We start from the raw sequence: 144,179 nt of genomic DNA, 5'->3' as shown, positions 1-144,179 counted from the left end.
TTCAAGTCCTAGGAGAGGTAGTTGTATCACTTGTTGTCCAGTCTCTGCATAATAGGAAAGTTCAGGGCTTGTCTCAAGTCCTGGCTAGAGCAGTCTGTGAGGCTGGGCCATCTCAGCTAGCCACTTGAAACTGTCCTGAGCAGTTTGTAGTTCAAAGCCAATCATTAGGTGGTGTTTGTTAGCTTAGCGGTATTCCCACAGTCCTGGAGGAATTGTCGTTGCGGTGTCCCATCCTCTGTTTGGAGACTTCAAAGGTCCCTGTTTGCTGTGGGAGCTCCTTGTACAGTGGTGAGTATCCCCACCTGTCATGCAGGCGACCAGGGTTCAACTCCCCAATGGGGAGCCAGAAACCCATGTGGGTTAAACAATGGCCTTTAACAGAAGACAAACTACAGGCTTTAGAACAGCTGATACAGAAGCAACTAGATGCTGGCCATATTGAAGAATCAACCAGCCTTTGGAATTCTCCTGTATTTGTTGTTAAAAAGAAATCTGGAAAATGGAGAATGGTGACAGATCAAAGAGCTGTCAACAAGGTTATCCAACCTATGGGGCCCTCTACAATCTGGAATTCCTCTGCCTTCTCTATTACCAAAAGGATGGCCTCTTGTAGTCAATTTAAAGGACTGTTTCTTCTCTATCACTGTTACACCTGGTCATGGTGCACTGCAGAAAACTTAACCATTTTAAATGTCATATGCAGCAGAACTCAAAGAGATTAGAGAATCAATATCTGTATGTACATCCGGAGTACAAAAGCTTAATTCCCAGTTACCTGATAGAAACTCAAACCCTACAAAATCATGTACAGAAAGCTAGATTAAGCCTTATTCTAGAATGAGTTAGTGCTCTATATTACTATTATGACAAAAAGTCTCGAAAAACCAAAAAAAGTTTAAAATATATATTAATCTTATAAATTTTGAGATAATATTTATACCTTAAGAAGCATTTTAAAGAGTCAAAATAAAACCAAAGGATTATGAATTTAGTGGCAATAAAATAGTTCATAATTTTGGTTTTTCTTTTGTCCCATATCAGGTGGCTCTTCTGACATGAGACAGATTTTGGATTTCATTTTAATAAGCATGCTTGTGTTTAGAGAAGGAAAGAGCCATACTCCAACTCCTAACCACCTTTAATTTTTAATTTGACTGGGACTACAAAAAGACCATTTGCATTATATGTCTGTAGAGATCAGCAGAAACAAACAGTTGGGAAGATTTATGATCCTGTTGGAAATGTGATATACCAATAAGCCAATTTAAGGAGTAAAAGTAAAGGAGTTTCTTGGGACATTTTTTGGATGATTTGTCTTTTTTTTTTTTAACCACTTGTCTCATTTGTTAAGTGGTCTTCAAATTCTTTAGCTGAATGTCTTCATTGTCCTGAAAAGACAAAAAGAAAATTTTGCCCCAAGCCTAACTTTGGGGAGGTTCCCTTTTGGCAAGTTATATCTGATCAAATGTAAAGTATTTATTAGTTTTATAGATTAGTTTAGATTAAATTGCCATGCTGTTTGTTGAACTATCATTTCTTCTAATTAAGAGGTCTCTCTTGTTCAAATCAAATCTTTATCAATTTTGATGGTATTCATAGCTTTACTTCTCCAATGGAAACAAAAGCAAAATACCTTCCCCAACATAACACACATTATTCTGAGGTCAGCACATATTTAAAGTATACAGGCTGATTTAATTCTGTTGTTTTTTCTATTATCCAAAGTTTCTCCACAACTGCTCTTCCTTTCATATTAGCATTTAGGAAATTCAGAGTTAATAAAGCATTATACAATCTATTTCTGGGGTATTTTTTTTATCTCTTTCTGTTTATTTAGCATATCCTTTATAGTTTGATTTGATCTTTCTATAACTGCTTGTCAGTGTAGGATTGTGTGGCATACCTGTAATATGCTTTATTTTTAATAAGCAAAAAATCTTTCATTTTCCTAGAGACATATGCTGCAGCATTGTCAGTCTTGATTTGTTCAGGTATACCCTTGATGGCCATACTGTCTGACAAATGTGTCATTACAAAATAAACCTTTTCAGAACTCAAAGTGGTTGCCCATTTAAATCCTGAATATGTATCTATGGTGTGGTGTATATATTTTAATTTTTGAAATTCTGCAAAATTGAATACATCCATCTGCCAGATTTCGTTTCTTTGAGTACCCTTTGGATTACTTCATGCAGGTAGTGATGTTTGATTTTATAAAGAACAAGTAGGATATCTCCTTATAATTTCTTTGTCTAGTTACCACGTGATGAAAAAGATTATTTTTACCTAAGCCATCAAGAAATAAGCAATTTCCAAACTCTAGAAATGACAGAGACAACTTGCTGCCTGGACAGTCACACAAAATGGCAATTCTACCAAAAGTTTGTCAATTTTATCATTAGTAAAAGGTACTATAATTTCTGCTGGGTCTATTCCTGTTAATAGATGATGTCTCTATTTTTCTTTTAGAATCAACTCAGAAATCTTTTCCACATAAATTTAAAATTTTTAACCTGTTTATGTTGTGAAAAGATCCATTCTAAGATAATCTCTTCCTTCTACATTACAATTCTTGTAGGGAGTGCTTAGAGGGTAATACAACTGGGATGTAAGCAAGCTCAGCTCCACATGACCCACGTGTGTATTCTCCGATTTCTCTCTGACTGTTTAAGTTCTTGTCACTGTCTAAGGTTTTAAACAAATTACTCAGATCATCAGGTTTTACCCCAATAGTGGGTTGTAAATAGGAAATATCTCCTAGAAATCTTTGAAAGTCACTAAAAGTCCGCAAGCAATCTCTCCTAATTTGCACCTTTTGGGATCTAATTTTTGTAGACCTATTTTATATCATAAATAATTAATAGAATCTCCTCTTTATATTCTTTTTTCAGGAGAAATTTGTAATCCCCAATAAAACAAAGTTTTCTTTAATTCTTCAAATATTCTTTCTAAAGTATCTACATTTGATTCGGCTAGTAAAATGTTGTCTATGTAATGGTAAACTATTGAAGAGGAAATCGTTTACATATCATTTCCAACAACTGACATACAAAATATTGTTACGGGGTGATGCTATTTAACATTCCCTGTGGGAGAACCTTCCATTGATCTCTCTCTCTCTCTCTTCTCCAGGGTTTCTCTGTGTAACAGTCCTAGCTGTCCTGGAACTAGCTCTTGTAGACCAGGCTGGCCTTGAATTCACAGAGATCCACCTGCCTCTGCCTCCTGAGTTCCTGGATTTAAGGCATGCGCCACCACCACCTGGCCCATTGATATCTCTTAACAGACTGAGAATTATTATAAGGAGGCACCATAAAGGCAATTTTTTTCATCTTTTTCTTGTAACAGTATAGTGAAGAAACAATCTTTTAAATCAATAATAGGCTATCATTTAGGCAATAGAGAAGGCAAAGGAATTCCAGGCTGTAGAGAGTCCACTGGCTGAATCACCTTATTAACAGCTCTCAGATCTGTTACCATTTTCCATTTTCCAGATTTCTTTTTAGTAACAAATACGTAAGAATTCCAAGGTTTTGTTGATTCTTCAATATCCTGAGCATTTAGTTGCTCCTTTATCAGCTGTTCTAAAGCCTGCATTTTATCTGTTGTTAAAGGTCATTGCACAACCCATATAGGTTTGTCTGTCAGTCATTTTAAAGGCAGGCTGTTGGTGTCTTTGGAAAATCAGCAGCTGCTGTTCTTATACAACCTACATGGTTAATGACTGCTCTTTATAATACCTTCTAATATTTCCCTGTAAACACACACTAACTTATGGTTTGTTTCTAAGATTTGGGGAATATTAAGCTGAGAATTCTATTGTTGTAATAAATCATATCCCCAGAAATTCATTGTTATGTTAATCACATATAGCTCTAATTTTCCTCTCTGACCTTCTGGACCTATACATTTGATCCATCTCAAGCTCTCTTTTACCTAAGATAACATTCCAATCCCTAAAAGATGAACATTTACCTCCTGAAGAGGTCAATTTGGATGTCAAGATTCTGGTGCAGTTATTGTTACATCTACACCTGCATCTACAAGACTTTCAATGGCATCATTTATCTGCATTTTAAATTTTTGTCTTTATTTATACAAGTTTGCCAAAATATTTGCCTTATGGCTTCTCCCATGTTTCTTATTCTCTCTTCTATAGCTTTTCTATCATTCAGAGCAGTATGGTTTCTTACAATAAGCTTTTGGTTCTTTAATTGCTCTGGAAGGCATTTTCTCCATGGATACAGAAAACAAATGAACTGAATTTTGCATGGGTACCTGCAAGAGGCCCCTCAAGGCATTTCCTGATGGAAAGGATTACCCTGATTGTCCATTGTTGATCTACATTCATTAGTTCAATGCCTGCCTTTGCCATACCTTCTGAATAATCCACAAGGAAGGAGTGTTCCGTTTTAATTATGCTTAGAAAAAGGATTGTTTCTAGGAATGCCCTGTTTGCAATCCCTTTTTAGTTGACTTCTTTTTAAAAATATTTATTTATGTATTATGTATACAATATTCTGTCTGTGTGTATGCCTGCAGGCCAGAAGAGGGCACCAGACCCTGTTACAGATGGTTGTGAGCCACCATGTGGTTGCTGGGAATTGAACTCGGGACCTTTGGAAGAGCAGGCAATGCTCTTAACCTCTGAGCCATCTCTCCAGCCCCTAGATGACTTTCTTTATGGCAATTGAAACACTTGACATTTTGATTTTTCTTCAAACCTCTGGAAATCTCTCTTATCCAAGCTTCATCATGGTCATGAGATTCAATACTGATTGTATCTCAGATCCATTTTTCCAAGGCTGCTGGTCTCACCTTTAATGTCCTAATTATCCCTTTGCATTGTGCATTAGCATTTTCAAAGCCCAGAGATTCAGTTCTTGTTTGTCTAACTTCTGAATTTGGTATCATTCTATTTATAGCTGAAGTCAATCTTTGTAAGAAATCCATGAAGGTTTCTTTTGGGCTCTGTATAACCATAGTAAATGACTCAATTTTCTTTTCTACTTCTTCAATTCCATCCCAAGCATTCAAAGCTGCTGTACAGCATAAAGCCAAGGTGTAGTCATCATATAAAGATTGCCTTTATACATTAACATAATCTCCCTCTTCAAGAGTTGGTCCTGGGAGATTTCCATACTTCTAGTCTTACTTTGTTGTTCAATGGCCTTAGCCTCATCTTTCCACCAGGTCCTCCATTGTAATGAGGACAGGCTACAAGACTGCTGTAACCAAGTCTCTCCAGTCTTGAGGGTTAATTTTATTAGAAGTTGACCCCAAGTTTAACATCTGCTTCACAAAAGGTGAATGCATGCCATATGAGACTATCACTTCCTTGAATTTTCTTAAATCTAACATTTCCACAGGAGTCAATGCAGGTCTTGCACAACCTTGAGGATATCTATCATTTGACAGCTGTTCCTGTACGGTTACTGGATAAATTTAAGTTAGCAGTTTGAATGCAATGCTGAGATTGGTTCTCCTTTAAATTCCTCTGTCTGGATCTGAGTATCTCTATGATCTGTTTTAATAAGTTTTTCTAAGGTCTGTATCTTGGCACTCATACCAACCAACCTATTAAAGGATAAACCAAGAATTATCAAACCAACAACAAAGATTATCAAAATGATAATGAACATTATGCCAATCCTGGTTAAATTGATTATCCCTTCATTTAATTGTTCCAATTGTAAATCATCCATTGTGTAATCATACAGAGACCTAACCTCCTTCATTGTAATTGTGTTTCCCATTTCTTAATGTGAGAAAAAAATGTCCCCCTTAAGAATTCTCCTATATTTCACCAGATTTGCTGACTTTCCAGGTTTCCCTTAGCAGCAGCGATGGAGCTGTGTGGGAGTAGCCAGTAGCAGCAATGGCGCTCCACTGGGGAGCGGGGAGCAGAGCAGCGGAGTGTCCAGGGTGAAGTGCCCAGGCATCTGGGCTAACTACGCTTGTCCCAGGTGCTTGTGCCACTGAGAGGCTCAGAGCTGGTGTGGGGTGGATCATTGAGGTGAGTGGCTGTGGCAGAGTATCCAGCTAGCCGGACTAGCCACTGTGATGCACAGGCCAGGCCTAAGGCACGGCAGCTGTTCCTATGCAGCTGGGGACTGAGAGAGCATAGTGTGCGAGGGCATGGGGCCCCCGGATGACAGAACTGGCAGCGGGTGACTGTGACTGTGGTCTGGGGAATGTTGGCTCAGGGAGAGCCGGGGGACTACTGCTGAAAAACCCACAGTGAACTACAGCAGCATGGAGGAGTGACGGCTTTGAAAGCTCCTGGGTAATCTTGCTAGGAGTTGATGGCAGATGAAGCATTTACCTAATAAAAGCTTGGGAATCAGATATCAGGGCAAAAACCTGATAGGCGCAAAGAGCGGTGGAAGAATGATCACTTGCAATCCCCATTGGGAGCTGGAGCAGAAGGATCACATCTGAGGCCAACCTGGGGTACTTTTAGTGCAGCCTGCACCACATGGAAAGACTTTCTAAAAACCAAACCAATCACCATCACCAAAACAACTAACCCTGCTTTCGCTCTCTTTTCCTTTATTGCCAAAAGGGATTTATTTGCCTGAGTGACTTTGAGGGCTTAAGAAGATCTCGAGTTTTCTGGGGCCAAAAGGACATTTCCTTTCTGCTCACTCTGCTCTTTCCCCTTCCTCTGTGTTCTACTTCAGTCTCTTCTGCTTTAACCAACTTCAGCACTGCCTCTTCCTTTGCACTTTATGAATTGTTTCTTCCCCTTTGTTTCCTCTTCTCTCCATTTCCTGCTCCCTTTTCTCTTGTTTCTTTTCTTCTAAAAATGTTTTTGGGTTGGGCGGTGGTGGCACACACCTTTAATCCCAGCACTTCGGAGGCAGAGGCAGGTGGATTTCTGTAAGTCCAGGGCCAACCTGGTTTACAGAGCAAGTTCCAGGACAGCCAGGGCTACACAGAGAAACCCTGTCTCAAAAAACCAAATGTTTTAAAGATTTATTTTATTTTTCTTTTATGTATGTGTGTTTTGCCTGCCAGTATATAGATATATGGATATATACCATGTGTGTATGCAGTGTCTGCAGAGACCAGAAGAAGGCTTCAGATCTGGAAGTGTTTTAGACATTGTAAGCTACCATGTGGGTCCAGGGAACCAAACTCAGGTCTTCTGGAAGAGCAGCCAGTACTCTTAACACTAAAACATTGGGCCATCTTTGCCCTTCCTCTCTCTTCCTCCATCCCTCCCTCCCTTCCTCCCTTCTTCTAACCCTCCCTCCCTCCCTCCCTTCCTTCCTTCATCCATCCCTCCCTCCCTTCCTCTTTCCCTCCCTCCCTTATTCTTTGAGACAGGGTTTCACTGTGTAGCTCTGACTGTTCTGGTACTCACTAAGTAGACCAGGCTGGCCTTGAACTCACAGAGATCTACCTGCCTCTGCCTCTTGAGTGTTGGGATTAAAGGCGTGCACTGTTGCTGCCACTACAGGCACCACCACCACTACCACCTCTGGCTCTGTCCCTCATTTTAAATTTTGTCTTTTCCCTTGCTTAGTATTGTCTTCTTTTCTTCATTACTTTTGTAGGCAAGAAATGAGTGAGGTTGTCTCTCTAAGCCATCTGCTGAGGATTCAAGCTAGCGATATGGAGTCCCTGCTTGCTTATGTGAAGGAGAGGCTCAATGAAGACCTGACCTTGTCACACAGAGGCAGCTCACTTCGTTTTTCTTTTGAGTCGCTGAAGTACGAGGACTTTGAGACGATTGCTGAGCAAACATTTATACCTTTGTCAGAATCTGAAAAGATTGATGGGCTGAAGAGAAGAAGGAAACGTGCTCATGAAACGACCAGAAAGATTGGTATGGATGGGTGATGATGTGTGGGACCTGCTGGGGCCAGTCTTCCTGAGGAGATAGTCTTCCTGAGGAGATAGATAGTCTTCCTGAGGAGATAGTCTTCCTGAGGAGATAGATAGTCTTCCTGGGGAGATAGTCTTCCTGAGGAGATAGATAGTCTTCCTGAGGAGATAGTCTTCCTGAGACAGGGTCAGGAGCAAAGGTGCATAAAGAGTGGAACAGTGACGTGGGGGGGGGGGTGGAGGCGCTAGTCAGAGGAGATAGTCTTCCTGAGAAAGGTCAACCCAGCGTCAGTACCAAAGTTGGCTTTTGAAACTTGGCTAAAAGTATGAGCATTGGTAAATCTAAAGCCTTGTCCCTCTTGCCTTGATTGCTCCCATCGCAGTTTCCTGAACCAGCTGTCACAGAGTGTCTCCCCACCTCTACAATTTTCATACTATTTTTCTCCCAATATCTTGCAGTTAGAAAGACCCTAAAAGTGTTCAAGAGAACCAAAAAGGCAGATTTGCCAAAGGTGCCTTCGGTGACGTCAGGCGAACAGAGAAGGGCTAGGAAACCCATGCAAGCTGACATCCAGGATGCTTCCTTATTACTAGAGAAACTACTCAGCTCTGAGCAAAAAGGGGAAGTGAAAGCAAAGGGAATCAGAGAGGCCCTGGAAGCCCTGGGGGCCATAGATAGAGAAGCTGCCCATAAGCAGAGAAGACTAAGTCACTTTAAAAACCTTTTGAAACAAGCAATGAAAAAAGAAAAAATAGCACAGCAGGAGTCAAAAGAGAGCATTTCAGAGGTGGCTGCTGGAACACCCAAGAAAGAGGCCCCAAAGGGGTCCCTACTGCCTGCTGAGCCAGACAAAGACTTGATGAAATTCGAAAGGATGAGTCATGGCTTGGCAGGCCCCCCCGGGCGTGTGAGCCAATCAGACAAGACATCTTGGCGAGAGGATATTTGCCAACTTCTCACTTCGAGAATAGCAAGTTCTCATCCAGACATGGTAAGGGACCTAGACAAAGAACTGGAGAATTTGGCTGAGAGGGTGCTCACCGACCAACCCAGCTGGACTCTCTTCCAAGACTTACTACGTCCCTGGAGAAAGGCCTCACAAACCGGGCCACCAGGATCCGAGGCCGCTGTGCAGGAACCACCTGTTCGCAAAAGAAAGATGCCTAAAAGAGTTGTCAAGGAGGAAGTGCCAGAGACAGCTAGAGATCGAAAGGACTTACGTTTTCTGGAGAAACATGAGAGGTTTTCTCCGGAAGACAAGAAAATGATGATGGATTTCTTAGACAGTAATCAGAAACTTAAGGCAAAGGTCAGGAAACCAGGCAAATGGAAAGAGAGAAGAACTGAAGACAGAGGAGAGTTGATAAAGCTCAAAGAGAAAACGCGATTGATAAAGCCCAAGAAAGCAAAGAAGGACAAAAGAAAACTAATCCCAGATGAAAAGAAACCAGGCCTCCCAGAGGAGACACTGACACAAGGCACAGATACAGCGGCTGCCCCACAAAGGCTGTTAACTGCGGAAGACCAGAAGTTACTGCAAGAAGAAACAGGACTACCTAGAAAAGAGAAGAAACAACGCAGAAAAGAAAAGATGACAAAACTGATCATGGATGAAAAGAAACCAACTTCTCCAGAAAAGGCATTGATGCAGGACAAAGAAAGGCGTGATAGTTCCCCAAAGGCGTTAGCTACAGAAGATGTAACATTAGCTCCTGAAGAAAAGGCTCTGCTTATACAAGAGAAGAAACCATCTAGAAAAGAAAAGAAAAGAGACATAAAAGAAGAGACGACACAGGACAAAGAAAGGCGTGATAGTTCCCCAAAGGCGTTAGCTACAGAAGATGTAACATTAGCTCCTGAAGAAAAGGTGCTACCTATACAAGAGAAGAAACCATCTAGAAAAGAAAAGAAAAGAGACATAAAAGAAGAGACGACGCAGGACAAAAAAAGGCATGATGGCTCCCCAAAGGTGTTAGCTACAGAAGATGTAACATTAGCTCCTGAAGAAAAGGTGCTACCTATACAAGAGAAGAAACCATCTAGAAAAAAAAAGAAAAGAGACATAAAAGAAGAGATGACGCAGGACAAAGAAAGGCATGATGGCTCCCCAAAGGTGTTAGCTACAGAAGATGTAACATTAGCTCCTGAAGAAAAGGCGCTACTTATACAAGAGAAGAAACCATCTGGAGAAAAAAAGGAAACAGACACACAAGAAGTGACGACGGCTGTGGAAAAGAAAAAGTGGGATTGGCCAAAGATTATGGAAGCCCACAAGGAGAACATGAGGGCCAGGCAACAGAAGATGCAGTCCTTAGCAAAAAAGCACAGAGAGAGGAAAAAGGGAGAAAGGAAGCAGGAAGAGGAGGAATTGGCTGAGGAAGAAAAGCAACTGATCCTGGACGCAGAGGAACAAGTTGGAGAAAGGACGATACAGCCGTGGGAGGAAAAGAGACAGAGCTGGGTATCAGAGAGAACTGAAGAGGACAAGGAGGACTACGACTGGGAACTGGGTGCACTGGACCACTATTATTCTTCTTCAGAAGAGGGGGAATCATCTGAGGAGGAAAGTGAGGAAACAACAGAAAGTGTGAGCTCGACAGAGCTAGAGGACATGCTGACTCAAAAGCAGGGTTGGCCTACAGAAGAAGAAAAAGAAGAGGAAAGACTAGTCAGGGAAGAGGATGAACAGCAGCAGCCAGAGCTGCAGTCAGGACAAGAGCTGGTAGAGGAAGATAAAGCCGAGGAGAAAAAACATTTAGATCAGGAAAGAGAGAGACTGGACCTAGGAGAGAAGGAAGAGTTTGAAAAAATGAAGGAACTGTCCCAAGTAGTTAGGACCACCTGGAAAGGGAGAAGAGCCCAGAAAGAGAAAAGGATGATTGAGTTAGAGAGAAGAACATTCTGGGGAAAAAAGAAAGTGGGGCTAGCAGAGGAAGAGAAGAGGGAGGAGGAGGTGGAAGGGGAAGAAGAAGAGGTGGGGAAGGAAGAGGAGGAGGGAGGGAAGGAGGAAGGGGAGGAGGAGGAAGAGGAAGAAGAGGAAGAGGAGGAGGAGGAAGAGGAGAAGGAGGAAATAAAAAAACAGAAAGAAGCAGCTGAGAAAGAAAGATTGGCCAACATAAGAGAAAAACTGTCTCTGCAAGTGGAAGAAGTGCCTGAAATTATAAAATCACGACGAAGGGAGAAACTAATGGTAGTCCTAGAAGATAAGACAACACAGGAAGAACAGGAGCAGGCAAAGAAGGAGATAGGAATTCTAAAAGATGAGAAAGCAACTGAGGGAAGAAAAGAGAGAGCCAAGAAAAAAGAGAAACCAGTTCTAAAAGAGGAGAAAGAGAGAGTACAGAGTGAGAAAAGGGAGAGCCAGTTCCAGGAGGAGAGAAAGGCTGCAAAGAAAAAGCAATTGGTTCGAGGAGAAGAGAGGGTGAGGTCAATAATGCGGGGTTGGCACCCTGGTGAAGGCAAAGGCCAGTTCCAGGAAAAAGAGGAAGTGATACTGACCCCAGGAAGCTTGGAAGCGAGGCATATTGAGCTGGAAAAAAGGGCTAAATCCAGGGAAAGGATGAGGCTCGAAAAGGGAAGAAAAGCAATACCCCAAAAAGAGGAACAAATTATAAAAGAACAAGATAAATTGTTCCAGGACATGCTGACTCAAAAGCAGGGTTGGCCTACAGAAGAAGAAAAAGAAGAGGAAAGACTAGTCAGGGAAGAGGATGAACAGCAGCAGCCAGAGCTGCAGTCAGGACAAGAGGAAGTGATACTGACCCCACGAGGCTTGGAAAAGAGGCATATTGAGCTGGAAAAAAGGGCTAAATCCAGGGAAAGGATGAGGCTCGAAAAGGGAAGAAAAGCAATACCCCAAAAAGAGGAACAAATTATAAAAGAACAAGATAAATTGTTCCAGGACATGCTGACTCAAAAGCAGGGTTGGCCTACAGAAGAAGAAAAAGAAGAGGAAAGACTAGTCAGGGAAGAGGATGAACAGCAGCAGCCAGAGCTGCAGTCAGGACAAGAGGAAGTGATACTGACCCCAGGAGGCTTGGAAACGAGTCATATTGAGCTGGAAAAAAGGGCTAAATCCAGGGAAAGGATGAGGCTCGAAAAGGGAAGAAAAGCAATACCCCAAAAAGAGGAACAAATTATGAAAGAACAAGATAAATTGTTCCAGGACATGCTGACTCAAAAGCAGGGTTGGCCTACAGAAGAAGAAAAAGAAGAGGAAAGACTAGTCAGGGAAGAGGATGAACAGCAGCAGCCAGAGCTGCAGTCAGGACAAGAGGAAGTGATACTGACCCCAGGAGGCTTGGAAACGAGTCATATTGAGCTGGAAAAAAGGGCTAAATCCAGGGAAAGGATGAGGCTCGAAAAGGGAAGAAAAGCAATACCCCAAAAAGAGGAACAAATTATAAAAGAACAAGATAAATTGTTCCAGGAAAAAGAGGAAGTGATGCTGACCCCACGAGGCTTGGAAAAGAGGCATATTGAGCTGGAAAAAAGGGCTAAATCCAGGGAAAGGATGAGGCTCGAAAAGGGAAGAAAAGCAATACCCCAAAAAGAGGAACAAATTATAAAAAAAAAAGATAAATTGTTCCAGGACATGCTGACTCAAAAGCAGGGTTGGCCTACAGAAGAAGAAAAAGAAGAGGAAAGACTAGTCAGGGAAGAGGATGAACAGCAGCAGCCAGAGCTGCAGTCAGGACAAGAGGAAGTGATACTGACCCCAGGAGGCTTGGAAACGAGTCATATTGAGCTGGAAAAAAGGGCTAAATCCAGGGAAAGGATGAGGCTCGAAAAGGGAAGAAAAGCAATACCCCAAAAAGAGGAACAAATTATAAAAGAACAAGATAAATTGTTCCAGGACATGCTGACTCAAAAGCAGGGTTGGCCTACAGAAGAAGAAAAAGAAGAGGAAAGACTAGTCAGGGAAGAGGATGAACAGCAGCAGCCAGAGCTGCAGTCAGGACAAGAGGAAGTGATACTGACCCCAGGAGGCTTGGAAACGAGTCATATTGAGCTGGAAAAAAGGGCTAAATCCAGGGAAAGGATGAGGCTCGAAAAGAGAAGAAAAGCAATACCCCAAAAAGAGGAACAAATTATAAAAGAACAAGATAAATTGTTCCAGGACATGCTGACTCAAAAGCAGGGTTGGCCTACAGAAGAAGAAAAAGAAGAGGAAAGACTAGTCAGGGAAGAGGATGAACAGCAGCAGCCAGAGCTGCAGTCAGGACAAGAGGAAGTGATACTGACCCCAGGAGGCTTGGAAACGAGTCATATTGAGCTGGAAAAAAGGGCTAAATCCAGGGAAAGGATGAGGCTCGAAAAGGGAAGAAAAGCAATACCCCAAAAAGAGGAACAAATTATAAAAGAACAAGATAAATTGTTCCAGGACATGCTGACTCAAAAGCAGGGTTGGCCTACAGAAGAAGAAAAAGAAGAGGAAAGACTAGTCAGGGAAGACGATGAACAGCAGCAGCCAGAGCTGCAGTCAGGACAAGAGGAAGTGATACTGACCCCAGGAGGCTTGGAAAAGAGGCATATTGAGCTGGAAAAAAGGGCTAAATCCAGGGAAAGGATGAGGCTCGAAAAGAGAAGAAAAGCAATACCCCAAAAAGAGGAACAAATTATAAAAGAACAAGATAAATTGTTCCAGGACATGCTGACTCAAAAGCAGGGTTGGCCTACAGAAGAAGAAAAAGAAGAGGAAAGACTAGTCAGGGAAGAGGATGAACAGCAGCAGCCAGAGCTGCAGTCAGGACAAGAGGAAGTGATACTGACCCCAGGAGGCTTGGAAACGAGTCATATTGAGCTGGAAAAAAGGGCTAAATCCAGGGAAAGGATGAGGCTCGAAAAGGGAAGAAAAGCAATACCCCAAAAAGAGGAACAAATTATAAAAGAACAAGATAAATTGTTCCAGGACATGCTGACTCAAAAGCAGGGTTGGCCTACAGAAGAAGAAAAAGAAGAGGAAAGACTAGTCAGGGAAGAGGATGAACAGCAGCAGCCAGAGCTGCAGTCAGGACAAGAGGAAGTGATACTGACCCCAGGAGGCTTGGAAACGAGTCATATTGAGCTGGAAAAAAGGGCTAAATCCAGGGAAAGGATGAGGCTCGAAAAGGGAAGAAAAGCAATACCCCAAAAAGAGGAACAAATTATAAAAGAACAAGATAAATTGTTCCAGGACATGCTGACTCAAAAGCAGGGTTGGCCTACAGAAGAAGAAAAAGAAGAGGAAAGACTAGTCAGGGAAGAGGATGAACAGCAGCAGCCAGAGCTGCAGTCAGGACAAGAGGAAGTGATACTGACCCCAGGAGGCTTGGAAACGAGTCATATTGAGCTGGAAAAAAGGGCTAAATCCAGGGAAAGGATGAGGCTCGAAAAGGGAAGAAAAGCAATACCCCAAAAAGAGGAACAAATTATAAAAAAACAAGATAAATTGTTCCAGGAAAAAGAGGAAGTGATACTGACCCCACGAGGCTTGGAAAAGAGGCATATTGAGCTGGAAAAAAGGGCTAAATCCAGGGAAAGGATGAGGCTCGAAAAGGGAAGAAAAGCAATACCCCAAAAAGAGGAACAAATTATAAAAAAACAAGATAAATTGTTCCAGGAAAAAGAGGAAGTGATACTGACCCCACGAGGCTTGGAAAAGAGGCATATTGAGCTGGAAAAAAGGGCTAAATCCAGGGAAAGGATGAGGCTCGAAAAGGGAAGAAAAGCAATACCCCAAAAAGAGGAACAAATTATAAAAAAACAAGATAAATTGTTCCAGGAAAAAGAGGAAGTGATACTGACCCCAGGAGGCTTGGAAAAGAAGCCTACTGAGCTGGAAAAAAGGGCTAAATCCAGGGAAAGGATGAGGCTCGAAAAGGGGAAAACAGAAATAATCCAGAAAGAGGAAGAAATTAAGAAAAAACAAATATTATTCCAGGAACAGAGGAAATTACCCTCTAGCGTTAGGATCAAGCGGGAGCCTGTTGCTAAGGATACGAGAAAAGCCAGAGAGGGAAGAAAGGAGCAGGCTGTGGAAAGCAGGGCTCATCCTAAAGAGATGGAAGCTGGTGCCAAGAAAAAACTAGAGGCGAAAGTGAAGCAACTGTTGAAGGTCCTGGCCGAGCTCCTCAGAGAAGCGGGTTCAGTGCCTTTGAGGAAGACCAGCAAGGCAGAGGAAGAGATGCTCCCCAGAATGAGAGTGGATGGCCGTGCGTGGGATGTTCTTAAGAAACAGAGGTTAAAAACTAAAGAAAGGGAACAGGCTTGGAAAGAGAGAAAGCGAGAAGGTGACAGGCTGACCAAGAAAGTCCTCTTGGAGGAGGACAGCAAGTTCTTAATGAAGAACCAGAAGCAGATTTTCCTGGAGAAATCCCAGATGAAGACACTGCTGACGAGACTCGAGGACGTACAGTTCTTAAAGCAAAGTCAGCTAGAAGAGGTTGGCAAGCACATTGAAGAGGGTGAGGCGGAAGAGGTCCAGCTGAAGTGGCTGCTGGGCCATGTCAGAGGTCACCTCTATGAGGAATGGGCTGAGGAGAAAAAGAAGGAAGGCGTGACTTATCCAGAAAGAGCAGGGGTGTCTGAGGAGGAGGAAAAGGAGAGCCTAGAGGAAGGCGAGGAGGAAGAGGAGGAGGCTGTGCCCAAGAAAAAGAAAAGGAGATACATGGAGAGAGAGGTCAGCTCAAGTGCAGAGGACTTGCGGGACTGGGCTGAGGAACCAAGAAAAAAAAGGCTGGCCAAAAAAAGAAAACAGGAAAAGAGGGTGGCTGCGGTGAAAAAGGAGTTGCTTGCACAGGAGGGTCCAAGTGAAGAAGAGGAGGGAGGTCTCATCCAAGAGGGGTTGGAGCATGTGGGGGAGGAGGACAAGGCCAGGGAAGACAGGAAGGGGGTTCTCAGTGTGGAAGACGAGAGCCTGAGAGAAAGAAGCCCGAGTGAAGAAAGTCTGAGAGAAAGAAGCCCGAGTGAAGAATTTCTGAGAGAAAGAAGCCTGAGCAAGGAAAGCTTGAAAGAAGAAAGCCCGAGGGAGGAGGAATTGAGTGTCAGTGAAGGCGAGAGCCCCGTAGAGAAAGAGAGCCTCAGTGAGGAAGAGAGCCTCAGTGAGGAAGAGAGCCTGAGCGAGGAGGAGGAGGAGGAAGAGGAAGAAGAAGGGGAGGAGGAAGAGGAGGAGGAAGCGAAGGAGAGGGAAAAGAAGAAAAAGAGGAGACTTAAAGACAAGATGCTTTTAAAACAGGAAAGGGAGGATACAACTGGCTGGAAAATACTTCCTAGGAAAGAGGACTTGCTTGACAGAAAGAGAGATTCAAGACTCATGGACAGAAGTCACTTAGTAATACCACCCCAGTCACCCCCAGGAGAAAAAGAGGGAATATACCCGAGAGAGATGAGAGAAAGATGGGACAATCAGTTTCTTCAAGGACTCCCCAGGCCACGTTCACGGGGAAGACAAGAGACTGTGGTCTCGGGGAAAGACAGGAAGGATTTTTTACAAGCCCCAGGAACTGGCTTAGAGACCCAAATCCCAGAGCAGCTCCACGGACGACAATTGGAATTACCCATTATCTTACAACCAGAGAAGCTTAAAGCTGACAAGCTGAGTTGGCTGCTTCCATTGGAGGATACTAAGGACGGAGTTGTGCCTCGGGCCCCTGCCTCTTCTCCTGAAAGGTTTCCTGGAAGGTATAAAGGCCCAGCCCATGCAGGAGCAAGTGTCTCTCAGCAGGGTTGGGTAGCGGATACCCTCGGAAGGCTGGAAGCAGGAGCACAGCTTTCCAGGGAGGGTTTCCAACAGCTGCACCAACTCCTCCGAGACTTCTGTTCACCCAGTTACTGGGAAGGGATACAACTTTCCAAACTGAAGGCCATTGTTCAGCACCTAGACATAGGTCAAATTGATCGTTCCCAACCCAAGAGAGAGATTTTTAGTCCTCTGCACTTAAAAGCGATCCCTCCGATTAGAAGAAGAGAACCAATGATCGTCTCAGCCACCCAAACTCAACCCCCCGATGCCTTCAGCTGGGATCTCTTGGCCAAGGCCTACAGGAAAAAGCAGACTGGGCAGCTTCTCTCTACTGCCAAGGACGCAGAGCAGCTTTATCCAACTAGAAAGGGTGATCTGGGAGCTACCTATCCCTTTGTGGATAGAAGAACCCCGGCCTTGATATTCAAGGACTTTCCAGACTCAAGGGCAAGGGTAGGAATCCCCACATTTTCCATGGCAAGGAAAACAGTGCCTATCCCTGGACCCGTACCACCCTCGGGCCCCAGCTGGACCGCAGATTCAAAGGCTGAACACTGGCAACTTCTAGATGAGTCTCACAGAAGTGCCCGTAGGCAGCAGTTATCAGATGTCCTCAAAGACCTTGAGATGCGACACTTTTATCCTGCCCAAAGAGACATTCTCACAGGGGCCCACGCATCTGTAGACAGACAAACTTTGGCACTAATGTTTCAAAAGGAACTCAAGGCTTTGAAGAGAAAAGGCAGGTATCCCAAACTGGCCAAATTGGAGAAGACAAAGACTGTCTCAGAAAAAGAAGCGCTCCCTTCATGGGAGACATTCGTGGCGCTCTATCATGTTTTGCGCATGCTACAGGAGCGGTATGCCCAAGACCCGGCTACTTGGATGGAAAAGTTCTACCGGCTCATGGACCTCTACCAGCTTAAGTCCCCCCGAATCCAGAGGCTGCTGCAGGACCTGCTACTGAGAGAAGAGCCTCACTCCCAAGAGTTCGTCTCCAAAGAGACTCTGAAGGCCCTAGAGGTAGAGTTAGTGCCTGGGGAGCGGTTGTTCTACCATCTGTTTTGCGGTGTCCCCCATGCCTCTGCAGGTTCCCTTAAGTTTTGGAATGTGATACCCCTCTCTGGGCAGAACAATGTGGATACTGTCCTACCTGTGGGTATTGCTCGGTACGGGTTCCTAGAACTCGCCTGGAAAAGCTTGCCTCAAGTCAATCCTTCCGTGGTAAAGGAACTGCCCCCCATTTCCTCTCGGACTCACTGACATTAGGGCTCTGAAGTCATTCCGGAAATGAGCCTGCGACAGATTTCAAGCTTCTTGATTTGTTTCCCACATCGAGGAGGGGGCTGTACTAGGACCCACCTCCATTCAGCTACCATGTACTAAATAAAATGATGCTCCTCATTCTTACAAAATATTCTGACCTCTTTTTTCTTCAAGCCTAGAATCTCCACGAAAGTGGCCAGCGGAAATGGTTATCCTTTAACAATTGCTTTTCAGGTAAAGGAGCACATACATTCCTCTGTGGGTAGGAGCCAGTATTTTCTCCCTCAAGTCTGTCCTAGTAGCTTCCCCCTTTGATTAATATTTGTTGTCCTCAGAGGGCAAGGGGAAGTTTATTGATGTAGCATTAGTAGAAAAATCAGAGAGAGCCCATCAATTTCTTGCCACAAACTTGCATCTTGACCAAATTTCTAAACATATCTAAGCCTTGCTATTCTTGCCTACATAAAGGGGGTATAGAATGAAGTAGCACTTTAATGGTTTATTTATGTGCATGCGTGTGTGTGTGTGTGTGTGTGTGTGTGTGTGTGTCTGTGCATATGCCGTGTGTGTGTGGGTTCCCATGGCGGCCAGGAGAAGGTGTTGAATCCCCTGAAGCTGGAGTTCCAGGTGGTTCTGAGCTGCTGGATGTGAGTGCCGCACCAACCTTGAATGTTCTCTAAGAGCCATCTCTCTAGCCCAAATCAGTGGGTTCCAGAACCAACTTGACAGCTACAAGAACCTGTAGTCCAGTCTTTGCTCTGGCAGCTACTGGGTCTTTGATCTTTGTTTTGCCTTCCTTGGAGTAAAAATGGTGATGCTGAGACCTTCCTCAGAGGCATACATGGCACAGTTCCTATAAGATAGATTTTTGTTATGTTCTTTTGTTGATATAGGGCACTGCCAGACTTATTATGTAGCCAAAATTGGCCTTGAACTTATGGCAGTCCCGCGACCTCTACCTCTCAAATTCTGTGATTACAGATGTGTACTACATCTGGCTATCTTTTGATTTTCTATGTTTAATTTCAAAATGGAAAATCATCTGGCTTCCAATTTCAGGAGCTAGTTAGGTAGACATGTTAAGTATATGAATTCATGTAACAATGAGCTGGGAAATTTTGAGTGTATGTAATTCCCTTATTTAAGACTTATCTAAGGATATGTCAGTCACTTTAAAGGTTTATTTTTATTTTCTGGGCATGTGTTTGCCTATCTGTGTATATGTGAAATGCATACCTGATACCACTAGAAGTCATAAGAGGATGTCAGATCCTCTGGAACTAGAGTCATAGGTGGTTGTGAGCTGCCATGTGGTAAAGAAGTTAGCTCTATTCGAGAAATAACCAGGCTAGCTAAAAGATAAAAAATTATATTTTTATTTATTATAAGGGGAAAACTCATGGAACAGGAAAGAGAAGTCCAAACTCGGCTGTGCTGTGAGGGAACCACACACAGAGAGGGCACCTGGGCCACACACTGTTTTTCTTCAGGTCCCAGAAAGTCACACCCTAACTTAGTCCCACCTCTTAAAGACAATTGGTTGGCAAAGATTCCCCATCACCTCCCCCCTTTTGTCTAAATAAGAGAGATCCAAACCCAATTCAAAACTATATGCAATAGGAACAGAAATCAAGTATAAAATTATAACCAACAAAAACAATATTAAGCAAGGAACACATGATAGACATTCTATTTCACAGAGTCTAAGTCTTGCATTAGAAATAGGCTTGGCTAAACCATAAGAGGAAGGTAACTATGACTGTCTGATCTTCAATGCTATTGAAGACCTGAGAAGGGAGATAATATTACTTGAGTATGCAGGAAGTACAATCAAGCAGCTTCCAAAACAAGTAGTATATGATGGAGACAATTGGCTACCTGAGCAATCACCCAAAGCCTCATTTGCAATGTTGAAGCAACCAACTTTGGCTAAAGTCTAGCATAACTGACACCATTTTTGGAGGCAGGAAATTTTCCAGAACCGTCTTGCCCTGTCTTGGCAAGTTTTGGCAGTCCTTTTCCTTGTGTCCTGCTTATCCAGTCTGGACACCATGTACTTTGTCAGTGGTTGAGGCATGGGCAGTTCCTTGCCCAAAGGCCAACTGTGCCAAGAAGAAAACAAACTCTGAGTGGAGTGTCTTCGGTGCTCAACATTCTCTCAGGAGTAGATTGGTGCTGTCAGGAGCAATCATGTCTTATGTTAACAGAATCCTAAGTTATTTAATGCCACGATCTACAGATCCTTGAAGTGGTTGAAGATTACCTATCTAGGCAGAATACAATCTCTATGTATCTAAAGGACATAGAGATTAATTAATCTAATTAATCTGACTATATGTATAACAAACATGAAAAACTATTGACGTATATTAATACCTGTATAACTTAAAAATTAAGACTGCATGTCAGAATATTAAATAATCTGTATACAAATGTGCAGCAAATGAGGACAATGACCTCAAAATATAAACAATGTGTAAGTATCTTGATCAGAGGTAAGAATAATACATAATGCAATACGAAAATATTTCCTAAAAGTTGATTCAATATACAAAGTGTCTTAAACAGAGGTAGAAACATGCATGTATACAATCTGACAGAATAATTTTGCATAGGTGTACAAATATTGTAAATAGAAATACCAAATATAATTTGAACTTGTATCAATATACAAAAAACTATACCAATGTAAATTATCCATAAATATTAGCTCACAAGTATTCACTCTATTACCCACTATTTTATTAGTGTAGTAAATTATCTATTATCCCATTCTATTCTTCCTTCTTTTTTTGAGCCTGCATAGTTTCCACCCCAACCCTCTACCTTATACAAGTAATAATCAACAACCCCTAAATGGTGTTCCCAACCCTGAGGACAAACTTTGTTGGGAGAGGGGACATCGTCTTCTAGAATTGCTTCCAGCTATCATGGGGGCAATGTTCTTTTTATGTGATCCTGTAAAAGTAAAGTGATGGTTAAGTTTCAAATTACTGTCTAGTATAGTTGCAAGCTATTTCTGATTAGTTGATAGGGCTTTTTCCAAAGCTCTTATTTGGAGTTCTGGCAAGGATGTCATGAGAAGGTGTACCATTTTAGCAGCTGGTACCCCAAAACCAGTCTAGGAATAGTGCTATCAGCATCATGATGTCATCTCAACCAGGTGGAGTTGTTGGTGTGGAGCCCCATGCTCCTCCTGGAAACTTCAAAGATTACTGCAGGAAAGGATCTGTAGGAAAGTCTATTGATCACCATGGAAAACATAAACATTAAAATATAGACATACATTCAATGAAGAATATGATATAGAAATAGGCATGGAGAAAGTAAACTTTTTCCTAAATTCTTCCTTCTGTCCCATACCAGGTGGCTCCTGACATGAGACTGAAACTCTGAATGTTACTTTTAATAAAATGCTTGGATTTAAAGGACAAAGCCATTGTTCAACTCCAAAGCCAGCTCTATATATTCATAAATATATATATTTAAATGTATATGTTTTTATCATCTGTCCACATAAGTCACATTCTTTTTTTTGTGAAATATTTTGTTGAAATATGGGCAGCGGGGCTGCGTCCCCAACACCCCAGCCGCCTGCCCGGCTAGCTTTTGCCCCGAAATAATTACACGGACACTGTATTCTTTTAATCACTGCCTGGCCCTTTAGCTTTAGCCCTTACTGGCTAATTCTGATATACCAATCAACCCATCTCTAATAATCTGTGAGCACCGGTCTTACCGGGAAGATTCTAGGTCGGAGCTTCATCTCGTGTGTCTGCCCGGGAGCGGGGCATGGCGTCTCTGCTGAGGTGTCTGCTCCCGAGAGGAGAGCTGTCGAGTCTGAGCTCACTTCCTCTTCCTCCCAGCATTTTGTTCTGTTTACTCCACCCACAGGGCCAAGGCAGTTCCTTTATTAGCCAATGACCTTCCTCCATCAGATGATCCTTATTGGATAGTTATTTTTCCTTCTGTCAGCATCCAAACATTCAGGGTCTCTTGAATTTTTGAAGATGTGTATTTTCCTGTAAAGACAAGAGTATAACCCTGCCCCAACCTTATATGGTTTCCTTACCATCTGTATGGTTGTCACCATTTTGGATGAGCTGTCATTTCTCTCTCTCTCTCTCTCTCTCTCTCTCTCTCTCTCTCTCTCCTCTCTTTTTGATTTTCAAGACAGGGTTTCTCTGTAGCTTTTGGTTCCTGTCCTGGAACTAGCTCTTGTAGACCAGGCTGGCCTCGAACTCACAGAGATCCTCCTGCCTCTGCCTCCCAAGTGCTGGGATTAAAGGCGTGTGCCACCACCGCCTGGCTAGTCATTTCTCTTTTTCAAGAGGTTTCTCATTTTCAAAACAAATCTTTATTAATTTTGGTGGTATCCATATTTCTCTTGTGGAAATAGGAGCAAAACCCCTTCCCCAACGTAGCACATCTCCTGGTTTCCATTGTGAAGTCAACACATCCTTGAAATACACTGGTTGATTCAATTCAGAAGTTTTTTCCATTATCCAATGTCTCTCCACTACCATTGTTCCTTTCTCATTAGTGTTAAGAAAATTCAAGATTAATATAGCATTATGCAATCTGGGGGTATTTTGCATCTCTTTCTGTTTATTCAACACATCCTTTATAGTTCGATTTGATCTTTCTATAATCTGTCTGACCTGTAGGATTATTTGGCATCTGTAATATGCTTTATATTATAATAAGAAAAATGTTTTGTTTTCTTAGATACATATGCTGGACCATTGTCTATCTTTATTTGCGCAGGAATGCCCATGATGGCCATAACTTCTAATAAATGTGTGATTACTGAATCAGCCTTTTCTGAGCTCAAGGCAGTTGGCCATTAAAAACCTGAATACTTTCCTATGGTGTGGTACACATATTTTAATTTTCCAAATTCCATAAAGTGAAACACATCCATTTGCCAAATCTCATTCCTTTGTGTATTCTTTGGGTTACTCCCTGCAGGCAACGGTGTTTGGTTATAGAAAGAGCAAGTAGAACATCTCTTTATAATCTCCTTAGCTTGTGCCATATAATAGAAAACACTTTCTTTAAACCTTTGCTATTGACATGATGTTTTTCATGAAATTTTGAGGCCTGTAACACACTTCCAATCAATAACTGATCAATTTCTGCATTGCCTTGTGATAGAGGACCTACCAGACCTGTATGGGATCGGATGTGTGTTCTATATATAGGACAAAGCCTATTCCTGATTGTCTTGCACCTGAATGAATAATGAAGTCAATTCTGTTTCATCTGGTGTAAGCTCAGCAGTTTCACTACACAAGATAACTCTTTCTGCATATTTTGAATCAGTAACTATATTGAGAGGTTGTAGTAATAGGAGCGGCGGGGCTGCGTCCCCAACATCCCAGCCGCCTGCCCGGCTAGCTTATGCCCCGAAATAATTACACGGACACTGTATTCTTTTAATCACTGCTTGGCCCTTTATCTCTAGCCCTCACTGGCTAATTCTGATATCCCCGATCAACCCATTTCTAATAATCTGTGAGCACCGGTCTTACCGGGAAGATTCTAGGTCGGAGCTTCATCTCGTGTGTCTGCCCGGGAGTGGGGCATGGTGTCTCTGCTGAGGCGTCTGCTCCCGAGAGGAGAGCTGTCGAGTCTGAGCTCACTTCCTCTTCCTCCCAGCATTCTATTCTGTTTACTCCACCTACCTCTGTTCTAACCAATAAAATGGGCCAAGGCAGTTCCTTTATTAGCCAATGACCTTCCTCCATCAAGAGGTCCTTTTTTTTTAAACACATAGTCAAAATTTATTCCAAGGCCTGAAAACATTCAGACTAATCAAAGTGATACTATAATTTCTTATAATCTATCAACAATACAGAAGTCCAGATAATCAACTAACCTCTAAACCACATAATTCCACATAATTCTAAAGCAATGGCTGTAACAAAAGGTGAGATGACATTAGCAATGCACTTAATGAGACATAGCAGCGAGCTATTCTTACTAAAAAAAAAACAAAACCTCACAAATCTACTCTTGTACTTCCCATGTTTTTAACTTTGCTTCATAAACCCAGTGAAAATTAAGGCTTCTTTTAAGGATGGAATCTCCAACATCAAAGATCCTATTGTCAGGGCTAGGGATGTAACTCAGTGACAGAGCACTTGTTTCATCCCTCACCACACCCCACTTTTACACACATGCATGCACCACATGTGTGTGTGTGTGTCTATTGTTAAAATTGCCTTCATATTTTAACATGGACCCTCCCACCAGGCAGTTCCTCCCCAACAACAAATCTATTGTCACACAGCAAACAATGATTCAATATGCTTACAGGCACAACACGATCGGTAATCCAATTTCAACTTTGATAACTCAAGCCACCAAAAGATAGTGTAAGGGAAACTGGGAAATATTATTTAGCTAAAACTTTCTCCACTTCCGAAACTACAAGGACTCTTTAGATGATTATTAAATTATATTTAAGTAGCTGTTCATACAGAGTAACAGACTTACATTTCCACTGAAAACGATAGGATCACACTTCATATGTGCGACATGTAATATGTCCTTTATTGGTTTCCCTAAGGAGAAAACAAATATTTTGTGTCCTTTTAGGAAAGTGTGATAACCAAGCTTGGTGGTGTGTTCCTTTAATCCTGGTGCAAAGAGAGGCAGACCCCTACGAACTGTCTGAAGCCGGCCGGAGCTACAGAATGGAAGCCTGTCTCAAAAGGAGAGAGAAATGAAACAAATCTGTGCAGAGAAACAGGCGCCCTGATGCGGGGAGACGTGCGACCATTTCAAGCTGAAGTGGCTCTAAACAGACACTGGGACACTAAAGGAAGTGACCTTATAGGAAACCAGTGACTCAAAGCTCGCAAGTTTGTAGGTCTGCAAAAATGTGTTAATACACAAAATAATGAAAATACACTCTATAGAGTCTCCTCCCGGGGTAAGTTCTGTGTGGCACGTTTCCTGGGAAAAGCCCCTGCCCAGCAGCGCCCGTGCACATGATTAGGGGAACGAGAACCAGGCTTCATTTCCCACAGAGACTTGCTTTTCCACCCACACTCATACAGACTTCATTTCCACTACACCACACTACTAGTATCAACATACTACATTTAAAAAGTCTTGATTTCTGAATGAATCTTTTAGTACTATAAACATGATGGAGTTAATAGTTGAAGACCACTTGACAGCTACAGGGAAAGGCTCGATCTAAAATATGACCAAGGTGAGACTGTGTCACAAGCAATGAGACCCGACAGCGAGGGGCTAGATAAGGCACTCTTCATCAGTGGCCATTCATAATTTTGCTTTTAGAAACTTGGAAGAAACTATCATCTTTGAGTTTCAAATGTTCTGGTAAATCCAATTGCTTTTTTGCTTCTTCAATATCACCTTGAATTGCTGAACTAAGTGACTCTAAAGAATCAAAGTTCTTTTCTGGTCTGAGGTAACCAACAATGGCCACATTGAGAATTTTGCTATAGAAGTCCTCTTTGAAGGTGTGTATGATGTGGGTTTCCATGGGGGTTTTCGCGTTCTTGTAGTGTGGGTTCCATCCTATGCTCACCACCATTTTACGGACGGGCTCCACTCCTGACACTGGCCCAACCATAATAAATGCCAGTGGATATATCAGCCGGAAGACTGTCTACTACTTGTTCAGGAAAATTGGCTATGGGGATGCCCAGCTGCTTGGAGCCGCAGCCGAAGCCATGCACCACCTGGCTGCAGCAAAAGAACCGCAGGTTCCTCATGATGCCAACCTCGGGGGTCGCGGATTTCTACTCTCTCCGCGGCTGTGGAGGAGCCGTCATCAGTGAGGCGCCTGGGCCCAGGCCAGCTGGGGATCCCACAGAAGCTGGGCTGGGGGAGTGGTACAAATGCTACTGGTACCTGCCCGCAGAGCAGCCTCCTCCGCCAGAACTCAGCGGCAGCGAAGAACCTGCTTGGCTGCCGTAGCTGAGAGGTTCTTTAAAATCTCCTAGTACCGCCGGGCGGGCGGTGGTGGCGCAAGCCTTTAATCCCAGCACTCAGGAGGCAGAGGCAGGCGGATCTCTGTGAGTTCGAGACCAGCCTGGTCTACAAGAGCTAGTTCCAGGACAGGCACCAAAACCACAGAGAAACCCTGTCTCAAAAAACCAAAAAAAAAAAAAATCTCCTAGTACCATAAGAATAGCGTATAATTCTGCCTTCTGGACAGAATTATAAGGGCTTTGCTCCACCTTACTTAATTTTTCTGATTTGTAACCTGCTTTCCCTGATTCATTTGCATCAGAATAAAATGTACAGGCTCCAGTTATTGGTACATCACATACAATTTGGGAAAGAATCCAAGAAGTTCTCTTTATAAGGTTAAGTCTATTGCTTTTGGATAATTGCTACTAATTTCTCCCCCAAAATTAGCACGAGCTCTTTGCCAGGGTTCATTGTCTTCCCATAACTTTTTTATTTCATCAGTAGTAAAAGGCACTATAATCTCTGCTGGGTCTATACCTGCTAATTGATAAAGTCTCAACTTATCTTTTATGATTAATTCAGAGACTTTTTCCACATAAATTTTGATTTTTTAACTTGGTTTATGTGGTAAAAAAACAATTCTAAGACAATATAATCTCTCTGTATTAAAATTCCTGTGGGAGAAATTCTGGAAGGCAACGTGACTGGAATACAATTAAGATCTGAATCCACCCTATCTACATGTGCCTTTTAAAAGTTCTCCTTAACAATCTCGATTCCTTTTCCACTTCAGCTGTTAATTATCTAGGACTATTTAAGTCTTTTTTTACCATTTAAGGCTTTGTTTAAATGAATTATTAGATCAGGTGTTATCCCAACAGCCAGTAGTAGACTGGAAATGTCTCCTAACAATCTTTGAAAGACATTAAGAGTCCGCAACTGGTCTCTCCTAAATTGTGCCTTTTGTGTTCTAATTTTCTGTGAACCTATTCTGTAACCTAGGTAATTAACAGAATCTCCTCTTTGAATCTTTTCAGGAGCAATTTGTAATCCCCATTTAGGCAAGACTTTCTTTACCTCTTAAAACATCCTTTCTAAAGTATCTATATTTGAATCAGATAACAAAATGTCATTCATGTAATGGTAGATTATAGACTTAGGAAGTTGCTTATGTATTATTTCCAATGGCTGACTGACAAAGTATTGGCACAGGGTGGGGCTATTGAGCATTCCCTGTGGGAGGATAGGCCATTGGTATCTTCTAGTAGGCTGAGAATTATTATGAGTAGGCACTGTGAAGGCAAAGTTTTCTCTATCCTTTTCTTTTAAAGGTATAGTGAAGAAACAATCCTTTAAATGAATAACTATGAGAGGCCATCCCTTTGGTAACAGAGAAGGCAGAGGAATTTCAGATTGTAGAGGGCCCCATAGGTTGAATAACCTTTCTTATAGCTCTAAGATCTGTCACCATTCTCCATTTTCCAGATTTCTTTTTAACCAACAAATACAGAAGAACTCCAAGGGCTAGTAGATTCTTCTATATGTCGAGCATCTAGTTGCTCTTGTGCCAGCTGTTCTAAAGCCTGCAGTTTTTCTTCTGTTAGAGGCTATTGTTTAACCCATATTGGCTTCTCAATTAACAATTTTAAAGGTAGGCCTGTTGGTACCTATGAAGGTTTGTCAATTACTTTGTGTTCTTGTACATCCTGAATGGCTGGTGACCTTTGTTTATAATACCTTATAATATCTGCCCCAGAAACATAAGCTTTTTGGGCTGCAGGAATGTTATTCTGGGTATTCCATTGCTGCAATAGGTCACAACCCCACAGATTCACTGTAATATTAGCTACATATGGCCTCAGCATTTCTGTCCTTCTGGCCTGTGAAACAAAACCCATCTCATGCTTTGTTTCACTTGAGATAGGGTTCCAATTCTTAGGAACTGAACATCTGGAGCAATGATAGTTACATCCACACCCATGTCTAGCAAGCCTTCAATAAAAATGTCATTTATACACTCTTAGCTTTGGTCTTTGGTCATTTATAGAAGTCTGCCAGAATATGCATTTTCTATGTCCGTCTGGAGTTTCTGACTCATCCTCCACATCTATTCCATCATTCAGACCAGTATGGTTTTTTGCAGTAGGCACTGGATTTTTTAATTTTCATGGTGAGACATGTTCTCCACAGTAACTGGGAATGATTAGACAATGTTCATCATGGGGGCCTGTGAGAGCCCCCCCAAAGAGTTTCCCAATGGTATCGGGTTGCCTTGTCTGTCTTTTGTTGACCTACATTCAGTGGTTCAATGCTGGCCTTTGCCACACTTCCTACATGTACCTGAAGGCTGAGTCCTCCTGTTCTTGCCATTCCCAGGGGAGATATTATTCCTAGGAACTCCTTGTCTACAACCCCTTCTCATATGTCTCATTCTACCACAATTAAAACATTTGGTATTTTAGTATCTCCTTAAACCATTGGAAATTGCTTCTACCCAATTTCAGTACTATAGTTAAATGTCTCAACATTCATTGTATGCAAGACCCATTCATCCATTGGTGCTGATCTGACCATTAAAGGCCCAAGGATATTTTTGCATTCTAAGTTGGCATTCTCAAAAGCCAAAGATTCAATTAGTACATGTATAGCTTTTGGGTCTGTTACTCCTATTTGTACAACCTTAGTTAATCTTTGTAAAAAGTCACTAAGGGGTTCTCTCTGACCCTGTTTAACCCTAATGTATGATTTAATTCTCTTTTCTGGTTCCTGAATCATGTTCCAAGCATTTAAAGCTGCTGTGCTACACAGGGACAAAGTGTGTTCATCGTAAAGACCCTGATCCTGAGGATCAGAGTAATGTCCCTTGCCCAGAATTTGATCTTGGGAAATCTCAAGTCCTTTTGCTTTTCCATGTTGCTATAAAGTTTTCCCTTCAATAACACTTCCAAAGCAAATGCAGTCCATTGTCTAGAACCACTGAGATTAGCTGAATCCAATCTTGTGGCATTGCCTTGTTGCTTGAAGTCCTCGTTTTGATCATTTCCCTAATGAAGGACAAATGTATTCCACAAGATACAATTGCTTGTTTAATTTCATTTAGATCAGTCATACTTATGGGTTTCCCTTGTATATTCTTTAATTACCTTAGGGTATTTGGTGCTAGATGCTCTTTCTGATGATATCACTGGAAAGGCAGAACTCTGGGTAAGCTATCCCAGAGTTTAACGCACTGATAAAGCTACATTTTGTCTTTGTACCTTTTGTCCCTGGTCATTGAATTCAATAAATTCCTCAATATTTTCAAATCTCTTTACACTGCCTTTTTACAGATCTGTATCTCCTGTCCAGTATTCTGTTCTAATGCCCTCATTGAAGATTCCAAGGTGTGAAGTAAAGATAACGTCTCATCCTTGGACATAATTTTTTATAGCATGCATATTACCTTCCTGGAGAGACATTTTATCAGTCATTATATCATAACCATCCGACAGAGTCTGATTAATACATTCAACAGTACGAATTCTCTCAGACAATGTCTCAGCACCCTCTTGTCATTGACTGGGTTTTTGTCAAATTGGTTGTATCCTTCTCCAGAGTGCTGAATTTCCCTTTTAGTTGGTCATTATCAGTCTCTAAAAAGTGTTTTGTTTCTAAAAGTGCCTCATTCTTGGCCCTATTATCAAACCATGTTTTTAAGAAGAAAATATGAAGGACAACGCTAATCCCCAGAATCAAAAAGAAGGATTAGCAGGGAGATCATATAAACCTTACATAACATAAAACATGGTATAAGTTAAAAAGCTATTGAATTCTTGTATTGTTAAATTGTCCATCATCTTGCCTTTTTAAATTATAAATCTATAATTTATATTTTAAATTATAAATCTTACCTGTGGTTGAGTTTGAGCTGGAGTAGGTGCAATAACCATTACCTGCCAGTAGGTGTTGCGGCGCACTTATAGCTGTGTGGCCAGCTTGAATCTGATTTTAGCATTAAATACTGAAAGATATGCTCAAATTAAAAACAATTATTCAGTGTAAATCACAGACTGTGTGCTCCACGGAAGTCCCTGACTGTGCAACAGTCACACGAGCACAAAGAGAACAAGAAAGCAATGCCACAAGTGCCGGAAAAACTGGACTCAGAAGCCAGATAATATGAAGGACCACGGATAGTGGCTACTCAGGGCCACTGAATGAGAATTCTATATCCAAATGAACTGCATGGAGCCTGACAGCAGCTGGCTAAAGCCACTGAGACCCGAGATCCACAATTTGGCTCCAACTGTAGGAGTTAGCTCGATTCAGGAAATAACCAGGCTAGTTAAAAGATAAAACAATTATATTTTTATTTGCTATAAGGGGAAAACTCATGAAACAGGAAAGAGAAATCCAAACTCAGCTGTGCTGCAAGGGAACCACAGAGAGAGAGAGAGAGAGAGAGAGAGAGAGAGAGAGAGAGAGAGAGAGAGAGAGAGAGAACCTGGGCTGGCATTTTTTCTCCAGATCCCAGAAAGCCACACCCTAACTTGGTCCCACCTCTTAAAGATAATTGGTTAGCAAAGATTCCCCATCAATGTGGCGCTGGGAACCAAACCTGGGTCCTCTGGAAGAGCAGCCAGTGCTCTTAACTGCTGAGCCATCCGCCAGCCTGATGACTGTATTTTTAACATACATTCTAATAACATGTCATAACTCTGTCGCATGAGGTCATGTGTGGAATTTTATACTTATACCATTATGTTGGTGATCAAAACTTTTCAGATTTTGGGGGCTGGAAAGTTGGCTCAGTGATTAAGAACATTTGCTGTTCTTGCAGAGGACACGCTGCTCACAAGTATCTGTAATTCCAGGTCCAAGGGCTCTAACGTCCTCTTCTAACCTACCCAGGCACCAGGCACACATGTGGCTCACAAATCACACGCGGTGCTCCACCTGTCCCTCTCCTGCCTAGCTATCGGCCGCGCAGCTTGTTTTTAGACCAGTCAGGTACCTTAGGCAGGGAAGGTGAAACGGCAGTGTATCTTCACACAGTTAAACAAATGCAGCGGCACACCGTTACATAGTTAAATAGTCTGCAGCAAAACCAAATACATGTTTACATTGTTGAAGTAATATTCCGCAACACCAGTATGGTGGCGACTTCCTTGCACCTTCTCCCTGAACCCGGAGGCTCAGGCATCGATGTATTTCCCTGCGCAGTGACGAATCTAACACCAAGCAAATTGATGGAGTGCAGTAAGTAGCTTGTTGTCTCAGGCCTCATTACAGTAATGGGCAGGAATGGAACATGCTCTGCTTAGATGTTCGCATCTCCTGTTCGCATCTCATGCAGCGGAAGTCTTTTTCCAGCGCTTCAGTGTGTAATCCCTGTTGATCACTTGGGTTATAAAACAAAGATTCTATTCACACTTTTATTTGAAATTGTATCATACTCTTAATGAAAGAATATCTTTGGTATGATATTTTCTAAAAATATTTTCTTAAAACTTACTCTGTGAGATCAGCATAATTGATTTGATTCAGTTAATCATCCTTTTTATAAGCTATTTTAGCTGGCCAGCAGTGGCAGAGCCAGGAGGCATTTGAAGCCGGTCTGGTTTGAAAAGTGAGTTCCAGGATAGTCCAGGCTACCCAGAGCAACCCTGCCTTTAAATAATTTTTTTTGACTCTAGTTTCTTTTCTTTTCTTACTTTCTTTTTGGGGGGAAGGGAGGGTTTAGAGACAGGGTTTCTGTGTAGCTATGGAGCCTGTCCTCCGACTAACTCTCATAGACCAGGCTGGTCTTGAACTCATAGGAATCCACCTGCCTCTGCCTCTAGAGTGCTGGGATTGAAGGCGTGTGCCACTATGGATCGGCTTAACTCTAGTTTCTTAATCTGAATTTTCTACCAGATTTTTGAAAAATAAATTGAATGTGCTGATCACTTGTGTTTAGTAACTTTGCTGCTGAAATAGAAGAAAGCACTGGGTAACTCACACTAAAAATGTACTGTTGTCTTATAGTTCAAACGACAGGAAGTTTACTATCCGATGAAGGCCCTTGATCTTCTCAAGAGGCACCAGGTGGACACATACTGTGTGGGACAGGGCTGTGTGGATATATGTTGTGAGGACAGTGTTGTGTCCCATGTGGATGTATGCTATGTGGACATCACTGTGTCCATGTGGATATATCTGTGTGGACATCACTGTGTCCATGTGGATATATCTGTGTGGACAGCACTGTGTCCATGTGGATATATCTGTGTGGACAGCACTGTGTCCATGTGGGTATATCTGTGTGGACATCACTGTGTCCATGTGGATATATGCTGTGTAAACATCACTGTGTCCATGTGGATATATGCTGTGTGGACATCACTGTGTCCATGTGGATATATCTGAGTGGACATCACTGTGTCCATGTGGATATATGCTGTGTGGACATCACTGTGTCCATGTGGATATATCTGTGTGGACATCACTGTGTCCATGTGGATATATGCTGTGTGGACATCACTGTGTCCATGTGGATATATGCTGTGTGGACATCACTGTGTCCATGTGGATATATCTGTGTGGACATCACTGTGTCCATGTGGATATATGCTGTGTGGACATCACTGTGTCCATGTGGATATATCTGTGTGGACATCACTGTGTCCATGTGGATATATGCTGTGTGGACATCACCGTGTCCATGTGGATATAGGCTATGTGGACATCACTGTGTCCATGTGGATATATCTGTGTGGACATCACTGTGTCCATGTGGATATATCTGTGTGGACATCACTGTGTCCATGTGGATATATCTGTGTGGACATCACTGTGTCCATGTGGATATATCTGTGAGGACATCACTGTGTCCATGTGGATATATCTGTGTGGACAGCACTGTGTCCCTGTGGATATATGCTGTGTGGACATCACTGTGTCCATGTGGATATATGCTATGTGGACATCACTGTGTCCATGTGGATATATCTGTGTGGACAGCACTGTGTCCCTGTGGATATATGCTGTGAGGATATCACTGTGTCCATGTGGATATATGCTGTGTGTGGACATCACTGTGTCCATGTGGATATATCTGTGTGGACATCACTGTGTCCATGTGGATATATCTGTGTGGACATCACTGTGTCCATGTGGATATATCTGTGGGGACATCACTGTGTCCATGTGGATATATCTGTGTGGACAGCACTGTGTCCCTGTGGATATATGCTGTGAGGACATCACTGTGTCCATGTGGATATATCTGTGTGGACATCACTGTGTCCATGTGGATATATGCTGTGTGGACATCACGGTGTCCATGTGGATATATGCTATGTGGACATCACTGTGTCCATGTGGATATATCTGTGTGGACATCACTGTGTCCATGTGGATAATCTGTGTGGACATCACTGTGTCCATGTGGATATATCTGTGAGGACATCACTGTGTCCATGTGGATATATGCTGTGTGGACATCACTGTGTCCATGTGGATATATCTGTGTGGACATCACTGTGCCCATGTGGATATATCTGTGTGGACATCACTGTGTCCATGTGGATATATGCTGTGTGGACATCACTGTGTCCATGTGGATATATCTGTGTGGACATCACTGTGCCCATGTGGATATACGCTGTGTGGACATCACTGTATCCATGTGGATATATCTGTGAGGACATCACTGTGTCCATCTGGATATATGCTGTGTGGACATCACTGTGTCTATGTAGATATATCTGTGTAAACATCACTGTATCCATGTGGATATATCTGTGTAAACATCACTGTGTCCCATGTGGATATATCTGTGTAAACATCACTGTGTCCATGTGGATATATGCTGTGTGGACATCACTGTGTCCATGTGGATATATCTGTGAGGACAGCACTGTGTCCCTGTGGATATATGCTGTGTGGGCATCACTGTGTCCCATGTGGATATATCTGTGTAAACATCACTGTGTCCATGTGGATATATGCTGTGTGGACATCACTGTATCCATGTGGATATATCTGTGAGGACATCACTGTGTCCATGTGGATATATGCTGTGTGGACATCACTGTATCCATGTGGATATATCTGTGTGGACATCACTGTGCCCATGTGGATATATCTGTGTGGACATCACTGTGTCCATGTGGATATATGCTGTGTGGACATCACTGTGTCCATGTGGATATATCTGTGTAAACATCACTGTATCCATGTGGATATATCTGTGTGGACATCACTGTGTCCCATGTGGATATATCTGTGTAAACATCACTGTGTCCATGTGGATATATGCTGTGTGGACATCACTGTGTCCATGTGGATATATCTGTGAGGACAGCACTGTGTCCCTGTGGATATATACTGTGTGGGCATCACTGTGTCCCATGTGGATATATCTGTGTAAACATCACTGTGTCCATGTGGATATATGCTGTGTGGACATCACTGTGTCCATGTGGATATATCTGTGAGGACAGCACTGTGTCCCTGTGGATATATGCTGTGTGGACATCACTGTGTCCATGTGGATATATGCTGTGTGGACATCACTGTGTCCATGTGGATATATGCTGTGTGGACATCACTGTGTCCATGTGGATATATGCTGTGTGGACATCACTGTGTCCATGTGGATATATGCTGTGTGGACAGCACTGTGTCCCTGTGGATATATGCTGTGTGGACATCACTGTTTCCATGTGGATATATGCTGTGTGGGCATCCCTGTGTCCATGTGGATATATCTGTGTAAACATCACTGTGTCCATGTGGATATATCTGTGTAAACATCACTGTGTCCATGTGGATATATCTGTGAGGATATCACTGTGTCCATGTGGATATATCTGTGTAAACATCACTGTGTCCATGTGGATATATCTGTGTAAACATCACTGTGTCCATGTGGATATATCTGTGAGGACATCACTGTGTCCATGTGGATATATCTGTGTGGACATCACTGTGCCCATGTGGATATACGCTGTGTGGACATCACTGTATCCATGTGGATATATCTGTGAGGACATCACTGTGTCCATGTGGATATATGCTGTGTGGACATCACTGTGTCTATGTAGATATATCTGTGTAAACATCACTGTATCCATGTGGATATATCTGTGTAAACATCACTGTGTCCCATGTGGATATATCTGTGTAAACATCACTGTGTCCCTGTGGATATATGCTGTGTGGACATCACTGTGTCCATGTGGATATATCTGTGAGGACAGCACTGTGTCCCTGTGGATATATGCTGTGTGGGCATCACTGTGTCCCATGTGGATATATCTGTGTAAACATCACTGTGTCCATGTGGATATATGCTGTGTGGACATCACTGTATCCATGTGGATATATCTGTGAGGACATCACTGTGTCCATGTGGATATATGCTGTGTGGACATCACTGTATCCATGTGGATATATCTGTGTGGACATCACTGTGCCCATGTGGATATATCTGTGTGGACATCACTGTGTCCATGTGGATATATGCTGTGTGGACATCACTGTGTCCATGTGGATATATCTGTGTAAACATCACTGTATCCATGTGGATATATCTGTGTGGACATCACTGTGTCCCATGTGGATATATCTGTGTAAACATCACTGTGTCCATGTGGATATATGCTGTGTGGACATCACTGTGTCCATGTGGATATATCTGTGAGGACAGCACTGTGTCCCTGTGGATATATACTGTGTGGGCATCACTGTGTCCCATGTGGATATATCTGTGTAAACATCACTGTGTCCATGTGGATATATGCTGTGTGGACATCACTGTGTCCATGTGGATATATCTGTGAGGACAGCACTGTGTCCCTGTGGATATACGCTGTGTGGACATCACTGTGTCCATGTGGATATATGCTGTGTGGACATCACTGTGTCCATGTGGATATATGCTGTGTGGACATCACTGTGTCCATGTGGATATATGCTGTGTGGACATCACTGTGTCCATGTGGATATATCTGTGTGGACAGCACTGTGTCCCTGTGGATATATGCTGTGAGGACATCACTGTGTCCATGTGGATATATGCTATGTGGACATCACTGTGTCCATGTGGATATATCTGTGTGGACAGCACTGTGTCCCTGTGGATATATGCTGTGAGGACATCACTGTGTCCATGTGGATATATGCTGTGTGTGGACATCACTGTGTCCATGTGGATATATCTGTGTGGACATCACTGTGTCCATGTGGATATATCTGTGTGGACATCACTGTGTCCATGTGGATATATCTGTGGGGACATCACTGTGTCCATGTGGATATATCTGTGTGGACAGCACTGTGTCCCTGTGGATATATGCTGTGAGGACATCACTGTGTCCATGTGGATATATCTGTGTGGACATCACTGTGTCCATGTGGATATATGCTGTGTGGACATCACGGTGTCCATGTGGATATATGCTATGTGGACATCACTGTGTCCATGTGGATATATCTGTGTGGACATCACTGTGTCCATGTGGATAATCTGTGTGGACATCACTGTGTCCATGTGGATATATCTGTGAGGACATCACTGTGTCCATGTGGATATATGCTGTGTGGACATCACTGTGTCCATGTGGATATATCTGTGTGGACATCACTGTGCCCATGTGGATATATCTGTGTGGACATCACTGTGTCCATGTGGATATATGCTGTGTGGACATCACTGTGTCCATGTGGATATATCTGTGTGGACATCACTGTGCCCATGTGGATATACGCTGTGTGGACATCAATGTATCCATGTGGATATATCTGTGAGGACATCACTGTGTCCATCTGGATATATGCTGTGTGGACATCACTGTGTCTATGTAGATATATCTGTGTAAACATCACTGTATCCATGTGGATATATCTGTGTAAACATCACTGTGTCCCATGTGGATATATCTGTGTAAACATCACTGTGTCCATGTGGATATATGCTGTGTGGACATCACTGTGTCCATGTGGATATATCTGTGAGGACAGCACTGTGTCCCTGTGGATATATGCTGTGTGGGCATCACTGTGTCCCATGTGGATATATCTGTGTAAACATCACTGTGTCCATGTGGATATATGCTGTGTGGACATCACTGTATCCATGTGGATATATCTGTGAGGACATCACTGTGTCCATGTGGATATATGCTGTGTGGACATCACTGTATCCATGTGGATATATCTGTGTGGACATCACTGTGCCCATGTGGATATATCTGTGTGGACATCACTGTGTCCATGTGGATATATGCTGTGTGGACATCACTGTGTCCATGTGGATATATCTGTGTAAACATCACTGTATCCATGTGGATATATCTGTGTGGACATCACTGTGTCCCATGTGGATATATCTGTGTAAACATCACTGTGTCCATGTGGATATATGCTGTGTGGACATCACTGTGTCCATGTGGATATATCTGTGAGGACAGCACTGTGTCCCTGTGGATATATACTGTGTGGGCATCACTGTGTCCCATGTGGATATATCTGTGTAAACATCACTGTGTCCATGTGGATATATGCTGTGTGGACATCACTGTGTCCATGTGGATATATCTGTGAGGACAGCACTGTGTCCCTGTGGATATATGCTGTGTGGACATCACTGTGTCCATGTGGATATATGCTGTGTGGACATCACTGTGTCCATGTGGATATATGCTGTGTGGACATCACTGTGTCCATGTGGATATATGCTGTGTGGACATCACTGTGTCCATGTGGATATATGCTGTGTGGACAGCACTGTGTCCCTGTGGATATATGCTGTGTGGACATCACTGTTTCCATGTGGATATATGCTGTGTGGGCATCCCTGTGTCCATGTGGATATATCTGTGTAAACATCACTGTGTCCATGTGGATATATCTGTGTAAACATCACTGTGTCCATGTGGATATATCTGTGAGGATATCACTGTGTCCATGTGGATATATCTGTGTAAACATCACTGTGTCCATGTGGATATATCTGTGTAAACATCACTGTGTCCATGTGGATATATCTGTGAGGACATCACTGTGTCCATGTGGATATATCTGTGTGGACATCACTGTGCCCATGTGGATATACGCTGTGTGGACATCACTGTATCCATGTGGATATATCTGTGAGGACATCACTGTGTCCATGTGGATATATGCTGTGTGGACATCACTGTGTCTATGTAGATATATCTGTGTAAACATCACTGTATCCATGTGGATATATCTGTGTAAACATCACTGTGTCCCATGTGGATATATCTGTGTAAACATCACTGTGTCCCTGTGGATATATGCTGTGTGGACATCACTGTGTCCATGTGGATATATCTGTGAGGACAGCACTGTGTCCCTGTGGATATATGCTGTGTGGGCATCACTGTGTCCCATGTGGATATATCTGTGTAAACATCACTGTGTCCATGTGGATATATGCTGTGTGGACATCACTGTATCCATGTGGATATATCTGTGAGGACATCACTGTGTCCATGTGGATATATGCTGTGTGGACATCACTGTATCCATGTGGATATATCTGTGTGGACATCACTGTGCCCATGTGGATATATCTGTGTGGACATCACTGTGTCCATGTGGATATATGCTGTGTGGACATCACTGTGTCCATGTGGATATATCTGTGTAAACATCACTGTATCCATGTGGATATATCTGTGTGGACATCACTGTGTCCCATGTGGATATATCTGTGTAAACATCACTGTGTCCATGTGGATATATGCTGTGTGGACATCACTGTGTCCATGTGGATATATCTGTGAGGACAGCACTGTGTCCCTGTGGATATATACTGTGTGGGCATCACTGTGTCCCATGTGGATATATCTGTGTAAACATCACTGTGTCCATGTGGATATATGCTGTGTGGACATCACTGTGTCCATGTGGATATATCTGTGAGGACAGCACTGTGTCCCTGTGGATATACGCTGTGTGGACATCACTGTGTCCATGTGGATATATGCTGTGTGGACATCACTGTGTCCATGTGGATATATGCTGTGTGGACATCACTGTGTCCATGTGGATATATGCTGTGTGGACATCACTGTGTCCATGTGGATATATCTGTGTGGACAGCACTGTGTCCCTGTGGATATATGCTGTGAGGACATCACTGTGTCCATGTGGATATATGCTATGTGGACATCACTGTGTCCATGTGGATATATCTGTGTGGACAGCACTGTGTCCCTGTGGATATATGCTGTGAGGACATCACTGTGTCCATGTGGATATATGCTGTGTGTGGACATCACTGTGTCCATGTGGATATATCTGTGTGGACATCACTGTGTCCATGTGGATATATCTGTGTGGACATCACTGTGTCCATGTGGATATATCTGTGGGGACATCACTGTGTCCATGTGGATATATCTGTGTGGACAGCACTGTGTCCCTGTGGATATATGCTGTGAGGACATCACTGTGTCCATGTGGATATATCTGTGTGGACATCACTGTGTCCATGTGGATATATGCTGTGTGGACATCACGGTGTCCATGTGGATATATGCTATGTGGACATCACTGTGTCCATGTGGATATATCTGTGTGGACATCACTGTGTCCATGTGGATAATCTGTGTGGACATCACTGTGTCCATGTGGATATATCTGTGAGGACATCACTGTGTCCATGTGGATATATGCTGTGTGGACATCACTGTGTCCATGTGGATATATCTGTGTGGACATCACTGTGCCCATGTGGATATATCTGTGTGGACATCACTGTGTCCATGTGGATATATGCTGTGTGGACATCACTGTGTCCATGTGGATATATCTGTGTGGACATCACTGTGCCCATGTGGATATACGCTGTGTGGACATCAATGTATCCATGTGGATATATCTGTGAGGACATCACTGTGTCCATCTGGATATATGCTGTGTGGACATCACTGTGTCTATGTAGATATATCTGTGTAAACATCACTGTATCCATGTGGATATATCTGTGTAAACATCACTGTGTCCCATGTGGATATATCTGTGTAAACATCACTGTGTCCATGTGGATATATGCTGTGTGGACATCACTGTGTCCATGTGGATATATCTGTGAGGACAGCACTGTGTCCCTGTGGATATATGCTGTGTGGGCATCACTGTGTCCCATGTGGATATATCTGTGTAAACATCACTGTGTCCATGTGGATATATGCTGTGTGGACATCACTGTATCCATGTGGATATATCTGTGAGGACATCACTGTGTCCATGTGGATATATGCTGTGTGGACATCACTGTATCCATGTGGATATATCTGTGTGGACATCACTGTGCCCATGTGGATATATCTGTGTGGACATCACTGTGTCCATGTGGATATATGCTGTGTGGACATCACTGTGTCCATGTGGATATATCTGTGTAAACATCACTGTATCCATGTGGATATATCTGTGTGGACATCACTGTGTCCCATGTGGATATATCTGTGTAAACATCACTGTGTCCATGTGGATATATGCTGTGTGGACATCACTGTGTCCATGTGGATATATCTGTGAGGACAGCACTGTGTCCCTGTGGATATATACTGTGTGGGCATCACTGTGTCCCATGTGGATATATCTGTGTAAACATCACTGTGTCCATGTGGATATATGCTGTGTGGACATCACTGTGTCCATGTGGATATATCTGTGAGGACAGCACTGTGTCCCTGTGGATATATGCTGTGTGGACATCACTGTGTCCATGTGGATATATGCTGTGTGGACATCACTGTGTCCATGTGGATATATGCTGTGTGGACATCACTGTGTCCATGTGGATATATGCTGTGTGGACATCACTGTGTCCATGTGGATATATCTGTGTGGACAGCACTGTGTCCCTGTGGATATATGCTGTGTGGACATCACTGTTTCCATGTGGATATATGCTGTGTGGGCATCCCTGTGTCCATGTGGATATATCTGTGTAAACATCACTGTGTCCATGTGGATATATCTGTGTAAACATCACTGTGTCCATGTGGATATATCTGTGAGGATATCACTGTGTCCATGTGGATATATCTGTGTAAACATCACTGTGTCCATGTGGATATATCTGTGTAAACATCACTGTGTCCATGTGGATATATCTGTGAGGACATCACTGTGTCCATGTGGATATATGCTGTGTGGACATCACTGTGTCCATGTGGATATATCTGTGTGGACATCACTGTGCCCATGTGGATATATCTGTGTGGACATCACTGTGTCCATGTGGATATATCTGTGTGGACATCACTGTGTCCATGTGGATATATGCTGTGTGGACATCACTGTGTCCATGTGGATATATCTGTGTGGACATCACTGTGCCCATGTGGATATACGCTCTGTGGACATCACTGTATCCATGTGGATATATCTGTGAGGACATCACTGTGTCCATGTGGATATATGCTGTGTGGACATCACTGTGTCTATGTAGATATATCTGTGTAAACATCACTGTATCCATGTGGATATATCTGTGTAAACATCACTGTGTCCCATGTGGATATATCTGTGTAAACATCACTGTGTCCATGTGGATATATGCTGTGTGGACATCACTGTGTCCATGTGGATATATCTGTGAGGACAGCACTGTGTCCCTGTGGATATATGCTGTGTGGGCATCACTGTGTCCCATGTGGATATATCTGTGTAAACATCACTGTGTCCATGTGGATATATGCTGTGTGGACATCACTGTATCCATGTGGATATATCTGTGAGGACATCACTGTGTCCATGTGGATATATGCTGTGTGGACATCACTGTATCCATGTGGATATATCTGTGTGGACATCACTGTGCCCATGTGGATATATCTGTGTGGACATCACTGTGTCCATGTGGATATATGCTGTGTGGACATCACTGTGTCCATGTGGATATATCTGTGTAAACATCACTGTATCCATGTGGATATATCTGTGTGGACATCACTGTGTCCCATGTGGATATATCTGTGTAAACATCACTGTGTCCATGTGGATATATGCTGTGTGGACATCACTGTGTCCATGTGGATATATCTGTGAGGACAGCACTGTGTCCCTGTGGATATATACTGTGTGGGCATCACTGTGTCCCATGTGGATATATCTGTGTAAACATCACTGTGTCCATGTGGATATATGCTGTGTGGACATCACTGTGTCCATGTGGATATATCTGTGAGGACAGCACTGTGTCCCTGTGGATATACGCTGTGTGGACATCACTGTGTCCATGTGGATATATGCTGTGTGGACATCACTGTGTCCATGTGGATATATGCTGTGTGGACATCACTGTGTCCATGTGGATATATGCTGTGTGGACATCACTGTGTCCATGTGGATATATGCTGTGTGGACATCACTGTGTCCATGTGGATATATGCTGTGTGGACAGCACTGTGTCCCTGTGGATATATGCTGTGTGGACATCACTGTTTCCATGTGGATATATGCTGTGTGGGCATCCCTGTGTCCATGTGGATATATCTGTGTAAACATCACTGTGTCCATGTGGATATATCTGTGTAAACATCATTGTGTCCATGTGGATATATCTGTGAGGATATCACTGTGTCCATGTGGATATATCTGTGTAAACATCACTGTGTCCATGTGGATATATCTGTGTAAACATCACTGTGTCCATGTGGATATATCTGTGTGGACATCACTGTGTCCATGTGGATATATCCGTGAGGACATCACTGTGTCCATGTGGATATATCTGTGTAAACATCACTGTGTCCATGTGGATATATGCTGTGTGGACATCACTGTGTCCATGTGGATATATCCGTGAGGACATCACTGTGTCCATGTGGATATATCTGTGTAAACATCACTGTGTCCATGTGGATATATCTGTGTGTGGACATCACTGTGTCCATGTGGATATATCTGTGTGGACAGCACTGTGTCCATGTGGATATATGCTGTGTGGGCATCACTGTATCCATGTGGATATATCTGTGTGGACATCACTGTGTCCATGTGGATATATCTGTGTGGACATCACTGTGTCCATGTGGATATATCTGTGTAAACATCACTGTGTCCATGTGGATATATGTGTGGACATCACTGTGTCCATGTGGATATATCTGTGTGGACATCACTGTGTCCCTGTGGATATATCTGTGTGGACATCACTGTGTCCATGTGGATATATCTGTGTAAACATCACTGTGTCCATGTGGATATATGCTGTGTGGACATCACTGTGTCCATGTGGATATATCTGTGTGGACATCACTGTGTCCATGTGGATATATCTGTGTGTGGACAGCACTGTGTCCATGTGGATATATCTGTGTAAACATCACTGTGTCCATGTGGATATATCTGTGTAAACATCACTGTGTCCATGTGGATATATCTGTGTGGACATCACTGTGTCCATGTGGATATATCTGTGTGGACATCACTGTGTCCATGTGGATATATCTGTGAGGACAGCACTGTGTCCCTGTGGATATATGCTGTGTGGACATCACTGTGTCCATGTGGATATATGCTGTGTGGACATCACTGTGTCCATGTGGATATATGCTGTGTGGGCATCACTGTGTCCATGTGGATATATCTGTGTAAACATCACTGTGTCCATGTGGATATATCTGTGTGGACATCACTGTGTCCATGTGGATATATCTGTGAGGACATCACTGTGTCCATGTGGATATATGTGTGTAAACATCACTGTGTCTATGTGGATATATCTGTGTAAACATCACTGTGTCCTTGTGGATATATCTGTGTGGACATCACTGTGTCCATGTGGATATATGCTGTGTGGACATCACTGTGTCCATGTGGATATATCTGTGTGGACATCACTGTGTCCATGTGGATATATCTGTGTGGACAGCACTGTGTCCGTGTGGGTATATGCTGTGTGGACATCACTGTGTCCATGTGGATATATCTGTGTGGACAGCACTGTGTCCGTGTGGGTATATTCTGTGTGGACATCACTGTGTCCATGTGGATATATCTGTGTGGACAGCACTGTGTCCATGTGGATATATGCTGTGTGGGCATCACTGTGTCCATGTGGATATATCTGTGTAAACTTCACTGTGTCCATGTGGATATATCTGTGTGGGGACAGTGCTGTGTCCATGTGGATATATGCTGTGTGGACATCACTGTGTCCATGTGGATATATGCTGTGTGGGCATCACTGTATCCATGTGGATATATCTGTGTGGACATCACTGTGTCCATGTGGATATATGCTGTGTGGACATCACTGTGTCCTTGTGGATATATCTGTGTAAACATCACTGTGTCCATGTGGATATATCTGTGTGGACATCACTGTGTCCCTGTGGATATATCTGTGTGGACATCACTGTGTCCATGTGGATATATCTGTGTAAACATCACTGTGTCCATGTGGATATATGCTGTGTGGACATCACGGTGTCCATGTGGATATATCTGTGTGGACATCACTGTGTCCATGTGGATATATCTGTGTAAACATCACTGTGTCCATGTGGATATATCTGTGTAAACATCACTGTGTCCATGTGGATATATCTGTGTGGACATCACTGTGTCCATGTGGATAGATCTGTGTGGACATCACTGTGTCCATGTGATTATATCTGTGTAAACATCACTGTGTCCATGTGGATATATGCTGTGTGGACATCACTGTGTCCATGTGGATATATCTGTGTGGACATCACTGTGTCCATGTGGATATATCTGTGTGTGGACAGCACTGTGTCCATGTGGATATATCTGTGTAAACATCACTGTGTCCATGTGGATATATCTGTGTAAACATCACTGTGTCCATGTGGATATATCTTTGTGGACATCACTGTGTCCATGTGGATATATCTGTGTGGACATCACTGTGTCCATGTGGATATATGCTGTGTGGACATCACTCTGTCCATGTGGATATATGCTGTGTGGACATCACTGTGTCCATGTGGGTATATGCTGTGTGGACATCACTGTGTCCATGTGGATATATCTGTGTGGACATCACTGTGTCCATGTGGATATATCTGTGGGGACATCACTGTGTCCATGTGGATATATCTGTGAGGACAGCACTGTGTCCCTGTGGATATATGCTGTGTGGACATCACTGTGTCCATGTGGATATATCCGTGTGGACATCACTGTGTCCATGTGGATATATCCGTGAGGACATCACTGTGTCCATGTGGATATATCTGTGTAAACATCACTGTGTCCATGTGGATATATGTTGTGTGGACATCACTGTGTCCATGTGGATATATCCGTGAGGACATCACTGTGTCCATGTGGATATATCTGTGTAAACATCACTGTGTCCATGTGGATATATCTGTGTGTGGACATCACTGTGTCCATGTGGATATATCTGTGTGGACAGCACTGTGTCCATGTGGATATATGCTGTGTTGGCATCACTGTATCCATGTGGATATATCTGTGTGGACATCACTGTGTCCATGTGGATATATCTGTGTGGACATCACTGTGTCCATGTGGATATATCTGTGTAAACATCACTGTGTCCATGTGGATATATCTGTGTGGACATCACTGTGTCCATGTGGATATATCTGTGTGGACATCACTGTGTCCCTGTGGATATATCTGTGTGGACATCACTGTGTCCATGTGGATATATCTGTGTAAACATCACTGTGTCCATGTGGATATATCTGTGTAAACATCACTGTGTCCATGTGGATATATCTGTGTGGACATCACTGTGTCCATGTGGATATATCTGTGTGGACATCACTGTGTCCATGTGATTATATCTGTGTAAACATCACTGTGTCCATGTGGATATATGCTGTGTGGACATCACTGTGTCCATGTGGATATATCTGTGTGGACATCACTGTGTCCATGTGGATATATCTGTGTGTGGACAGCACTGTGTCCATGTGGATATATCTGTGTAAACATCACTGTGTCCATGTGGATATATCTGTGTAAACATCACTGTGTCCATGTGGATATATCTGTGTGGACATCACTGTGTCCATGTGGATATATCTGTGTGGACATCACTGTGTCCATGTGGATATATCTGTGAGGACAGCACTGTGTCCCTGTGGATATATGCTGTGTGGACATCACTGTGTCCATGTGGATATATGCTGTGTGGACATCACTGTGTCCATGTGGATATATGCTGTGTGGGCATCACTGTGTCCATGTGGATATATCTGTGTAAACATCACTGTGTCCATGTGGATATATCTGTGTGGACATCACTGTGTCCATGTGGATATATCTGTGAGGACATCACTGTGTCCATGTGGATATATGTGTGTAAACATCACTGTGTCTATGTGGATATATCTGTGTAAACATCACTGTGTCCTTGTGGATATATCTGTGTGGACATCACTGTGTCCATGTGGATATATGCTGTGTGGACATCACTGTGTCCATGTGGATATATCTGTGTGGACATCACTGTGTCCATGTGGATATATCTGTGTGGACAGCACTGTGTCCGTGTGGGTATATGCTGTGTGGACATCACTGTGTCCATGTGGATATATCTGTGTGGACAGCACTGTGTCCGTGTGGGTATATGCTGTGTGGACATCACTGTGTCCATGTGGATATATCTGTGTGGACAGCACTGTGTCCATGTGGATATATGCTGTGTGGGCATCACTGTGTCCATGTGGATATATCTGTGTAAACATCACTGTGTCCATGTGGATATATCTGTGTGGGGACAGTGCTGTGTCCATGTGGATATATGCTGTGTGGACATCACTGTGTCCATGTGGATATATGCTGTGTGGGCATCACTGTATCCACGTGGATATATCTGTGTGGACATCACTGTGTCCATGTGGATATATGCTGTGTGGACATCACTGTGTCCTTGTGGATATATCTGTGTAAACATCACTGTGTCCATGTGGATATATCTGTGTGGACATCACTGTGTCCCTGTGGATATATCTGTGTGGACATCACTGTGTCCATGTGGATATATCTGTGTAAACATCACTGTGTCCATGTGGATATATCTGTGTGGGGACAGTGCTGTGTCCATGTGGATATATGCTGTGTGGACATCACTGTGTCCATGTGGATATATCTGTGTGGACATCACTGTGTCCATATGGATATATCTGTGTAAACATCACTGTGTCCATGTGGTTATATGCTGTGTGGACATCACGGTGTCCATGTGGATATATCTGTGTGGACATCACTGTGTCCATGTGGATATATCTGTGTAAACATCACTGTGTCCATGTGGATATATCTGTGTAAACATCACTGTGTCCATGTGGATATATCTGTGTGGACATCACTGTGTCCATGTGGATAGATCTGTGTGGACATCACTGTGTCCATGTGATTATATCTGTGTAAACATCACTGTGTCCATGTGGATATATGCTGTGTGGACATCACTGTGTCCATGTGGATATATCTGTGTGGACATCACTGTGTCCATGTGGATATATCTGTGTGTGGACAGCACTGTGTCCATGTGGATATATCTGTGTAAACATCACTGTGTCCATGTGGATATATCTGTGTAAACATCACTGTGTCCATGTGGATATATCTGTGTGGACATCACTGTGTCCATGTGGATATATCTGTGTGGACATCACTGTGTCCATGTGGATATATGCTGTGTGGACATCACTCTGTCCATGTGGATATATGCTGTGTGGACATCACTGTGTCCATGTGGGTATATGCTGTGTGGACATCACTGTGTCCATGTGGATATATCTGTGTGGACATCACTGTGTCCATGTGGATATATCTGTGGGGACATCACTGTGTCCATGTGGATATATCTGTGAGGACAGCACTGTGTCCCTGTGGATATATGCTGTGTGGACATCACTGTGTCCATGTGGATATATCTGTGTGGACATCACTGTGTCCATGTGGATATATGCTGAGTGGACATCACTGTGTCCATGTGGATATATCTGTGTGGACATCACTGTGTCCATGTGGATATATGCTGTGTGGACATCACTGTGTCCATGTGGATATATCTGTGTGGACATCACTGTGTCCATGTGGATATATGCTGTGTGGACATCACTGTGTGCATGTGGATATATGCTGTGTGGACATCACTGTGTCCATGTGGATATATCTGTGGGGACATCACTGTGTCCATGTGGATATATCTGTGAGGACAGCACTGTGTCCTTGTGGATATATGCTGTGTGGACATCACTGTGTCCATGTGGATATATGCTGTGTGGACATCACTGTGTCCATGTGGATATATGCTGTGTGGGCATCACTGTGTCCATATGGATATATCTGTGTAAACATCACTGTGTCCATGTGGATATATCTGTGTGGACATCACTGTGTCCATGTGGATATATCTGTGAGGACATCACTGTGTCCATGTGGATATATCTGTGTAAACATCACTGTGTCCATGTGGATATATCTGTGTAAACATCACTGTGTCCATGTGGATATATCTGTGTGGGGACAGTGCTGTGTCCATGTGGATATATGCTGTGTGGACAGCACTGTGTCCATGTGGATATATGCTGTGTGGGCATCACTGTGTCCATATGGATATATCTGTGTAAACATCACTGTGTCCATGTGGATATATCTGTGTGGACAGCACTGTGTCCGTGTGGGTATATGCTGTGTGGACATCACTGTGTCCATGTGGATATATGCTGTGTGGGCATCACTGTGTCCATGTGGATATATGCTGTGTGGGCATCACTGTATCCATGTGGATATATCTGTGTGGACATCACTGTGTCCATGTGGATATATGCTGTGTGGACATCACTGTGTCCATGTGGATATATCTGTGTAAACATCACTGTGTCCATGTGGATATATCTGTGTGGACATCACTATGTCCATGTGGATATATCTGTGTGGACATCACTGTGTCCCTGTGGATATATCTGTGTGGACATCACTGTGTCCCTGTGGATATATCTGTGTGGACATCACTCTGTCCATGTGGATATATCTGTGTAAACATCACTGTGTCCATGTGGATATATCTGTGTGGACATCACTGTGTCCATGTGGATATATCTGTGTGGACATCACTGTGTCCATGTGGATATATCTGTGTGGACATCACTGTGTCCATGTGGATATATGCTGTGTGGACATCACTGTGTCCATGTGGATATATCTGTGTGGACATCACTGTGTTCATGTGGATATATCTGTGTGGACATCACTGTGTCCATGTGTTTATATGCTGTGTGGACATCACTGTGTCCATGTGGATATATGCTGTGTGGACATCACTGTGTCCATGTGGATATATGCAGTGTGGACATCACTGTGTCCATGTGCATATATCTGTGGGGACATCACTGTGTCCATGTGGATATATGCTGTGTGGACATCACTGTGTCCATGTGGATATATGCTGTGTGGATTGGGGCAGATTTGACTCTGGCTTCAGGGCCAAATTTTTTTTTTTTTTCACTGAGTGTTTTTAACCTTTTGGCTCTAGTTTCAGGGTCAGGGTGGGTTTCTTTTACTGGTTCCAGTTTCAGGGCCAAAGTGTGACTTGGGTTTCTGGTTCAGGGTATGTTTCTGGGCTCTGGCTTCTGGGCTAAAGTGTGTTTCTTACACTGTCTGGTTTCAGGGTCAGGATGGGTTTTTTTTGACTGGCCATTTTACTCTTCACCATATATATATATATGTGTGTGTGTGTGTGTATGTATATATACATATATGTTTGTGTGTGTATATATACATATATGTGTGTGTATGTACATATACATATATGTGTGTATATATATACACATATATATGTGTGTGTATATATACATATATATGTGCCTGTAAATAATAATTTAAAAAAATTGATGCATCTAAAATTGCCTATACAATTTTAGTAAAAATGTGACATTCCTAGCTTAGTACATTCCCAGATTCCATAAACCCCACGACTGCTCCAACACTCCACCACTACCTGAAGGCGGAGAGTGTCCAAGGATTCAAGGGCAACTTCAGTCCCTTATTTACAACACTGAGGAGACTCTTGCCTGTGAGCCCACAGCTAGCACTCCTCAGGCTTAGAAAAGGCTTTTGCCATGTGTAGTACTAGAGCTTCAAGCTACAACTGAACTAACTGGCAGTGAGTCCGAAACACTGGAAATGAAGCCTTCTTTTTATTCTCATAAAAAGATGTGGCTGCTAAAGCAGAAAGAAATTTCAGACATTAGAATAAGACCTACAAAGTATTAAACACTGGGACTATAGAATATAAGATATAGAATAAATTTGTACTGAATGTGTTAAAAATATCAAGACTGGCAGAAAAATATGATAAAGGAATGAAATGCTGATTTTATTTTTACTATAATATATTGTAAATGGAATTTTTTTCCCACTTGCCAGTTTCCCAATAAACACTCAGCCATAATATTAATTATAATTGTTTGGCCGATGGTTCAGGGTATTCCTAGTTAGATCTTACATCTTAACCAATTTTTTTTACTAATCTGTGTATTTCCATGGCTTACCAGTAATATTCTGGCATCTTACTCCTTCGGCGGCTACATGGTGTCTCTGTGACTCCACCTCTTTCGCACCATATTATTGTTTGGATTTCCCATCTAGCTATATTCTGCTCTGCCATAGGCCAAAACAGCTTTATTCATCAACCAATAAAAACAACACCTATTTGAAGTATACAGAGGGCTCCCTTATCATCTCCCCTTTTCTGTCTAATTAAAAAGGAAGGTTTTAACTGTAACATAGTAAAATTACATATAACAAAACAACTATTAAGCAAGAATTACAGTTACAATATTTAGTCTATTTGTATTTGACAAAAATAAAAAATACTCCATCCTCTATCCTCTTTGTGAGTCTAAAGTTTTATATCTAATTTATCTTTTATCATAACTAATAAAAACTATAATTATAATTATCTGTCTTCAACTCCATCAAAGATCCCAGAAGGACATAATATTACCTAAGTAAACAGCAAGTGCATTGTAAGCAACTCCCAAAACTTGAGAGATGACAGAGATATCTGGCTGCCTGGAAAGTCAGCTGAAGTTCTTCTGTAATGTCGGGGCATCCATCTTCATCCTATAGGCCTAGAGTGTCTGGCAGATTTCTCAGTGAAGCAGGATATCTGAAACTATCTCACTTATGTTTGCTGTTTGTCAGTCATTTGTCTCCGTGTCCTGTGGAATGTCTGTCAGACTCTTCCATGAAGCAGGAACAGTGAAGGACGGTCCCATTTTGTTTCAGCAAGTTTACCAGTCATTTTCTTGTGATTCCTGCATGTCCAGTTTATACAGCATACAGTCAAGCAGTCCAGGAAAGAGCAGTTTCTGGCTCAAATAGCTAGTCTTGCCACATTGTAAGTGAACTCCACAGAGTTTCTTCAATGCCCATCATCCTTTTAAAGTAATTGGTTCTGCCAGGAACGGATGTGTCTCATTGTCAAAAAAGTGCAATCTTAAAAACATTTTAAATGCCTTATTCTGTCCTACATATGAAGGACATAGCATGAGATGTTTTGATCCAAGAGCTTATGTGAAACCATTCAAAAGTACCTACCCTTGTTGTGAGATATTTGATCACACTGAGAACTCTGTGATTTAAATAAAATTAACTGTAGCACTAAATAATAAACCCAGAGACAGATAATGGGGTTCAACAAAAAACCAGAAAAGGAAAGCAGTCAAGGGACTAGAGAAGTTTTACCTCTACCAAGGCTGACTAAGCAGATTAAGCCTCTCTCTCCTCCCATTTTATCTTCACTCTAGTGCTGGGATTAAGAGTGTGTGACTCCCTAGTACTGGAATTAAAGGTGTGAGCCATCACCACCTTGTCTTTTTTCTGCGTCAATCTTGTAGTCCAGGGTAGCCTTGAACTCACAGAGATCCATCTGCCTCTGTCTCACAAATCTAGGTCAAGAGGTGATATGAGCAACCAGGTGTGACTGGAAGTAACCATAGATAGTGAGAAGAAGTTAGAGAGAGAGAAGCACAGGAAGTAGAAGGGAGAGACATCTGGTTGGAGGAATTTTGTTCCAGCAGGTGTATGAGAGAGCCCTCTTTCTGAGATATTGGTGGAGGAGGAGGGTCAGACAGCTGCTCTCTTTGCCTCGCTGAGCTAGCAGGTTTTCACCCCAGCACCTGGCTCTTGAGTCTTGATTGGTAAAATAAAAAGGTAGACACTTAGTGAAAACATTTGCCTCCCTACATAGAAGCGGCTGAGACTGCAGCTGTGGGGTGTGAACCCTCTCCCAGGCTGCAGCCTCGGCAGGAATGCTACAGTGGCTGTGCAGGTGCAGTCAGCAGCTGAGGCAGCAATGGCCTCTGGGCTGCAGGTAGAAAGCATATCCCTCTGTCACTGGCTATTTCTTTTCTAAGCAACTGTCCAAAGTCATCTTCTTGCTCTTTCAAACTTACAGTATATTATCATTGCCTACACTTACTATGGGATACACTTCTTGCTTCTGTGTGGTGGTGACTTAGCACACACGCCAACCTCTCCCGTTTCTCCTTTCCTACAAGCTCTGGAACTCTGGTAACTGTCATTCGGTTCTCAACTTTTATGAGAGCAATGTTTCTTTAGATATCATGGATAAGATGATGTGATGTTTGTCCTCTGTGTCTGGTTTATTAGGATTCTAGTCATGCTATGAAGAGTGACAAGGTTTTATTCTTTTTTTGGTCAAGTAGTATTCCATTGTTCACATGACTATGCTGTCTTTATCCACTCAGGAGTTGTGATGCTTAGATCTCACTTAATGGGTGTTGTAGATACTGCTGAATGAACAGGGGAGTGCACATAGCTCCTGAACCCATTGATTTCATTTTCTTTGAAGTCTAAAGTAGGACTACTGGATTATATATAGTTAAATATTTTTAATATTTTGAGAAATGTACATAATATTCTTCCTAGTGACAAAACTAAATTACATTCCCACCATTAGTTTTTAAGGGTCCCCTTTCTTTTTTTTTAATATTTATTTATTTATTTATTTATTTATTTATTATGTATACAATATTCTGTCTGTGTGTATGTCTTCAGGCCAGAAGAGGGCACCAGACCTCATTACAGATGGTTGTGAGCCACCATGTGGATGCTGGGAATTGAACTCAGAACCTTTGGAAGAACAGGCAATGCTCTTAACCACTGAGCCATCTCTCCAGCCCGAGGGGTCCCCTTTCTTTACAACCTTGCTAAACTTTGATCCTTTGTGTTGTTTTATTTTAAGTGTGTGTGCGCGCATGTGTGTGTGCGTGTGTGTTAGTGAACTCACAAAAAAACCAGAGATTTGTAAGACAGTTTAAAAGTCCAACCCAGGAAGCCTAAAAGAATGGAAACCATGGGAGGCTGAGAGACTGAGGCTACATGGAGAAGGGAAAAGTTGCCTCAGGCAAACTTTCTGAAAGACATTCTTTAAGAGGTTGTGGGCTGAGAACCTTCTAGATTGGACAGTAAAAATAATCTCATATTAAAAAACCAGGTTAACCTCAAAACAGATAGGGCATAAACCAAAGACATGGCCCAGTCACACTACCCAGAACCCTGAGAATTTACTTTCTTCCAAATTTGATGCTTTTTGCTGGGCGGTGGTGGCGCACGCCTTGAATCCCAGCACCCGGGAGGCAGAGGCAGGCGGATCTCTGTGAGTTTGAGACCAGCCTGGTCTACAGAGCTAGTTCCAGGACAGGCTCCAAAGCCACAGAGAAACCCTGTCTCGAAAATCCAAAAAAAAAAAAAACCCAAAAACAAATTTGATGCTTTTTGAAATAAGTTTTGTTTTTGAAATAAGTTTTTTCATTTAACTGGTCCACACGCATGACATTCTGAAGATTACTGGGATCATGTATACTCATCACACACATTTATTGGGTAATGCTTATACCACTTCCTGATGGTGGAAGTACTCAGAAGCTGGAGACAGACAGGAGCCAGGTCTTTGGGGCCTCTTTTGCCTTGAGAGTGGCACAGTTTGAAAGAACTTCTTCCTGTCAAGCGATTGACAGTTAAAGCCCAGAACATGCCAAAAGTGAGACCCTGGTGGCTCAGTCACCCCAAGGTAAAACTGATGTAAGGCTGTGTTGAGTGTAAAGCAACCCCCAAAAACCTGGTGTTGAGTCCCTTGGTTGGCCCACAGTCACCTTACAGAGCTAGTCATATGAGTGGCTGGCAGAAGTTAATAAAATATTTAATTAATTCAAATCCCATGTAAAAATAATATATTTTTAATTAATTTTAATAAGCCTATATGCAGTACTTCCAGGTAGTCTCCCATCCAAGTACTAACCAGGCTTGATCCTGTTTAGTTTCTGAAATCAGATGAGATCAGTCTTGCTCAGACTAGTTATGGCTGTAGACAATAATTTTTTAAAAAGACTAGAAGTAAGTTTTTAACCCAGAAAAACAAGCCCAAGATAAAAATAAAGAGAATAAAAACAGAAGGTGATTTTAGTATTATACTAGGAATTTAGTGGACCACTAGAAAGAGGCACAATAATTAAAATATTTAAAAGTCATTATTTTTAGACACACTATGGATTAGATATTATTATATTCATAAAATAGCTCCCATTCCAAAATTTAAATTGGAGGTCAGGCATATACCTGTGATAGAGACAATGGGAATATTGAGGTAGAAAGATGGCAACATCAAGGCCAGCCTGGGCTACAGATCTGTAGTGATATTTTGTGTTTTAATAAATAAAGCTTGTCTGAAGATCAGAGTGCAGAGCTAAGCCACTAAAGGCCAGGGAGTGGTGGCACACTCCTTTAATCTCAGAATTCAAGCTACTTGAGATGGAATCTGTCTAAAAGGAGAGACAGAACTCACACAAAGGTGCTCCCAGCACTCGGGAGTCATGTGCCTTTAATGTCAGCACCAGGGAGGTGGAGACAGGAGTAAATACAGAGAGGAATATGAGGAGGAGACAAGAGCTCAGTACAGTCTGAAGAGCAATGCAGTCTGCAGTCATGCTGAGGACAGGGTCGACCATTTGTCTGAGCCTTGGTAGAGGTAAGAACCCTCTAGGAGCTTGGCTGCTTTGCTTCTCTGATCTTCAGCTTGAACCCCAATATTTGTCTCTGGGCTTTTATTATTTATGCTACACAGATCCTGCCTCAAAAAGCAATAGAAAAAATTAAAAATAGGCAAAACATTGCAAGTCCATTGGAAAATGTAAATTTATATATTTAAGAATTACTGCCAGGTGTGGTGGCAAATACCTGTAATTCCAGCACTCAGGAGACTGAGACAACTGGTGTAAATTCCAGGCAAGATCTTGTCCCCCAAAGACTGAAAGTTAGCAGTGTTTGGTTTGGTTGGAAGTGTCACCTCAGCCCCTAACATCCTTATCCCAAGAAAGTCTGAATGTTTGATTGAAAGTGTCACCCCAGGTCCTGACATCCATTTTGGAATGTTGAGTGGAAAATTGCATTTCAAGCCCTCTCCATTCCCTGAGAGTTGCCTCAGTCCAAACTCCACCTCCAAGAAAGCCTGCCAAATGGTGACCCCTGCCAGAGAGGCTGCAGACCACTCCCACAGGCTATTTAAACTGCCCCCCCAGAGAACAAACACATGGTCTTTCCAGTTCTCTGTCCCCCCTCTTCGGGAGCGCTGGCATCCATTAAAACTGGGCTTCTTTTAATTTGGTTTGATTTGGTCTGATTTGAATTGTGTTAGCAGAGAGGTTTGTTGGGCTGGAAAAACAACCAGGGCATGGTAGTAGGTGCCTGTATTTCCAGCACTTGGGATGCTGAGGCTGGAGAATATCTATGAATTAGAAACCAGCCTGAGCTACATAGCAAGCGAGCTCCAGGCCAGAACACCAGCCAAGGCTACTTAGTAAGACTCTGCCTCAGCAGCAACAACAAAACCAAGTAACAATAACAAAACCCATCAACACTTAGCTGAATTTGGGGCTGCGTGACTTTAATCCCAGCAAACAGGAGGCAGAGACGTGGGGATTTCAGAATTTGAGGCCAGCATTATCAACATCAAGTTCTCATTGTACCAGTGATACAACATATCAAAACAAAAAGCAACCTTGGTTTCAAACTCACTATGTAATGTAATCGAAGCTGGCTCTAAAACCCCTATTCTCCTGTCTCTACCTCCTGAGCGCTGGGATTTCAGGCATGCATTGCAGACCTGGCTAAAGCGGCACTTTTAAATTAGTGGCTATCAAGTGTAAGTAGATTGTGTTCCAGTGACGACAAGGTGATCTTTGCTCCATCCAGTCCCAGCCAAGTCACGTTGCCCGGACTCTACACCTGGGAAGCTCTAAGGAGCTTTCACACTACAGCAGAGGGTCAAGTGTAGGCTGAGTTCGTCAAGGAGAACATGGTCTGCGATGGCCTCTGGGAAATGTAGTACTGAGCTGGGTCATTTGAGGCGATCCTTGCTGTATTCTGTAAAGATCTCCACCCCACCGCAGATCTGAAACACCTTAAAAGTTTCAGAGGATCCCAGGCCCGAATCTGTGGGAAGTTCCTCCTTAGAAGGCTAATTGTCCTTTCTCTCCCGGAGCGTTCCAACATTCTCTGCTTCCACACTCTGGCATTGAAACTCTCCCAGGGAGTCTAGAGAAGCACGGCCTGCTGGGAAATGTAGTCCACTTTAAAAGCTGAGACACATGGCGGAAGTGGCTGGAGAGAGGTTGTTCCGGATCATCTCAGTGTCCTACCCGACCTAACCGGGTACTGCTCTGGTTGGTATCCGCTGGTCCTTGGAATTCGTAGCCCGTGGGGTCCCAGTTGAGGTGAGTCTGGCTCTGGTTTTATGCATTTTGGGTATGGGGCCTTCCGGTCTTTATTTGTTGGTTGCCGGCTGCCGGCTGCCGGCTGGCTCTAGGGGACCCACCCGGTTTCCGGGATGGCGCTGGGGGTGAAGAGATCTCCGCAGGGACTACGGCGAGGCAAGTGCGACTCCACAGGCGAGAAGGCTCTCGGAGGGTGTGGATTGTACGGAAGGGTGAGAGCGAGCGTGCGCGAGGTCGTCAGAACATGGGTGATAAGTGTTACCGGATCCTCTAGTCTTCCACCGCTAAGTGGGGGGGAAAATAACTCTATTTCTTCCTGGAGGTCAAGTTTACTTGAAAAATTGAAAAAAAAGAAAGCTAAATAATAGAGATGATAAGGATATCTGTACCCAAGATAGATCGATTTACCGATCACAGTGACTTTTAAATATAGTCAGAAGTCAGACGGGGTGACCCACATCTGTAATCTCAGCACTCTGGCCGCGAAAGCTGGAAGACAGTTACTGCTCCATAGTGGGTTCCAGGCCGTCGTGAAATCCTGTCTCAGAAATGTATGAGGGTGGAGAAATTATATTTGAAAAAACGTGCCACTGTGGGGCTCCTATTTTTGTGTCACATCCTTAGCCTTGTTTAGGGACAAACAACAGATTTGAAAAGTCTTAGAGAATCTATAAGGCTCTGTTGACTGCGACTGGAGAAATCAGAGTTTGGAGTTCAAGATTCAGGGTGAGCCACTTCGCGCTCTAAAAAGAAAACCTCAGCTCCAAGCCTTTAGGGCAGGAGACACACATGCGCACACTGGCTCTCAGTCATTTCCCATCCCCACTCTTCCAGTTTACAGTTAAAACCTGGCCGTCAATGTGGTGGATTTAGGAGGTGGGGACTTTTTGAAGGTAATTACATGGGATTAGTGCCTTGACTTCCTGGAGCTGCTTGTCCCCTAGATGAGAATACAGAACAGTCTCCTTCTGTGGACCAGGAAATAGGTTTGCACTAGACACCAAACCTGTCAGTGCTGAGATGGGGACTTCTCTGCCTCCGTAACTGAGAACAAGTTTGCTGTCTCTAAGCTACCTAGTCTCAGATATTTTGTTATAGCAGCTTAAACAGACTAAAATGGAATTTACTCTGAACCTGACCAGTTCCTGCAGAAATTTTCGGCGTTCCTCGAATGTACTTTGCTTTGTGTTTATGATTTCCAGAGAGGAGATCAAGTTCCTCTTTTTTATTTGCATGAGGTGGAGGAAATCAATTCTCAGCACCCACATGGCAGCTCATAACTACCCATACTTCAGTTCCAGGGGATCAGTTCTCTTTTCTGACCTCTCAAGACACCAGGTGTACACATGGTATACAGACACATATGCAAGCAAAACACCAATAAACATAAAATAAATTAATCTTTTAAAAACAATTCTGATCATAAACTCTAAGGCAAATTTTTTGGAGGTTGAAGAAAGGGGAACAAATAGCACTAGTGTTGGGGAAACTCATATTACCCGTAGAAAAGCCCTAGCAGGCATTTTATTGGGTACTTGAAGGGGCCTTGGGCATTATAGACATAGCATAATTTAAAAAATTAAAGACTGAACATAGTGGTGCACACCTTTAATCTCAGTACTCAGGAATGAGAGGCAGTTAGATCTCTGTGAGTTTAAGGTCATCTTGCTCTACATTTTGAGTTTCAGGCCAGCCAGGGCTACACAGTGGGACCTTGTTTCAGAAAGAGAGAGAGAGAGAGAAAGGAAGAAGAAGGAGGAGGAGGAGGGGAGGGAAGGGGAAGGGAAGGGAAGGGAAGGGAAGGGAAGAAAAGAGAAGAGAAGAGAAGAGAAGAGAAGAGAAGAGAAGAGAAGAGAAGAGGAGAAAGTAGATTAAAGGAGCCAGGAAAAAAAAGGAGAGAGAGAAAGAAAGTTAAAGGAGTCAGGCATGGGGCAGGCAGAGACAGGCAGATCTCTGAGCTGAAGACCAGCCTGGTCTACTTAGTGAGACCCCATTATTTAAAAAAAGAAAAAAGAAAATGTCTACATGTCCATAAGAAGTTTTCTCTAGGGGGCTGGAGAGATGGCTCAGTGGTTAAGAGCATTGCCTGCTCTTCCAAAGGTCCTGAGTTCAATTCCCAGCAACCACATGGTGGCTCACAACCATCTGGAACGAGGTCTGGTGCCCTCTTCTGGCCTGCAGACATACACACAGACAGAATAATGTATACATAATAAATAAATATTTAAGAAAAAAAAAAGTTTTTTCTATGCATGCTATATACATCAATGGCATTTATCCCTGGGAATCTTCGGGGACACCGATGCTGTAGCTTGTGGATTTTACCCTAGTGATAAGGGCATATGGGAATGGTGTAGATGGAAGTTTCTGTCCCACCTGGTCCTGCAGTTGTTCAGTCCCAAAGAAATACACAGATGCTTATTTGAATTATAAACTGTTTGGCCTATTAGCTCAGGTTTATTATTGACTAGCTCTTACAACTTAAATTAACCCATAATTCTTGTCTATTTTTAGCCACATGGCTTGGTACCTTTTCTCAGTAAAGCAATCTCATCTTGCTTTCTCTGCATCTGGCTGGTGACTGACTCTCTGCCTTTCCTCTTCCCAGAATTCTCCTATTCTGGCCATTGTGCCTATACTTGCTGCCTGGCTACTGGCCAGTCATCGTTTTATTAAACTAATACGCCTGATGATTCTTTACAGTGTACAAGAGCATTACCCCACATCACAATGGCACATTCCTTTCCCTATTAATGGGGTTGGAAGGACTTCCTGTGTGGGTCACAGGCCTTTCAAATGGGAGGAATGAGAATCTGTCACCATCCCTACGAGTGTCCCTCAGTAGCATTTCAGTCTCGGTTGTGTCTTCTTAGGTCTTGGGATGTTTGACCTAGTTTCTCACTCCCTCTTCCTTCTCCAGCTCTGCCATTTCCCAGAGTGCCCCGAGAGTAGAGAAGCATGGCTATTGTGGATGTCAACACTGTGTTCAAGGTGAGTAGGATTGCTTCTGACACCTGTCTTCTGGCTGCTGATTCCGGAAATGGAATTGTCACCCTGTTGTCATGGTAACCATGTGAGGTTGAGGTTTGCCAGTGTGATTCTGTTTTCTTCAGTATATGAGAACTACAAGAGACTATATGGGGTTTTTTGTTTTTGTTTTGTTTTTTTTTCTTTTTTCATTCAAGCATCTTCTGGGCCATGTAAGGAATATCAATACCTCCTGATTCATGAGTTTACTTCATTTTTCTATTCCTCAATTTCCTTATCTGAAAGTGGAGGAAATAACAGCACTGACTTTAGATCTGTTCTGACTGAACTAACAGGCATGTGGTTGTTAACAGGTACTGACACATAGAATATACCAAATGAGATCATGACTGGATCACATGCTCAGTCGCCTGAGAGTCAGGAAAAAGGGAAATATAAAGTTATTCAGGATTGCTGCAAGAGCAAGCCTACCCTAGGCCACCCAGTAAGTTCCAAGCTCACTACTTGAGGTCCTGTCTAAAAAAAAGAAAAAAAGGGGCTGGAGAGATGGCTCAGAGGTTAAGAGCATTGCCTGCTCTTCCAAAGGTCCTGAGTTCAATTCCCAGCAACCACATGGTGGCTCACAACTATCTGTAATGGGGTCTGGTGCCCTCTTCTGACCTGCAGGCAGACACACAAACAGAATATTGTATACACAATAAATAAATAAATATTAAAAAAAAAGAAAAGAAAAATCTGCAAAGAAAAATGTTGGTATATGTTTACAAATAAAGGAAAACACTTTTGCTTTTAAATATGCAGTCTTTATATGTTTATTTTGGTTACTTATTTAATGGGACAGTCTTATTATGTAGTAATTTTTTTAGTCAGGGTCTCATGTAGCCCAGGCTGCTTTGAGCTTGGTTTAGAGCCAAGGATGAGCTTGAGCTCATGAGCTTTCTGCTCCCACGTCATTTATTGGTTGCACATCCTTTGATAACCCCCCAGAACAGGTGTATAATTTATTCCTTATTTTTTTATTCATTAGTCCCATCAGAAACCCATTGTCTTTTCTGTTCTGCTTAATAACTTTCCACCTAGAAAACCAAAAATATTTCTTTTAAAATTCATTTATTATTTTTTTAATTTTAAAAACTTTTCTAGACAGGGTTTCTCTGTGTAAAACAGCCGAAGCTGTCCTGGAACTCAGTCTGTCGACCAGGCTGGCCTTGAACTCACAGATCCACTGCCTCTGCCTCCGGAGCACTGGGATTAAAGGTGAGCACCACCGTGCCAGGCCTGTTTCCCTTTTGACCTCAGTGTACACACATAGGAATTTTAAAAATTAAAATAGATAAAGAATAAGTAACACTGCAAAGCCGAGAGAAGTTGATTTTGTGGCCGCACAGAGATAAAGATGCGCTAAGACTATCTTTGAGGCATTGAGCTTTTAGGGCTAACTCTGGGAAGGATCGGCATGAGGGAGGTCTGCACAATTAAGTAATCCTGATGGAGGTGTGGTCTGATTAGTCCCCATCCTGTCCCTTTCTGCGAGCTGGTGTGCAGAAGTCCTCGGGGTCCTAGGAGACAGATTTATTCTCAGCAGATGGTTACTTTTGTGCCTGATTGGGCCCTGCCCTTAGGGACAGTTGGCCACATCTGGGGGCGGGGGCAGCCCTTAAGCCTATACCATTCCTGAAATCCAAGGTGAGTGCAGGTTTAGGACCAGGACCCGAGACCTTTAGGTGCCTTTAGGGATTCTGGAGGGGACACACAGAAAGATTGTCAGTACAGTGCCTCCACCCTCTTGCGTACTTCAGCCTTGGAAGGAAAGACGAGCAGTGTAGGTGTCCTGGTTTAATCTCAGTGACAGCATGCCTGTTTGCAGAGTTATGCGAGGGACCCAAAGTAGAGGGGACAGAACAAAAGCGAGAAGGGAGTCAGCTTTTGGTTCTCGTGTGGGTACAATGCTTTTTTATTTTCCAAGTGTCTTCTGTGTCTCTTGTCCCCAAGAGTGTGCCCATTGCCATGTTATATGTCCCTATTATTATTTTAGTCATAACCGAAACACCCACAGAATAGTTTTCGGGCTTCCATTTGAGTGTATTAGGTTCCCAGAACAGGTGTGCCAGCAGCAGATGGTTTCGTCCTGAGCAGCTGCATACACTGGACCGCACATTCTCCTGCTGTGCACCTCTCTGTGGGCCCCAGCGCACTGCTGTGCGCCTCTCTGTGGGCCCCAGCGCACTGCTGTGCGCCTCTCTGTGGGCCCCAGCGCACTGCTGTGCGCCTCTCTGTGGGTCCCAGCGCACTCCTGGGCTTCTCTCCAGCTCGCTCCTTTTTACCTCGTCTGTGGGTTTGGCTTTCTTGTTTTTTCCTACTTGAGACTGAGTGCCGTTCTGTAGCACAGGCTGGTCTGGAACTTGTGTAGCCTAGATGTCCTGGTTAGTGTTCATATCAATTTGACACAAGCTAGCATCAGAGAGGAGGGACCCTCAATTGAGAAAATACCTACGTAAGATCAGGCTGAAGGCAAGCCAATAGGGCATTTTTTAAATTAGTGATTGGTGCGGAGGGTCTAGCTTGCTGTGGTGGCTAGTGGTCCTGGGTTCTATAAGAAAGCAGAAAGCCATGGGGAGCAAGCCAGTAAGCATCACCCTCCATGGCCTCTGCATCTCCTCCTGCCTCTTGGTACCATCCTATTTAAGTTCCTTCCCTGACTTTCCTCAGTGATGAATGGTACCTTGGAAGCATAAGGGGCATACACTTCTTTCTCCTCAAGTTACTTTTGGCTGGGATGTTTTATCACAGTATAACCCTAACTAAGACCCAGGCTAGCCCTGAATTTCTAGCTGTCCTTCCCAGTGCTGGGATTACGGGAGTGAACCACTTGTCTGGATAGACTGGAGTGATTCTTTGGTTGAATTTGCACAACTAAGAGAAGCATACTCATACTTGTGAATTTACCCTCAAAAGAATGCAGAAAAGGGGCCTGGAGAGATGGCTCAGTTGTTAAGAGCACTGGCTGCTCTTCTGGAGGACCTGGGTTCAATACCCAGGGCCCACATGGCAGCTCACAACTGTTTATAACTCCAGTTCCAAGGGATCTGACACCTTTACTCCAATGCACACAAAATAAATAGGTTAAATAAGTTAAAAGAAAAAAAAAAGAATGTGGGCCAGGAAAGAGAAGTTTGCCAAGGGCGAAGTCTAAAGTCTGCATTGTGTCCCCTTGGTGGAAGTCTGGAGACATGCTTAGTTCTCCTAGCCATGGTATGAGACAATGTATAGCAAGTATGACCAGCAAGCAACGCTTGACAAATGCTCTTCGTCTGGGGTTTTTTGCTGGCCTACCCATGGTGGCTACAACTCATCTTTGTTACTGATTCTCCAGCCTCCTAAAGGTCAAGCTGGCCTAGCCCAAGGCCTCAGTCGGGCATACAGAAAAGAAATACCTCATCAGGCAGGACATCCAGGGGCTCAGAAATAGTTTCTCAGGAGCCAAAGGCCAATGCTTTGAAATGTTCAGTTTCCCTGTGCTGGGAGGGGACTCCTTGCCCTGGAAAAGCCTTGAAAAGGCGGTCTTAACGTTCGCCTGAAATGGTTTCCTCTGATCTTGTCTGTGTGCTCTCCGTCCAGGAGCTGGTGGTGTTCAGGGATGTGGCTGTGGAGTTCTCTCAGGAAGAGTGGGAGTGCCTGGGCCCTGAGCAGAGGTCTTTATACAGAGATGTGATGCTGGAGACCTACAGCAACTTTGTGTCACTAGGTAAGGCCGTCTGTTTCTCATAATCCAGAAGATGTTTCCCTTAATGCTAGAGATGAAGATCTGTGGAGAGGAAAGTCTGCCGCATGCAGGACTTAACTGGTGAGCTTTTTCTTCATTTCCAAAGCCACCACTTAGTAGCTGGTAAATAGCTTTCTTTGAATTCCTTTGATACGCTATATACATACTTTCTCATAATTTTAATTTTCTTTTTTTTTATGTGATTTTTTTTTATTTTATTTTTATTTTTTTAATTTATTTATTTATTAAAGATTTCTGTCTCTTCCCCGCCACCGCCTCCCATTTCCCTCCCCCTCCCCCAATTAAGTCTCCCCCCAGCCCGAAAAGCAATCAGGGTTCCCTGTCCTGTGGGAAGTCCAAGGAACTCCCACCTCCATCCAGGTCTAGTAAGTTGAGCATCCAAACTGCCTAGGCTCCCACAAAGCCAGTGCGTGCAGTAGGATCAGAAACCCATTGCCATTGTTCTTGAGTTCTCAGTAGTCCTCATTGTCCGCTATGTTCAGAGAGTCCGGTTTTATCCCAGGCTTTTCCAGACCCAGGCCAGCTGGCCTTGGTGAGTTCCCAATAGAACATCCCCATTGTCTCAGGAGAGAGAGCACGAGCATGGAACTCAGGACCGCGAGGGGTGCACCCACACACTGAGACATAATTTTAATTTTCATCGGTGATCTCTGCAAGCAACAATTGTTTAGTAATTGCTTGCTAAACAGCAACTTTTTTATTCATTTGTTTTAAATCACAATCATCCCGAAGATCCGAAATTTGTTTTCGGTTAAACTAATTATGTAACAAATGCTGTTTGCCTGTTGTTGTCTGTTTCTGTATTTGTTTTTAACATTCTCTTTCTCTGAGTAGGACTTGCCATTTCTAAGCCTTTAGTAATTTCATTGCTGGAGCAAGGCAAAGAACCGTGGATGGTGGAGCAAGCAGGATGGTATCCAGGTGCGTAAGGATGTTGGGAGCAGCTGGGGTGCTTTTGGGGAAAGCCACACCAGTCATGGAGTGGCAGGGATTGTCCTTTCCTGCGGTGTGCAGAGTCCTGCTGTGAGACCAGTATTCTGGAAGAAATAGTTTGAGATAGGGAGAGGACCGGCAGCTTGCTTTTTCTTTGTCTTTTCTTTTTTTTTTCTACTTTTTTTGTTTGTATGTTTGGTTTTTTTGTTTATTTTTGTTTTTGGTTTTTGATTTTTCAAGACAGGGTTTCTCTGTGTCACAGCCCTGGCTTTCCTGGAACTAGCTCTTTTAGACCAGGCTGACCTCAAGCTCACAGAGATCCACCTGCCACTGCCTCCCAAGTGCTGGGGTTAAAGGCATGTGCCACCACCGCCCAGGTTTTTTGTCTACTTTTATTTTGAGTGTGTGTGGGAGTGGGTTCTCTCATTGTACCATGTGGTTCTCCAGGATCAAAGTCAGGTCTTCAGGCTTGACAGCAAACCCCTTAGCTGGCTGTGCCATCTCACCGCATTTAGCCATTGCTGGTGTCATCGTTACAAAAATTAGACAGTTTTATTTTATTTATTAATAATGTTGCCCAGTACTATGTGTAATTTTGTTGTCTTGATTGACTGTTTGGAGGAGTCTGACTGTGTATGTTATGGGAGATAATTGGAGCATCTGCAGCTGTGATTGTAGGATTGTCATTTCTTATTTCTGTTTTCCCTTATGAATTGTGAGACTTTGTTATCATAGAATTATATAACTGTGATTGCCAGACAGATGAGTATGACCTTTAATTGCTTTGATAAAATTGTCTTTGACAGTGTGGATTATCATGAAGTCTATTTTATCTGATATTACTGTAATCATTCCAGGGTTACCTATGCTATTTAATTTTTAAAATTCTTATTATTTTGTTTTATAAACACTGGGACAAATGGCTAGTGTGCGCCTACTTAACATATCAAAGTGGACCTGGCTATCAGTGTAATCTGCTTGGCTGGTCTGTCACCCGGATACCCTGTCCCTTTAAGAGACAAGCCCCACCTACTCCCAACCTCCCCCTTCCATCAAGGCAAGCAACTCTCTCTCGTCTTTCTCTCTCTCTCTCTTTCTCCCTCCTTCTTCTGGAGAGGTAGCTTCTGCCTTTCTCTCTTCTTGCCCCCTTCTCCCATTATCCCATTCCCATTCCCTTTCCCCTCTATAACCCACTAAATAAACTCTATACCCAAACTCTCTCTGCATGGCATATCTATCTATCTGTCTGTCTCCCGCTGAGGCCTCAGGCCACCGCCAGGGGACCCACCAAGGCCTCAGGTGACTGACCACCACCCCTCTTGGGACCTCCCCCATCCCTAGGAGCAGTCATGTCCTTTCCTTTCCTTTTTATTTCTTTTTTCATCCATTTGCTGCTGAAGCCCAAGAGTGTCATAAATGAAGTCCCTTCTAGGGAACTCAGCCTCTCTGAACCAAGCTGTTGATCTGACTCTCCTGGGGTATGTACTGATCATTTGTTTCTGCTGGCTTCTGCTGCCCACCAAATTGAATTCTAGAGTTCCATCTCTTTAGCTGCTTCTCCCTTCCACCTTTGTAATAGTCTGTCCTGTCCCTTTAAAAGACAAGCCACGCCCACTCCCTCCCCTGTCTACCGAGGCAAGCTGATCTTCAGCTTCCAGCCTGAGTCACTTCCTTTCCATCTCATTCTTGAAGAGGTAGCTTCTGTCTTTCCCTTCTCCCCACTTCTTCCCTTCCCCCTTCTCTGTTTCTCTCTTTTTCTCTCTTTCTGCCTCTCTCTCTCTCTCTCTCTGTTCTTCCTCTTTTCCCCTTCCCTTCCATAACCCACTAAATAAATATCCAACTTCACTCTGCATGGCATGCCTATCCATGTTTTTGTCTCTCGCCCACCATGTGGTGATGTGGGAGTGTCATATAAATCTGTTGATTTCATTGGTTAAGCAATAAAGAAACTGCTTGGCTGGCCCTCATAGGTTAAAACATAGGTAGGCGGAGTAAACAGAACAGAATTCTGGGAGAAAGAAGCTGAGTCAAGGAGTCGCCATGATTCTCCCACTCCAAGCAGACGCAGGTTAAGATCATTCCTGGTAAGCCAGCTCGTGGGCTACACAGATTATAAGAAATGGGCTAGCCCAGGTGCGAGAGTTAGCCAAGAAGAGGCTAGATAGAAATGGGCCAAGCAGTGTTTAAAAGAATACAGTTTCCATGTAATTATTTCGGGTAAAGCTAGCCGGGTGGCGGGACACAGCCCGCTGCTCATATTTCAACAATGTGGCTCTCTACCCAGGACCAGCTGCCTTCAGAGACCTGCGGTGTGGTCTTGTGGCGTGTCTGTCCATCTCAGTCTCTCACCCACCATGCGGCTCCTTGCCTGGGATTTGCTGCCCTTCATGGCCTGCCGTGGTTTCAGGACCCGCTGCCTGCCATCACTTGGGGACCTGCAGTGTTTCTGCCTCTGCGCCTCGCAGAGAACCTGTAGCATTTTACTTAAACCATAATATTGGTGCCATGACTTGGCCAGGCTCTCTACGAGTCTGCAACATTTTACTTAAACCATAACAACCTTATCTAACCATCTCTCTTCACTGACTCAATAAGTGTTCTCTTTCCCTGTTGTACCCTTTTGGGGTGCCCACCATGTAGGCATCTCTTTGCTAAGCCCTTTGGGCCACCCACCATATGGGCCTTGCTGTGCCCTTTGGGGCCCCACATGTGTGCAACCCTACTTATTAAAACGCTTGCACGTCTACAGCTATTTTCTCCTCTGCCTGCTCTAACCTCTCATTTCTCCCCTTCTACTGGGTAAGTGTCACTATGGAGTTTCCTGCTTTGTCTACTGTCTAGGACCAGCTTCAACAAAAAAATCACTTACCAGGGTAGGGACATGGGGATTAGGAAAATTAGTAAAGGGAATTTAGATGTGAATGAAAATAATAAAACAGAAAACATAGGATAGTACGGGAGGGAGTTCCAGTGAATGCTGAAATTGCATGCATTTAGTTTCCGTTTGCTTAAAATACCCCTAACCTCAAAAGGAAGGAGTAAGATAAAAAACTTTATTAACAAGAGGCAAGGAATTGAGCAGGTCAGTTGAAGGTTGCAGGCTACATTCATAGTTAAACATTCTGTTGCTAGAACAAGATAAGTAACGCTCACACCCTAACCAAAACATTCTGTAGGCAAACTACTCCCTGGGTGGAATCCATAGTTATCTCCATGAGAGAGTAGGAACTTAGTTGGATCCTTAGACTTTGTTTGAGGTAGAAACAGGTCTACTTCTCTATTCCTGAAATACAAGGTTGAATATTAGCCACACTTGTTAACAGAGAGCAGAACTCTCTGATCTAAATCTATGTGGGACCTTTGTCTGAGGTAGAAACAAACAATAACCTTGAAGGACTAGAAGTAAGTTCCAACTCTCTGACTTTTGGTCAGGGTGGAATGGCAACAACTTTGAGCAAGGTGGATCTCTGACCTTCAGACCAGGTGGAAATAGGCTCACATTTTTGGGCCTCCACAGTCCACTTTTACTACAGAAGTCACAGTGGTATGTCAGGAAGCTGCTTCTTGCCATACTAGGCCCCCATCATATGGAAAGGGACGCCACTCTGTGATTTGGGACATTTCTCTCCAACAAGTCTCTCTGTCTGCTTGGGGATGCTCCAGTTGAAATTTGACTGAAATTCTTGTTACCAGACATTTACCCCTTCTCCCTCATGGCTTCTCTCAGCTTCTTCCTGGACAGTCTTCCTCTCTCCCTAGGAGTTTCCAGGTCAGCTTTCATATATTAAATAGACACCTCTGCCATTTGTTCCAGGGTTTGAGACTTAACAGTGTACATGTGCACTTTAGGGTGCATTCGTGAGGAGTTTGTTCTGCTCTTCAGCTGTGTGATCTGGGACTGAACTCAGATTGTCGGGTTTGCACCTTTAATCACTGAGACGTTGCTGTAAAAGGAGTGGCGGGCCACTTCCCTGCGCCCGGCTCCCGGCTAGCTTTACCCGAAATAATTACATGGAAACTGTATTCATTTAAACACTGCCTGGCCCATTATATCTAGCCTCTACTGGCTAACTCTCACATCTTGATTAACACATTTCTATAAATGTGTATCGCCACTTGACTGTAGGGTATGGCATGAGTCTAACCACCGTCCGTCTTGGGTAGGAGAAGCATGGCGTCTGCATGACTCTGCTTTCTTTCTCCCAACATTCTGTTTGGTCTATTCCACCTATCTAAGCTGCTGTCCTATCAAAAGGCCAAGGCAGTTTCTTTATTTAACCAATGAAAGTAACACATAGACAGAAGACCCTCCTACACCATTTCCCCTTTTTCTGTTTAAACAAAAAAGAAAGGCTTTCATTTTTTTTTTTTTTTTGTTTTGTTTTGTTTTTCGAGACAGGGTTTCTCTGTGGCTTTGGAGCCTGTCCTGGAACTAGCTCTTGTAGACCAGGCTGGTCTCGAACTCACAGAGATCCACCTGCCTCTGCCTCCCGAGTGCTGGGATTAAAGGCGTGCGCCACCACCGCCCGGCTGAAAGGCTTTCATTTTAACATAGTAAAATTACATATAACAAAACAGTTATCAAGCAAGAGTTAGTCACAATATTTATATCTATTTTATCTTTTATCATAACAAAGGAAAACTATAACCATTCTTCAACTCCATCAAAGACTTCAGAAGGATATAATATTACCTAAGTAAATGAGAAGTAAGCAACTTCCAAAACTCTAGAAATGACAGAGACATCTTGCTGCTTGGACAGTCACTCAAAGTTTTTCTGTACCGTTGGGGCATCCATCTTCAGCCTACAGGCCCATAGTATCCAGCAGACTTTTCCATGAAGCAGGAAATTTCAAAGACAGTTCAGTCACTTTCTTCTGTGTCCTGCAGAATGTCTCACAGACTCTTTCATGAAACAGGAACCCTAAAGGATCATCTCACCTTTAGGCAAGTTCAGCAGTCCTTTCTCTGCAGGTTCTTTGTGTCCAGTTTATGCAAAAGTCCAGGCAAGAGCAGTTTCTTGCACAAATGGCTAGCAAACTCCATAAGGAGCCTCTTCAATGCCCATCTTTCTCTTGAAGTAGCTGGTGCTGCCAGGAGCACACGTGTCTCATTGTCATGAAAAGCCCTAAGTTATTAAAACATTAAATGCCATATTCTATAGTCTTTGAAAGATATGATGAATGCCTATCAAACCGAAATATATCTCTACATATCTGGAAAATCTAACTAACATGACTACAAGCTTGATTATTATTGATGATTATCCATTAACCTATATTTCTTAATTATACATTACATTTTTTAAATGAACTACACAATCACAATACCTTAATCAAGAGCAGAAATATACATATAACAAGATTGACCTTAAATTAGTATCAGTAAACCAAGATTCATATCAATCCAAATTATTCATATATATATATATCATATCCCCCTTTAAATGTAAAAACATTTATAAACAATATTTGGGAATATGGGCACAGTTTTTTCTCTCCAAACTGCTTCCTGCTGTATGGGGGCGCTGTTATTCAGGTCTTTCATGGTATATCCTGTTTGCTAGGTTCCTCTCAGTCGGCAGTTGAGTGAAGTAATTTTTTGAGGGTATTCACAGTAACCTTTCAGGAGGGTGTGGTCTGTCATACCATATTGGGATAGAAGCAATCCGCAGGGTCTCATCCTCTGTAAAAACAAAAGAAGACCCTCTCCAAAGCATCATATCCTTAGACCCAAATTTGGAAGTCATGATACCTTTAGAACATACATGTTGGATCAGCTTAGCAGCCCACACAGTGAAATGTCTCTTTGTGTTTAGATCCTTCACAGTCAAAAAGTTCAAAGAAAATACAATATACAGAATCCAAACTCTCTGTGAATTTTCCATTTTTACATGGCTTATTTTTTCTTATTTCTTTTAATTATAACTATCTGTACTCTGTCTCTGCCTCCCCAGTGCTCAGATTTAAGGCATTCCCCACCAGTCACCCATTTCTAATGTAGAGTTTCATGTCTTCTAGTACTAAATATGTATTTTCCTTTCAGATTTGCTGTCTGTAAATGAAACGAAGAATTTATTTCTAGAGCGTGGCATCTTTGGAAAGGAATCATTGAAATGGAAAATAATAGAAAGAGTCGGTAATTCTTGCCTTGAGGAATCTAGTTTTGGAAATGACTGGAGATGCAAGGGACTCCTTGAGGTACAAGCGGAATCCACAGAGGAGTGTGTACAGAGAGTGGCAGCTCCGTTGGAAAAGATGCCAGCTGAATTCATTCAGCCTGCACCCATCGCTCTGAGTGAAATGACTCTCTCTGAAACAAAACACTATCAACAGGAGGCAGGCGAATCCATTACTCAGCAGGTAAGAGTTCCTGCCAGTGACAAACTTAACGAAGTTTATGAGAACTCGTTTGTCTACTACACGGATCAAATGAAGCATCAGCAGGACTTGGCTGGCGAGAAGTGTGATGAGTTGAAGGAGTGCAGCAGAGGATTTGCCTACGACTTCCATCTTGCCCCATATCAGATCAATAAGAAGCCCTATCAGTGTGAGATCTGTGGCAAGATCTTTGAAAAGCATGCTTACCTTGTTCAACATAATCGCTTTCACACTGGCGAAAAGCCCTGTGAATGCAAGGAATGTGGGAAAGCCTTCACTAACTGCTCCCTGCTCGTCCAGCACCAGAGAGTTCACACGGATGAGAAGCCCTATGAGTGCAAGCACTGTGGGAAGGCCTTCCTCTACTTCTCTACATTTTTTCAACATCAGAGAACACACACCAATGAGAAGCCTTACGAGTGTCACAAATGTCAAAAGGCCTTTAACAAGAGTGCAAACCTTACCAGACATCAAAGAATTCACAGCGGTGAGAAACCCTATGAGTGTAACTTATGTGGAAAGACTTTTACTTGGGCTTCCAACTTGAATGATCACCAGAAAATTCACACTGGTGAAAAACCTTATGAGTGTAACTATTGTGAAAAGGCCTTTCTCTGTCATTCAGCATTCATGAAACACTATAGAACTCACACAAATGAGAAGCCCTATGAGTGTCAGGAGTGTATGAAGGCCTTTAGGCAGAAAGCACATCTCATCCAACACCAGAGAGTCCACACTGGCGAGAAACCTTATGAGTGTAAGGAGTGTGGGAAGGCCTTCGCTTGTCCGTCATACTTTAATAGACATCAGAGAATTCACACTGGGGAGAGGCCTTATGAATGTAAAGAGTGTGGAAAGGCTTTTATCGATTGTAAAACTCTTATTCTACACCAGAGGATCCACACTGGGGAGAAACCCTTTCAATGCCAGCAGTGCAGCAAGGCCTTTAGACAGAGGTCCCACCTTACGCAGCATCAAAGAATCCATACTGGCGAGAAGCCCTATGAATGCAAGGAGTGTGGACAGGCCTTTACTCGGCTCTTGCAGGTGAAGAAGCACCAGAGAATACACACAATGGGAGAAATTCTATGTATTTGAATACTGCCCTTTATTTGTTCAACATCTTCATGTATATATGGAAGAAAAATGTTGATAAGATCAGAAATATGGGAAATACCGTAGGTGTCCCGTAGCTACCCTGACCCTGCTGAGAAAAGCCTGGAAGTGAGGCGTATGGAGCCTCTTAACATTGTGTAATTTATACTATGGTGATTAGAACAGGAAGCCCTTGTTTTTTTCAGCTATTCGATACCGAATAAGAGTTTGTAAGAGAAGACCATCTGATAACTGTACTTTTTTTTGCTTTATAACCTACAATTTTTTGAACATTAATACACATAGGAAAAATAAAAATTAAATTATGACTAGAAATACTAATTTTATTACCAGTAAAAGGGTTACATTTAATTATAGCTATAGAAAATGCCACATAGAGGATGATTGCGTGGGCCTTCTTGGTGTAGACGCTATCCCGTGCATCATTTGCCACCTGTATTTTATTATTAGCTAACTTCTGCACTTCAGATTGCTGCCTGTTAGTCAGTAGTAAGGCTCTTGTGAGGACTGAATGAATTTAGTAGAGGGAACTTTGGCATAGTCAGTAGCATGGAGGAAGGATTAGGAAATATTAGGAACCATCTATTTACCATAGTCTTCGTTATTATTAGTAGAATGTTCATGAGCATTTTATTAATGCCATCTCCTGTCAGCTTGTCCCATAGCAAAGCTCTCGTGGTGAGTTTTGGCAACAATGGTCGGACTAGAACATGATGAGCAGCTTTTCACAACATCTTCAGTTGAACCAGGCAGTTGACTCTGGCGCAGCCGCCAGGACTCACTGCATTTAGCCGGAAGGTGGGCTCAAAGTGTCCTCCGTAGCAGAAACTGAGTTTACTTATACAGGACAGATGGGTTTGCACAGGATGGGAAGTGGAACACATTTGCAATCTATAACCATCACCGTGTAACTTCTGGATTACGCGAAAAATTCAGTCTGAAAATACAGCTTGCTTCAGTGTGGAGGACAGGCAGCTCTACATAATAAAACATGATGCGGCTCATTTGCAGAAATGCTATAAAATATTCAATAAAAAATCAATAAATTCTAGAGTTGACAGCAGAAATAGATATTATTACAATAATTGATTACTTAATTTAAAGGAGTTTAAGAAAATCAGTAAAATTGATAACTGGACCTTAACAGTTTTTCCCTAACCATCTGATATGTTAACTGGATTTTCCAGGTCTTAAGGAGACATTTGGAAGACACAGATGTAACAGTCAGGGCTAATGGGAAGGAAGCAGAACATTTGCAGGCAGAAATATTGTCGGTTGGCTTTGGTGGGTTTTATTTCAAGACAGGGTCTCTCATAATCCTGTGGCAATCCTCCTGCTTCAAAACACTGAGTGCTGGGATTAGCAGTACATGCCCCCACACTGCCTTGAACTCAGTCGGGAGCCACTGAACTGTTCCCAGCCCTCTATTTTCTGAGGCCTGGTCTTGCTAAACTGCCAAGGCAGGCCTTGAGCTCATCTCCTTGCATTGGCCTCTGACAGCTGGGATTACAGACATCTGCCACCGGGTACAGCTAGAAAGGGTTACTGCTATGAAATAATTTGTTCAGTGTTATTTGACTTAAATTTGAAATGTTTAGAGTAACTTTTGATGACTATATATAAATTTTTCAGACGAATTCACAGACCCATAGAATCAAACCAGTATACTCTTAAAAAGTAGGAAAATGGTTGTGTTCCCGTAAGTGAAGCCTGTGACAGTGTTCAAGCAGTGAAGAAAGCTGTTGTTTGCCATAGGATCATGTGGCCCAGGCTGCGGCTTCCCCGGTGCTGTCGTACCAGATAGTAGGGACATTTGAAACAGATTGTCAACATAATACCTTTGCCAGTCCATCCTTTTCGTAAGGTGATCTGTCTTAACCGAGTATGTTGGTGCACTCATGTAATCCCAGCACTGGGAAGGTGGGTGTAGAAAATCAGGATTGTTCAAGGCTAACCTGGGCCACACGAGACCCTGTCTATGTTAGAATCATAGAAGGTAGCTGAGAAAAGCAGAAGCAACCAGTAATCAAAACAAGACCGCAGACAAAGACGGTGAACCTAGAAGGAGCCAGTGGGAAGTTGTGTGGTAGGATGGTAGACATTTTATCAGTAATTCCAAAAGCTATTTGAATAGGCTGATTACTATAGTTGAAAGAAAGGTTTTTCTTATTTAAGTGAAAGACTAGGTTGCTGTGGGACGTTTGGAATTGTACCCCTCGGGAGCTGAAGATAAGATTGCTGTTGTTTCAGACTAGCTTGGGGTACATAGAAAAACCCCACCTCAAAAATAAATAGATAAGACAATGCTACAAAAGGATTGAAATTAAAGGATGGGGAGAGAGACCCGTGCTGTTGAGATAGTAACCAAAGAAATCACACAAGGAAGAGCTGAAGAACAAAAATGATTTACCAAAAAAAAGAAAAAGAAAATGGAAAAAATGACATAGTGTTCAAAGATTCATCTCATTAAAAGGATTGGATGTTTTTATTTGTAACTAATAGCACAGCCTCCATAAATAAAAAGCAAAGTTAAACTACAAAGAGAAAAGACAGCTGGGATTTTAACGTGCCTGTATTGAGCAAAATCAGGATAGAACATTTGGACAGATACCAATGAAAGGCTTAACAGACATACCTGGACTCCAAATTTACAAAATATTCTTATATAAGAAATTATTTTCTGTGTCTTGAACTTCAAGTTTGAATAAGTCTCAGTTGGTTCAAATTATATACAATGCCTTCTTGCATAGGCCCAGAGATGTCTCTCCATATCTTTGGAAATATACTTTTAAATAACTTCAAAGTAACCACTAGTTAGAACTTGATAGAGCTGAGGGGAAATACTTCCCCTCGGATAACCTAGGGAATGCGAGGGTCAGGTCCAGAAAACTGAGGTCAGTGAGAAATTCACTGTCTCAAGGTGTTGGAGAGTTTTAAAAGAGGAAGAATAGGTTGAAAGCAGCAATTCACTGGGAGGCAAGCATCCATATAACTTGTTAAGCAGCTGACATATTCTGGGGTGATCTTTAGCTGTTAAGGAATTGTCGAAGCCAGGTGTGGTGTTACACATCTTTAGCCCTAGACTTCAGGAAGCAGAGGCTAGATGATCTCTGAGTTCCAGGTCAGCCTGGTCTACACAGTGAGACCCTCCCTGTCTTGGGGGTGGTGAGAGGGGAGGTAAGGGTGTGAGGGGTTTGGAGCCGTAGTAACTAAGGCCTGCATTCCAGCACTCAGGAGTGTAAGGCCAGGGACAGCCTTGGCTACACAGTGAGACTCCTTCCCCTCAGCACTGAAACTAAGTCCTTTACATTATTGAAGAATACGTCCGTTAGTGTTTCTAAGTGTAGAAAGTGGAATATATTAGGAAATAAAGACTAACTTCCTTGCTCATGGTCCTTGTCTGTGTAGTGTTATTGTTTGGCCTCCCCACAGTTAACTGAATCAGTCCCTCACTGAGGTACATAGTCTTCTCCCCTTTGAAATACAGAATGAGGTGACTCGTTGTACATATTAGCTTCTATGTGCAGGTGTCTAGGAAAGCTCCACCCCTGGGTTGCCTTTGCTGTTTTGAGTACATGTGCATTTACAAAAGGCCAATAGCAGTTGGTTCTTTCTCGGATGTTGTATGGCTCCCTTTCCTCTGCCTTTGCTGACACCTTATTAAAGTCTGATTTGCCATTCTGTTAAGTGAAATGTAATGACAGTTTTAATTTGCATTTTTCTGCTGAATGTAATTTGCCTTTAATGCCATTCTTTCATATTTTCAAATACTGCATTTTCTGTGAACTGTCTTAATACTATTTTCTGGTGAACGATTGTTTTCCTGCTGGCTGTGTAATACTTATGACCGTTTTCTCTAGTTTGTGGTTACATTAGTTTTTTTTTGTTGTTGTTGTTGTTTTTTTTTAATGTCAGATTTGGGTTTGTAAATGTAGCCAGTTCATGATTGGAAGAGATCTGTTTTGGTGGTGATGCTTGTAAGTCACTTTTCATCCCAGTATATTTTCAAAGGTCCCTTGCTTTCCTCTTATGGTTGATGTTATGATTCACAATGTAAATACTGCAGCTTGGGTATGCGGAGGCTGGCAGGGCATCATGTCCCTCTTCGTGGATGGCGACTTGGATGTCTCAGCACTCGGTCCTGTCAGTTTTAACACAAACAAGCTGTGTTCCTAGATTTTTGGACTTAACTCCCCAACTTTAAATGCTGTTTTTATTTTGAGATAAGTCTTGCCTAGGTTGGCCTTCACGTCCTGACCCTCCCATCGGCTTCCTACATGCTGGAATTATAGGTGCATGCCCACATCCAGTTTGACCTCTGCCCAGCTGATCTGTTCCCCCATTCCTCTCCTCTGCTCCCTTTAATCCCAGAACTCAGAATGCAGAGGCAGGAAGATCTCTGAATCTAAGGCTAGCTTGGCCTACATAGAGTTCCAGGCCAGCCAGGACTGCACAGTGAGACTGTGTGTGGCCTGTGCATGTGAGCGCGGGCACTTTGGAGACTTCTGTGGAGCCAAGGCATCAGATCGCCTGTGGAGGAGTTGAGGTGGTTCTGAGGCACTGGGTGTTAGGAACCTGAAACCTCACCCAGGTCCTCTGCAAGAGCAGCGCACACTCTTACTCACTGAGCCAGCTCTCCAGCCCCTCTTTCCTTTAGAAATACGGCCTTGCAATGGAGTCCTGTCTGACCCAGGGCCTGTGACAGTCCTCCCTCTGCCTCTAGAGTGTTGTGATTAACCGTCACCTATCTTGGATCTGTTTCTTGGCTTTTATGGCCTGATGATCTCCCTTTCTTTTCTTGCTTTTAATCAGAGGCAGGTGGATCTTCTGAGTACAAGGCCAGCCTGATCTACACGGTGAGTTCTAGGGCAGTCAGGGCTACATAATGACTCTGCCTCCAAACATAAAATTGCTTAAAGTGTTTTGGTACTTGGTAAGCTCTTTGTGTAGCTGAGGATGGCCTTGAATGTGTCCCAGTTTAATTACAAGCATGTACCACCATGCCCCGTGGGGAAGTGGCTTAAAATGTGTTATTGAACATAATAAATATTTGACAACTATTATGGTTTAAATTTTTCTCATTTGGGGGACTTGGGGCAATTGTCAGTAAAGTGCTTGCCAAACAAGGATTCAGACCTGGATTTTGATCCCAGCACTCACATCAAATACCAAGGAGAAGCAGTGTGCTTCCATGGCTACATTGTGGGGGAGGGAGGAAGAAGAGGTGGGAGATAGACAGTTCTTGGGGCTTCCACAGCCAGCCAGTCTAGCTCAATCAGCAAGTTCCATATGTAGGAGAGATCCTGCCTCAAAAAGTAAGGCAGAAAGTAGTCGACAAAGAGACCCAGGCTGCCCTCGACCTACAGGACCCTTCTGTCTCATCCTGAGTGCTGAGGTTTTGGACATGGGCCACCACAGCCATCTTCAAGTTATGTCCTTCAAAAATGTGAACTTTTAAATGAAAAATTTCTTACTCTGGAGCTGACTAGCCTTGATCATGCCTTCAGAATTCTCCATGCCGATACCTGGATGAGCATGACTGACCTGTGGATGGAGGAGAAGCCCTAAAAGTTGGTGCATGCTTACATGTCTTAAGTATGTTGTTAGTTTTAACTGTCAACTTGACACTTAGAATCAACTTCAAGGAAAGTCTTTCTGAGGAATTGCTTAAATCAGGTTGGCCTGCTGTCTAGTGGGATGTGTTGGTTAATTGGTGTAGAGCGACCCCGCCCACTGTGGGCGGCACCATTCCATAGCCTGGGCGCTGAGTTATGTTTTAAAAGTAAAGAGAGCTGGCAGACAAGCAACAGTCCGTGCATTTATTCTGTTTCCATGTGGATGCGATGCTTTAAGTTCCCACCTTGGACCCCCATATCTATGATGAATTTATAAGCTGAAGAAATCCCTTTCTCCCTTACGTTGCTTTTTGTCAGTCTTACCACAGCAAAAGGTCATCCCCATCACAAAGCCGTGCATCTTATTCAACTTTTCCAGTCACAGAGCAGATTCAGTTAGACTGTTGTATGTAAGAAGAGAGGTCAGATTGCTGTATACTCTGCCATTCGCAAGCAGCTCACGAAACAGCATATTTTACCAACTATATAGTCTCATCACATACTGCAAATAAAACAAGTACCGAGTCGAACTGGATCAGGTTCCTAGTCCTACAAAAAGAAAGCAGCTGGGAGGTTGTGGCGCACGCCTTTAGTCCCAGGACTTGGGAAGCAAAGGCAGGGGCATCTTTTTGGGTTCAAGGCCAACTTTGTCTGCAGAGTGAGTTCCAGGACAGCCAGGGCTACACAGTAAAACCCCTGTCTCAAAAACGGGAGAGAGAGAGAGAGAGAGAGAGAGAGAGAGAGAGAGAGAGAGAGAGAGAGAGAGGAGGGCGGGGCGGGGGGGGACACACCAGTGGCTAGAGATGGAACGCAGTAGCTTGCTTGCTTAGGATACACAAAAGCCTGGGTGATTTGCCCTTCACAAACCGTACAGTGGTGCACAGCTGAACTCCTGGCACTCTGGAGATGGGAGGCAAGAAGATCACAAACCAAGGTGGGAAACTGGAGCTTTGTGCCTGGGGTCACCTAAAGCTTACCAAGCTGTCATCACAAAGCAGATGAGGTCATAGCTCAGTGACAATGACCTGGGTATGACAAGGCTCTGTATGTCAGCCTCCCCTAGACCCAAAGGTAGGTAGGTGCCTTTTCTAACTACTTAGGACTCTGAATAGGATCATCAGTGGAGGCAGAGGCCAGCCAGGACAAAGACCCTGTGTCAGTTTAATGTCGTGAGAGACCAGTAGCGAATATGCAGATCTTGTCAGCAGTTCAATCTGAACACTGGCTATGTATTGTCTGTAACAATTTTACATTTGTAGGTTTTTTGCTGCTTGAGACAGTTGCACAAAGCTGCCAATGCAGGCCTTGAACTTGTAATTCTCCTGCCTCCACCTCCGCCTCTGGAGTTTTTTAAATTATGAAGCTGCATCATCCTTAGCATGGATGTCTTTTTCCTGCTTTCCCAACGCTGGGGATTGGACCATCTAGCCTTTCACCTGCTACCCAAGCATTCTACCATTGGCCTAGCCCACTACTTTCAGAAGGGGTCTTGCTTTGCATGTAGCCCAGGTTGGAATTCAGTAGTCCAGGCTCACCTCAACAATCCTCCTGCTTTAAACTTTCTCAGGTTGTTTGACCTGCACGTGTGTGCCATGGCACACACATGGACTCAAACACATACATAGACACACCATACCCAAGGTGAATGAATATAATTAAATTGTCTTGTTTTCCATACTTTTGGCCAGGACATTGAAAGTACATGATGAAACTGAAACATGTTTTGGTTTTTATATTTTATGTATATGAGTGTTTTGCTTGCATGTATGTATGTGCATAACATGCATTGCCTAGTGCCCATGGAAACCAGAAGGGTACATTGGATCTCCTGGGAGAGTTACATTTGTGAGCCACTATATGGGTGCCCGGAACTGAACCTGGGTCCTTTGGAAGAGCAGCCGGCTCTTAAGCACTGAACCACCTCCCCAACTCCCTGAAGTATTTAATGATTACCACAATGTTAAAAACAAACAACAAACGTGTTAGCCACCGATCAGAAGACAAAGTATCCAACAGCCCAATGTGGTGTCTTTCACCTGTAATGCCAACTGAAGGGAGGCAGAATGAAAGAAATCACGAGTTCCGGGTCAGCCTGGGCTGTAGTTCGAATGAAAAACCCACCAGTGTTCAGCTTCAGGGGCTCCCACAAGTCAAATCTTAGAAAACGCAGGCATCAAAACGAAAGAAATCGATTACAACACGTTAACCCAAGAATACATGCTATTTAGACTGAAGAAATGGATGGGAAAAAAAAGCTCTTCCTTACATAAGAACGTAAGAATATCATGAAAAGAAGTCTTTTAGAGAAGCCTGTACCCATGTTCCATGGTTTCAGGCGTGCTGTCCTTTTGCGTCTGTATATATACATATACACATATACACATACATACATATATATACTGACTCCCGAAGGCTAGGATTAAAGGAGTGCGCCACGACCGACCGGTGCTTCAGCCTCTAAACCCCTAGTCTCCTTCCTGAAAAGAAAACCGAGCCCAAAGTAGCGGTGCGTGCCTTTAATTCCAGTACAACGGAAACAAAGGCGGGTGGATTTTTGAGTTTCAGGCAAGCCTAGACTACAGATTCTATGCTTGCTACGGCTGCGTAGAGAGACTTTGTCTCGGATATTTTTAAAGAAAGGAAGAAAAACTGACAGACAATCTTAGCACAGCCCTAAGAGTGGTTCAGGTAGGGGTGTGGTGGTGTGTGCCTTAAAAGCCTGCAGTAAGTTCAAGGTCAGCTTGGCCTCCCTGGCGAGATTCAGGGCCATTAAGGGAGACTGTCAAAAAACAAAACAACAACAACAAAAAACAAAAACAACAAAACAAAAACAAGCAACAGATGCCAAAACTAGTAAGCAGATGTCTGTTTTAGTGCGGTTGTTCAGCAAGCGCTCCACGCTGGACCTCGAAGCATTAGGGTGTCAGTTTGTACAACGTCAGAGTCACGGGTCTAAGTCAAACTCCCTCTGCCACTGTGGGTGCAGGATGTCACCAAAGCCTTTCTCACGCCGCGGGTCCCTTGTGCGCCTGCGCACTGTCGCACAGCCCCCCCCCCCCCGCCCCGTTCCAGGAGCTGGGGGCGGGGCGGGGCTCGCAGTCTCGGTAGGGCGGGGAGTCCAGAACCCCGTGAAAGAAGCAGGCGGCGCCGGGACTTTCTAGTTTGAGATCAGAACCCCCAGAGCTCTCAGTAGCAAGTCGGTGCCGCTGCTGCAGCGCCGAGGTCAGGGTCACCGACCGCTGTCGTGTCGGCGCACTCGGGACCCACCGTCCGGGCGCCGAGTCCGTCAGTCGGGTGAGCCCGGCTCTCACGGCCTACGCTTTTCCAGGGGACTCGAGGGCGGGGCCCGCTCTGCGGACCTCGGGCACTCGGGTGGCCATCCGTGGGTGCAGTCTATGGTGCTGCCGCTCTGCTGCTAAACCCGGCCTGGCTGCTGACGGGGACCGAGAGGGAAGTCGGGGTCGGTTTACACCGTGGAGACACCCTGTGCAGAACGTGGGAACCTTAGATGCCAGGCAGGCCTCGGGGAGCTGAGAGCCGCGGGACATCTCGGAACTAGAGGCCGGGCAGCCCCAGGGGTGGCGGTAACTCCGGTGTCGGCTGAACAGGCTAGCCGAAGCAGCAGACTCGGACACGAATGACCGTGAACTGCCTCCAGTCTCCCTGTCGCTTGCTGTGGTGCATGCGGGTGGGGTCAGTTGGGATCCCTGAAGCGTGGAAGGGGGCTCTGACCAAGTTCAGAAAAGCGTGGGGGTGAAGCCGGAGGGCGTGGTGGCACACGCCTGTGATCTCAGGATTTGGGAGGTGGAGGCAGGAGGATAAGACAGTCAAGGTCATCCTCTGCCGCCTGACTTTTGGGTTGCAAGAGACCCCATCTGAAAGAAAAAAAAAAAGAAGAAAGAAGGCCCGGAGTGTCTTGAATTTGCTCCGCTTCTCCAGCCTGCAGGTCTTGGGAAGAGGCCCTAGAAGTCAGCATCTATCTGCTGCTTCTGTTTAAAAGCGAGATTACACGTGAGTTTCTGGTGCCTCTGTGTTTCTGTGAAGTCTGTCTGAATTTTTAGGACATGCGGTTAATCTCCTTCCCTTTGAAAGTTCTCTGTGGAATGTTTTTTATTCAATTCTATGAGTGATGTCGCTGCCACTCACTCCACGGGGATGATGCGTTCAAGACCAGCCTGGACCACACTGAGACCTTGTCTGCAAAATAAAAAGACAAAAAAGAATGAATTATTCATTGCTCAGGGTCTGAGAATTTCCCTACATTTTCAGTGAGACCTTTTTAGAGCAGTGGATGGTGGGATTCTATGCTATATCCATTTAGTTGCCCTTTTTTCTTAGGGTTCTCTAATACTGAATATCTGTGCTAAAGGCTGGTGTGTGTTTTGTAAGGCCTAGCGTGTTATTTAAGCGTACTGAGGTTGGTGGCTGGAGATACCGCTGAGGCCCATCCTCCTTCCCTGCACTGGTCAGTTTTTGTTTGTTTGTTTTTGTTTTGTGAGACAGGGCTTCTCTGTGGAGCCCTGGCTGTTCTGGAACTCGGCTGGTCTCGAACTCAGAGATCTGCCTGCTTCTGCTTCCCGAGTGCTGGAATCAAAGTCTTGTGACAGCAGGCCTGGCTCATTGGTTGTTCTTTTTTTTAATATTTATTTATTTATTATGTATACAGTGTTAGCTTCCATGTCTGCCTACAGGTCAGAAGAGGGCACCAGATCTCATTATAGATGGTTGTGAGCCACCATGTGGTTGCTGGGAATTGAACTCAGGACCTCTCGAAGAACAGTCAGTGTTCTTACCCTCTGAGCCATCTCTCCAGCTCCTCATTGGTTGTTCTTAAGTGTGACATTTGGATCAGCTGCTGTGTCTCTTGGGGAATTTTTACAAATGCAAGGGCTGGGGCTGTAGCTCAGCGACAGAGCCTTTCCCAGCTTGTGCGGGCCTGTGAGCTCTCTCTTTTCAGGGCTGCAGAGCAAACACACGCCAGGAAAGCGCATGCTTTCTTCTAAAACGTACTTTTATGCATGTGTTTACATGTATGTGCTCCACCTACAAGTGTCTGGGAGGATCTAGAGTAACAAGTAGGTTGTGAGGACCGTGTGGGTGCTGAGGATCGAACTTAGGTCCCTGGAAGAGCAACCAATGCTCTTAACCCCTGAGCCAACTCGCCCGGTCTTCTAGGTGACCCCAGTGCATCCTGAAGTCTCACTGCCACATTTTGCAGCTGATTGCCCTGTAGTTTGGAGGAGGACATAAAGGACTGTAAGCCACCTCCCACCTCCCACCTCCCGCAGTTTGTGTTGCATGTAAGAAGGGAGAAATGGGATACACTGACACTTAAAATTTGGAAGCTCTGAGCAGCTCTGATCTCATGGCTGCATCCTCTTCCCCAGCTCCGTCTCTGACCAGCTTCTCCAGGGCGTGATGCTCGAGGAAGGACAAGCCAGTTCTTGCAATTCTAGAACCATGGCTCATGTAAGTTGGTTTCTTTGTATCTCAAATTCTGTTTTAAAAAGGTTACAGTATTTATTTATTTATGCCGCCTGTGTACATGCGCATACAGCATAAGCATGCTGTGGCACATGTGTGTGTGTGTGTGTGTGCATGCAGTATGGGTATGAGCATGCTGTGGCACATGTGTGTGTGTGTGTGTGTGCATGCAGTATGGGTATGAGCATGCTGTGGGGCATGTGTGTGTGTGCATGCAGTATGGGTATGAGCATGCTGTGGGGCATGTGTGTGTGTGTGTGCATGCAGTATGGGTATGAGCATGCTGTGGGGCATGTGTGTGTGTGTGCATGCAGTATGGGTATGAGCATGCTGTGGTACACGTGTGCATACGCATACAGGCATAAGCATGCTGTGGCACATGTGTGTGTGTGCATGCAGTATGGGTATGAGCATGCTGTGGGGCACATGTGTGTGTGTGTATGCAGTATGGGTATGAGCATGCTGTGGGGCACATGTGCATGTACATGTGGACATGAGCATGCTGTGGGCACATGTGCATGCGCATACAGGCATAAGCATGCTGTGGGGCACATGTGCATGCACACATGGACATAGCATGCTGTAGCACACACATGACTGTCAGGGCACAACTTTTGGAGTTGGTTCTCTCCTTCTCCCTGGTTTGTCCTGAGGATAGACCCAAATCCTCAGCTTCCCACGTGGGTCCCTGGGATAAAGCGCATGCAGTTATTTATTTATGTTTATTTATTTTGTGTGTGTGGTTGGGGGTGTGCCGCAGGTGTCTGTGCAGGGTAAAGGAGCCAGCTCTCCTTCCACCCATCACGTCACCTGGCGTGGCCGCGGCAGCTTTTACCCAGCGCACCCTCTCGACTGCCCTGTCAGTTTTGGTCTATCAGGTTGAACAAACACTTCCTAACAGAATCCGATCCTCCGGCTGCTCCCCAGTCTTCCACTACACGGTGTGTGTGTGTGTGTGTGTGTGTGTGTGTGTGTGTGTGTGTAGCCCCCGCACCTGCCTGTGTGTCCTTCTCTCCATCTTCATCCGAGGGTGCACTGACCAAATCGGTCCCTGACAGGAGCTTACTTGATGTGAACGCCAGAGGATCAGAAAACCTCTCCTTAAAATATCACTGCTCCCACAGAATTGCATTGTGAGCAGTTACTACATACGTAATTTAAATTTTCCATTGTTGACAGAGTAAAGGCACATATATAGTATTACCTATTTTATTCTCTCAAATATTTACTTAATTTTATCGTATGTGAGTGTGCCTGCGTGTATATATGTGCACTGCATGCATGCTGGAGCCCTCAGTATCGGAAGAGGATATTAGATCCCTTAGAACTGGAATTACTGGTGGTTCTGAGCCACCATGTGGGTTCTGGGGACCAAACCTGGGCCCTCTGCAAGAGCAGAAAGAGCTCTTAACATCGGAGCCGTTTCTTCTGCCCCTTGTAAACATTTTCTCAAGATTTTCTTCGTTAATTTTGATGCGCGCGTGAGTGTGTGTGTGTGTGTGTGTGTATGTGTGTGTGTGTTTGCAAATGCGTGTGCGCCCGGACCTCTGGCTCCGCAGGGCAGCGGTGCTCTTGACCACTGAGCCATCTGCTTAGCCTCCTGTGGGTTTGAATGAGAACGCCCCCCCAAAGGCTCATGTATGAAATGACTTCTATTACTGTTTATTATATTAAAACTTGGGGACAAATATAAGATAAGAACCTGAGACAACCAAAGCGGTCATGATACACCCGCCACTGCCTGCCTCCCAGCTCCTAAAAGGCCTGGCAGCCTTCTGGCCCCACCCTCTCTTCCCAGGGGCCTCTCTTTCTCCCTCCTGAGTCCACCAAGGACTCTGATTAATTTTCGGTCAGCTGAATGTGAACCTGACATCTCGAACCAAATGCTGTATTCAAATGGACAATAGACCATGATATAAAAAAAAATTCCCATAAGACATATATTTGAAAACTTGGTCCCCAGTTAGTGGGAATATTTGGGAAGGATTAAGCTGTGTGGCCTTTTTGGAGGAGTCGTGTTTATGGGGTGAGCTCTGAGGCTTCAAAAGCCCGCACCAAGCCCAGGTCTTTGTCTCTCTGTCTCTTTGTCTCTCTTTCTCTTGTGTATCTGTCTGTCTGTCTGTCATCTGCCTGCTGCCTGTGTATCAGGATGTAAAGCTCTCAGCTGCCATGCCTGTCTGCTTCCATGATGACCATGGACTAACCTAAAACTACAAGGAAGGCCCCAATTAAATGCTCTTTTATAAGAGCTGGCTTGGTCTTGGTGTTTCCTCACAGTCAGGGAACAGTAACTTAGACACACCCCCAGTCATCTTATTGCGGTTTATCTTACACACAGTACACGGCTTGTCATTTCAGAGTGAGGTGATGTTCAGAGACGTGACTGTGAACTTTTCTCAGGAAGAGTGGGAATGCCTGAATTCTCACGAGCGGGACCTGTACAAAGACGTGATGTTAGAGAACTACAGCCACCTGGTGTCCCTGGGTAAGCTCACCTCCATCACTGTCGCGTGCACTGACCACCGTGAGACCCTCTCTCTGTGGTTTGGAACGGGCACCTCTGTGTAACACTTTCATGATCCCACATAGATCAAATACATAATTATAATTAAAAATAAGTTTTAAAAGGATAGAGTTGTATGTGTTTAAATGAAAATAAAGTCATGTCTCTACACTTGATACTAAAAGGCTTTAAATTCTAGTGTTTTCCTACCCTGAGAGCCATTGTTGTTTTGAAGAATTGACTAAATAATCTTTGGATCCTGGAGAGATGGCTCATAAATTAAGAGCACTGGCTTCTTTTGCAGAATATGTAGGTTTGGGTCCCAGCATCCATTCCCATCCCCAGTTTCAGGGGATCCAGCGCCCTCCTATGGCCTCTGAGAACACTGCATGCACATGGTGCATGGATATACATGCAGGCCAAACACCCGTACACATAAAAATAAAACTAAAAAAAAAAAAACCTAACAGTTAGGTGGTGATGGCGCACGCCTTTAATCCCATCACTCAGGAGGCAGAGGCAGGTGGATCTCTGAGTTTGAGGCCAGCTTGGTCTACAAAGTGAGTTCCAGGACAACCAAAGGTATCCTGTATCCAAAACCATGATAATAATGATAATTAATAATAATAAAACTCTGCATGTGCCCCGACCACACACAAAGTCTCCTGCACCTCGTCTTGCATTCACTATGTAGCCACGACACTACACCCCGATCCTCCTTCCTTTCCCTCCCAAGTGCTGGGGTCACAGCCATGTATCACCCCACCTGGCCAATAGATTTATTCTGTACATATATTCTGCTCTGTTCTTTCAAGCAGGATGCTCCATTTCTAAGCCAGATGTGATCACCCTGTTGGAACAAGGGAAAGAGCCCTGGATGGTTGTGAGGGAGGAGAAGAGAAGGGGGAGCCAAGGTGAGTAGGCGCTCATCAGGCAAAGTCAACCTGTGACTGTTGTGCCTGCTGGTTGGAGGATGCACTCTCAGGTGCTGATGGGAAAGGCTGGAGGACACACTCTTAGGTGCTGATGGGGAAGGCTGGAGGACACACTCTTAGATGCTGATGGGGAAGGCTGGAGGACACACTCTTAGGTGCTGATGGGGAAGGCTGGAGGACACACTCTTAGATGCTGATGGGGAAGACTGGAGGACACACTCTTAGGTGCTGATGGGGAAGGCTGGAGGACACACTCTTAGATGCTGATGGGGAAGGCTGGAGGATGCTCTCTTAGATGCTGATGGGGAAGGCTGGAGGATGCACTCTTAGGTGCTGATGGGGAAGGCTGGGATGCTCTCTTAGATGCTGATGGGGAAGGCTGGAGGATGCGCTCTTAGATGCTGATGGGGAAGGCTGGAGGACACACTCTTAGATGCTGATGGGGAAGGCTGGAGGATGCTCTCTTAGATGCTGATGGGGAAGGCTGGAGGACACACTCTTAGATGCTGATGGGGAAGGCTGGAGGATGCTCTCTTAGATGCTGATGGGGAAGGCTGGGATGCTCTCTTAGATGCTGATGAGGAAGGCTGGAGGATGCGCTCTTAGATGCTGATGAGGAAGGCTGGAGTATGCACTCTTAGATGCTGATGGGGAAGGCTGGGATGCTCTCTTAGATACTGATGAGGAAGGCTGGAGGATGCGCTCTTAGATGCTGATGGGGAAGGCTGGAGGACATACTCTTAGATGCTGATGGGGAAGGCTAGAGGACACACTCTTAGGTGCTGATGGGGAAGGCTGGAGGATGCACTCTTAGATGCTGATGGGGAAGGCTGGGATGCTCTCTTAGATACTGATGAGGAAGGCTGGAGGATGCGCTCTTAGATGCTGATGAGGAAGGCTGGAGGATGCTCTCTTAGATGCTGATGAGGAAGGCTGGAGGATGCTCTCTTAGATGCTGATGGGGAAGGCTGGAGGATGCGCTCTTAGATGCTGATGGGAAGGCTGGGATGCTCTCTTAGATGCTGATGAGGAAGGCTGGAGGATGCTCTCTTAGATGCTGATGGGGAAGGCTGGAGGATGCACTCTTAGATGCTGATGGGAAGGCTGGGATGCTCTCTTAGATGCTGATGAGGAAGGCTGGAGGATGCTCTCTTAGATGCTGATGGGGAAGGCTGGGATGCACTCTTAGATGCTGATGGGGAAGGCTGGGATGCTCTCTTAGATGCTGATGGGGAAGGCTGGAGGACACACTCTTAGATGCTGATGGGGAAGGCTGGAGGATGCGCTCTTAGATGCTGATGAGGAAGGCTGGAGTATGCACTCTTAAATGCTGATGGGGAAGGCTGGGATGCTCTCTTAGATGCTGATGGGGAAGGCTGGGATGCTCTCTTAGATGCTGATGGGGAAGGCTGGAATGCTCTCTTAGATGCTGATGGGGAAGGCTGGAGGACACACTCTTAGATGCTGATGGGGAAGGCTGGGATGCACTCTTAGATGCTGATGGGGAAGGCTGGGATGCGCTCTTAGATGCTGATGAGGAAGAGACATTAAACTTGGAAAGAAAACTTAGGTCTTTTACGAATGAGTCACCAGTGTCATATCTTCTATGCCAGATTGCCACTTGTTTCTTCTCTCTGGTTTTCCTGCCTTTTCCATAAGGGAAAGCTTTCTTGTCTAGTGAGAATACTTCCTGTGTTTTATATATAATTTCTTCGTAGATAATCCTTTGGTTTATCCCGCACTCCTTAAGAACCTTTGTGTAGCTACTTTGCTGGTATGTTTGTGTGTGCATAGCTTGCATGTCTGGTGTCCACTGAGGCCATAAGAAGGCACCAGATCCTCTGGAGACTGGAGTTTTAGGTGGCCATGAACCACCATGCATGTGTTGGGACCTGAACTCTGGTCCTCTTCAGCAGCCAAGAGCCCTTCACTGCTGAGCCATCTCAGCAGCCTGCATTTTCTTTTCTGAGATAGGTAGGGTCTTACTGTGTAATGAGGCGGCCTGTGAATTCCTCATCCTCTGGTCTCAGATCGTCTCCTCTCTGGGACTACAGGTGTGTGCCACTGCGCCCACTTGCATTTCAGTTCTTATGTAGGTAATTATTGTTTTCATCTTATGGAGCTTATATTTGTGGAAGTCATACAACAAGTGGGGATTAAGAGCACTGATGGTTAATACACAGGAGCTGGGTTTGGTGTCCAGCACTCACACTGTGGCTCACAACCATCTGCAACTTCCATTCCAGGGGATATGTGGCCTTTTCTGGCCTTCAAGGACATATATGAACATGGTACACAAACATGCATGCAGGCAAAATTAATGTAAAAGTTGAAAAATAAACAAGTACATGCTTGTGTTCAGGGTGTAGCGTAGTGGTTGAGCATCTGTTGAGCCATGGCCTTACCATCTGACCACACAACCATATGAAACAAAAAATAAATGGTTGCCGGGGGGTGGTGGCGCATGCCTTTAATCCCAGCACTCGGGAGGTGGAGGCAGGCGGATCTCTGTGAGTTAGAGACCAGCCTGGTCTACAGAGCTAGTTCCAGGACAGGCTCAAAACCACAGAGAAACCCTGTCTCGAAAAACCAAAAAAAAAATAATAATAATAAATAAAATAAATAAAAATAAATGGTTTATTAATATCCTGGAATGACCAGGGATGTGGTTCTTTAGTCCCAGCTCCTAGGGGACAGGTGGATCTCTGGGAACTCGAGGCCAGCCTAGTCTAATAATAGGCTCCAGGCTAGCCAGGGTCACATAGTGAAACTTTATCTGGAAAAAGTAACCTTGAAGAAAAGTGATTAGGGTAATGATTTATATGGAGAATTAGAATAAGGTGCAGGGACCAGAGTGAGGGAATGTTGTAGGAGCGGCGGGCTGCGTTCCTGCCCAGCTCCCGCATGGCTAGCTTTACCCAAAATAATTACACGGAAACTGTATTCTTTTAAACACTGTCTGACCCATTAGTTATAACCTCTTATTGGCTAGCTCTTACATATTGATCTAACCCATTTCTAATATTCTGTGTAGCACCACGAGCTGGCTTACCAGGAAAGATCTTAACCTGCGTCTGTCTGGAGTGGGAGAATCATGGCGACTGCCTGACTCAGCTTCTTTCTCCCAGCATTCCGTTCTGTTTTCTCTGCCTACCCAATTTTCTGTCCTATTAAAGGGTCAAGGCAGTTTCTTTATTTAACCAATGAAATCAACACAAAACAGAAGACTCCCACATCAAGGAGGGATGTACGAAAGGGATGTAGGAGAGGGAGTACGAAAACAACCAACTGAAGAGGCTCTGGTTGGCTAAAGATGGGATTGCGCGAGCGTCAGGTCCCTCAACTCCGAGGCCTTGCAGCACACAAAGTATGTTTTATTCATAAAGGCGGCTTTGGCTTGTTTGTTGTTTGTTTGTGCTGGTGCTGAGGATGGAAGCCACCCAGACACTCCACCACAGCCCTGGGCAGAATCCCTGATGGCCTGTTTCCTATTAGTCTTTAAGGTCTCCTTAACTGCGCTTACTTCTCCAGCAATGCAATGTGCATGAATTAATATTATTTGAAGACTAGGTCTCATCCTGTAGCCTGGTTGAAGCTCACCATATACACTATGCTGTCCCCGAGCTCACTGAGATCCTCTGTCTCCTGAGTGCTGGGATTAAAGGTGTGTGCCGCCACTCCACACCCTTTTTATTTTCAATTGTGTGTGTGTGTGTGCATTTGACTTTGTTTACTTACTGTTGTGCTTGGAGAATTGATCCTCATGGTTGCTTATAGTTGTGGATTGCCCAGTCTCGGTTCAGTGCTGTATTTGTATGACATCATTTCCTTAGCTTTTTTTCTCTTGATGAGGGCTTCCAGGTTGGGCATGTTACAGATAATGTTGCTATATGACATAAATTCTTTTTTAAAATACTTTTTTATTTAAAAAAAATTATTGAGCTCTTGGACTGGGGATGTAGTTCAGTTAATAGACTGCTTCCCTACTATGCACAAAGCCCTGGGTTAGATCCCCTCAACCACATAAAACCAGGTGTGGTGGCACACACCTGTAACCCTGTACTAGGGAGATCAGAAAGCTTACGGCCATCTTTGGTAATGTGCTGAGTTCGAGGCCAGCCTAGCCAACATGAATGAAAACCTGTCTCAAGGAAAATCAAGGCAGATGACGAGATAAAAATGTATCAAACTCTTTAAAAATATGAATGTGTTTGTATGTATTTATGTGCTTGTTTTGCTTACATACATACCTGTGTGTGTGTGTGCCTAGTGCCTGCAGAGACCAGAAGGGATTAGAGATGGTTGTGAGCCATGTGGGTGCTGGGAACAGAACAGAGGTCCTCTGCGGGTGCAGCAAATTCCCTTAGCTGCTGAGTCACCTCTCCATTCCCTGTTTTCAGAAGTGGAAAGGAAGCAAGTGCGGTAGAGCTACAAGGAGCAGAGGTGTTAACAATTCGCGTATGGTAAACACAGGCCATACTATTCATGGGAAAATATACTTACTCTGCTTAAGAGACACATCATTAAAAACTTTAGGTAGTGAGGCTGGAGAAGTGCCTCAGCACGTAAGAGTACTTCACAACCATCCTGCATCCTTTGCAGAACCCACACAGCAGCTCACAGCGGACTCTGGCCTCCATGGGCTCCTGCACATTTGTGGTGCACATGAACTCACGCAAGCTAACACACACGAGATGCATACAATTCAAAAAGATATTTTAAGTACAGATTCTCAAACTTTGATCTATATCCAAATAACCTGATCTCATCATCTCCTATCCCTCTTAGACTTTTTATTTTCAAAAACACGTGATTTTTGGGGGGCTATTTAGCCGATTTGCTGCTGGTTTTGTCTTGTTTTGTTTTCCTTGTCTTGAGCCAAACGCTTGCGGTGTAGCTCAAGCTGGCCTGCCTGTGTACCTGCACGTGTGACTAAAGCATCTTCCTCAGCCTCTGGAGTGCTGGGGGCAGACATGCCGGCACGTCTGGTTTAAGCCTGCTTTCTGTTGTTTTTGGTTTCTGTTCTAAAAACTTGTATCTGTTTATTTCATCCAGATTGGGAGAGTGTCATGTGTTTATCTTTTTTTTTTTCCAGATCTGGAATCTAGGTATAGCAGTAAGGTGTTATTTCAAGAAAATAGTACTCATGAAATTAATTTATCTCCATGGGAAATAATGGAAAGAATTAAAAGGCATGACCTCGAAGACTCCTTTTATGGGAAAGAATTTGAATATAAAATGTTTGAAGAACAAGAGAGTTCTCATAGATTATATTCCAGGCAAATGACAAAACCCACCCCTGGAAAAAGACGTCTGTACAGAAAACGCTCATCTGTTGGTCTCTATCAGAAAAATAGCAGAGAAAAGCCCTACGGGTGTGGGGAGTGTGGAAAGGCTTTCAGAGTCCGCCAACAGCTTACTTTCCATCAGAGAATCCACACCGGTGAGAAACCCTATGAATGTAAAGAATGCGGAAAAGCCTTCCGACAGTGCGCCCACCTCAGCCGACACCAGAGGATTCACACTTCTGACAAGCTCTACGAATGCAAGAAGTGCACAGAGATCTTCACGTGCAGCTCAGACCTCCGCGGACACCAGAGAAGTCACGTCGGCGAGAAGCCGTATGAGTGTCGAGAGTGCGGGAAGGCCTTCCGCGTGCGGGGACAGCTTAGTCTCCACCAGAGGATCCACACGGGCGAGAAGCCCTACGAGTGCAGGCAGTGCGGAAAAACCTTCCGCCAGTACGCGCACCTTACCCGGCACCAGAGGCTCAGCAGTGCCGGCTCGAGCTACAAGTGCGACGAGTGTGGCCAGACTTTCCTGTGCAGCACGGGCCTGCGGCTGCATCACAAACTGCACACGGGAGAGAAGCCATACAGCTGTGCGGAGTGTGGAAAATCCTTCCGCGTGCGGCAGCAGCTCACCATGCACGAGCGGATCCACACGGGCGAGAAGCCCTTTGACTGCAACGAGTGCGGGAAGAGCTTCAGCCGCGGCTACCATCTGACGCTCCACCAGAGGATCCACACCGGGGAGAAGCCGTACGAGTGTAAGGAGTGCCGGAAGTTCTTCCGCCGATACTCGGAGCTCATCTCCCACCAGGGTATTCACGTCGGGGATAAGCCGTACGACTGCAAGGAATGCGGGAAGGCCTTTCGGCTCTTCTCCCAGCTGACGCAACACCAGAGTATCCATTTTGGTGAGAAGCCGTACAAATGTTTGGAATGTGAGAAAACTTTCCGACTGCTCTCGCAGCTTACTCAACATCAGAGCATCCACACGGGGGAGAAACCGTACGACTGCCAGGAGTGTGGGAAAGCCTTTCGGCTCCACTCGTCACTAATCCAGCATCAGAGAATCCATTCCGGCGAGAAACCGTACAAATGCACAGAGTGTAAGAAGGCCTTCAGACAGCACTCGCACCTCACCTACCACCAGCGAATTCACAAGAATTCTTAAGCATCCTTTGAAGAACCCTTCCGTTGCAAATATGACAGGGGGCATTAGAAAATTCTAGAAGAAAAGGGTTTTAATCCTTTTTTGCTTCTTGCACACAAGTGATGGCATGAAAGGTTTCAATCAGAGGAAAAAGGTGTTAAATTTCAGGAACTTCTCTCTAGAACGGCGCTTCACAGAAGGAGTGAATGCCTATACCGTACACCCAAGGGTGTAGCCAGGGCACCAATTCATCTTGAAAATTAATAAATAAAAAGAACTTCTGTATAAGCCATGTCTCAAAGCTTCTGAAAGTTGTTGAGGTACAGTTCTTAATTAGAGATTTTCAGCAGACTCAGACAGAACATAGCAAAATGACCTAGAGCAGGGGTTCTCAACCTGTGGGTCACAACCCCTTTAGGGGTCGAGCAGCCCTTACACAGGGGTCACCTAAGACCATTGGAAAACAGGTATTCATAATCCGTAACAGTAGCAAAATTACAGTTATGAAGTAGCAATGAAAATAATTTATGGTTGGGGTCACCACAACATGAGGAACTGTATTAAAGGTTGCAGCATCAGGACGGAAGCTCTAGGGGTAAAGACCATTCATTGAGTGGTAGACTGGCTTGAACTGGGTAGTGAATAGGTCAGGCTGGGAGCCTCTGAACCAGTGGAGAATAATAAAGAATTCTGTGCCTTCCAGCGTGACAGCTACCACAACGACACCTAACTGAGCACTGAACCTCTAAACTGTACAGCCCTAACTGCCAGTTTAGAGAAAGGAAGGAAGGGGACAGATTTCCTGGTAAAACAAGAAGCAAAGAACAGGATTTCTCTGTAGCATTGGGGCCTGTCCTGGAACTTGCTCTGTAGACCAGGCTGGCCTTGAACTCACAGAGATCCACCTGCCTCTTGCCCCCCTCTCCCAGTGCTAGGATTAAAGGTCTGCATCACCGCCATTCGGCTCTACTTGGCTCAACCAGCAAAGTGACATTAGAAAAAGAGGTAGCACTTTTTGAATATTGAAAAAGACTTGAAAGACGTAGGTGAGATGCACTGGGAATTCTTAGATCATGAGTTGGAGCGAATGTGTAAACAAGACAGGAAGTCTGCAGGGGAAAGCAGTGCCCTGAACTCAATCTGGAAGTTCATGGACTAGACCCATGTGATTTGATACGGTGTCACTAGCAACATGCTAAGCACTTAAAGTCGAGGTATGTGGCCCCTCCAAATTATAACAAGATTTAGTGTAAAATACGAGACTTTGAAGTCTTAGTTCCTTGCTGCTCAGGGTAACTCGGGGATGAGGCAAGCATGCTGTGATGTCAGCTCGGGGCAGGGAGCGGGAGTGAGCATGGACGGATCCTGGAGTTTGCTGGCTAACCAGTCTAGCTGGACCCAGATACTGAGAGACCCTGGTGCTTGAAAAGTAAGGTAGACAGCTAATGCCGAGTCCCCTCTGACCTCTCGCACAGGCGCACGACACAGAGACATGCACACACAAGAACCTCCATCCTGGGAAACAGGCAGGTGAATCTGAGTTCAAGCCAAGCTAGTCTACATAACAAGTTCCAGGCCAGCCAGGGCTACACAGTGAGACCACCACCAACAATTAAAAACATTTAAGTAAAAAAAGTATTATCTAGTCCAGGCCTTCACAATCCTTTTTGTGCTTTTAAAGTTTTCTACATATGTAAGAGAGAAGTGAATTGTGTTTGCAAACTTATGAACATTTTAAAATTACCTTTTTATCAGTAATAAAGACTTTTTTATGGATGCTGATGTCAAGCAGATGATTTGCCTGTGACCACTCTCTTGAGCTTCTGTACTGCTTCACAAAGTTGACCTTTCTGTCACACAGTTGACCTTTCTACCGTAAAGTAAAATAAAAGCAAACTCAGGTGTCTTTATTCCCGACAAGGCTTTTTGCATACTGGGGTCTGCACGGTACAATAATCCAAATCTTCTCAAATAAGATCTGAAACTTGATCATATTTGAGACGAATTTCTAGGAAACAACTGGTAGTGCTTTGCTCTCTTCCTTCCCTTCTCCCTTCCCTTCCCTTCCCTTCCCTTCCCTTCCCCCTTCCCTTCCCCCTTTCCCCTTCCCCCTTCCCTTCCGTTCCCTTCCCTTCCCTTCCCCCTTCCCTTCCCCCTTCCCTTCCCTTCCCTTCCCCCTTCCCTTCCCTTCCCCCTTCCCTTCCCTTCCCTTCCCCCTTCCCTTCCGTTCCCTTCCCTTCCCCCTTCCCTTCCCTTCCCTTCCCCCTTCCCTTCCCTTCCCCCTTCCCCCTTCCCTTCCCTTCCCTTCCCCCTTCCCTTCCCTTTCCTTCCCTTCCCTTCCCCCTTCCCTTCCCCCTTCCCCCTTCCCTTCCCTTCCCCCTTCCCTTCCCTTCCCCCTTCCCTTCCCTTCCCTCCCCCTCTCCTCCCTTCCCCAACCCCCCTTCCTTCCTTCCTTTCTTTCTGTTTTGGAGATAGGGTCTCACTGGTCTGCTCCAAATTCACTGTCTGCCTCTGCCTCTTTAGTGCCGCAATTACAGGCATGCACCTCCACTTTTGGCTACTGGGTGATGCATTTTTAAAAGAGTACCATAGTTGAGTGAGAACATTATGTACTGTGTGTTAGAATCAGTACTTTTTTAGAAAATGAAACTAAAATCTCACCAGAATGAAATAATTCAGACTTATTTAACTACTTAATCTTTTTGTAGGAGGCCGCTTGCTCATTTCCTGGTCGCCCAGACTCCCGAAATAATCACACAGAAACTATATTATTTAAACTACTGCTTGGACCATTAGCTCTAGCTTCTTATTGGCTAACTCTTACATATTAATTTAACCCATCTCCATTAATCTGTGTATCACTACGAGGTCGTGGCTTACCAGCAAAGTTTCTTTTCTCCTTGACTCCACCTCCTTTCTCCCAGCATTCAGTTTAGTTTTCCTGCCTACCGCTGTTCTGCTCTATGCAGGCCCAAGACAGTTTGTTTATTAACCAATGGTATTCACAGCAGACAGAGGGGAATCCCACATCATAACATAGTTATTTCCAGTGCACTGTCACTCAGTGCCTCTGAGTGCGTGGGACATTAGCAATTAGTAAATACTGCTAACGTGAAATAGAAGACTACACTAGTGGGAAGTTTCGATCTTATGCCACCAATGCACATACAGGTCCCTTCCCAGGGTGTGGCACCCGGTTCCTGGGTCTGCATATTGGCCTGATTCTCTTCTGCAGCAGTTGGGAGTTTTAACCCTAAGGAACAATACAAGTGTTCCTATGGGCAACAATACAAATACATCCCCCACAGCACAATTCTGAGCAAAATAAGCAGACATAAAAGACGGCTTTCCTGGGCTGGACTGTAGCTCAGCTGGTAGAGCGCTAGTTTAGCATGCAGGAGTCCTGGGTTTGATCCCCAGCACTGCGTATGAGGCACAGTGGCACACGTCTAAAACCACAGAACTTGAGAGGTAGAAACAGGAGGCTCAGGAGTTCAAGGTCAGCCTTGGCCACAGAGGCGGCTCAAGCTCAGCCTGGGCTATAGGAGACCCTCTCTTTGCTTTGTTTGTTTTGTTTTTGAGAGAGGGTTTCTCTGTGTAACCCTGGATATCCTTGAACTCTGTAGACCAAGCTGGTCTCAAACTCAGAGAGATCTGCCTGTCTCTGCCTCCCAAGTGCTAGAATTAAAGGTGTGTGCCACCATCAACACCAGGCTAGAGATGCTGTCATAAAAAGCAATCATAGTCTATGATCCCCTCTATAATAAGTACAAAAGTTGATACTTTTTATGTAGTTAGAAGGCAGGATGGTGGGGTGGGCTGCCCAGGAGTAGTAATGAGAGAAACAGGGGGTTCCGAGGACAGCAGTGTCTGGTACTTGGTTCGGGTGCTGATGGCAGATGTATTCGCTTTGGGAGAATTCACACTGTGCACAGGTCCTGCGCATCTCTGCTTTGATGTTGCACAACTAAAAGTTTTTGTCTTGGGAAATGATACTGAGTTCATATAAATACTTCAGATTTAATGTCTCTATTTTAAACTTTGTCCTTGTTTTCTTTATAGCAATTTTTTGATTCTCTCACAATACAGCCATTGTTCTGGAAGACACATGAAGTGCTGCGTGTAAAGCCAGCTTCGCTAATAATCCGGAATGAAGCCAGAGTTTGCTTTGCTGTGCTTAAATACTCACTGAAGGACCAGTGAGATGAGACAGAAGCAGTGCCTAGTGCGTCTGACAACGTGAACCCCCATAGAGGTAGAAGGAGAAACCTGACCCCTAAGATTGTCCTCTGACCTTTGTCATGGAGTGCACACAGCCACATTTACACACAGGCATTGTGAACACAGCAGGGAAGTCACTAACATGGTAGTCAAGGGCTGGGGAGATGGCTCCGTGGTGGCAAAAGCACTTGCTGTATGCATGCTGTTGGCATCCCAGGACCGTGTAACAGCCGGGCACACACGCCGGTAATCCCAATCTTTCTGAGTGGAGATGAGAGGCAGAGACAAGAGAATTCCTGGAAGCTTACAAGCTTGGCACCTGCAGCAGGAAAACAACAGAGATGCTGTCTCCCAGGAGAGGAGGCCAGCACCTGAGGTTGTCCTCTGGCCTGGGCATGTGACCACATTTGTGATCTTGTGTTCAGATTTAGCCAAAATTGTAGTTCTTAAAACATCATGATCTGTAATTAGGTTTATTTGGTTATTTTCTATCTTTTTTTTTTTTTTGGTTTTTCGAGACAGGGTTTCTCTGTGGTTTTGGAGCCTGTCCTGGAACTACCTAGCTATTGTAGACCAGGCTGGCCTCAAACTCACAGAGATCCACCTGCCTCTGCCTCCCGAGTGCTGGGATTAAAGGCGTGCGCCACCACCGCCCGGCTTTATTTTCTATCTTTAAGGACTGATGTGTTGGTTTTTTTTTTTGGTTATTTTCTATGTTCAAGGACTGATGTTTTGTTTCTGACTTATTTTTAATCCTTGTGTATATGAGCATGTTCATACGTGCATGTATGCATATAGAGGGTACAGATTGGTGTCTGGCGTCTTCGTCACTTTTCACCTTATTTTTGGAGACAAGGTTTCTCTGTGTAGTTCTGACTGTCCTGGAATTCCCTCTGTAGACCAGGCTGGCCTTAAACTCACAGATATCCACCTGCCTCTGCCTCATGAGTGCTGGGATTAAAATCATGCACCACCACTGCCTAGCGATTAAAAAAAAAAAAAGGAAACATTTCCATGGTTTTAAAGTTAAAACTAGGCTGAGATTAGTGGTCCATCCTTGTAGTCTCGGTATTTGGGAAGCAGAAATAAGAGTACTGAGTCCAGTCCAGTCTGGGCTATGGTGTAAACCTGTATTTCAAATAAATTGCCAGGTATGATGGCTCACAACTTTAATTCCGGTGTTTGGGAAGCAAAGGCAGGCAGATCTCTGTGACTTTGAGGGCAGCCTGGTCTACATAGCAAGTTCCAGGCTAGCTTTGGCTACATAGTGAGACACTGTCTCAGAAAACACCCCTCCAAATAAAATGTAAGGGGAGTGCTAGAGAGGTGGTTCAGTGGTTATTAAGAGCACACACCCCTCTTGCAAAAGACTCAGCCGTGGTTCTCAGAACCCATGTTGGGTCACCCACAGCCACCTCGATCTCCAGCTCCAGGGGATCCAATGCCCTCTCTTGGTCTCCGTAGGCACTGCACTCAGTTGCTCATACACGTACGTAAACACACACAAATACATAATAAATAATAAAATTAAAGTCAGAAAATAAGTTTTGGGAATAACTTTGTAACAATCCTGATTGGTGAAAAATGTAACCGTAACTTCTATAACTTCTACATGAAGGTCCTCTGTGCTTGCTGTTCAGTTCACCCAGAAGTACATCACCTTGAGGGATGGCTACCGAAAGCAGTACTGTTCTTCACTCTATTGTGTTCATTATTGGTATAACAGAAAGGGACTGACTTGGCACAGAGGAGATGGCTCAATTGGTAAAGTGCTTGTGCCACAAGCAGGAGGACCTGAGGTTGGAACCCCAGCAGGAATGTAAAAAGCTGGGCGAGGAGGCATACACCTGTAGGCCTCGTGCAGGGGAGGCAAAGGCAGAGAACTGCTGACCTCTAGTCAGCCTTGCTGAATCAGTGAAAGATGGTTTCAAAAAATAACGTGGAGTCCTGGCAGGGTGGCCCATAACCAAAGTCCTTGTGCATGCTTGAGAATGTGAGTTTAGATCCCTATCAGCCGTGCACCTCCCCCCCACACCCCACCCAAAGTAGAAAAGGCACACTGGGGGGTAAGTCACACCTGTCAGTGGAGGCACCTTATACTCCCCCAAAGCTTGCCTGATGCTCACAAACACATAAGCCCGGGGAATGCACACTCGGGGGCACGACCCGGCAAGGTCCACTCGCACGAAGTGTGTGTGGTCATAATCACCAATCAAGCAATCTTTGCCGCCTTCACAATCTCTTCGCTGTCACCCAGACACACGATGACAAACTACACGTCTCACGATGCCCCTGTGCCAGCTTGTTCCTCCGTGCTCCACACCGGGCTGGACCTTCCAGACCCTTGGCACCAAGGCGTCTCGTCATCCCCAAAGAAACTAAGTTCTCCCCGAAACTAGCTTAAGCATCCGGCCCATTCCTCAAAAGAGGTTTTCAGGAGAGGGAAGTACAAAACAGAGGGGAGTCTGGGAAATGTAGTGTAGGAAACTGCTAGGGGCCGAAGTCTGGGCTCAAAGCTGTGGCTTGGCCAGCGAGCACCAATGGTGCGGTTGTTCATCGGAATAGTGAGGAAATCCCAGCTGACAAGGGCTCCCTAGTCCAGACTTTGATCAGCTTCTTCTGAACCCTAATTTTCATTAGACGTCCTCCCCGGCTTTTCACCTCGAGGTTACCGGAGTCCATGGTAAGAACCCCTCGCACTGATACTTAAGTTCGTCCAGTGCTTCACTCCTTTTCCTGCTGGTTGGCTGTAAGCCCTCAGTTGACTATTGGCAATACTTTCTTTTTAGAGACAACCCAGAGTAGCGCTCCTCTTGCCCCAGCTTCCCAAATGCTGGAATTAAAGACGTGACCCACTGTGCCAAGCATGTTACAGTACTCCTTTTTATAAACAAAGAAACAAAAAATAAATATTTTTGCATGTGGCATTCAGCAGTCAACTTGCAGAAGTCGATTCTCGCCTTTCACCGTGTTTCCCAGGAGATCGAACTCAGGTTATCAGGCTTGGCAGTAAGCTCCTTTACCAACTTAAAGAAAATTATCCTTGCAGATTTAACTGCTATGGTTCAGTCTTTCTTGGACCCAGCCCTCTCTCAGCATCGTGAGTTTCCAGGGGACCGCCACTCGAGGGGCGACGAACGGGACCACGCGGTCTTCTGGGAAATGTAGTCCAAGACCGTGCCAGTGACCGGATGGGCGTGGCTAGCGTGGGCTGAGTCATCCAATCCCCAGGCGGAAATCTGACCAGGGAGGCTGTTCCAAATTCGGCTTCCTGCTGGAAGTTGGGGTCGGGAAAGCGAATGTGGGACCCCAGGTTCTGAAACCAAAGCAGGCGGGGCTGTTTGACCAAGAGGAAGCTAGCCTCGTGCTCTAGGTGACAGAGTCCTCAATGGCAACCCTGAGTGTGTGTGAGAAAGATCATGGGGAGATGACGTGTGCCGCTGGGTCCGGGGGGAGTTGAACGGCATAGAAACTGCGAGGTAAGAAAACCGTGCGGTGAACGAGAGTTGGGGTCAAGCTGTGCCGCTTTGTGCGTGGAGCGCGCTGTTGTGGGTCTTGTTGACTGGGTGGATCACTGCGCGAGTGACTGAGATCACAGAGAAATCTGACGCCTCCCAAACCTCATTCTCTTTTCAAATTACGATTAGTAATTGTGTTTCTTCCTGTACGTTATGGGAGCAAAAGGTACAGCTGATAATAACTAATTAGCATTTTATTTTTCCCTGAGATAATTGCGCGAAGGCAACCCGCAGGCATTATGACTTCTTTAACACAGTGTGTTTTGTCCGTGAGGTGTGCTGGGGGCGGGGGCATGCCCAGGATCCTTTATGCAGACAGGTACTCTTCCTTCGAGAATTCTTGAGGAGACACAGGCCAGCTTTTCAGACTGGCCTCGTAAGTCTCTTTATAGCCAAGGTTGACCCGAACTCCAGGTCTCAAGTGGTTTCTGTTCTTTCATTGGGTTTGTTCAGACTGGCGATCTTGCTGTTTAGCCCTGGTCACCCTTCAGGAGGCAATCCCCCTCCCTCTTAACGACTGAGGTAGCAGGTGTGAACCACCCGGTCCTCCCCAGAGACGTGATTAGCTGTGGAGAGCAACATCAGGCACAACTAAAGTAAGCTGCAGAGAGGCACAGTGCGGAAAGCCGGAGGAGCACAGCCATGCATGTCCGTGTAATCCAGAATTAACAGCACAGTGTCGTCTCTTTTCCTCCTCGAAGTGTTTAGACAACTCAGTGCTGTAGCACTCCCTCCTTTCCTTTTGAGACATGGCCTCTCTGTGTAGCCCTGTCAAGAACTTGCTATTCGGACTGTGCTGACCACAGAGACCCGGCTGCCAGTGCTGAGGTTACAGGTGCGGGCCACCGTCTCTAAACCATGTGTATAGAAGATAGCGTGATTAAAGAGCAAGCTCCGCTGTCAAGTGGTAGTTTTTGTTTATGTTTGAGATGGACTGTAGCTCATGCTGGCCTCCAACAGGATAAATCGGAGCCCGCTCATCAGTTGGTGCCTGAATTAAAATCCAGGTCTTGTATTGTTCTCTTTCAGGTAGATTATAACTTCACTGAACTGGTGGAATCTAGTTTGAACGAGAGACTGATGGGAGGCTAGAACAATGGAGGGGGCTCTTAGTGAAGTGGCCAAATGAGACTCATACATAGGACACGTAGTCTCTGAGGGCCGACACCATTGCCTTCAAGATTTTCGTAGAAGCGTGCTCTTTTAATCAATGTGAACTTTTGGTCACCATTCCTCCTCTTTGAGGACTTAAGCAAATTAGAATGGCATCGCTATACCTGCTAATAATAATGTAACCACGATCAGGCCTTTAAAACACGAGCTTTAAGGGAAGTTGAAGGAGATGGAGAGATGGCTCAGCAACTTGCAGCTCTTGCAGAGGAGCTGTGTTGGAATCCCACCACCTTCAGTTACCTGTAACCCCAGTTCCAGGGCACAGACATACATGCAGGCAAAACACCCATACACATAGATTAAAGAGATTGCCTGGAAGATGGGACTGAGGTATTTCTGTTTGTTTGAGAATGGAAGAGGTACTAAACCTGAGTTCAAGATAGGATTTTCGCGGATTCTTAGGCAGGACACCGGGATCTGGGGCGGGCACCAAGTAAAATTTACCCTTTTCATGTTTCCGCCTAATACAGGCAGGTGCTTGTGTGATACGAGGTAGTGATTCAGCCAGTTTAAGGCTGGAGTAAAGACAGTTCAAACTCACCTCTAGCACGATGCTGTTTTCCAAGACCTTGTAGCAGCAACCTGTGTGTCTGTCAGTCGCCCCCCCCCCCCCCCCCCCGTCCCCCGTCCCCCCGCATTTATTGGCCGTCTTTCTGAGGCCGGTTTCGCCTACTTCCCAAACAGAGGACAGGACTACATTTCCCAGAAACAATCACACCCGTGGATGTTGCCGGTCCTAAGATGGCAAGGGGCTTCGTTTGCATAGCCGAGGAAGAGCAGCAGTATGTAGGTCTCGACATTGGTCATTTTAATGTGACCTAAAATTCCTGAAGCTCTCGTGAACAGTTGTTAGCGTTGTGTGAGAGATGATCTCTGCCGACGAACGTAATGGAGTTTAAAGCCAGAGCCTGTAAATTGAGAGTTGTGATCTAGTCTTTTGTTAAAGACTATACAGAGTTGGACTACATTTCCCAGAGTGCACTGTGAACAAGCTACTTCCGTGAGTTCCAACCCATTTGGCTTCAGGCCTGAATCCCTTGGACCGTCCAGGATGTGTGGAGTATAGCGAGTGTCATTTTAAGGACTGGAATCAGAATGGCCATGGAAACCGAGTTTGGGGGTGAAGGGCTTTCCTACGGAGCGTGGAGTTCTGAAGAAGATATGGTGGCGTTCCGGGCTGACAGAGTTGGGGTTAGTATGGGAGCTTGGGGGTTGGGGGTGCATACTTGGGATTAATATGAGAGCTGTGGGCGATTGCCCTGCCCTGTGGGGTGTGTGTGTGTGTGTGTGTGTGTGTGTGTGTGTGTGTGTGTGTGTGTGTGTGTGTGTGTGTGTGCTGGAAAGCGATGTCACACTCAGTGGACAGTTTAAATACCCCTGGCGGTACGTGTGAACATGATAGCACAGCAGCCCTGGCACCACTAAGAATGAACATTCTGCTTGCGTTTAATGGTCGACTTTGTCATTTCTGAAGCACAGGTGGAACTGAAGGAGGTGCGTTCACATGTTGGCGAGAGAAAAGGCAGAAACACAACTAGGAGATGAAAGGAGTAGAGAAGGGGACAGGAGCGGCTCAGGGGTTACCAGTGCATCTGCTTTTGCAGAGAGGATCTGTGCTTGGTTCTCAGCGTTCTCGCTTGTAACTCCAGCTACACGGACCTTCCTGCCGCAGCACCTGCTCTCATGTACACACACACACACACACACACACACACACAAATAAATCTTTTTAAAAATGATAATAAGGGCGGGAGAAATGGTTCAGCGGTTAAGAGCATTTCCCGCTTCTGCAGAGAGGTCTTAAGCTCAGTTTCTAGCACACATACAGGAGGCTCACAACCTCCTTCAGGTTCAAAGGCTCCGAAATGCCCAGTGGCCTCTGGGTACCAGTGCTCAAGCTCACAATACACCCCCCCTCCCAGACACATAAATTTTTTTTTTAAAGTAAAATCTTAAAGTTGCTATTAGAGTACCATTTTCTAAGACAGAGAAACTTTTATTATTTGCAGAAAATGAAGGAAAATGCTTGGCTTATTCCTTTTTTTTCTTGAAGTGGGGTAAAGTATGGTGAGTCTCTCTAGGAACCTATTCAGATACCTGAAGGAAAGCGCTTTGGGGCCATAGTTCATGAAGGCACGATGAAACCCCTTTCCAGGCATGCTCAGTTCAGGGTCGTACAACATATGTTCAAAAAGGTTATGATCGCTGGCATGAGCTCCTATGTTCAAGTATAATGAGGCATGTTCATTTTTGCAGAAGGGATCAGTCAGTGGTTGGCTGACTGGGCGGGAAAATTCCCAGTTTACCTTGCCTTGCATAACAACAAATAAGAAAATTTCAATGTTAAAGGGTTGAAGTGGGGGCGACACAAAATGAGGAGAGAATTGAAGGCAGAGGAAAACAACACCCTGAGCTTTCTCTGTCAGTGTTAGCTGAGATGGGGAGAGCCGCAGCTAGTCTAGGCGATGCTAAGAGCTTGGTGCATTCTGGGCAAGCACTCCACACACTGAATTACATTTCCCAGCCCACAGTATCTGTTATTCAGAAGTCCACCCTGTTGAGTATAGGAGGCTAGCACACAGTGCTGGCCCTTCAGGGTGCTGGCCACCCTAGCTCCCACCTTGCTTTTCATGTAGATTCACATTTTAATGTGTTCAGTCGATTGCAATTATTTTGCTGATTTTTTTTTCTGTTTGTTTCTGTGTGGCCTCTAGTATATTTTTCAGAAGGGACTTTTGAGAAGATTCTCAAAGTTCTTATGTCATAGCAATATCTAGTTTGCTTCTTCCCCTCACCCCCCATTAAAAATGGATCTTCCTATGTGGCCCAGGCTAGCTTTGACTTCGTAATGATTCTCCTGCTTCAGCCTCCTAAGTTTGGGATTACAGGTGTGTGTCCACGTCTGGTTACTCTTTGTATCTTTAAAAATTGATGAGCCAGGTATGGTGGCACAAGTCTTTGATCCCTGATCCCTGTGTTCTGGAGGCACAAACAGGCGACCTCCATGCATTTGAGGCTTGCCTGGTCTACTTAGTAAGTTCCAGGCCACCCAGGGATATATAATGAAACAAAATAAGTTAATTAATTAAAAAAATGAATGATAGTTTGGCTGGCTATAGTCCTTGAAGCTCTCATTCTTTTCCACACGTTAAGTTTTTCAGGATGGAAGGTCTATTAAAATGAGAATTTCCTTTTGGTTACAGGCAGTTGATCTTTTTAGCACAACTCTTCATGGTTTTTAAAATATTCTTTATAACTTTCTATGCACGAGCATTTTGCCTGTGTGTGTGGACCACGAGCACACGTGGTTCCCTGCAGAGGTCAGAAGAGGGCATCGGATCCCCTGGAACTGGAATTGGGGGTGCTGTGTACCATCCCGTGGGTGCTGGCAATCAAACCAGGTGTTCTGCAAGAGCCTCCCCAGTGCCTCTCCTCTTCATGCTTTTTAATCTGGTGCTTTTATTAGGGAATGTTTCGGTACTGATGACTTTTGTGCCGTCTCCCCGAACCATCGTGTCCTTTCATTGTATTTGTTTAGACAGCTGGTATCGGTGTACACTTAGAGTCTGCAGTGGTTCTGGTTTGCCGCTTTGAATCTCCCTTCCTTTCCCCCTTCTCTCTCTCTCTTTGTTGTTGTTGTTTGACACAGTGTCCGACTGTGGAGCCCTGGCCGGCCTAGAACTCACGGAGACCCACCCGCCCTATCTTTTCTGTTAGAACCTTGTGCTCAGTGTTTGACCCACTCCTCACAGAGTGGGGATTTCTCGTGGCTGAAGCGTCCACGTAGGCTCTGTTTATTTCTGATTCCTCTCCATGGCTTCAGGAGGAATGTGGGATTAGAACCGTTCGGCCTTCAAACTGTGGAATAGTCATTCTCAAGTCCCTCTGTCCCCCAAACACGAAGTGTCCCACTCCACAGCTGCTTAGTAGCTCCTCGCTTTTCTCTCAAGGATCCGTCATGACCACGAAACCCTTAGTGTCCCAGGAGAATGGACGCAGAGTCCTCAGGAGCCTCACTGTACCCTTGCTCTGCCCTCTCACAGCCTCCTCCCCCACTTGCCTTTTTTTAAAAGATTCATTTATTATGTATACAGTGTTCTGTCTGCATGTATCCCTAGGCCAGAAGATGGCACCAGATCTCATTACAGATGGTTGTGAGCCACCTTGTGGGTAGTAGGAACTGAGCTCAGGATCTTTGGAAGAGCAGCCAGTGCTCTTAACTGCTGACCCATCTCTCCAGCCCCCGCCTTTGTTTTTTGTTTTCTTTTTTCCCATGTATTCATTCATTCATTCATTCATTCATTCATTCATGAGGCGGGGTCTTGCTGTGGAGCTCCAACTGGCCAGGAACTTGAGATGTGGGCCTGGCTACTCACACAAAGGTCCTCCTACCTCTCCTTCCTGGGTGTTGAGATTAAAGGCACTCGCTACCATGCCTGGCCTTTTTTGTTTTGGGTTTGTTGTTGTTGTTGTTTTTCTTCTTTAACTTTTATTTTATGTGTATGTGTACCATGTGCATGCAATGCCCACAGAGAGGATGGCTGGTCCCCTGATGCTGGAGTTAACAGGTATCTGTGAGCCAGCATGTGGATGCTGGGAATCGAACCCAGGTCCGCTGGAAATCCTCTGCAAGAGCAGCCAGTGCGCTTAACTATTGAGTCATCTTTCCTGCCTCTTCCCCTTCTCTAATTAAGTTTAAATCTCATTTTCAAAATGTAGTGTCGGTGACTGGAGAGATCGCTCAGCGGTTATGAGCACTCAGTGCTCTTGCAGAGGACCTGGGTTCAGTTCCCAGCACCCACACGGCAGCTTATAACCATGTGCAACTCCAGTTCCAGGGACGCTGATACTGTCTCCTGGCCTCAGGGAGCGCCAGGCACACATGGTGCGTAGACATACATGCAGGCAAAGCTCATTCATATAAAGTGAAAATGAAGGTTCTAAGAGAGCAGTGATTTCCCTCTCCAGAGATGAGACCTGAGGCCCGGGCCGTAAAGCACACTAGCTAGGACTCGTGTCGGAGACTGAGGGTGGTGGGGACTGGCAGTGCAGCTGGGCTGTGCCAGTTCTGTAGAGCCCTGATAGAACATACGTGGGCTTGTCTCACTGACTGCATGCTGAGCTTCCTCAGGCGTGTTATAGCCTCAAAACTCTCTGCAGGCTTAGGGTGTGACCCTTCTTAGATGCTCTAGGTGAAAACGACTCAGTAGGTTTGTTAGACGTGGAGAAAATAGGAGGCGGTGTCCTGGACAAACAGGAGTCCAGGTAGCTCTGGTAGCTCCCAGAAGGGAGAGCTCCATTCCGCTTAAAGATTTCTCACTCCAGCTTTGAAGAGTTTTTGGAGACATTTAGATTCAATCAGAATATCCTTGTCTCATATTCTCATCTATGAAATGATTTTTTGTTTGTTTGTTTTTCGAGACAGGATTTCTCTGTGTAGCCTTGTTGTCCTGGTACTCACTTTGTAGACCAGGCTGGCCTAGAACTCACAGAGATGCACCTGCCTCTGCCTCCCAGTACTGGGATTAAGGTGTGCGCCATCACGGCCCAGCTATGGAATGATATTTGACACAACTAAGTGGCTTAAAGCTCCATCCTGGTTTAGTTGGGGTTTTCTTGATTTGTAGTGGGGCCAGCATTTTATCACAATCCCTCTGGACCTTCCTGCAGGGAAGAAGACCTTTCTCTCACCCATGGAAGAGGCCTCTGGAAAGCCAGGGATCTCACAATTCCCTTTATTGTGTTCTGTTTCCTCAGGAGTTGGCTTCATAAAGATCGGAACCAAGAAGAGGACTGGTCAACATCCAGGAGTTTTAAATCATGGCCCACGTGAGTTTGTATTTCCTCCCAAACCCCTTTCTCCTCACGGGAATGTTTTTGTCATTTGTTCGGAAACCACTCACCCGAGCCAATTCCAGGTCAGCGATGCTGTGAGCAGCCCAGGGCTTCCCCGAGGGCACTCTCCCCTCAGCTGAGGGTCCCTTATCTCACCCCTTGGTCAGTGGCCCTTGTGTGTTAGACCTGAACGCACATCTAATGGGGAATACACCGTTAGAGAGCACATCCTGGAGTGCCATTTCAGAGACAGCTCACTTGTATCCCATTCCCTGCTCTGCCTTTGCCACCTTGTTCCCCTCCACCTAAATAATTTGTGTAAGTTTTACCGTTAATGTTGGGGCTGTCGTATGGCAGGTAATGACGTTCAGAGATGTGGCTGTAGACTTCTCCCCGGAAGAATGGGCATGTCTGACCCTGGAACAGAGGCATTTGTACAGAGATGTGATGTTGGAGAACTACAGCCTCCTTGTCTCAGTAGGTAAGGCTCAGTTTCACCCTAGACATTGTTTTTTTGTTTTGTTTTTTGTTTTTGAAAAGACAGTTGTCCTCATTGGGGACCTCCATGATATCCATCCTCCTCCCACAGTGCTTTGTTCTTCTCCTTGCCTTTCTCGTCATTGTCCCTCTTCCTTCATCACCAAGGCACCAGATAAAAAGTGGTTCTTCCTGTGTTTTCTCTTATATGCAGGCCTTTGCATTTATCAACCACGTGTGTTCCCTGTGTTGGAAAAGGAACGAGATGCCTCCGTGGATTTGAGCAGTGAGATCAGCAGGTTTTACCCAGGTGAGTGGCAGCCGCCGGGGCAGTCATCCATGGCCGCTGGCATAGGGCGCACTGTCCCTGACTGATGGCCTCGCTGGCACTGGGCGCACTGTCCCTGGCTGACGGCTTCACTGGCACTGGGCGCACTGTCCCTGACTGATGGCCTCGCTGGCGCAGGGCGCACTGTCCCTGACTGATGGCCTCGCTGGCGCAGGGCGCACTGTCCCTGACTGACGGCCTCGCTGGCGCAGGGCGCACTGTCCCTGACTGATGGCCTCGCTGGCACTGGGCGCACTGTCCCTGGCTGACGGCTTCACTGGCACTGGGCGCACTGTCCCTGACTGATGGCCTCGCTGGCGCAGGGCGCACTGTCCCTGACTGATGGCCTCGCTGGCGCAGGGCGCACTGTCCCTGGCTGACGGCCTCGCTGGCGCAGGGCGCACTGTCCCTGGCTGACGGCCTCGCTGGCACAGGGCGCACTGTCCCTGGCTGACGGCTTCGCTGGCACTGGGCGCACTGTCCCTGGCTGACGGCCTCGCTGGCGCAGGGCGCACTGTCCCTGGCTGGCGGAGCACGGGGCTTGTCCAGCCCCTCCCTCCGGCCTCGCCTTCTCTCCAGTCCTCTCTTAGCGCTGTCCTCTTATTGGTCCCCCACGTGACAGAAAGGGAAGTGTCATTCTCTTTCTCCAGTGGCCGTTGTTCTATGGATCATGTAGCTCAAATGCCTTCCCATCTCTTGCTATTTTTTTTATCTTTTCTGTTTAGGTATTTATAATTTTCCCTACTCTCTAAAAATATACAAACTATCAATCATTTTAGCTACAATTTCCTTCCTGTTGGAGGCCGTGTGGGTCCAACACAGATTCCCTAACTGGACTGGAACAGAGTCGCGAGGAATAAACCGACACAGTTTACACTGTCATCATGGAAGGGCCAGATCTCTCTCCCGAGCCTCGTTTATTCTCCAAACACCTTATATATCATCACATCAATTGAGCGGGAAAACACATTAGGCTGTCTCCTACCTAGGTAACCAGGTGCCTGGCCTCAAGTCACGTCCGCATCTACCTGTATGCTAGCAGTCAGGTAGGCCATGAATTAGCATCTCTATAAGACATCCTCCAAATTTCAAAGGGAGGAAGCACCAAACCTCTTAACTCTTAAGTCATCAGCTTCAGCCAACATCTCTTCTCAGGTAATCTACATTCATAACAAAAGAAACTAGGAGCAGCATGTCCTAGCTATTGATAAACAGAGACAGCTGGTCTGCAGAGTTATGGGATCAGCTCAGACCTGGCTAATGGCTCTTATGCCAAACAGAAATATGAGCCTACACTTCCTACGTTGCCAGCACCCGCAGCCCTCTTGAGTTGCCTTTCTTTATCTACTGTCTCCTTCCTTGTGTGTTTTCCCGAGCTCATGAGGTCATTGTTTAAACACACAGTTACCAGTTTTTAGTTTCAGTTTGGATTTACTAGCATTGAGAAAAAGTATATATCTTAATAAGCATTGTATTTTCCATGATAGGAACTTACCCAGAAATTTTTGCCTGGTGGGAAAGAACACCCGTTAGGCTGGTGGCTAAAAGCCGGGATAGTAGGTAAAAACAGTGTGGGCCACTTAGGAAGAGCTACCTGCAGAGAGGTCAGGGCCAAAGGGAGAAACCAGGAGAATGCCTGGCAAGACAAGCCCCGTCTTGGCCACTTCCTGTGTTTCTCCCTTTTCCCCTCCACGGGTGAGGATGGCCGTGGTCAATAGTTCAGCACATCCTCTGCCAGGGGCTTTGTAGTCACAGTGGAACAGGGCAACGAGATGGCTGAGCAGGTAGAAATGCTTCTTGCTCTACAGTCCTGAGGATCAGCATCCAACCCCTGAAACCCATGGTGGGAGAGGAGAACTGGCTTCACATGTCTACTGTGGCATGTTCATGTCCACAGTCACACCCACATACAGTGACTGCCACATGCACCCGCAGTCTGTGTGTCTGTCTTTCTCTCTCCACATACAATAATAATAATAATAAATTAAAGATAAATTTGTCTTTGGCTAAACCAGACTGGATGTGCTTTGTCTCCTGTTGTAGTAGAAGGCATGCAGGGGCTGAGAAGATGGTTTGGTGGAAGAGCACTGGCTGCTGTTAAAGGGGACCAAGGTTTGGTTCACAACCCCTTCCCTTTTAAAACTAGCTCTCCGAAATTTTTGTTTCTTTTTTTGTCCTTTTAATGTTGTCCAGATTTGGGTTTGTTTGTTTTTGAGACATTGACTTCTTGTGTGATTTACTTTACCATTGGCTTTTTTTTCTTTTCCTTTTCTTTTTTTTTTTTCTTTCTTTTTTGGATGTTCGAGACAGGGTTTCTCTGTAGTTTTTGGTGCCTCTCCTGGAACTAGCTCTTGTAGACCAGGCTGGCCTTGAACTCACGGAGATCTGCCAGCCTCTGCCTCCCAAGTGCTGGGATTAAAGGTGTGCTCCACCATCGCCCGGCTTTACCATTGGCTTTTGAGAGCATTTTTTTCCTATATGGATAGTAAAACAGTATATATTTACATTATTATCTTTCAGATATAGATTCCATGTGGCAGATGAAGAAAGTTCTACCAAAAACTAGCAAATGTGCAAGACAGTTATCCCAGTGGGAGGTAATGGAAACCGATACAAACTACAGCCTTCAAGGTCCCTGTCCTAGAGCTGACTGGGAGGGCAAAGGTCAAGTCCCAGCACAAAAGGGGAGTCAGGAGGAATGCTTTAAGCAGATGACGCTTACCTGTGAAGAAACGCCCCTTCTGAGTCAGCTCACAGCTTTTAATCAGTGGCCAGGATTACATATAGAAGAGAAAGCAGATGACTTCAAGTCTGAAAAGTCCTATGGTTTTGCCGCAGACGCCACCCAACTCCAGTTAATTCACCCGGGTGAGAAATTCGAAGAAGACGAAAAATGTGGGAAGAGCTTTCCTCCTGGTGCCAGACTGGCGCGGTGCCGCGCGCTTCACGCCGCGAAGAAGGCGTTCCAGTGCGAGGAGTGCGGCAAGGCTTTTAGCTTCCGCTCCAGCCTTACCGGACACAAGCGGATCCACACCGGGGAAAAGCCCTTCCAGTGCAAGGAGTGCGGGAAAGCCTTCCGATTCCATTCGCTGCTCAGTGTCCACGTCCGGATTCACACGGGGGAGAAGTCCTACGAGTGTAAGGAGTGTGGGAAGTACTTTAACTACAGCTCAGACCTCACTCGGCACCACCGGATCCACACCGGAGAGAAGCCCTACCAGTGCAGGGAGTGTGGGAAGGCGTTCAGCTGCGGCTCAGACCTCACGCGCCACGAGAGGATCCACACTGGTGAGAAACCCTATGAGTGCAGCGAATGTGGGAAGGCCTTTATCCAGCAGTCGCATCTCATCAAACATCAGAGAATCCACACTGGTGAAAAACCTTACGTGTGCAAGGAGTGTGGGAAAGCCTTCACGTGTGGCTCACAATTAAGCCAGCACAGGAAAATCCACACTGGTGATAAGTTGCGGAAGTGCAAAGAATGCAAAAACTCCTTCAGTTTTGCCTTAGATCATACCCAACGGCAGTTAATATACATCGGCGAGAAGTTCTTTGAAGATAAGGAAAATGGGAAGACGCTTTTTCCTGATTCAGAACTTCCTCGGTACCAAACAGTCCACGCCGGTAAGAAAGTATACGAGTGCCAAGGATGTGGCAAGGCCTTCAGTCTGCGCTCCATTGTCAGCAGCCTGAAGAAAATTCACAACCGGGAGAAGCTCTTTAAATGCAAGGACTGCGAGAAGGCCTTCCGGTGTCCCTCGGATCTGGCCCGCCATCAGAAGATCCACACTGGCGAAAAGCCCTACAAGTGTAAGGAATGCGGGAAGGGATTCATTTGCAGATCAGACCTTGGCCGGCATCAGAGAGTTCACACCGGAGTAAAGCCTTACGTGTGTAAGGAGTGTGGAAAAGCCTTCACTCGCGGGGCACACCTCACTCAACATCAGAAAAGTCACAGTCAGAAGCCGCACGAGTTCAGCGGAGGTGAGAAGGCCTTCGGTTCTGCTTTAGAAAACCCTCAGCAGTCGCTGATTCGTTCTGGTGAGAAATTCTGGGAGGATAAGGAATATGAGGAGACCTTTGCTTGTGGTGCAGATCTTACTCGGTTTCAGCCTGGGAAGACGGCAAATGAATATAAAGCGAACAGCAAGGACTTCGGCTGGCGTTCAGGTGACAGAGATCTTAAGACAATTCATATTAGGGAGAAACGTTTTCAGTGTCGGGAGTGCCCAAAGGCCTTTAGATACAGCTCGGAGCTCACGCGACACCAGAGGCTGCACACTGGAGAGAAGCCCTACAAATGCCAGGAATGCTGGAAAGCATTTGCGTCTGCCTCAGACCTGGCTCGGCACCAGAGGATTCACACTGGGGAGAGGCCCTATGAGTGCAATGAATGTGGAAAGGCCTTTATCCAGCAGTCGCATCTTATCAAACATCAGAGGATCCACAGTGCCGAACAGCCTAAGGGTGTAATGAGTGCGGAAAAGCCTTCGGTTGGCAACCCAATGTTACTGAACATGAGGGAGTTCACACTGGTCAATAATCTTATCAATTTAAGGAGTGTTGGAAAGATTCTGCTCATGGCTCAGATCAATCAGTGTCAGAAGATATATACTGATGAGGAGTCAAGTTGAGGCAGAACACTTGGAAAAGCCTGTTTCTGTGTCTCAAATTTTACGCAGCACTAGAATGCCCACATTGGTAGGGGACCTGACTGAGCTTTAGGAAAGCCTTCTTCTGTAACTCAAGCCACTGTCTCTTGAGGGATGGCCCTTTACACTGTGTGAAGATAATGCCACTGTGGTTGGTTTAATAAAAAAGCTAAACGGCCAATGGCTCAGGAGGGATTTTCGAGGTAGAGAGAACGCTGGGAAGAAGGGCGGAATGGTTAGCCAGATGAAGAGCAAGCAGGACGGACTCTGTGGAGAGGCGGGAATAAAGCCACGAGGCAGAAAGTGCACTAAAAGATACAGGCTAAGTTATAAGATCTAGGTAGGAACAAGCCTAAGCTGTCAGCTGCGCTTTCATAATTCATAAGTCTCCATGTCATGATTTGGGAGCTGGCTGGTGGGATGGAAAACTAGCTACAGCTATCCATGTCAATTAGCCCGTGGTGGTAGGAAACCCGACAAGTATAAGCGATGGGGAGAGGCCTTGGGTTCATATCTTGCTCAAAGTGAGAATACTCATGAGAGGAAACTGGATGTAAGGAATATGGAAAGACCTTTATGTTTCAAAATTGAATGAACATCTGTAAAATGGTGGCTAAGAAAACTGAGTTCAAGGAATGTGGGAACACTTGTTCGTGATTCTGAACTTAATTGGTAGAACATACTCAAAAGAGACAAGAAGTGTGGAGAAACCTTTCAGAACCACGGCCTTAGGAGCACATAAGGCAGGGAACCGCCGATGTCCAGGGAATGTGGAGAGTTTTAGTTTGGACTCACCTCTCGTGCAACAGGAAGTCCATACTGATGCAGCGCCCATAAGTGTGAGAAGAGTGACTCAGTGATCGTGTAAACTTGGGTTGAAAGCTGGACATTTGTACTCTTGTGTGGTGTGAAACCCAGAGCCTGCGCATGCTATATGAGTGCTCTTGTTTCCCAGCCCTCCCTGGTGAGGGAACTTATGAAGACCGCATTTTCCCAGGGCGTACTCTTCACTGCTGTGACAACGTGTGACACAGAAGCAAGAAAAGCTGATTTATTTATACTCATTACAATAATTTCTTTTCAAAAACCCCTAAGTGTAATACCAGAAGACCTCTGGGCAAAATAATATGCCTGTCATCCAGGGTCATGATATAGTCTATGTTAATTTAGGAAAGACTTCACTGGTGGGCTTTTTATGTACTGTAAGGATGCCTTACAAGAGAAGTGGCTAGAGCTCTATTTTAGAGTATTTGCAAAGAAATGTAAATGTGTAAAATATTCGAGACATTTTTATATGTGGAGCACATATTTTCTAGGAAAACTTAGAAGTGCTTTTTTTTTTTAACACAACATACAAAGTCCAAAAGAATTTTTAAAACATCAGAATTTCATTTAAAAAGTCCTGTGAGGGCCTGGAGATGTAGCTCAGTTGGTAGGGTGTTTGCCTAGCATGCATGAAGCCTGGGTTTGGTTTCCAGTTCTGCATAATCAGGTATCACGGTCCATGCCTGAAATGCTAATGCTCAGAAGGTGGAGATAGAGGATCAAAAGTTCAGGGTCTTGCTTGGACCACATAGTTAATTCAAGGCCAGCCAGGAATTCATGAGACTGTCTCAAAGGAGAAAGAAAACCGTGTTTGACTAAGGTTATAGGAGATACGTAATATATTTTACATATATAACATGTATATGCCTATATACCATGGAAGAAGAGGAAACCATGTGGGACTTAGTTAGCATAATTCTTACATTTGAAAAGTTTCAGTTGTAAAGGAAATGAAGAATCTCAAGAGAGGTGAACTGGACATTTAAAGGGAAAGGTGATTCCAGCTCCTTTTCAGGCGTGTTTTGTGGGTGAATGACAGTTCTGGGTGATGCAAACGTATGTTTAGGTCAGTGCTGAGTATCGTGCAGATTGAGTTCTTGGTACCTTTTAGTATTATATGTTCAGCAATGGTGAGTAAATGTACATATTTAAAGCATTTAAGTATTTCATGTGCATGTTATTCTGAGATTATTGTCATTTATGAACTTTATAACTTGGGATAATTCTGTCTTATATATTTACTATAATAAAGCTATATTCATTCATGCTGAACAGATTAATTTATCTATCTATCTAATCTATCTAATGTTCATTGATGTTTTGCCTGCCTGCATGTCTGTGTGAGGTTGCCATATTCTCTGGAACTGAAGTTACAAACAGTTGTGAGCTGCCACGTGGGTGCTGGGCTGTCCCCGGGCATCTCCTCTTTCTCCCTCGTTCTCTTCTCCCTCTAGAGCCTAGATTCCTCTTCTTACTTACTCTCTCTGCCCACTGGTCCCACCTATCCCTCTTCTGCCTAGCTGTTGGCCAACCAGCTTTTAGTTACACCAATCAGGTGCTTAGGCAAGCAAAGCAACACATCTTTACATCATTAAACAAATGCAAAACAGCTCTGCCTACTTAAAATAATAATATCCCACAGCAGCTTACCTGTGACCATCAAAGAGTTCACACTAATGTGAACACTTATGAATGCAAGAAATGTGGGAAGGTCTTTCACGGGGACTCGAACTTTACCCGCCATCAAGGAACTCATGGTGGTGAGAAACCATATGAACATAGGAATGCTGGGAAGCCTTGAGTTCCAGATGAGGACTTACTACCACCAGGACATTCACAGGGCTGAGAAGCTGTAGGAGTGTAAAAGTCTGTGGAAAGTCAGGCTCTGAGTCAGTGTCACGGAATTCACAGACAAAATGGGCATGGACGTGACAAAACAGACAATAGCTATGAACATGACCTAAGTCTCCCCGTCCCCTCCAACCTGCCCAGGAAGCAGAATGCTAACGAATCCCCCACCTCGGTTATTGTTTTGATATAAAAGCCATTTGGCTAATAAACTCAGGTGATCTTCAGGATTTGAATGAACCCTGAGACTCCCTCCTGATATTGTCGTGTGAACTGTACCTCATTTATTCCCACACCTTCACTCTGATGCGAGAAATAGTTTGTCCTGGCTGGTCCCCGACACTCCAGAAGACAGTATATGCTTTGAATCAGGGTTCAATATAAGGTACTGTTTCTCCTATTGCCAGAATCCATGGGTCCAGGAATCAAGAGGTGGAAAAGGACTAATTCCACTCACTATCACCCCTAGTGACCCACTAGGCAAATTTTTACTTCTTGTTCCTGTGCCCTTATGTTCTGCTGGCCTGGAAGTCTGGGTCCCAGGTGGGGGAGAGCTGTCTGGAGCCACAGCAAACATTCCACGGAGCTGGGAATTCAGGCTTCCCTTTGGCCACTTTGGGCTTCTGCTGCCCTGAAGTCAACAGGTTAAGAAAGGAATAACACTGTCAGGAGGGGAGAATGATCCCGATTACCAAGGGAAGATTGAATTGCTTCCCCACAATGGAGGTCTGAATGATTACATGTGGACTGCAGGAGATCCTTTAGGGCGTCTCTTGGTGCCACCATGTCCCGCCATTAAAGTCAATTGGAAATTGTAACAGCCTACTCCACACAGGATTCACAGAATTAGGGTTCAGACACATCAGGAATGAAAGGATGGATGAGTCCCTCCTCCAGGAAGGTTCTTGCCCAGGGGGGCGGAGCTAGGAAATACAGAATGGGTAGTAGAGAAAGGTAGTAGTTATACATACCAGCTAAAGCCACATGACCAGTTGCAAAAAAGAGATCCTAATTGGTGTGCTTTTGTTATATTTTGTTAAGAATGCATTTGTACAGATATTTGTTTTCTTTCTTCAATCTCTTTATCAGGTGCTATAACTACAATTAAGAGAAAATCAATGGTTATCATATTTAAGTCTGAGATGTTGAATGAGTGTTCCCCAAGGGATATTACCAACTATTTTAAATTTATAATGCATTTGCATCTGTATGAGGGAGAGTTATATCCCATTAGGTGTATTGTGGCCTGGTCAAATGTATAATGCATTTGCGATTTGTGTGTGGGATGATTATATCATGTGAGCAATAATTATGAACTGGTTATCATTTTCACTCAGAAATTAAGCATGATAGAAGGTGATATGATTGTGTATCAAGATGGCAAGATGAGGATTTGTGATGGGTCTCGACTGTCAAGTTGACTATATCTGGAATTCTCTATAACCCGCGCTGCTGGGTGCACCTGGATAGGACCTTTTTCTTAATTGGATCATTTGAAGTGGGAAGACCCACTTTTAATCCAACTCTTTTAAGGTGGGAGATTCACGTTTAATCTGTGCCATACCTTCTGCTGGCAACCTATATAAGGGCATGGAAGAAGGAGGGCTCTCTCTTCGCCTGCTTGCTGTTGCTGGATGTAGGTTCCATGAGGACTTGAATGTGTCCACATTATTTATTTTTCATTTCCAAGACAATGTGTAGATCTCTTCTGCTTGTAAAAGGTTTACACGTTCCAGATAAAGCTGGGCTTGTCTGACCATCATCCCTGCTATCAGCTCCTCCCAGTATAACCAATGTATTTGTTTTAGCTACTTTCCTATTGCCGTGAAGAGACGACTTGACCAAAGGGGGGAATTTTTATTTTTGAGACAGGATCTTTCTGTGCACCCCTGGCTGGTCTGGAACTCATACCATAGAACAGGCTGGTCTCAAACTCAGAGATCCACCTGTCTCCACCTCCTGTAGAAAACTACTCTTAATTGGGGGCTTGTCTGCAGTTTCATCATGGTGGAGAGTGTGACATCTGGCAGGCAGGTGTGTCACTAGAGCAGTCGCTGAGAGCTCACGTCGGACCCAAAAGTTAGAGACTAGGCCTGGCTTGGGCTTTAGATACCTCCAAGGCCACCCACAGTGACACACCTCTTCCAACAAGGCCACACCTCCTAACCTTTCCTAAACAGCTTACCAGCTAGGAAATGGATAAATGAATGATTTAAATGTGTGCCCTGGCAATGCAGAAGCAGGCATGGGCAGCCCGGATGTGACGGTTCTGTTGATCTTGTCCATATTGGGTCTCATGGTCTAATTGATGAGGACAACACCAGATCTCATTACAGATGGTGTGAGTCACCATGTGGTTGCTGGGAATTGAACTCAGGACTTTTGGAGAGCAGGCAGTACTCTTAACTGCTGAGCCATCTCTCCAGCCTCTTACCAACCAAATTCCAAATATATGAGCTTGTGGAGGCCATTTTCGTTCAAACCAGCATATTAGTCTTCCAGATTTTTAAGGGATATATGTATATATATTTCTGGCATATACATGGTTATATGGGAATGATTAGAGTACTTAAAATGTTTGTAATGTATATTTTTAAACTGTGTCTAACAAAATAAATGGTTAACATTAGACATCAAAATTATCTTCCAAGCTTCATTTTTATGTAAAAAGTTCAAAATAATTTTTCATAAAAATAAAGACTATCAATTTTTCATTGTTCCCCATAGTATAACTCTAATAGAAAATATCACGCCTAAATTACTTTTCAGATAAAGTGCTTACATTTTCCTGATCATCCAATAAGTATTCAAGGAAGAAATAACTCGACCATCATTTTTTCACAGTCAACACGATCGCACAGTCATACGCTGATGGAACCCCTGGACTCGGTATGAGATACTAACAGAAGAAAAGCATATTTATATAATAAAAATCATTATGGCCAACTAGTGAATTATACCAGAAGTACGTAGTGACCCTTCACGAGCAACTCGCTATGGCTGAAGTCTGTGTGGAGCAATCCCACAGAGGTATAAAATCGCATTGCCACCAGTACAGTTCATGTCACAGAATAGCTAGCCGACTTTGCAGTTACCTTTCTGACGTGGGCCTACATTTCCCAGACTCCTCGCGTCCGGAACGCCGCTTCGGTTTCGTTTCCTCGCGAGAGTTCGGGGCACTAAGGAGGGCAGTGTCCGTAGACGAGTTCGTTAGGCGTCTCGCGGAGCCGGTGGTCCCGAAGTCAGGGGCTGCAGGCTGAACCCTGAGATGCACTCCCGTGGAGGTGGGAGTGTCAGGAACGCCTGAAGGATGTGTCTGTGACTTAGGTGGCCATGTCTCCGCTGGGTGTGCTGCAAGCCTGCCAGCTTTGGGAGCCTGGTTTGTGGTTGGTGTGAGGTGGAGATGTTTCTTGACAGTGGTTGTGACAGCCCCACGTGTATCGCGGAGGAGAGGAAGGGTGTTGTTGTAACCAGGTGGTAGGATGTGTGTGTGTCACTTGGAGGTTGTTAGACGTGCCTGGTATCCTGTGCATAACTGGTTTGGCTGTGTAGACGGGTGTGATGGCAGTGGCGCCGAGATGGTCGCTGCTGGTTTCCGTGGCCTGTGACTTCCGTGGTTTTCCCATCTGGGTGATTGTCTGACGTGTGTGTGTGTGTGTGTGTGTGTGTGTGAGAGAGAGAGAGAGAGAGAGAGAGAGAGAGAGAGAGAGAGAGGGAGAGAGAGAGAGAGAGAGAGAGAGAGAGAGAGAGAGAGAGAGAGAGAGATTGACTGAGGGACTGTATATGCTGTTTTCATGAACGTCAATAAAATAGAATTACCCTTGTAAAAGAGTGTCGCTGTCGCCTACAGTTTGTTTTTTGTGCATGCTTGGATCCTGTTTAAGTGCTCAGTGTAGCACTAAACCATGAAATTGTGGCTCTAGCTATGTGGCTATGGAGATTTTATTCCATGTGACTTCGTGTGGTCATTAGTATGTTTTGTACCTATGATCTTACCCTAGTTCGGTAGGGTAAAATTTTGTTTGGAATTCATTTGGGAGCTGAATCTTTCGAAGGATCCTGAATTTCTCGTGACTTTGTGTCTCTCCCCAAATCCCTCCCAGAATTTAAGGACTTAGCCTCTGTTTGGCCACAGTGGTTACTCATCCATTCAGACATGGCCAGGATCGATTCGGCTCTGCCATCCCTCCTCATCCCCCCTGGGAAATATAGTTTTGTTGCTGGTTCTCAGTGCTCCTTGATCTTATAGCCAAGGAAATTCGCAGACAGAAAACCAGAGAATTGAGATTCCGAGTGAAGCTATAAGCCTAGTATTTAGATGATACTTCGAGATTCGATAGCACCCCAAGACAGGATGCTAAGAACGGGTTTCAGGAGTGGGAAATAATTGCTGTGGAGGCTAGAGCCCATGACACTGCCCTCTAGTGGGCAACTTTAAGCCTAGACATAAATCCAAGCCTGAAACAGCTTGACCTTGTCCGTTTCCAATACTAGTCTCCGGACTTTGTATTAGATGAGAGATGGACTGTGGGGTTGGAGGGAGAGGGTGTAATTTAGACAATGACAAGAATGACATGGCATCTCGGTTTACTCTTTCTCTTAGGGTACAACACAGAAGAGAAAAGATGGCCGTTGTATGTTGAAGAGAAGTTTGAGGTAAGGAGATACTTGTTTCTATAGCTACCTTTATTGTGTCAAGACATAATCTTCGCTACATTGTTGTTTTTATAAATATCTATACCTATGTCTTCTCTTATAATGAGAACAAGGCAATTTATTTATTTATTATTTTTGAGGCAGGGCCTCACCGTCTGGTTTGAACTTCTTTATATAGACCAGACTGGCCATGAAATCATAGAGACCTGACTTTAAAACAGAGAGAGAAATTGTAGTTCTGTTTTTAAAAACTTTATATATTTTTATTTTATATGCATTGGTGTTTTGTCATGAGTATCATGTCCCCTGGAACTGGAATTACAGACAGTTGTGAGCTACCATGTGGGTGCTGGGAATTAAACTCAGAACCCCTGGAAGAGCAGCGAGTGCTCTTAACTGTTGAGCTATCTCCCCAGCCCCATAAAGACCCATCTTTCTCTTCCTCCCAAGTTCTGGGATTAAAGACATGTGCTATGCCAACGGCTATTGATTTTTATAGCTTGAGATTAATAAAAATGTATAGTTGTAATAGATGTTTTCCAGTAGTGGTTAAATTTATAAAGAATGGATTTGATGCTCATGGAATATAAGAGCACTCTTGTATTGTCTATCTTTCTTAATGTTTGAGGGGTTTTAGCTTTTTAAATTTATGTTTTTATCAACACAATCTTGTTGTACAGCGCAGACCAGGTCAAACTCTTGCCCCAGCCTTCATGAATGTGCTGCCCTATCTTTGTCTTCAGTTTTGTTTGCTTTTTATCTGTTTAGCTAGAAAATAAAGTTTTGTGGTTTTGTACTTGAATGACTATGTTCTGTAGTAATAGGGGCGGCAGGGGCTATGTCCCCAAAACCCCAGCCGCCTGCCCGGCTAGCTTATGCCCCGAAATAATTACACAGACACTGTATTCATTTAATCACTGCTTGGCCCTTAGCTCTAGCCCTTACTGGCTAATTCTGATATCCCAATCAACCCATCTCTAATAATCTGTGGCACCGGTCTTACCGGGAAGATTCTAGCCTAAGTCCATCCTGGGTCGGAGCTTCATAGCGTGCATCTTCCCTGGAGCAGGTAGCATGGCGTCTCTCTAAAGCGTCTGCTCAGGAGAGAAGAGCTGTGGAGTCTGAGCTCACTTCCTCTTCCTCCCGGCATTCTGTTCTGTTTACTCCACCCACCTAAGGGTGGGCCTATCCAATGGGCCTAGCAGTTTCTTTATTGCTTAGCCAATGAAATCAACAGATTGATATATGACACTCCCACATCACTTCCCCTTTTTCTGTTTAAACAAAAAAAGGAAGGCTTTAACCTTAACATAGCAAAATTACATATAACAAAACAGTTATCAAGCAAAAATTACAATAATCTTTATCATAACTAAGGAAAACTATAACTATAACTAACTATTCTTAACTCCATCAAAGACTCCAGAAAGATACAATACTACATAAGCAAACAAGAAAAAAGCAACTTTTAAAACTCTAGAAATGACAGAGACATCTCGCTGCCTGGACAGTCACCCAAAGTTCCTCTGTACCGTTGGGGCATCCATCTTCAGCCTTCAGGCCCATGGTATCCAGCAGACATTTCCATAAAGCAGGAAAATTCAAAGTCAGTTCAGTCACTATCTGTTGTGTCCTGCAGAATGTCTCGCAGACTCTTTCATGAATCAGGAACCCCGAAAGATCATCTCACCTTAGGCAAGTTCAGTAGTCCTCTCTCTGCGGGTTCTCTGTGTCCAGTTTATGCAATAGTCCAGGCAAGAGCAGTTTCTTGCCCAAATGGCTATCAAACTCCATAAGGATCCTCTTAGATGCCCCTCTTCCTCTTGAAGTAGAATGGTGCTGCCAGGAGCAGAGTGTCTCATTGTCATGAAAAGTCCTCAGTTATTAAAACATTAAATGTCCTATTCTGTAATCTTTGAAAGACATGAAGAATGTCTATCTAAAATATATCTCTATATATCTAGAAAATCTAACATGACTACAAGCTTGACTATTACTGATGATTATCCACTAATCTGTATTTCTTAATTATACATTACATTTTTTTAATGAACTACACAATCACAATATCTTAATCAATAGCAAAAATATGCATATACATATGACAAAATTGACCTTAAAATCCATACTAATGCAAATTATTCATACCTATATCATTTCCCCCTTTAAATGTAAAAGAACATTTATAAACAATATTTGGGAACATGGGCACAGTTTTTTCTCTCCAAACTGCTTCCTGCTGAATGGGGGCGTCGTTAATTAGGTCTTTCATGGTATAACCTGTGTGCTAGTTTCATCTCAGTTGGCAGTTGAGCAAAGCAATTTTCTGAAGATGTTCACCGCAAACCTTCAGGAGGACGTGGTCCATCATACCAAATCGGAATAGAAGAAATCCATAGAGTCTCATCCTCTGTGAAAACAAAAGAAGACTCTCTCCAAAGCATCATATCCTTAGACCCAAATTCCGAAGTCAAGATACCTTTAGAACATATGTGTAGGTTCAGCTTAGCAGCCCATATAATGAAATGTCTCTCTGTACTTAGCTCCTTCACAGTTAAAAATTTTAAAGAAAACACAATGTACATAATCCAGACTCTCTGTGAATTTTCCATCTTTACGCGGCTTATTTTTCTTTATTTCTTTTAATCTAACTATCTGTACTCTGTCTCTTTAAAGACTTTACCTCTTTTTTTTTTAATCATCAACTTTATTCTCTATATTCTTTTTCTTCTCTCTCTCTCTCAAGCCTACGTACATTCATCCAACAGTGTGACTCATTTAGTGGTCTGAATCTGTCCTATTGTGAATCTACAATTTTTTACTATCCAGGAGCACTTTTGATCTGTGCCTTTAAATCACTAGGCACTTAAGAATCTAAGCTGTGACATTCCTATGTTAACTTTTTGCTTTTTGAGCGCATATCTTTGACCTGGAATAACCCTGTAGACCAGGCTGTCTTTGAACTCTCTGAGATCCTCCTGTCTCTGCCTCCCAGGCATTGGGATTAAAGGTGTTTGCTACTACACCTTGAACTCACAGAGATCTGTTTGTCTCTGCCTTTTGGGCACTGGGATTAAAGGCGTGTTCTACCACACCTTGAAGTCACAGAGGTCTATCTCCCTCTGCCTCCCAAGTGTTGGGATTAAAGGTGTGTACACACAACAACTCTCTTCCTTTTTTTTTTTTTGTTTTTTGCTTTAAGAACTTCAACTTTCAGCTTGCATATATTTTAACACACTTTAAACCATTCAGAAATTTTCTCTGTCTTTGAATCTCTCTTTAACTGTATATCTCTCTTTTTCTGACCACATGAGCCTTTAAATTACTGAGCAATATCAGTAGGACTAAAGGCGTGGCTTTGCGGGCTAGATGTAGCCCATTCCTTAGCTTTCCAGCCTCATGGCTGAGGTACTGGCTGTAAGGTCCCTGCCAGCCAGCGAGCTACAACAGACAACACTCAAGTCCTCTCTCTGTAGCCGGCCCTCCTGCCTCAAACAGTCAGAGTTTGCCCTGGCAGGATGGCCCAGAAAGCCGGCATTTTTAAACAACACAGGTTTGTTCCTGCTGCTGAGTCAGGAAAATTTCAAAATGGAGGACATACCATTTTGTGCTAGCTCTGGGGCCACCAGGTAGGAGCGGCGCTCAGCACTTCAATTCTGAGACTGAGCATGCAGCACAGAAATTCTTTTCATCCAAGTTACATCCAAATCTGACATGCAGGCCGGGCGGTGGTGGCGCACGCCTTTAATCCCAGCACTCGGGAGGCAGAGGCAGGCGGATTTCTGTGAGTTCGAGACCAGCCTGGTCTACAGAGCTAGTTCCAGGACAGGCTCCAAAATCACAGAGAAACCCTGTCTCGAAAAACCAAAAAAAAAACAAAAAAACAAATCTGACACGCAGAGCACTGCGCAGTCTGAAAACACTTCTCTGTATGGCAGCAGGAATCCGCTATGCTCTTCCGCCTGCCTAAGCCTGATTCTGCCTTCTGCCCAGGAGCAGGCGGGGAGCTCTGAGTCATCGTCAAGGTCTCAGAGCACTCTCCTTCCAATCCCAAGCGGGAACACAAACATAAAGCCAGAGTTTGCACTGGGGGCACAGCCCCAGGAAGCCACGCTTTGAAATGACACAGCGTTTTTTCTGCTGCTGATGCTGAATCAGGAAATCTCTCTACAGCACGCCACCAACAAACAGCAAAAATCTGTGTTAAACTCTCTCTCCCTTATTTTTAAGCCTTCTCAGGTTTTTTAAGTGGGTTTAGTCCATCACGTGGGCGCCATTTGTAGTAATAGGGGCGGCAGGGGCTATGTCCCCAAAACCCCAGCCGCCTGCCCGGCTAGCTTATGCCCCGAAATAATTACACAGACACTGTATTCATTTAATCACTGCTTGGCCCTTAGCTCTAGCCCTTACTGGCTAATTCTGATATCCCAATCAACCCATCTCTAATAATCTGTGGCACCGGTCTTACCGGGAAGATTCTAGCCTAAGTCCATCCTGGGTCGGAGCTTCATAGCGTGCATCTTCCCTGGAGCGGGTAGCATGGCGTCTCTCTAAAGCGTCTGCTCAGGAGAGAAGAGCTGTGGAGTCTGAGCTCACTTCCTCTTCCTCCCGGCATTCTGTTCTGTTTACTCCACCCACCTAAGGGTGGGCCTATCCAATGGGCCTAGCAGTTTCTTTATTGCTTAGCCAATGAAATCAACAGATTGATATATGACACTCCCACATCAATGTTCCATGTGTACAACTAAGAAGATACTAAGGTCAGACATAAGCAAGGCCTCGTACAGCATGAAAAGGCTCCATCCTTTTACAGATGAAGGTGGGATACAAAGCATGGGCAGGAGACTCTAACTTAATTAGCTCTCTGTAATCCTCAGCCCTTCTCTCTGAGCCACTGTGTTTCCATATCCGGGAGCCTCCCTATGTTTCTCCACGCCTGCTAAACTCATGATTTAATGATGACCCGATTTAATCTGCTCATTGCTACTCACGGCCAAAGGTGAACACGGCCCTGCTCTCCCCTGCTGCACCTGCTGGCTCCCTGGGTCAGAGTGATTCTGGGTGGGCATGGTGGCTATTGCCTCCTCAATCACCATGCCTGGCTGTTAGGGGAGTTCTGGATGGGCAAACCATCTCCACACCTAGCATAACTTCTTGCTGGAGAAAAATGAGCCCTCCTTAGCCTGGGCGGATAATTGCCCTTCCTTGAAACAGCCTTGATTGGCTTCACTTGTGCAGTTCCATCAGCAACATCTTCTATGACCCGCTCCCCGGGCAGAGCCTCTCAGAAGGTGTGTGACCCGCTCCCGGGGTGAGAGCCTCTCAGAAGGTGTGTGACCCGCTCCCGGGGTGAGAGCCTCTCAGGTGTGTGACCCGCTCCCGGGGTGAGAGCCTCTCAGAAGGTGTGTGACCCGCTCCCGGGGTGAGAGCCTCTCAGGTGTGTGACCCGCTCCCGGGGTGAGAGCCTCTCAGAAGGTGTGTGACCTGCACCCCAGGGTGAAAGCCTCTCAGGTGTGTGACCCGCTCCCGGGGTGAGAGCCTCTCAGAAGATGTGTGACCCGCTCCCGGGGTGAGAGCCTCTCAGAAGGTGTGTGACCCGCTCCCGGGGTGAGAGCCTCTCAGAAGGTGTGTGACCCGCTCCCGGGGTGAGAGCCTCTCAGGTGTGTGACCCGCTCCCGGGGTGAGAGCCTCTCAGAAGGTGTGTGACCCGCTCCCGGGGTGAGAGCCTCTCAGAAGGTGTGTGACCCGCTCCCGGGGTGAGAGCCTCTCAGAAGGTGTGTGACCCGCTCCCGGGGTGAGAGCCTCTCAGGTGTGTGACCCGCTCCCGGGGTGAGAGCCTCTCAGAAGGTGTGTGACCCGCTCCCGGGGTGAGAGCCTCTCAGAAGCTCCCCGGCATACAGTTTGGCTTCCATCAGCGTTCTCTTAGGAACTCCAGCTCGACACAACTCTGCGACATTTGTCTTTGAGGACAGACAACACTCTCCTTGGCTTTACCTTTTGACTGTCTCTCCTGGGTTGTGCTCCCACTTCATGGACTCTTTCCGTGCTAGTCAGTCACAGATCTGCCAAAGTTTTTCCTACTTCACCAAGATCTTGTCCAGCCAAGAGGCCCAGCAGCACCGCTAAAGCTCCACCCCAGTCTCGGGTGTGGATCAACCTTTTGTGTAACTCCTCTAGGAATACAGTTCTGTCTGGCCCCGTGAACGGGGTTCAAACACAGGTTCTCTTACTCCTACTTCCTTCAATAGCAGCGGAGCCTCTACACCCTGCTGTTTGTGAGGACCGCAGCCGGAGACAAGCAGGTGTTCCTAATGGCTCTGACTTCCCTCACGCTGTCGCGGCTTCTGCAGCCTTTGCCTTATGTCCGGGAGATGGATGCTACATTTCTCAGTTATCCTGCCTCCACAGCAGCCAGACCGATGCCGTCTGCTCCTGTGTTCCACAGCTTCACAAGCTAGACTGGGACCGACTCTTTGATGGCTTGTTTAAGTCTTCCCCAGCTCCAGCAGCCCAAGTGGTGCTATCCTGACGGTCCTAGTTGCTCATATGGGACCTTTGCTAAGGCCCCATCTGCAGGCTGGATCGTAGATTGTCTTCTTTCTGTATTAAGGTTGGACCCGAGTAGTATCTTTAACTGCTTTTACCACCGGCCTCTCTCCTCATTTCATCTCAGTCACTAATGAGGCTGACTTGGCTGCATCTCTCTTGTTGCATTTGCTGCCATCTCGGCCTGGCATGCATTTCTGTCTACACACAACAGTGGCCAGGAGGCCTCTGCTGCTGTGTGGCAGCAATCTTGACCCTTGTGTGCTAATTTCAAAGGCTGCAAAGCTCCCTGTAATCCTTTAACTGTTTTCAGGTCTTCTCCATATTCATGCGGTGAGCCCCACTCATGAAGCAGGCATGGCATCCTGTACACCTAGATGAACACTGCCATGCTGAGACTCCTCCTGCAGACACTGCTAAGCCTAACGCACCCACATACCGTGGGGGGTGCTTCCTCCCACCCCTGGGCTAGGCACAGACCACATCCTTTATTAGGTAGAAAAGAAAAGTGACTGACTTCTGATTCAGGCAGAAAACAACAGCAAATTATTTGTAGGTATGATTTTTTTTTCAGAGGAAAAAGGGAGAGGTCTGTGTTAGTCTGGGCTAGGGTGCTGTGATGTGTTTTGATTGAGCATGCTAATTGGGGTAGCCAAAAGAGGGCTTTTGATTGCTGCAGTTCAATACTTTGATGGATGAACCTTAGTGATAAGCCGTAGGAATGAATCTGGCATAAGAAAGTTTCCAAATAAGGGAATAGAACTCCGTGGCTAGCTTCAGGGATCACTCTATCCGTTTACAAGGGAGAGGGAGGTGGGGAGGGCAAGGCCTGCTCTGCCAAGTTTGACATGCTTGAGCCTCCTAGAGCCCTTCCTTCAGCTTCATAACACAAAGGTCCATCAATACCCATCATACAGGAAAGGACAGCTGAATCTGAATTTCCTCTGTGCATGCTCCCCACTCAAGCTGCTCAGCCTGTTATATTCCTTGCTGCCCAGAGAAGGGACCATGCCGTCATTCCGCCCCAGCTCCGTTGTTTCTGCCGTGCCACTGTTGGCACGCCAGTTAGGTTGTGTGACAGAACTTCCAGGAAGACACCACACACACACACACACACGCTTATATCTACTCACCCTAGATATGGAGCCCATGACGAACCAAAGATTGCATACCAACAAAGTTGGGCTTTGTGAACCAATGAGTTTATTCCAGGAATATGGGTGAGGGTTACTTACAGGAGCAGAAAGGACTCAAAGACAATGGCACCACCAAAGCCCATCCCAGCACAAGCGACACCTCTCAAAAGCTGGGAACCTGAGGCACACGACACAGCCTGCAGTCAGCTGAACAAGGTCGAGAATGTTCCTGCTGCTCCCTCTTAGCCTCTTCTTAGCTTGGCTGCTTTCTTCTTCCAGGCCACTGACCTCAGGGTCTTTGTAGGTTGGCTTGTCTGAGAATCTTTGTAGCTTCCTCCCATCCAAGGGGAAACCAGTGAGTTTGGTTGGGGTCTGTCAGTTAGTTTGTGAGATTTACTACACACTTTTAGTTACCTCGTTTACTTGTCGTTTAGACAAGTTTGTTAACAGTGCTTGTTCCTGGAGCCTCCTTCCTAACTGAGCACTCTTAAGAATGAGGTCCCCGTTCTGATCATTTTTATAATGGCACTTGTGTCTTTCTAGTCTAACCTATATTTTTGTACCTATTTAACAGTACATCTGGCAACTTAACAAATTAAGAATTTTTATTTTAGGTGTATGAATGTTTTGCCTGCATGTGTGTCCTATATGACTGCAGATACTCATGACGCCAGAAGAGGGCATCAGATACTCTGGAACTGGAGTTACAGATGGTTGTGAGCCATTATGTGGGTGCTGGGATTCAAACCCTGGTCATCAAAAAGAGCAACAAGTGCTCTTAAATTTCTTAAGATTTGTTTGTTTTATATATATATATGGGTATTTTGCCTGAATATATGAATGCATGCCTGGTACCCCCAGAAGTTAGGGAACATTGGAATAGAAGTGAAGTTGGGTGGTTGTGAGGCACCATATAGGTGCTGGGAATTCTGGTCCTCTTCAAGAAGAGCAAGTGCTCTTAACTACTGAGCCATATATCCAGCTCCACATACAGCATCTTTGACTAGGAACACTGATCTAACAGAAGATTTTTATAAGATAGAGATTCCTCTGATTTTATAAGATAAGCAAGTTGGTACATAACAAAAAGAAATCTTTGAATTTCTCAGTATGTGGCTTTCCTTGTTTGAGTCAGGGCCTTTCTGGGGAGCCCACACTGGTCTTGAACTTGCTTATTTAGCTTCCATGGCTCCCAGACTCACTCTGAATTCCAGGCTGACCTCAAATTTATCTTGTCTTCATCAGCCTCTCATCCTGGGATTGCAGAAAGAGCTTTATAAACCTCAAGGTTAGGAAATGGCTAGGGACTAACTGCAGAGAGATCAGGAATGTGGAACTGACCAATACTGGTAATTGGATCATTTTGAAACTCAATATTCAGTTGTGAGGTTGAATGTATATACTTGGGATGATATATTTCTATTTTTCTATTTTTTGGATGGGAAAAGGAGATTTTAAGAGTGATAAATAGTAATAAGTAATATTCAAAAGAAACAATTCTAATAACCTTAAATTTCAAAAATGAAAATCAGAACTACTTCTTATACAATAGTCTATAAAAAGATTACATTACTGGTGACATAGGAAGTGCTTATGACGCATCCTGTGTGATAGCTATTCTTGTTTGGCAACATGACTACATCCTGGAATTAACTACAAACCAAAAATAGAGGGCACACCTCTGAGGGATTTCTGCTTAATTTGAAGTGGTAAAATCTCCTAATCCAGATCTTGAGGCAGGAAGACACACTTTTAATCCAGACCTTTAATCTAGATCTTATCTGGGGTCCACCTTCTGCTGGGAGCTTATCTAAGGAGAGGGAGAAGGAAGGATTTGCTCTTTGCCCGCTTGCTCTCGCTTCGCTAGCAGGTCTCTTTCACTGGCATTAGAGCCTACTGCTTTGGTATTCCAGCACTTACTGAAGACAGCTGAGACATCCAGCCTCAGACTGAGCAACGACTGGATTCTTGGACTTTCCGTTCATAACCAGCCATTGTTGGATTAGCTGGACCACAGCCTGGAAGTCCTTCTAATAAATCCTCTGTGTGTGTGTGTGTGTGTGTGTGTGTGTGTGTGTGTGTGTGTATGAGAGACGGGAGAGATTCATTCTATAAGTTCTGCCGCTCTAGAGAACACTGACTAATATAATCTGATATAATGGTGACTATAAGGACTCAAGATTCTTTAGTATTAAGAATCGTATAAGGTTGTACCAGCCATGTCTTTCCACAGTTTGAAAGTCACAGTTCATGAAACAAGACTCTGAATCTGGAATGTGAATTTCCAGCAGGGGAGGCTAGGGACTGAAAGAGCACGCAAGATGTTCTGAGAACCTAGGGTGTCTCTTGCCCTGAGGTTCTTTAGAAACAGCTACTTGCAAAGATAGAATATAATCAATAACTATGTTTATAAGAAATAGAGTGTTTCGCTTATTAGGTTGCCAGGGATAACAAAGACTGTGAAGTATGGGAAGAAACATATGTGAACATAACAAACCCATGTGTCTTTTTGTTTGTTTGTTTGTTTTTCGAGACAGAGTTTCTCTGTGTTGCTTTGGAACCTGTTTGGGAACTAGCTCTTGTAGACTAGGCTGGCCTCAAACTCATAGAGATCCATCTGCCTCTGCCTCCCGAGTGCTGGGATTAAAGGAGTGCACTACCACTGCCCAGTCTTTTTTTTTCCCCATGTGTCTTAAGAAATAGAACATTCTAGCTTCCTTGAGGAAACGTCTGTTGTCCTCATGTGCCGTGGGTCAGAATGTCTAGATGTGGAATGTGTTTCTTTCTCAGTTAAGGCTGTTGGCAATTGGGTATGACAGCACAGGCCTGTGATCCCAACACCAAGGGAGGGAGGCGGAATGCAGAGTTCAAGGCCAACCTGGTATTTGTGAGAAACTGTCAAAACCAGGAAATAACATCAAAAAAGATTTTACAGGGAAAAAAATTCAATCATTTTTCTTAATCCTAAACAGCAGAGAGAAACAGCATTTGTTGAATGTGTGATATCCAACTTAAGTATTTTTCTAGGGTATTTGTATATGCTGTTTCATCAAAGAAACGGGGGCATTGTATGGACTGTATTCACTCCAGACTTACAGTGCAATGAGAAAACTGGAACCCACTTAGACCTCATCGCTTAATTCTGTGCTGTCTGTCTATGTCAGAAGCCTCTGTCTTTCGCTTGGCAGTGCCCGTTATGGAGGCTCCTTTCTCATCTCCCTCCATTGAGGAGCCGTGTTGTTCGTTTCTGAAGTCAGCCATGTGCAGGAGTGTTGCTTTGACTTCTCACGGGAAGAGTGGACATGCCTGGACTCTACTCAAAGGGATTTGTACAGAGAAGTGATGTCTGGAAAGCTGACTTGGGGTCAGTTGGTAAGAATTTCTGTCCCTTGTATCTTATGACCTAAGTTTTTTAAAAATCATGTATTTACTTTATGTGTATGAGTTTTGCCTACACATGTTCATGTGTACATGCCTGTAGTGCTTGTGGAGGCCAGAAGAGGATGCCAGGTCCTCTGGAACAGATGGTTGTGAATCACGAGGTAGGTGTTGAGAATTGAACCTAGATCCTCTGGAAGAGCAGCCAGTGCTCTTAACCTCCGAGTCAACCCTTTTCAATTTCTGAATTTTAAGTTATTTAACAGTGTTGTGTGGGCTTAGTGTCTGCCTATGCCTGTAAGTTCAGCACTCCAGAGGTTGAGACAGGAAGATCGTAAGCTTCAGGCCAGCCTGGACTACATAAGATGAGAAAAAGAACAGAGAGGGACAGCGTGGCTCAGGTTCCTACATCATAGCACTCAGAATCCCAGCCCAGACACCAAGCAGCATGAGAGAGTCCAGAACACCGCTTTAGCTTTTCACTTTTCATGTGGCTTTTTCAGAACGCTCAGACTTACTTGAGCAGAACAGAAGACCGCGTTTGCTCTGTCTCTGAGTTGTCAGTTGTGGGTTTTTCTTTGTTTGTTTTTAGCTTTTAGCCTACCAATTCTTTATGCATTCTCACCCTCATTTTTAAGCTTTTTATATTTTTCACAACTTATGCTAAATTAACAGAAATAATATTTTTACATTTTTTGAGATAAGGTCTCACTATATAGCTCTGCCTGACCTTGAACTTGCAAGGTTGACCAGGCTGGCCTCAGACTCACAGGGATCCACCTGCCTCTGCCTCCTGAGTGCTGGGATCAAATGGATGTGCGACTATACACCATGATGTTTGGCCAAGATCCTTTTTTTAAAATTAAGATTTATTTTTAAAATTTTGCTCTTGCTGGGTGTGGTGGCACATGCTTTTCATCCCAGGACTCCAAAGGCAGAGGCAGGCAGATCTCTCTGAATTCAAGGCTAGCTTGTTCTACAAAGCCAGTTCCAGGACAGCCTGGAAAAACCTGGTCTAAAAAAACCAAATAATTAAAAAAATAAATTTTACTTTTATGTGGTTTTTGTCTACATGTATGTCTTTATACCAAATGCATTGTCTACAGAGCCTAGTAGAGGGCATCAGATCCGCTGGAGCTGTAATTACATGCAATTGTTAGCTACTATGTAGGTGCTGAGAACCTAACCTATGCCTCACAGAAAAGCAGTACTGAGTTATCTCCACCCTCCACCCGAGGCAGGATTCTTACTGTTCAGGAACAACAATTAAGGAGCACACCACCACTTCCTGACTTGAAAACTTTCTTAATCTCACCCTTTTCCACTCCCAGGCGAGTTTCATTATTCTCTCATCTCAGGTACCCATTATGTATTTTTTTTTTTTTGGCTTTTCAAGACAGGGTTTCTCTGTAGCTTTGGTGCCCGTCCTGGAACTAGCTCTGTAGACCAGGCTGGCCTCGAACTCCCAGAGATCCGCCTGCCTCTGCCTCCCGAGTGCTGGGATTAAAGGCGTGCGCCACCACCACCCAGCATTATGTATTTTAATATAGGAAGTCATTCTAAGCTAATGTGTGTGTGTGTATACATATCATCATCATCATCATCATCATCATCACCATCATCATCATCATCATCATCATCATCAATCACAGCGTGTCGCCATGCCTCGTGACTAAACTTTTCTTTTTGGGTTTCTTTTTTTTTTTTAATTTTTTTTTAATTTTTTATTTTTCTTTTTGGGTTTCTTGAGAGAGGGTTTCTCTGTATAGCCCTGGCTGTCCTGTAACTCACTCTGTAGACCAGGCTGGCCTCGAACTCCCAGAGATCCACCTGCCTCTGCCTCCCGAGTGCTGGGATTAAAGGCGTGCGCCACTACTGCCCAGCAAAGCTAATATTTTCTATTCTGGATAGCAGCATCAAAATCACTTAAGTTGGTTTTTTACTATGGAGGCATGTATAGAATAATATAGAATGGAAAGCCGTATTACTTTAAGGAAACTACATTTGTAGTAAACTTTGCTTTGAATGGTAGATAATGATATGGGTGGGATGTAGTAAGCAATGTTTGGAAAATACTAATATATGCTTGTTACTTACAGATGTTCTTTTCCTGTTGTCTTTTCTGGTATTTTATTTCTATTTCTCTGAAATTATTTACTGTTCTCTTTCAGACTTGACTTTTAGATGTTTGAATAAGGACTTATCTTCAAAATATCACATTAAGGAATCAGAATGATCTCAATGGGAAGTGAATGACAGGTTTAAAAACTGCACCTAAGACTAATAATAATTCTGGGAGATATTTGGAAGTCAAAGACAGGCTAGAGAAGGAAGAAGAAAATCAGAAGTAATATTACAGGCAAGAGATGATAACATATGACAAAATGTCCATTTTCAGCCCTCATACTTATTTATCTCAGCATCCAAGAGCTTATTCTATGGAGAAACCCTATAAATGCAAGGACTGTGGGAAAGCCTTCAGACGGGCTTCACACCTAACTCAGCATCAGAGCATCCACACTGGTGAGAAGCCCTATGAATGTAGGCAGTGTGGGAAAGCCTTCAGCCGTGACTCTCAGCTAAGTCTTCACCAGAGACTTCACACTGGTGAGAAACCCTACGCATGCAAGGAATGTGGAAAGGCTTTTACTCAAAGCTCACAACTTATTTTACACCACAGGATTCATACTGGTGAAAAACCATATAAGTGTGAAGAATGTGGGAAAGCCTTTATTCGAAGCTCACAACTCAGCCGACATCAAAAAGTCCATACTGGTGAGAAGCCCTTTGAATGTAAAGAATGTGGAAAGGCTTTCCCTCAGAATTCGCAGCTTACTCTGCATCAGAGACTGCATACTGGAGAGAAGCTTTACGACTGTACAGAATGCAGGAAGGTCTTTACTCAGCTGTCCCAGCTCATTCTCCACAGGAGAATCCACACTGGCGAGAAGCCCTATGAATGTGTAGAATGTGGGAAGGCTTTTATTTGTGGTTCCCAGCTCTCACAGCACCAGAAAACTCACAATGGAGAAAAGCCATATGAGTGTAAGGAATGTGGAAAGGCTTTTATTCGAGGCTCACTACTTATGCAACATCAAAGAATTCATACTGGTGAGAAGCCCTATAAGTGTGATGAGTGTGGAAAGGCTTTTATCCGTGGTTCCCAACTCACGCAGCATCAGAGGGTTCATACTAACGAAAAGCCGTATGAATGTAAAGAATGTGGAAAGACCTTCAGTCATGGCTCACAACTTACTCAACACCAGAGAATTCATACTGGTGAGAAACCTTACCAGTGTAAGGAGTGTGGGAAAGCCTTTAATCGTGGATCCCTCCTTACTCGACATCAGAGGATTCACACTGGTGAAAAACCCTATGACTGTAAAGAGTGCGGAAAAAATTTTAGTCGAGGCTCAGAACTTACGCAGCACGAGAGAATTCACACTGGTGAGAAACCCTATGAGTGTAAGGACTGTGGAAAATCTTTTATTCGTAGCTCACAGCTTACTCAACATCAGAGGATCCATACCGGTGAAAAACCATATGAGTGTAAAGACTGCAGAATGGCCTTCACTCAGAGCTCACATCTTTCCCAGCACCAGAGACTGCACACTGGTGAGAAGCCCTATGTATGTAGCGAATGTGGCAAAGCCTTTGCGCGTGGATTACTGCTCATACAGCATCAGAGAATTCATACTGGGGAAAAACCGTATCAGTGTAGGGAATGTGGGAAGGCCTTTATTCGCAGTTCCCAGCTTACTCAACATCAGCGAACTCACACTGGAGAAAAACCTTATGAATGCAAGGAATGTGGGAAGGCCTTTGGTCACGGCTCTCAGCTTACTCTACATCAGAGAATCCACACAGGCGAGAAGCCCTATGAATGTAAAGATTGCAGCAAGGCCTTCACTCAGAGCTCACATCTTTCTCGGCACCAACGGATTCATACTGGTGAGAAGCCATATCAGTGTAAAGAATGTAAGAAGGCCTTTACTCGAGGGTCACAATTAATGCAACATCAGAGGATTCATAGCAGTGACAAATCTTTTGACTGTAAAGAATGTGGAATAGACTTCAGTCATCATTCACAAATTTTTGTTTGAGTTAACTTATTCTTTTCAATTAGCAAAGCATAGCGTTTCCTGATCGTTATCAGTGAAGAATTCTCACAGATGTGAATGTGGGATTCACGAGGTTCAGCATTTGGAGAGTTATACGGGAGAATGGAAATGCTGATAGAATGCAGATAGGGAAGCATTTGTTTATGACTATACTACATTTTAGAAATTAAAATAGAAAGTGCTTCTGTTACTGTGGTGTATAAAGCTCTTTAGCACAGAAAACATCTGTGTCAATATTATTGTGGTCCTATCAGTTCACTTCCTTTGTGACATTTGTTATAAATAACCTTGTTTTAAGAGTTTGTAAGAGAGATCTAAGGTCATTTTTTGTCTTACGTCTAAACATGTAAAAGTACTTAGAACAGTGCCTTAAACATAGCAGGTCATAAACATTAGGTGCTATTTTTATTATTGTGATTCCAGAGAATTTGCATGAAAGGAAGGAACTGTATAGTTAACATTAAGAAATCTTTCACTATTATTTGTCCTAAACAAATTATTTGGGTGGGAGGCATTATACACTGTCACCAATGTGAGAAAGCATCCATTCAAATCTCATGTATTTATTATAAGAGAAATGTATGGAGACACTCTGTGGCATTTGTGGGTTATTGAGCACCACTGTTCCTGACTGTAGGAGAGGTGTGGTTTCCCATAAAAGTCCCAAGCTTACATGTTTCACCCTCTTTGATGCCAACTCAAGAATATTATTTATAAATGATGAACTAAATACTCAAGATTAATCTAGGAAATAAAAGAACTTGAATGTTTAGTTTGTTACCTAAAATAAAAAGTTACACCTATAGACTGTATTTCATTTACAATGAAAAATCTGATGCGTTTGTATCGCAGACCACTGTTCTACCCAGTTCTCATTTCCACGTCAATCACAAGAAACCTAGAAAATGCTGTCTCAGTCTCCATTGCAGGCCAACAAGATGAAAACAGTATTTGTATGAGTAAAGTAAGAAATCCTTCCTCTGTTTCTTTTCCCTTCTTAACACTGTAGGAATCTGAGGTAGAGCCCAGATAGCCTCATGAGGATTTTGGAAGTGGTATCTGGGTGTTTTGGATGGTGGAGGCTGCAACCCTGCTGATTTTGTGAACAGTCATTCCAACTCTGCTCTGCCTTTGTATTCTTTATTTAAAATTAAAGTGACCCTCATACTTGTTGACGCTCTCCTAGTACTCTGAAAGATAACCCCCCTCTCCCTCCTTCCCTGCCCCCTCTTCCTCTCTGTTCTCTTGAGAGTTTCTCTGTGTAGCCCTGGCTGTCTTGTTATTCTGTAGACCAGGCTGGCCTCAAACTGGGATTAAAGGTGTGTGCCACCATGGCTAGCAATGAAGCTTGCTTTAAGGGCATAAAATATTGTTTCCCTGGAAATAGGCTGCTGGGAATAGGTGAGATCTCAATATTGATCTAAGGCCATGGACAGAGAGGGCATATTGAGAGTGAGCTACAAAACTGAATTTCTTATTTTTTCAGGTAAGACATTTGCTCAGCCTGTGTCCTACTGTCTTGTAAGGTAGACCAGATACCAATGTAGGCAGCAGTGTTAGAAGAAATGACAGGAATGATACAGAACATGCATGCTCAGTATTTCTTGCTGGTTTAAAAAATGTCTTGTGCTGGGTGGTGGTGGCATATGCCTTTAATCCCAGCACTCGGGAGGCAGAGGCAGGTGGATCTCTGAGCTTGAGGCCAGCCTGGTCTACAAGAGATAGTTCCAGGACAGGCACCAAAGCTGCAGAGAAACCTTGTCTCAAAAAAAAATGTCTTGGGGCTGGAGAGATGGCTCAGAGGTTAAGAGCATTGCCTGCTCTTCCAAAGGTCCTGAGTTCAATTCCCAGCAACCACATGGTGGCTCACAACCATCTGTAATGGGGTCTGGTGCTCTCTTCTGGCCTGCAGGCATGCACACAGACAGAATATTGTATACATAATAAATAAATAAATAAATATTAAAAAATGTCTTGTAAGAGACAATGATTCAGAGTAGATATAGCCAGGCCAGTAGTGATATTGCTTTTATTAGGAGATGCAGTCTGACATGGTGGCCCATGCCTTTAACCCCAGTACTCAGGAGGAAGAGGCAGCAGACCAGCCTGGTCTACGTAGTATGTTCCAGGATAGCCAGAGCTACATAGAGAGATCCTATCTAAGACAGAGACAGAGATGCTATTTCTGACAGCAAGTGTTCAGTCTTCTTAACTAAAACCTATGAACTGACTTGAAGAACTTGAACAAAATCTGAGACAACAGCCCATTCCTTCAAAGGTAAGTAGGTATGCAGAAAACTGGAATTTTTATATGCTTTCCTTATCCAAGCTTATTCTAAAAGTAGTCTCATTCATTTGAGTGCTTGCTAAAATACAACCATTATTCTTGTTGTTTGGGTATAGCTATGATCAATCTTAGGAGATGGCAAAAATAAACACAGACTATGTTAAATATAATTGTATCAGGCATGGCGGCATACCTATAATCCCAACACTTGCTGGTGAAGGTAGGGAGCTGAGGCAGGAGGAGTTAAGGTTCTGGGTCATGCAGGACTAAATAGTAAATCTAGACATTCTATATAAAGACAGCCTGTCTCCAGAAAATGGTAATAGAGCGAAGGGATCATTTAAAAAAGAGCTAGAGTCCATTAAGAAGAACCTGGGCCAAGATTAGAGAGAACATTCCAGGAAGGGCTTCCTGTGTGGATTGTATCAACATCTCTCTTTTCCCACCCAAATCCTCCAGTGCTGAACTTCATCAGAAATATACGTCTCGTATTCACATAACAGGACATGGTGTATTTGAGGAACACCAGAGGGTCTTAGAGTTCTGTGCACGGGCTGATAGACAGAAGGCCAGAGAGGTAACTAAGGGCTATGTCTTACAAACCCTTGCAAGCACTTTTTACTTTATTCTGAATGAAATGCGCAACCATTGGAGGGTTTTGTGCAAAGGCATGACATCATGTGTAGCCGTCTTTGATGAATATGCCAGTGACCTAGAGCAGGGGTTCTCAGCATTCCTAGCTGTGACCCTTTAACACAGTTCTTATTCTGTGGTGACCCCAACCATGCAATCATTTCCATTGCTACTTCATAACTATAAATTTGCTACTGTTATGAATCATAATGTAAATATTTGATATGCAGGATTTCTGATATGTAACCCCTGTGAGGTCACAACCCACAGGTTGAGAACCACTGGCCTAGACTGTGATTGTTGGGCCTCATGAGGCCTGGGCATGAGGCCCAGTGTAACCTTCTAAACCTAACTTGAGTTTCGTGAGGCCTAGTGTAACTTCCTGAGCCTAGCTCAAGTTTGGAGACCTGTCTCTGGCTACCTGACTTAGGCCTGCTTCTGCCCAGCCACCGCCAATGTGGCAGAATATTATTGGCCCTTGTTCCTTGCTCCGCCTTGGCTCATCCCAGGCTTCCCCACCCCCACTACAACCCTGTATAAGTCCCTGCTTGATACCATTAAAGGAGTTCCTGCTTTGACAGACTCCCGACTCAGTGGGTGTGTTTCTCTCCAGTGGTCAGGGGAGAACCTGGCAGTGATTGTTACTATTGATATAGTGAAAAGTTATGTTATTAAATACAAAGCAAGTTTAGTTTAACGGTCAGGGGTTAGACCTGAGAAAGAAAAGCCCTAGGAGAATGTGTCTCAGGGTTTCATTCTCAGCAATTAGAAAGGTGACATCCCATCAAATAAGATGGAGCAAGCAGCTGTGCAGTGGCGCACGCCTTTAATTCCAGCACTCGGGAGGCAGAGGCAGGCGCATCTCTGTGAGTTTGAGGCCAGCCTGGTCTACAAAGTTCCAGGATAGCCAGGGCTACACATAGAAACCCTGTCTTGGAAAAACAAAACTAACAAACAAAATGGTGGGATAAAGTGCAGTTCTAACACAAGGGGAAACTGAAAGTTTAGTTTTGGATATGTTAATTATTTAAGTTTTTTTTTAAAAATTATTATTCATATCTGTGTGTCTTTGTGTGCCTTGTGTGGAAGTGTGCCTGAAGAAGCCAGAAGAGGATGCTAGGCTCGCTGGAGCTGTATGTGAGCCATCTGATGCATGTTCTGGGAACTGAACTTGGGTACTCATGAATACTAAACATTCTTAACCACTGAACAGTCTCTCCAGTTCCAAGGGACTGTTAATCTTGAGGTGGTTTTCAGACACCAAATGAAAATACTGTGTAGTTGGATGTATAGCAGCTTGTATTATCCCAAAGTTAATATTAATTTAATAGTTATTAAGTTATACAACTTAAAACCCTGAAGTAGGACGGGATCTTTAGGGACTTGATGTAAAGAACAAGAACTGGACTGTGGATTATCCACACTGGGATCAAGAAAAGGACAACAAAGGAGCTAAAATGGGGGCTCAAAGAGATAAGAGGAAAATCAAGACTAGAAGTCCAGAAGCTACGTTAAGGTGACTAGGATAATCATGGTAACATACTACTGCAGGTTAAATAGTAAGACTTGAAAATGTCACTGGGTTCACCAGAATTGACATTGTTACATAGAGAAATTGTTGGGGGTGAGCATAAAAAAATGAAGAGAGACTATAACCAGATACAGCAAATACATGTATATCACCTAGGGAACAAGCAGCATAAAGTGAGTGCTGCCCTGAAACCATGTCCAGGGCAGTGCTTGGCCATGCCGAGACTGACGGCCACACTAAAGCGTGCTCCCATGTCCAGGGCAGTGCTTGGCCATGCCGAGACTGATGGCCACACTAAAGTGTGCTCCCCAGATCCTAGGAGTCACCACCCAAGGCTTAAGGGAACCGAAAGCTGAATTTGGGACCGCAGTATTACAAAGACAAAAGGTGTGAGATTGCAGAGTATTCAGGCAATGATGGGTACACAGGAAAGGCTGGAGATAAGGCAGGGAATCACTGCCATGCACCAGGTGGGCCCTGTATGTGAGTGTGAAACCAGTGAGTTAGCTAAAAAGGCCACCACTTGCTCGTTTAAAGGGTCTATTTGTGCATGGGGCTAGATTCATGCAAAGAACAGTGGGTACTCTCTATGATTCTCTAGCTATTCTGTTCTCTCCCTGAACCTGGGGCTTCCTTTTTCTTCATCAGACTGGGATCCAGCCATCCCCACTGATCCTCCTATGCCTCCCCACACCCTGCTGAAATCACGGGCTGGTGCAGGACATTGGTCTTTACCCTGGCCCTCATGATTACTCAGCAGGGGCTCTTGACATTTGAGCCATCTCTCCAGAACCTAGCCTGCCATTTTCGTATGACATTGTCCCCAGGTTACGGTCCTCTTGACCACGGATCTGGGTTTAGATTTGTTGCCTTCAAGGAAGGGAAGAGTTATGTTCTGGTTCTGTCCTCTGTGCCTCTTCTCTCTGAGTCTAAACTGAGTGTCTAGTGGAATTTGGGGGCGGGGAATAAGAAGAGCTCTCTCTCAGAAAGCGGCTGTCAGTTGGAGGAAGTCACCCAGAAAACTAACATGGGAACCCCCCCTAACTGTGAGGAAGAAAAAGTCATGCCTGGCCACACAGGCAAAGAAAACTGTCTCAAGAATAACTCAGATTTAGCCGGGCAGTGGTGGTGCATGCCTTTAATCCCAGCACTCGGGAGGCAGAGGCAGGTGGATCTCTGTGAGTTCGAGGCCAGCCTGGTCTACAGAGCTACTTCCAGGATAGGCTCCAAAACCACAGAGAAACCCTGTCTCAAAAAACCAAAAAAAAAAAAAAAAAGAATAACTCAGATTTGATAAGGTCCCTCTTGATCACAAAAGCCCCATTTGTTCACCTAGCTAGTTCCTCAGGCTATGGCACATACACCCCAGCAGAACAGAGCAGTTACTGTGCACAGGCAGCCCTGTTCTCTGGGTTCTCCAGGAGAAAGAGTGCATGAGCACCCACAAAGTCGACCTAATTCCCATGGTGGCCACTGAGTTCTTATTGTAGTCGGACTTTTATCAGGATTGTTAGCACGCCAGTAATGACATGGAGACTTATTATTGATTATGAAAGCTCGGCCAATAGCTTAGGCTTGTTTCTAACTAGCCCTTATAACTTAACCCATATCCTTTAATCTACATTCTTTTACATGGCTTGGTTATCTTTATTCTGTATTGCCCATGCTTCTTCCTCTGTGTCTCCCGGTATCTCTGCCCTTCTTCCCAGAGTCCTCTGTGCCAGGAAATCTTTCCTAGCTATTGGTCGTTCAACTTTTTATTAACCCAAATGATGGTGACATATTCACAGTGTACAGAAAGATTATTCCATAACAACTTATGCTTTCTTTCCTATATACTTGGCCCTTATCAACTTCTCTGGTCCCAAGACCATCTACTTAGAGCAGCTGTCACATCACTGCATTGCGCCTCAGGGTGGGTATTGGTTCTGCAAAGTCTCCTCAAATAGCCCTAAGCAACCGCGATGGCCAATTTGATTCAGACTCCAAGCATCTGCAGTTGTAGCAGCTAGGCTGTAAATCAGCACCAGCTAGGGAAGCTGCTGGCAAAGATTGGATACTCGGTTCTCAGGATTGTTCTCAAGATCTAAACAATCCTGTCTGTGTCATTTCTGCACCTAAGTGGTTGCCATGCTTCATGGTGCAGGGTGGGCACAGTGGGCTTTTCTGCAGACCCCCACGCTGGAGTGGCAGGTTTCAGAAAGGGACATGGATCACATCAGTCAGGTGAATTAGGCAAGTCAGGACTGGTGCTTCTGAGGGATATGAAGATGCTTGGCTCCACCACAATCGCTGCCACCACCTGGACCTTGTTCCCACAAGAGCCACCCCCCCCCAAGCCCATCTACCCCAGCAGCCTCCCAGGGGACAGCCCTTTCCCACAGCATCAGCTGACCCTACAGCCATAAGCTCCACCCATACCAGTTGGAAGAACAGGTCAGTGATTGGTCTCCCAGCTGAACTGCCCCAACCTCCAGGCCCTGGTTGCATCCCTGCCCCTCCCCCTCTCGTCTCAGTCACAGCAATGCAACTGGGCCCTGTCTCAACTCTGGTGAAAGCCCACTACTCTGGTGCAGACCCCAGCAGCTGGCCGGCAGGTGAGACCTGCAGGTGGGCTGCACCACCACCTATGCCAGCCACTGGTCTGTGTTCACACAAGACCTGCTCCACTGTCCATTCCCCACAGACAGCCCTCTCTGGCGATATCATTTTACACCTGTCAGAATGGCTAAGATCAGAAACACCAACAATAGCTTATGCTGGGGAGGATATGGAGTAAGAGGAACCCTCATCCATTGCTGGTGGGAATGCAAACTTGTACAACCACTTTGGAAATCAATATGGTGGTTTCTCACAAAATTGGGTGTCAATCTACCTCAGGATTCAGCAATACTGCTCTTGGGCTTATACCCAAAAGATGCTCAATCATACTACAAAGATATATGTTCAACTATGTTCAGAGCAATATTATTTGTAATATCCAGAACATGGAAACAACCTAGATGACCCTCAACTGAAGAATGGATAAAGAAATCGTGGCACATTTACACACGAGAGTACTACTAAGCAGTTAAAAAAAAAATGACATCTTGAAATTTGCATGCAAATGGATGGAGCTAGAAAACACCATCCTGAATGAGGTAACCCAGACTCAAAATAATGAATATGGTATGTACTCACTCATAAATGGATACTCGCTATAAACAAAGGATATTGAGCCTATAGTTCATGATCTAGGAGGAGGCCTCTTGTTCATCCCTGCTACCCAGAACCAAAATAACCACACAGAAACTATATTAATTAAAACACTGCTTGGCTCATTAGCTCTAATTTCTTATTGGCTAACTCTTACATCTTATTTTAACCCATTTCTAGTAATCTGTGCATTACTATGAGATTGTGGCCTACCAGCAAAGTTTCAGCACTGTCTCTGGCGCAGCTCTATGGCTTCTTTCTGACACTGCCTCCTTTCTCCCAGCATTCAGCTTAGTTTTCCCCCACCTAGCTAAGTTCTGCCCTATCAATAGGCCAAGCCAGGTTTCTTTATTCATTAATGGCAATCACAGCATACAGAGGGAAATCTCACATCACCTAGAGAAGCTAAGTAACAAAGTGAACCCTAAGAAAAACATATAGATCCACCTGGAAAGTCAAAATAGACAAGATCATCTGAAAAACTTGGGAACATAGGGGTGGGGGAAAAGGGAGGGTAGAAGGAGAAGAGGAGGCTAGAAGGGGAGAATGAGAACTTGAGGGAATGGGATAGTTGAGATGAAGGAAGGAGAGAGATGAGAGCAAGGAAAGAGATATCTTGATTGAGGGAGCCATTACGGTGTTGCAAGAAACCTGGTCCTCAAAATATTTCCAGGAATTCACAAGGATGACCCCAGCTAAGACTCTAAGCAATGCAGGAGAAGATGCCTGAACTGGCCTTGCCCGATAGTCAGACTAATGAATATCTTAAATATTGCCATAGAACCTTCATCCAGCAAGGGATGGAAACAGAGGCAGAAACCTGCATCAGAGCACTGGACTGATCTCCCAAAGTCTGTTGAAGAGTGGGAGGAATAAGAATATGAGCAAAGAGGTCAAGGCCTGGTGCGGGAAAATTGTCTGTACTCTGCCAATCATGTTCTAAATAAACGCCGATTGGCCAGGCAGGAAATATAGGTGGGAAAACCAGACAGGAAGTAGAAATGATGTAATGAGAACAGGAGAATTCTGGGAAGGAGGAAGCTGATTCCTCCCACTCTTGCCCAGACCACCGAAGCAGCAGGATATGATCTGCCCCACTAA

The 144,179-nt window shown here is 44.5% G+C and overlaps 3 protein-coding genes, 1 long non-coding RNA gene and 1 pseudogene across 4 annotated transcripts; 4 read left to right on the top strand and 1 right to left on the bottom strand.

The window, feature by feature from the left end:
* Positions 1-24,959: 24,959 nt before the first annotated feature.
* LOC142841369 (riboflavin kinase pseudogene) lies at positions 24,960-25,576 on the bottom strand (annotated as a pseudogene).
* Positions 25,577-56,401: 30,825 nt separating this feature from the next.
* Positions 56,402-76,803, top strand: LOC142857496 (uncharacterized). Its single transcript, XM_075985814.1, has 5 exons — positions 56,402-56,542; positions 59,463-59,533; positions 63,149-63,275; positions 64,149-64,235; positions 70,293-76,803. Exons 2-5 carry the CDS (start codon positions 59,501-59,503, stop codon positions 71,723-71,725), a joined length of 1,680 nt encoding a protein of 559 aa, XP_075841929.1. The 5' UTR covers positions 56,402-56,542; positions 59,463-59,500; the 3' UTR covers positions 71,726-76,803.
* A 3,622-nt stretch (positions 76,804-80,425) lies between these two features.
* On the top strand, positions 80,426-118,241 carry LOC142853589 (uncharacterized). Its single transcript, XM_075978785.1, has 10 exons — positions 80,426-81,369; positions 82,746-82,827; positions 85,201-85,327; positions 86,161-86,259; positions 91,376-92,735; positions 107,447-107,459; positions 107,823-107,946; positions 108,157-108,252; positions 110,791-114,877; positions 115,202-118,241. The coding sequence occupies exons 2-9, from the start codon at positions 82,777-82,779 to the stop codon at positions 112,902-112,904; spliced, it is 3,984 nt and encodes a 1,327-aa protein (XP_075834900.1). The 5' UTR covers positions 80,426-81,369; positions 82,746-82,776; the 3' UTR covers positions 112,905-114,877; positions 115,202-118,241.
* Positions 118,242-118,778: 537 nt separating this feature from the next.
* Positions 118,779-133,506, top strand: LOC142857589 (uncharacterized). The gene is made up of 4 exons (XR_012911835.1): positions 118,779-118,879; positions 120,199-120,251; positions 131,122-131,305; positions 133,483-133,506. It is a non-coding gene; the product is annotated as an uncharacterized LOC142857589 (long non-coding RNA).
* Positions 133,507-133,545: 39 nt separating this feature from the next.
* Positions 133,546-136,235, top strand: LOC142857492 (uncharacterized). The gene has a single exon (XM_075985801.1). It carries the CDS (start codon positions 133,678-133,680, stop codon positions 135,412-135,414), a length of 1,737 nt encoding a protein of 578 aa, XP_075841916.1. The 5' UTR covers positions 133,546-133,677; the 3' UTR covers positions 135,415-136,235.
* The last annotated feature ends 7,944 nt before the right edge of the window (positions 136,236-144,179 follow it).

The sequence above is a fragment of the Microtus pennsylvanicus genome, chromosome 1 (genome assembly GCF_037038515.1).
Source record: "Microtus pennsylvanicus isolate mMicPen1 chromosome 1, mMicPen1.hap1, whole genome shotgun sequence".
Taxonomy (NCBI): Eukaryota; Metazoa; Chordata; class Mammalia; order Rodentia; family Cricetidae; genus Microtus; species Microtus pennsylvanicus.
Note: the sequence above shows the minus strand (reverse complement) of the source record. Positions and strands in the feature narration are given on the sequence as shown.

Excerpts from the sequence above, each read along its gene's own strand:
- LOC142857496 (XM_075985814.1), top strand. The coding sequence starts at position 59,501 with ATGGCTATTGTGGATGTCAACACTGTGTTCAAG. Across the intron at positions 63,276-64,148 it reads CAGCAACTTTGTGTCACTAG|GACTTGCCATTTCTAAGCCT; the intron begins GTAAGGCCGTCT and ends TTCTCTGAGTAG. Across the intron at positions 64,236-70,292 it reads GCAAGCAGGATGGTATCCAG|ATTTGCTGTCTGTAAATGAA; the intron begins GTGCGTAAGGAT and ends TTTTCCTTTCAG.
- LOC142853589 (XM_075978785.1), top strand. The coding sequence starts at position 82,777 with ATGCTCGAGGAAGGACAAGCCAGTTCTTGCAATTCTAGAACCATGGCT. Across the intron at positions 86,260-91,375 it reads GAAGAGAAGGGGGAGCCAAG|ATCTGGAATCTAGGTATAGC; the intron begins GTGAGTAGGCGC and ends TTTTTTTTCCAG. Across the intron at positions 107,947-108,156 it reads CAGCCTCCTTGTCTCAGTAG|GCCTTTGCATTTATCAACCA; the intron begins GTAAGGCTCAGT and ends TCTTATATGCAG.
- LOC142857492 (XM_075985801.1), top strand. The coding sequence starts at position 133,678 with ATGATAACATATGACAAAATGTCCATTTTCAGCCCTCATACTTATTTA.